Consider the following 144,179-nt stretch of genomic DNA (forward strand, 5'->3'; position numbering starts at 1 on the left):
AAATTAAAATAGAACAATATAAGAAAAATTATATTACCTATATGCTAGCAATTTTGTTCATTTACAGTTAGTCACAGAGTGTATATGAATAACATTTTACATCTAAACCTCATAATTTCATTACAAATTCCAATAGAATAAAGGCTCTTAAATAATAATTGAAATCTTATACATAATTGCAAATGAAAAGTATAGGGAATCATAATGGTAATAATTTAATATATTAATACCTGATATATTAGATACATTTTTTTGCAAGTATACATTTTCTTCAGGATCTTGACCTATTACAGTAAATTTGTAAGGTCAACAGCAAGCATTGCAAGAGCACTATATGAGTGATACTGGTGTGGCTAACCCTGTTAATTATAATATGAAGTAGACCTAATACAGGTGTTGCAGTGGGGTAAATTGGATAGGTGCCAAGTGTTCAACCACAGCTTCAACATTGAATGTTGAATTGACATTAAATTATGTACACCATCTACTGGACACCCACATGAACATATGATCAGGAACAGTCATATCAAGTAAATATTTCATGACCTTTTGTAACAGTTACAGTTTCATCAAGACAAATTGTGCATTGCAATGCTGTTTCTAACACATCAGTGTCTGTAAGACTAACTTATTTTTTCTGTCCTTAACTGACAAAACAAATAAGCAATCATCTCTAACAGAGTCATACTTTTTTTCCCTGGCTTTATTCAGACCCATGATGAGCATCTAGTTTCAGAGATGGGACCACAGTTTTCAAGATTCTAGTTTTACATTCTTATTCTGACTATGGAATTGAAGTTGAAATTTTGAACATCACTTTGGAAACCAAACTGACTACTTTCACTTGTGAATGGTTGTGAAGTGTTGTTAAAATATAAAAGGTGCTGAATAACATTTGCATGATTTGAATCTTACATACATTGCTTTATTTTTGTTCACTAGGAGTGACTTGATATTAATATGCAGCTTCAGAATCTGTTCGTACATCTTCATCTCCTTCAGCTTTCTTTCAAGAGCCACAGAATTATTAAATTCAGCTGCCTATTTGTGTACATCTCTGAGAAACATATCAATAAGTGTTTGATACATATTCTCAATGGTTTAAAATCTGTAGAATTTGTATTTATTGATTTTTTTTCTCCATGTTGAGCTTTTTCATACTTGATAGTAATTATTTTTAACCAAAAGGAAATATTCAGTGCACGTGCAGATGATCTGAAGCTCAATCTATTTAAACTGGAATTGTACCTTGTTCAGACCCCCAATGATTTTTTTTTTGTTTCACTATGTAGGCTTTTTATTTTTACTGGCTTTGAAATCCTTGCTGGATAGCCTTTGGAGTTTGTATACAACTGTGTTGTCATCAAATACAGGCAATCAGATCCCACCCTGATTTGAAATATAAATGTGAACAGGTGTGAAAGGTTTATCGGTCATTGCTGTCACTAACTAGAAGTTCCTCAGAGAAGAAATAGAACTGGCTATATTCTGCAGATTCTCCTTTAAAATTATTCCTGGATGGCTCTTAGCCCTCCTGAAGTCATCACCAAATGAGTGCGCACAGGCATACCGTAACAGATGATGCCAAAATTCCAATCATGACCATAAGAGGTATTTGTTCTGGAAAATATTTTTATCTGCAACTGCCAAAACAAGAGTCCATTATATTTCTCTACTGTAATAGGTGAAGTCAGAGGTAGCCTTGCTTCATATGGGACATTCAAAATCTTTAGAGTAGAACATTCAGACACTAATCACAGCAAGAAAGAAATTCACTACATAATCTCACTTTACAAATTTGTTTTTATTGTTTGGGGGTTTTTTGTTGGTTTTTTTGTTTGTTTGTTTTTGTTTTTGTTTTTGTTTTATTTTCCTTTATGTCTGGCATTGTCCTGCTGGCAATATCCATTGTCGCTGAGTCATTCTTCACTATATGGAATGTATTGGCCTTTCTGCCTACATCCAAATTCTGCACCATTTCATCCATAAACTGTGTGTTACCACAACCTTGCAGAACCATAAATGACACTGAACTTTAAGGCTAAGCTTATGCTACTATTTCATAGTTCCTCCGGTTAAGACACCAGCTTTCACTGATAACTACCACAACCCTGCATATAAGCTGGCACTCACTTCTATAAACAATTTCCCTATGCTGTGTAACTCTCCTGTTGATTGTACCGATCAAAATCTTGACCATAGCCATGAATGTTATCAAACATCTTGCAAGGCTTCCCTCATTCCAAACAATTTAATATGGAAACGTAACCTGGGTTCTGAAACTTCGAGCCTGGTATAATTTTTTAATGTACTTGAGCTCCACTACGTGTTCTTAGAATACTCATCTTTTACAGAAGAACTGGATAACAAACAGCACATAAGTTAATTCTAAATCTTTCTGAGTTTTCTCAATCTTATAAGATGGGGTTTATATGTTTATAATATTTTTTAATAACTATTAGTATTCAGTAAAATATCAATTTTTCTCATACTTTACTAAAGTGAGACAATGCCCAACATAGTAGGCATTGCAGTGAGAGACCTAGTATTAGAATATGTACCAGATTCCATATTTTTCAAAATTCAAGTGATTTTATCTCTTAGTTGTCATATGGTGAAGAAAGAATTTATGAAAGTAAGGTACTGAAGAACAAAAGCTTGTTCTCTGAGCTCAGAGGGATGTTATGTTAAGAAATGGTTGTATGAATCTGTTTATTGCAAGGACTGGATGAAATCTCCACTAAAAAAAAAAAAAAAGGAATATGCCACACATGCTACTATGCTGAAAGAAAACCTGGAATCACTTGGGTGGGAGAATTGGAAACAGACTGTCTACAGTTGACCCCCTGAGATTTGCACATTATTTCAAGCTTCCTGTGCTTATGTTTGAATGATTATGTGTTTTAGGCCCATGACTCTAACTATTCTTCTATATCTTCTTCTGCTAAGAAAAGTTTCTTGGTAACAGCAACTGATATGGAACAGTATGTTTACTTAATTAAATTCTCATCTGTGAGAAGTGATTTTTGCTTGCTAAGTGATATTTGAATTATATCTCTTTTTACCACTTAAGTCTATACCAACCAAACGATACAGGGTGATACAAAATACATTTCCATTCAGAGTTGTTATTTTATTAAAATTAAATGCATTTCAGCTCTATTATAAAAGTGGGATATAATACAAATAAAACAAATCTATTATTCTCTCACTCAGAGAAGAGGCAATGGCCAAATCATGATGGCCTATGCAATCTCCTTAAAAGGCTATCAAGCAATGATAGCTGTTATTGGTCTCATCTGTCTTATCTCTATGAATGCGTGGCAGTGGTTTTTAATTAAGTTTCAGTTTCAGTTTCTAGACTATGCAGCAATTAAAGAAATCAAGAAGTACAATACTGAGTTCAACCTTCTGATGTGATCAAGCCTAGTATGGTCATAGCTGCACTAAAGAGACTGTATCTTGCTTTTATTTTCACTCTGGCCAACACTGGTTTATGTGGATAAGGTTTTGAAATGGAAATTATTTAGATCTGGTTCCACTTTTATTCAAACCTCTAAAATTTGAGAATGCTGGAGAAAAAACAGGTTGGAATTTGTAACAAAAAAAATTTTATCAAAATACATCTATTAATCAAACCTGAAAGAGTTAGTGGGAACATATCAAATCTAAAGTTTGTTTTTTGTTGTTTTGGTATTTTTTTATTTAGAAAGAATTTTCTGGTCAAAACAAATGAGAATTATAGATAGAGCCTAAATTCTCAACTGTCTGATAGCTTCAGTTAAAGCAGCTAGAATAAGAGCTTGACTGTGCCTTTATTAATCTACATATCTTTACATGCATTTCTTTATGAAAAATTGAAAGATCTCAATTTTGTACGGTTACTGAGTAAATTGCAGACTTCAATAATTTTTCCATAACAGATTTTCATTTTCTGATCAGTCCTAATAAATACAAAAAAATTCATTTCTGATCCTCTTCTAATTAAGAAAGTTCTGGAATATTTCAAAACACAACAGGTAAATTTTGCTTGGGTATTTCTGTCATACTATACAGCTAATCTGTTCATATTGTTCTTGAAGTTCCTTTTAAAAGAGAAATATCCATAGATCATTTGACCCAAATACTGTTATATCTAAGACATTTTTAAAAAGGAAGAATGTATTTACTTTACGTTTCAACAAATTGACATAAAGGGGGAATGTTTTTCTTGATGTCTACCTAGATTTTTTTTAATATCTCCGTGGCTTGCGACTTGGAACTATTTTTTTTATACGATTACATTTTTCATTTGTTTGAAAGGACTAGAAATAGTAGTTTATCATGCAGTAGCATTTTCAGCTTAGACATGTGGATCCTTCAGATTAATTTATAGCTTTTGTGCAAAAATCCTGGTGCTATAAGCCTTTGTGCAGTGTGCAAGACTTGCACTCTAGCTCAGGTGTGAGTGGAGGCTACACTTGAGTCAGAGTAAAGCACTAAGCTTTATCCTTTGCACACAGCAGGAAGAATTCCAATGGTGTTTTTCTTGACACTGGCTTTATTCAGATATGTTAAGAATACAAAATCACCCTGACTCTGGGGAAAAGAAATAAAATTCTCCCTTCACCTTGCTGATCAGGCACCTCAACACGTACTTACTTTACTGACAGTAGTGAGTAGTAATGATGGCTTCTCAGTATCCTCCAGCATATCATAGCAGACTTCCCTGACCCAGACTCCATCTTCTGATTATACATCAAGCTGTGCCCCACTGAGTTAGGAAGGACCAGCTTAACAAGTAGGGCAGCGTGTCAGCACTCCTACAAGAAAAAAATAGTTATGCATTGTTTAGGGTGGAGCAGCCTGGTTTTAACACTTTTTTTGCCACAAAAAGAGGGATCATTTGAGACTTTAATTAACTTGGTTGGTTCTAGATTCTTTTTACAATTCTTCTATTTGAAGCTTAGACTTCTAGTGCATAAGCTTTTTTGTTGTTTTTGTTAATGTCTTTCTTCTAATGCAGTAGAGACCAATATTGCAATGAAACATACAGCTTTTTGAAAGCCTAAGCAAATTAGAGAAAAAGATCCATGAAGAAAAGTTCAAGGTAGCTATGACACTTCAGCAGAGCAACAAGGACACCCCCCATCCACCCAGACATTTAACTAGCAGGTTTAATTAGAAGAAGGTTCAAACCAGAATTCTTGATTGGATCAGTTCTTAGCACTGAGATTATTTGAACTGTAATCCTCAAGATATCCTCACCTCTGGTCAGCTTTAGAGACTTTCAGTAAAATTTGGTGGATGTACCAGAGTGCTACCCAGTTTTGAAAATCCTGCCCATCCCTTGCAGCTACTGTTATATACAGCTACTTGTATGCTCCTTTCTATTGCTTGTCACTTAATTCTACATGTATAATTTATTCTTGTCCATTCAATGCAATGTCAATGTGCTGCAAGTGCAAACACTTACAGAATATCGTACCTGTGAGTATCTTATTGGCCTAAATTAAGATTAGGATTTAAGAATGACTGTAATTCAGACATAAAGAAATGACAAGAGTATGGCAAGACAAACCTTTCTTAAAGGTACAGTTCAGTAGTTGTATCATTTCTTAAGATGCACACAACAATGTCTCCTCTGATTTTAATTTTTTTTTCTATGTTGACATTCCAAAAGAGTGAGTGAAGAAGGAAATTACTAAGAAGTAACTCATGGTATGATTTAGTACTTGGAAATTATAAGCATTCTGGGAACAGGAAAAAATATCTTCTATATTTCTGAGTAAAATACATGAATGACGTATTAAGGCTAATAGTCAGTTCAGAAGAGAAATGCTGTGTGCCATCTGAAATCAGCAGTTTGATGGTTATACTTTGAAATTAAATAGGAAGTCTCACATTTCCGTGAATTTGATTTGGATCAGGCAGCAGAAGGCAGATTCTTCAAGGCATTTGACATACACAAATATAAACAAAGTCCCATTGTATGGAACTAATTTGTTTAGATTATTGGACAATAGATGTCTCCACCTATGTCCTCAAGTAAGGGGGGGAGTATGTCACAGGCAGAGTACTTAGAAAAGCAGTCACTGCTATGGACTCACAATTGCTGTCTCCAGTTTCTGACTGAAAACATTCAGAATGGAGCCCGATTTACCTCACATAAGCCCTAAGCTCAAATGAGAAAGACAGGTACTTACCAAATAAAAGTCCTCTCACCCACAGCCATGTGTCTGAGAGGAGAAAAGAATTGCATTCAAACTTTCTTTGTTAATTTTTGAGAGCTTATCCAACTAAAGGAAGGAAGGAATCTATCATTAATTATGCGACATTGTGAGTTCAGCCTGCAATGAAAATTTTTCTATCGAAACAAATACATTTATGAATATAAAATAGCCTGAGTGGAAAAATTTCAGATCCCTACCTCAGAAAATTCCATAATCAAAATGTGCAATACAAAAAAATCTAAAATCTATTTTAAGTTGTATTTCAAACATTCCATAAACAGTATTACTGTTAAAGCATCAAAGTTAATACAGCTTTGAAATATTTTTACGAGCAAAATTATGATGTGAATCTTAGAAAAAATAAGTAAGTTGCCAAATGAGAATAAAACATTATCAGTATTGATAAATATCAGCAAAAGGGCAGGTCTGAAGCAGCATTTTTAAGATTCCAGCAAAACAAATCCGTAATACAAGAATAATATATTTGGTTTTAATCACTTGGTAAATAACTGGAAGATTTGTGTGAAACTTATAGCGCCACTTGAGTGTCACTTTTCCAAAACTGATGCATTGGACACCCAACTGGGACAATTTAGTGTAGAGATGGCACTTTGACAGTGTTGCTTTAGAAACTTTTTAAAAAATTATTTTGTTTAGAAGCAATTTTTTTCAAAAATTACTTCTATGCTTTAAGATATCCCTTACTGTTACTTTTTCTTTTTCTGGTCATAGCCTCATATGGCATGTTATTCTGGCACATGATGGCAAGAACTCAGTTTTCTTATGAATTACTGGGGTGGGGCGGGGGGGGGGGGGGTGGGAAGGGAAGGTGGACTGGGCACTGAGTACCAAATAGTATTTTGTCCACATTTTGCTTATCAAGCTTTTAACTTTGTGTTCAGCTCCAAATTGTTTCTAAGGATATAACTACAGAGATTTGCCAACATCCCTGCTTGTACATGAAGCTAGAATTTACAGAAGCAGAAGATGTGAGATTCTTGGTAGATGCAAGAATAAACAAGGTGATACATAAGCTGAAAGACTCTCTAAGGTGGTAACATACTTGGAGTTTGACTATGGGCTACCAGGCCCATACAAGGACAATACAACGCGAGCAGCTGGACAGGAACAAAACCAGTCAGGTTAGCTGATCACAGGCGAAGAAAATTTTTGGTGGGAAAGGAAATGTCTGCTTATTCCTATGCTTCAGCCTCTTCTTAAGAGAGGCTGTGCAGGCAAAGCTGTGAAAATATTGTCAAAAAGCTTCAGCAAATCATAGCAGTTTGGGGATTTTGTGGTTAGAGAGTCTGTTAAATAGCGTTATCTTTACTCTGTAAATGGGAGGCAGAGACACAGATCTACTCAATGTTATATAATGAATCTGTTATTGAATCAGGAAATGAATACTGGTCTCCTGAGGGCAAGTCCAGCACCTGACCTACAAGCCTTTTTTTTCAGAGAACATTTTCTTTCACTGCTTCTGCCTTGTTTAATGCCTTGTGACAAATTATTACACTTCCTATGTCAGGTCAGTGAGCAAATCTGGGAATCTGAATGTTGCTTTTGTAGATTTATTGTGGATTTTTGCACACATCTTTGTAATTCTTGTAAAACCAAGCTGAAGAAACAAAAAATTTCCAATATATGATACAAGTTGCAAGTCTTCAACTGGAAGAGAAAGACCTTCAGTTCCATCAGCTGTACCTCTTCTAGTGTGGGTGATGGAGTAAAGCAAATCCCTGTTTTGAGCTATTATATGGATGAAGAGAGAAGGTTTCAGTGACATGTCATGAAGGCCATGGATCTTTTTCTATTTTGCAAACTGAATTATAAGAACTAATTGCTCAGACTAACACCACTTCCCTTTATTTGTCTTTCCTCTATAATGGTTTATAAATGAAAATTATTGCACCCTTCATTATCCCTATGTACAGGTATTCTATAGGTATTTCCAACTGGCAGACAAATGGGGAAGAGGTATATGCTGCTAGTGGTGATAATTTTTTTCTGACATTTCTCCATGTGACCATTCTGCCCTTTTTTGTTTGGTTGTTTGGTTGTTTGGTTTTTGTGGGTGTTCATTTGTTTGGGGTTTTTTTCTATATTTTTCCTGTTCTAAAATGGGCTTCTGGTACCAGGAAAAATATTCATTGAAGAATCTCCCATCAGTTTTTTCTCCGTTCTTTATTCATATGCTTTTAAAATTTTCCTATCAGGTTCCGATCACCCTTTAAGGTTTTCTGTCTCCAGTAGATTCCTCTCTTGTTCTTTGTACTTAAGTTTATCACCTAATCTCATTTCTCTTTCTTTTCATCCCAGTTTTTTTATTCAGACAGTTCCAGTTCCAACTCACACTATTCCTTGTCACAGTGGTCCCTGGTCCCCTTCTTATGTCCTCCTTCACCACTGCTCCTTGCAGTCATTTTGCAAGGCTAGGCCCAGTCCTTTCCCAGCTCTTTCCTCAGGTCTATGATGCTTCCAAGCAAGCCTCCTAACTCTTCAGTCCCCCTCTTTAGTATCCGTTTCTCAAGACCTAGTAGCTTTGCTCAGCCAGACTCCCTTCCCTCACCTCTTGATAGTCTTGGGCTACATATTTTGTTCCTGGGCTACTCCCCTCTACGATCCTATGAGAATCACATCTCTCTCTGATTTGGGTGGCTCCCTCTTCAGTGCTATTTGTATGCAGCAGAGATACGTGTCACTGCAAACCCAGGAAACACAGTTTTTCTCATTTCAGTTTCAGGAAAGAGGTGGAACTCAGCTCAGACTAGACAGAAGGAGTATTAGAGGGAAAATGGTTTTCCCGTGACAACCCTAGTTGAACCAGGAGGAACTGAGATGTGGGGAAAGGCAAGAACAAAGATATTGCGATAGAAGATGAATATACTTTTTTTATGTAGTAGCATTATGAATAACCACTCTGGTCAACTTGAGGTGCTAGGAGAGCTTGGGCAAACTTAGTGAGGGTGTGTGAGAACTGCTAGCTTTTTCAAAGGTCAGATTGATTTAAGAAAAAATTTAATGAGGAGGGCAGATTCTTAACAAAAGTATCACATCTTGCGTAACTGAATGTGCTGCTACAGACTTTATAGACATAAGGATATTCAAAGGAAAACTTCACTAGCATGTATTTCAATCTGAAGAAAAAAGTCATCTCTGTCTCCTTCTTAGAAATGGCTAAGGTGTTGTGAAAGAAATTCAGACAGGGTGGATAACCTATTAAAAAGAAACAAAATTTGCTTGAATAAATTGCATAATAAATGGTGCTGATATTGTTCCTACAATAACTTCTTACAGAAAATATCAACGCCCATGAATATTGTCTCCATCACACTGGAAGCTGAAAAGGACTGGTTATCTACAAAATGGTACATAACACTGGCAACAACTGTATTAACTAATGGTCACTTTAGAATGAAATAATTTGTCACCCTCTCAGATATTAATTCTGTGGCTCACGACAAAACAAGTTGTTGGAATGAGACCTTTACTGATTCCATCCACATTTAATGTTAAGATTTTGAGCAAAGATGAAAGCTATTGTCTCAACAGGAACACTTGAGCCATCTGCTCCCTCAAATATTTTTTAAAAATTTACTTATTCTGTAGACTCCTGAATCTTAGGTTCAACAAGAATGTGTTCAGTTTCATTTTAAAATACATAAGAAAATATACCAGCATGGGTTTTTATGCATGCATGTTTAGTATTAAGAAAGAGTTTTCCAGCTAGTCATGCAAATTATCTTGGTGATTGTACAGACATAGGAGGAAGATAAGATCCAAATAAAAGTTTCAGATTATATTAAAATTAATTTACTTCAGGCTAGTTGTCAGTGTTTCTAGATTTATAATTCAGTAGGTAATATGTTCAAAAATGAAATTAAGAATTGTTGCTTGAGGACATCAGTACAACCCAGTAGGAAGTTAAAGATGCCTAGGACAACCACATCCATGTATTTGTGACTGCAGTTGCCTGAAGAACAAGGTATTTTCTGGATCACATTCAAAGAAATGTTTTGGTTTTTTTCCTTTCAAATATCAGCACTTGAGAAGCTCTGTGCAAACTGGCTTCAGTGACATAATAAGAGATGATTTTAACTCAGCTAGCTGTATAAAAACAACTTTAAATACTGGGCTTGTGCCATGTCATAATTTACGGTTTTCAAGAGAATGGGATACCTTTAAAGATCAGACTTTGTCTCCTGAAGCTCTAGGAATGGTTGACAGTATGTTCAACTACACAGGGAACTGTCAGTTCATGCTGAATGCACATTCTTGTATAAGCTGATTAGAGATATGCTAGAGCTCATACTAAAGGTCTAAACGCTTTTGCACAATTCAAGACATGTCTTCACACCTGGACTGTTGCTTTTTAATCTATGTCTCAATTCATCCTATTCTTTTGTCCGTATAAGTTTTATTCAAGACATTGTTACATGCGCTTCTTTGTGTACAACATTAGTGAAACAGAAAAAGAAAAATTCACCTCTTTTCCAGATGTCAGTAAGAAAAAAAATAAAATCAAGAACTTTTACATGTGATAGACCTGGGAGCTTATTATCTTCTCATTTAAGTTCCTGTTGGACTGGCCAATTAAATGGACAGCATTATGGATGCGGTTTCCATAGGTAGAGAGATTTTCAACTGGTGGTCAACGGGACTTCTTCTGTTCATGAAGAACAATCAGACTGCCCAATCTAAATGACCCAGAGATTACTCACTATCTAGCTGGTATCTCAGCCTTCTCACAGACCTTAGTCTTCCTGGTTCTGGGCACATGCTAGCAGGGACACAGCAAGAAGGAGGCTGTCCTGGCAGCCCTGGCATGCTGAAGAGATGGAAGAAACTGCTATTGTTTCCTGAACGTAGGGGAATTCAATTTAAGCCAAAAGCTTGGCCCATGATGCAAACCTCCTAGGACAGGTATAGATAGATTGATTTTCCTTTCCTGATCAGAAGATAACTTCACTGGGCAGTCTGTGAAGATCAAGTTACTCTTGCTGCGCTTTTGCTGACAGGGTGGAGAACCTGCATCTTCCAGAATGATCCCCTTAAAAAAGAAAAAGAAACATAATTGAAGTTCTTCCTGTAAGAAATGCCACTGGTTTTGGTTTACTATTAATCAGCATTGTAATTTCCTTGAATTGTAATATGAGCGCAATCTGTCTACCTTAATGAGCAGCTGACCCTAAGTATCACAGAATCACAGAATCATAGCATCACTAAGGTTGGAAAAGACCTGTAAGATTATCAAGTCCAACCATCAACCAACACCACCATGCCCATTAAACCATGTCCCACAATGCCACGTCCACATGTTCCTTGAACACCTCCAGTGATGGTGACTCCACCATCTCCCTGGGCAGCCTGTTCCAATGTTTCATCACGCTCTCCGTAAAGAAACTTTTCCTAATATCCAGCCTGAACCTCCCCTGGCACAACTTGAGGCCATTTCCTCTTGTCCTGTCGCTAGTCACTTGGGAGAAGAGACCAACACCCACCTCTCTGCAACACCCTTTCAGGTAATTGTAGAGAGCAATGAGGTCTCCCCTCAGCCTCCTCTTCTCCAGACTAAACAACCCCAGCTCCCTCAGCCGCTCCTCATAAGACTTGTGCTCCAGATCCCTCACCAGCTTCGTCACCCTTCTCTGAACACGCTCCAGCACCTCAATGTCCTTCTTGGAGTGAGGGGCCCAAAACTGAACACAGTATTCGAGGTGCAGCCTCACCAGTGCCGAGCAGTGCAGGGGGACAATCACCTCCCTACTCCTGCTGGCCACACTATTTCTGATACAAGCCAGGATGCCATTGGCCTTCTTGGCCACCTGGGCACACTGCTGGCTCATATTCAGCCGGCTGTCAATCAACACCCCCAGGTCCTTTTCTGCCGGGCAGCTTTCCAGCCACTCGTCCCCAAGCCTGTAGCATTGCATGGGGTTGTTGTGACCCAAGTGCAGGACCCGGCACTTGGCCTTGTTGAACTTCATACAATTGGTCTGGGCCCATCGATCCAGCCTGTCCAGATCCCTCTGCAGAGCCTTCCTACCCTCGAGCAGATCAACACTCCCTCCCAACATGGTGTCGTCTGCAAACTTGCTGAGGGAGCACTCAATCCCCTCATCCACATCATCGATAAAGATACTAAACAAGACCGGCTTTGTGATTGGTACCTAACCTTAGCCTTAGATGTTTTTTCCTGTTTCGTAATACTTACTGTGTTGTTTTAGAGCGTGCACAATATTGACCCACCTTATAATTTTGTAGTCAACATATCATCAAAATAACAGGCTTTAGGCCTGTAAAATATGTGATCAAAATATTGCAGTAGGACTAGATGATTGTTCTAGGTCCCTTCCAATAGAACTATTCTATTCTATTCTATTCTATTCTATTCTATTCTATTCTATTCTATTCTATTCTATTCTATTCTTTAAATGTATTCCATGGCTTAGACTTCTGACTGTGTGCCAGACTGAAATTCCTTTAGCCATACATTCACCACTCAGAACTGAGATAAGGCTTATATCAAAAAAAAAAAAGAAATCAGCCCATCCCATTCTTGGCCTTCTTAATGGAAAATAAACTGTTTCCACACTAGTGGATGGCTACATTGGCTATATCCGTACAGATGCTGTTAGTCTGGAGGGATCAAAAAAGAGACCTTTAGCATTAAAATTGTTACCTTTATCACCTGATGTGAATGAGTAATTGTTCTAGTGTGAGCTTCAAGTTATCATTACTAGGATCATCTCTTAGGTATAATCATATTCACAATGCCTGTATATTGCGTATATATTTCATACTCCAGCACCTTGGCAGTGTGTTTCTGTGAAATACCTAGGAACCAGGTAATTTATTACATTCACAGTGATTTTGCTGCTTTTTGTCAGTTAATAGTAGGATAAAGCATTTTTAGCTTTTTATAAATTCATTCTCCAGTAAAAATTTAACTCTGGCATGGCATCTTTGGAAAGTTGCATTCTTATATGTGTTTCTGCTCTTCAGGGAAAAACTGCTCTACCAGATTTCAGTAGCAGTATTTAAGGAGTTTTATGCAGTATTTCATAAAATAAGACTTTTATTAATTACTCCTTTTCAAAAATAGCATTCCTTACTTGGAAAGACTCTAGATATTTGCATGGGCTTCACTTTGCTTTAAATTGTTGTTAGTAGCATTTGAGCTGCAAAGTAAACTGAAACTTTTGTACTAAGCTTGGTTTTCAAAATGTCTTTATTTTTCAAGATTTCTTCAGTTTGGATGTTAGATTGCTGTTGTCTTCACAATCAAAGGACAGCAGCTGAATAGTCAGCACTGAAAGAAGCAGCTGTTTCTTCAACTACTCTTTTGTCTGCTGGGGAGAAGAGTCCTGAATTAGTCAGCATTATGAAATCATGTCTCTCCTTGACATTGCTGCTTGAGAGCCCTAGTAGTATCGTGTTGAATTCAGTGGAAACTGATATGGACAACATCCAGTAAAGTAAAATTCTATGGTTATAATATCTCAATTTTGATTTATAGAAGTTCCTTAGAATGGGCTGTCAATACTGTCAAACAACTATGTATTTTAGTGTAGACTAGAAGACTTGAAGTCTTAAAGAAGCCATAGAAGTTCAAAATAGGTTGCTGTATAAACAGCCAGGTGAAACTGAAACATTTCAAAGCATGACTTTTTAGTCTTAAAAGAAAAAACACATATTCTCAAAATACAGAAATATGTGGTATTCTCTAGAAATCAAAAAAAAAAACATTTGGAATATAAATTGTTCTTGTGTTCTGTTCCAAAGAAAGGCAAATTTGTTGCAAGCTGAATGAAAACCAGCTGAACTGAGAAGCAAACTATGACTTTACACATAGCAGTCTTACTTTCTGCTGCCCAAAGAAGTAATCTGTGCTACTTCTTTTCCTGGTGGCTACAGATTATTCTGTAGGTTTTTGGTGGGGTTTTTTTTGCCATTTTTGGTAAGGTGGTAACAAGTTCAGGGAAATAATTTATAGAATTCCATCTATTCCCTGTCTATTGCTGTACACCTTTATGGATGTACATCTCTAACTGTGCAGAAATGTGAGAGAACTGTGTGCATTCTCTTACTCCCCTGAGTGCTCAGACCAACAGACACACAATGCTGTTATGTGCAATTTGGGGCAAATTAACTAACTTGAGGACAGCAGTTAAATTAGACTGCTGGTATCTTGCAAATCTGCGAAATTTTGACCTGCTTTCTTACCTTCTTCAAAGCCATTTTTTTTCTTCTGTCAGAACTGGTGTGCTCTAAGAAAAGTTAGAGATCTCTCAGTCTAATCAGAGGACACTGCTAAATTATAAGTGATGTGAGGTCATAATTTCATTTGCTATCTCGTGTAACACAAGGCACAACATTTTCCTGAATTAATTCTTCTTTGAAATAATTTTTGGAAAATAATTTCATCTCAGTTAGAACTCTTTGTGGATAGGGAATCAACTATAAATCTCATAAATGCTGTTGAATTCAATAGGACCCATGAAGGAAAGTACATAGCAAGAGCAAAGTCTGTGGGAATAAAGTATCAGTGTTGACTCGTGGAAGTCAATCAGTAGGGGAAATGACTGCAGTCATACAGGCTCACAGCTAATGATTTAACTACACTTTGTGTTAGAATTAGTGTTTGATTTTTGGGGAAGAAAAAAAAAAGAAGCTTCACTCTCTAGTGAACGGATTCTGGTTATCACATTTTTCCACAGCCATATTTCTGTTCTGAATGTAAGTACAAACAGCTTATTGTCAAATGAATCCTTCACCTTCTTTTGTAATTCTTAAGCAAATTGAACTCCTTGGGGATAGTCACCAATTATGACTTCTTCCTACGGGCATTGTTGCTATTCTCTCTGTGCTAAAAGAGGTGAAAGAAACTGCTGCATCAGAAAATTTAAAGCAATACCTTAAGTTTATGTGTAAGATCTATTTTCTTATATTTTAATAATTTTGTAAAGTTTCTCTATACTTGCTTTTCAATATATCAGTGTCCTTCTTTAATTGAAGAGTACAGAGATAAACTTCATATTCCAAGAGAGAGAGTGTGAATGCTGCACAGGTTAGGATTACATTAGGCTTTTCCAGCTGTAGTACGTCACTGTTTGTCATCCCCAAGGTTTTAGAGTTTTAATCCTCAGGATAGAGCTCCCATTCCCTAAGTGTTCTTTACACTTTTATCCCTAGATACATCATTTTCTTTGTTCTTAATAAAATAAATTGTTGTATTCCTGATGTCTGGTGGATGCCAATTGCTTGTCAGCAACCTTTCCTTTTCTACATTTACCGCTCCTGCAGTTGCTATGTTATCCACAATTTTTTCAGTAATGCTGTATTTTACTAAGGCTGCAGATAAGACCAAAAATACTCCTTTTGGCATTGTGTTAGAAAAACACATGTTCATTGATGGTTCTTTAAATACAGCTGTATATTAAAACCTACATATTAGAACCTTTTATTCAGTTTAATACGCATAATGTTGGTGTTTGCAATTTCTTCTTTGTTAATCAGCATATTCAGTATGAAACTAAATGACCTATAGCATTAAAACAAGATCATCATCAGCATCATCTTTATCAGTCCAATGATAGCTTTTCCTGATCAGCTTATAAGCAAGTTCAAATGTATATCTTTCCTATAAGCCCATGCTGATTGCCATTAATTATATTATCTTCTTTTAATAGGTTGTTCATCAAATCCCATATCTCTTGTTCCATAATTTGTCTGGGATCAATGTCAGGATGACAGGCATATAATTAGATGTCCCATTTACACTTTTAAAATATTGGCATAGCATTAGCTTAATTCCAGCCCTTTGGAAATGCTCCAGTGCTCCAAGACTTATTGAAAATCATCACTGATGATCAAGAGATCTCCTCAGCTGACTCTTTACACTTGGAGGCAAAATTATCTGGACCTGCTGATTTAACAACATCTATCATATTGTTATTTAGCAACCTTGTTATTTCCCATTACAGTGGAAAGCCTTTTACAATTTAAATCTCATGCAACTACAATGTCTAGCTTTTTCACAAAACCATAGAGATATTCCCTCATTTCTAATGCTGGAATTCAAAACTACTTCTTCTCTATTTTCTAGAGTTTTTCCCTTCTATCATTTTCCTTCTACTTGTCTTTTTTTCTTCCTATTTCCAATTTCTGATTTATCTGAATTGCTATACTTTTCATTTTTCTTTCATATCATTTACACTCACAGAGACATGCTCACTTCATATACGTATATTAAATACAGTCTTTCTCTGTCTTTCTTAGGTGAACCATGACTAAATGCCTAATCTACTGTGTGTTTGAAAAGGCAGATTAACCCAGTACAAGGAATACACAGGATTCCTGAAATTTGGTTCTGTTTAATACCCCAAAACAAGAAAGTAAAATGGATCAGGTCCTGCTTTCTGCAAGGTACAATCCAGTATCTTTATTACCAGAGTTAGACACAAAATTCAAAAGACAATAATTTTTTGAAACATACAGACTCCATTTGAATGTAGAGACTCTGAACCCAAGATACTGAAAAAACCACAGTGTAATTGCAACTTCCTGCACTTGGTCTTTTTGACTCTTAACTGTTTCTGCAGTATCTCTGTTTTTGTTTTTTTGTTTCTTTGTTTTCTCGTTGGAGTTCTATTAAAGGAAATTGGAGATGATTGTTCTGTAAGAAGACATGTTAATGGATTTTTTTTTCTGTATTCACTAATCAAACTAAAACCCCCACCTGTTTTACATATTTTCAGAATCTTCTGAGACATCACTCAAGTAGCTGAAGGGTCTGTAGAAGAAAATACAAATTCATTACTAGTGAAATAAATGGATGACACAAACATTGGCTATCATACAGACAACTCTGTTCTACTCAGCAACAAAACTCACTTGCCCTTTAAGACAGTTAAATGTAAAACCAACTAACCAACCAACCAAAAATCATAGGAAAACACAAACAGTTTTGAAAAGTGAGTAATCAGAAACCACTTTGAACTTCCCATGGCAGGCAATAGCTTGAGACTATTGAGTCTCAATAAGCAAAAGACAATTGAGTAGAAAGAGGGAGATTATATTACCACAGTACATTACATTAGTGAAGTCATTACCCGAATAGTCACTGTGTGAAGCTCTTTAGAACAAAAATGACAGATTGGAATGGCTTCAGAAAAGAGGTATGAAAATATTCAAGGCTTGACAGTGTGCCTTACAGACATGCTTTTTGGTTTATACAAGAGAAGTTTAAGAGGTGACTTCATCATAAATGAAACTTATTGAAAATTGAAATGTAACTGTTTAGTGATTTAATGAGCCATTGGAACAACTTGTCAAAGGTCATGACAGGTTCTGCCTTATATGATGTCATTCATTCAAGAGAACAGGACTTTTGCAAAGAGGTGGTATAGTCAAAAGTATTGAATGCATGAGAAGAATGAGGTGAAATTATATTCTCTACACTATGCAGGATACTAGATTAGCTGATTATGCTGATCTCTTCATGCTTCAAAATCTGTGAGCTTAGTGAAGAAATAATACATGAAATATACTGCTTGAGAAGAGTATTCAACTCTTAACAGTTTAGAGCAGTGGCAATAAAAATTTTACTTAGCTAGAGATGAGCTTGATACTGGACCATTGCTGTCAATGAGAATATTACTGCTGAAATCAGTGAAGCAATATCAAGCCCTCTATGAAGCCACTCACTTGGGAAAAAAGATCACAAAAGCAGAAGCTAGAGTAATGATAAAATGAGGGATGCTGGATGGAACAAAACATAAACTGAGTCAGAGGTAAAATTAGAAGAGATTGGCAGATGGATGGTTTTCAGTTTATTAAAACTAGGTGCTGCACTTTGCCTGTCCTCTGACACTGCACATTTGTTTAAGTTTATGCTGTCCATAGCCTATGCAACTTAATGAGAAATATTGCCTAAGTTGGATATTGGATGTTCATGCTGACAAGATAAAGTCACAATCAATACCAAGGAGCTGGGCTTGAATGGTTCACCTCCAAAGAGCATGTTAACTTCTGGAACTTTTCCATATTTACAGTAAGCCAGTATCTTAAATTTCCACTGTGAGAGATTTAACTCTGTAAACATTCAGGCTGTTTTTTACAAAGAAGAGTGGAAATATCTTTTTCTTTAATGTTTTCCACTCACCTCTGGCAGAAAAAAAAAGCTGCTACTCATGTTCATGTACTGCAGAAGTTGGAAACAAATAGTTGTAACAGACAGTGGCAGCATTACTGTTTTACTAATAATTGTTTGAATTCCCATGTAATGTAAGCAGAAGTTTTCTGACTGGAAAATAAATTTAAATCCATGCATTTTCTGATACAAAAGGAAAATAAGTCTATAGCTCTGATTCAGTAAAGCTCTCAGTTACGTGATTAACTTTGAGCAATCTGCTCTTGCTTCCAGAAAACAGTCATATCAAAGGCAAACTGATGAATTGGTCTCAGAGTAGGAAGAATGTGGAAGTAATAATGTGTCCTAAGATTTTAGGACAGGAGGTGAAACAACTGAGAAATGCCAGCGTGTAAAGTTCAGAAAAGATCAGCCTTAATACTCACCCCACTTATGCACTTTGGAAATCTCTGTCAGAGGCTCTGGTTTGGCCAAGGTAACAAATATGTGGCTATTTTACGTCATGGTCCTCTACAGAACTGATAAAAGCTGACTTTCTTGTGTTCTTAACTGTCAGAAATGTGGTAAAGTTAAGTTGGTCGACAGAACTACTATTGCATTTTCTGAAGACATTAAGGGAAAGGTGAGTGGTGGGAATAGAGGCTTAATAATAACTGAAATTATTGTCTTTTATGTGGGTAAATCAAATGGAGCAGCTTGTTTTGAATTTTCCACTAGATGTCTTGTAGGGTAATATTCCAGTCTTATGGTATGTCCTTACATGAGTATGACCTAGCAGATGTTGTAGATTCTGAATCCACCTAGAATATGAACGTACACCTAGAATGTTTTCAAAATGAATGTTAAATATGAATGTTTTAAATATTTTTCTATGTGCAGGGTAGAAAAGACCTGTCTAAACCCCAATTAGTCATTCTTGATAAAGAGAAACCCAGGAGACACTGAGAACTCGATTGCTAGTGCCCCTTTTCCTTTGTGTCACATACAAGGAACTCTAGTTGGGCTATCTGGAAGGGGAGGGGGAGAGTTTAGATTGTATGGTGCTTACACTTGGTGACAACATGGTTGAGAGCCTCTGGGTAAGGATTAAAGGGAAAGCAAATAAAGCCGATGTTACTGTAGGAGTCCATTATTGACGACCCAGCCAGGACGAAAACACCGATGAATTATTCTACAAAAAATTAAGGGATATCTCTAGATCAACTGCCCTTGTCCTTATGGGTAATTTTAACTTCCCAGACATCAACTGGGAACATCATATAGTGGACACAAACAGGACACAAACAGGTCCAGGAAATTCCTGAAGCATGTTGAAGATAGAATCATAGAATCATAGAATAGTTTGGGTTGGAAGGGATCTTTGAAGGTCATCTAGTCCAACCCGCCTGCAATGAGCAGGGACATCAACGAGATCAGATTGGTCATAGCCCTGTCCAACCTGACCTTGAATGTTTCCAGGGATGGGGCATCTACCACTTCTCTGGGCAACCGGTTCCAGTGCCTCACCACCCTCATTGTAAAAAATTTCTTCCTTATATTTAGTCTAAATCTACCCTTTTTTAGTTTAAAACCATTACCCCTTGTCCTGTTACAACAGGCCCTGCTAAAAAGTTTGTCCCCATCTTTCTTATAAGGCCCCTTTAAGTACTGAAAGGCTGCAATAAGGTCTCCCCAGCCCCTTCTCTTCTCCAGGCTGAAAAACCCCAACTCCCTCAGCCTTTCTTCATAGGAGAGGTGGTCCAGCCCTCTGATCATCTTCATGGCCCTCCTCTGGACCCACTCCAACAGGTCCATGTCTTTCCTGTGCTGAGGGCTCCAGAGCTGAACACAGTACTCCTGGTGGGGTCTCACCAGAGCAGAGCAGAGGGACAGAATTACCTCCCTTGACCTGCTGGTCACGCTTCTTTTGATGCTGCCCAGGATACAGTTGGCCTTCTGGGCTGCAAGTGCACATTGCCAGCTCAAGTGGAGCTTCTCATCAACCAATACCCCCAAGTCCTTCTCCACAGGTCTGCTCTCATTTATTCTCTGCCCAGCCTGTATTTGTGCTTGGGATTGCCCAGTCCCAGGTGCAGGACCTTGCACTTGGCCTTGTTGAACTTTATGAGGTTCACATGGGCCCACTTCTCAAGTTTAAGATAACTTCTTTGTACAGGTACTAAGGGAGCCAACTAGGAAAGGTGCTCTCCTAGACTTGTTGTTTATAAACAGAGAGGGACTTGTGGGTGAAGTGGTGATTGGTGACTGTCTTGGTCACAGCGACCATGAAGTATTTGAGCTTCAAATCACTGATGAGAGGAGAAAAACTGCCAGCAAAACTTTGACCCTGGGTATGGGGAGAGCAGACTTTGGGCTGCTGAAGGAGCTGGCTAGTAAGGTCCCCTGGGAATCTGCCACTGAAGGTATTGAGGTCTATGAATTTTGGTCACTTTTTAAGAGCTATCTCTTAACAGCACAGGAGCAGGCAATTCCAGTGTCTGAAGTCAAGCAAGTGGGGCAGAAGGCTAGCTTCGTTAAGCAAGGATCTTCTTCTAGAACTTAGGCAGAAAAGGAAAGTGTATGGACATTGGAAGCAAGGACAGGCAAGGACAGAAGGACTACAGAGATGCTGTTTGCTACTGTAGGGAGAAAATTCATGTGGCCAAAGCTCGATTAGAGTTCAAGCTGTCCTGTGAAGGATAGAAAAAAGGGCTTTTTAAAATATGTTAATACCAAAAGGAGGATCAGAGATAACGTTGGTCCGTTACTTGATGAGGTCGGTCACCTCAGAAATAGGGATGTAGACAAAGCAGAGGTGTTTAATGCTTTCTTTGTCTCTATCTTCAACACTGATGATGGGCCCTGGGACACCCAGAGCCCTATGTTGGAAGACCATGACTGGGGGATGATAAACTCCCAGCCAACTCAACTTGTTCAAGACTTGCTGCTCTAGCTGGATGCACATAAATCTATGGGGCGTGATGGGATTCGCCCCAGCGTACTGAAAGAGCTGGCTGATGTCATCACAGGACTTTTCTCTATTATTTTTCAATGGTCTTTGGAGTCTGGAGATGTCCCAGTCAACTGGAAGCTGGTAAATGTCCCAATTTTCAAGAAGAGTAAGAAGGAAGGCCCTGGTAATTACAGGCCTGTTAGTCTCACTTCAGTGTCTGGTAAAATTATGGAGAAAGTTGTTCTGAGAGTTCTTGAAAAACACTTGGGAGACAATGTAGTCATTGGTTATAGCCAGCATGGGTTCATGAGGGGAAAGTCCTGCTTAACCAACTTAATTTCCTTTTATGACAAAGTCACTCATCTAATTGACCAGGGGAAGCAAGTAGATATGGTGGGTTTGGAGCTTTTGATACTGTCTCTCACAGTATCCTTCTAGATAACTGCCCAGTACACAGCTAGACGGGTGCATAATACATTGGGTGAACAATTGGCTGACAGATCGTGCTCAGAGGGTTATAGTAAATGGGGTTACATCAGGCTGGCGGCCAGTCACCAGTGGGGTTCCCCAGAGTTCAAGTTTAGGGCCAGTGTTCTTTAATGTTTTTATAAATTATCTGGATGCAGGAATCAAATGTACATTAGGTTTGCCAATGATACTAAAGTAGGAGGAGCTGTGGACTCCCTTCAGAGTAGAGAGGCCTTATAGAGACATCTGGATAGACTAGAGAGCTGGGCAATCACCAACCATATGAAATTTATCAAGAGTAAGTGCCGGATTCTCCATCTGGGAAAGGATAATCCTGGTTATATGTATAAATTGGGGGACAAGAGGCTGGAGAGCAGCCCTACGAAAACAGATCTGGGGGTTTGGGTTGATGGCAAGTTGACTATGAGTCAACAATGTGCCCTGGCAGCCAAGAGGGCCAACCGTGTCCTGGGGTGCCCCAAGCACAGCATAGCTAGCCAGTCAGGGGAGGTGATTGTCCCACTCTACACTGCACTGGTGTGGCCCCACCTTGAGTACTGTGTGCAGTTTTGGGTGCCTCAATATAAGGACACCAAACTATTAGAGTGTGTCCAGAGGAGGGTGACCAAGGTGGTAAAAGGTCTTGAGAGCCAGACTTATGAGGAGCAGCTGAGGTCATTTGGCATGTTCAGCTTGGAGAAGAGAATGCTGAGGGCTGACCTCATGGCAGTCTGCAACTTCCTCTACAGGGGCAGCAGAGGGGGAGGTGCTGATCTCCTCTCTCTGGTGACCAGTGATAGGACATGAAGAAATGGAATGAATCTGCATGAGGGGAAGTTCATATTGGATATTAGGAAAAGGTTCTTCACTGAGAGGGTGGTGAGTCACTGGAACAGGCTCCCCAGGGAAGTGGTCATGGCACCAAGCCTGTCAGAGTTCAAGGAGTGTCTGGATGATGCCCTTAGTCACATGGTTTACTTTTAGGTAGTCCTGAGAGGAGCAGGGAGTTGGACTTGATCCTTATGGGTCCCTTCCAACCTGAGGTATTCTATGATTCTATGCATCTCGATGATTGTCAGCATATCTGAGTGTGAGAGTATGAGTAAATGAATTCCATGAAAAAATCGTATCAGGTGACTAAAATGAGTTTTGTTTAAAATCAATATTTCTTACTTTCTTTTGGGCCCCTCACTACAAGAAGGACATTGAGGTGCTGGAGCGTGTCCAGAGAAGGGCGACAAAGCTGGTGAGGGGTCTGGAGCACAAGTCTTATGAGGAGCAGCTGAGGGAACTGGGGTTGTTTAGTCTGGAGAAGAGGAGGCTGAGGGGAGACCTCTACAACTACCTGAAAGGGGGTTGCAGAGAGGTGGGTGTTGGTCTCTTCTCCCAAGTGACTAGTGACAGGACAAGAGGAAATGGCCCCAAGTTGTGCCAGGGGAGGTTCAGGCTGGATATGAGGAAAAATTTCTTTACTGAGAGAGTGGTGAAACACTGGAACAGGCTGCCCAGGGAGATGGTGGAGACACCATCACTAGAGGTGTTAAAAAAAAAGTGTGGACTTGGCACTGTGGGACATAGTTTAGTGGGCATGGTGGTGTTGGTTGATGGTTGGACTTGATGATCTTACAGGTCTTTTCCAACCTTAATGATTCTGTGATTCTTTCCCTTCCTTACAGTCACTGCGTTTTACTACATTAATTTCCTACAGTATATAATGAACAGAATAAAGACTATAGCCTTAGAATCCCCAAACACTTAAAGCTGGATGTGCAAGTATTAGAAGATGAATGCAAGTATGATAACCCTATATGTACTCTGCTCTCTGTGTCTGCTCAGTAGGATCCTTGGGAAGTGTGCACCCACTTGACGGTCATTTTTTCAAACTTTTTCAACAGTTTCCCTGAAGAACCCAAAAGAGAAAATAATTTATAGAAAATGAAAATTATAATAAAAAAGGAAAGACTCTTCTTTATATTATCTAGAAGGATATGTGGAATGCAGACAAGAAAGCTCTATGTATGTCTCAATATAATTCATAGTTATGAAAGTTTATATAAATGTACATTTACACAAAATATACAGTTTCAAAAAATGAATGTCTTTATCCTGACCTATTTCTGAAAACATTTCCTGTGACTTTTTGTTTATTCACACATAATTCCAACAATGTCACTAGAAATAATTTCGTGAGTAACTTTGTGAGCTCTTAGGACTTTAATTTGGTCAGACAAAATATTGTGCAGTCATCAGAAAAGAAATGGGCTTAAATACCATCTGAATTAAAGCCCTTAGCAAACTTTGAGTGATTTAGAAGTAATAAGTACAATCAATTGCTCTGAACTGTGAATTAAAATGTATTTTCAGCAACTATAGATTTAAACAACTAATAGGTGATACATATTTTTTAATACTCTTTTCCTAGCTCTCTTTTACACAGACAAACACATAACCCTGCAGTCAACTGCAGCACAGGCACAATTCCTCAATAATGGCAGTGTAGAGGTTACTCATCTATGTAGTCCCAGATCTGAATTAAATTCATGATGTGGGGGACATTTCTACTGTATTTTATACAACTGCTCTCTTTAGTTAAGTTCATAATAAATAAATGTCAAATTTCTTTTAATTGATTTTCCAATAGATATTCTTTGACCTCCATTTAGTTCTCAATTTTGTAGTTAGGATTCAGGAAATTAATGTTACTTCTACTCCAAACACCTCAATTCATTGCCAGTGTGTGAAAATGTCTATTTTTAAAATACATTACATATGAAAGTAACAATCTAGTAACCAACTATGCTTCATTAATAAAATAAAAGCTTCTTAATGGGTGATATTTAGAAGTCACTATAGAACAGAACATGTTCCTCAGTTAAGGGGAATACTTGTTTAACTAGAATTTGAAAGCCAAGAATTTTTTCCTGTGCTGAACTAGTTCTATGATATTTTCTTTTCCTCTTTTTCATGCAAGTACAAAGAACACAGACAATCAGATTCTGTAACCCTGCTCCTGCTCACCTGAGTTCCTTATCCTATTTAATGCTTACGGAAAGCCAATGAGAACTCCTTGATTTCTTTGTGTCTGTAGTTCAGGCTGAGGTATTAACAAATCTGTGTTTCTCCAGTGGCCTTGCTTGGTTTGCAGCAAGGCAAGACTGAACCACACCGAGAGTGGCCTTGACCAACAGCATTAGTCTAAATGGGCTGTGTAACCAGGAGCACACATATGCACGCTGGACTGTAAAATGAAGAGACTGTAGCCCATTTAGCCATAAACTCTTATTTTTCTTCTACTCCCTAATGTATATATCAACACCGAAGAAGTCTGTAGATTTTTTTCTATGTATTGAGCTTGCTTGCTCCTGAGAACCTGTTCCCAAGCGCCTTGGTGTCTGCTCCTTTTCCTGTATAAAATCTGAGCCTAATGGTGGGGGAGAGCCACATGATCAGTGATCCCCAAAGCCTAGCAAACAAGGGAAAACCATCAGCAAAGGAAAAAAACATGAGCAGATAGCGGTTTGAAGGTGAAGTGCTGATTTTGGTGGAGTTTGGTTTGCTTTTCTATAAAGGAAGATGGAGAGGACAGCTATGGTACTACCACAGGCTAAGCGTAGAGTGTGATGCAGATATTGAAGTGAATTGTATGCAGAATCTGTGGATACACCAATCTAGATACTTCATCAGTAGAGAAAGTTATTTATAATTGAAGAATCTCCTGATACAATTCTACGAGGAAAAGATCCCAGAAACCTGAAATAAAAACAGTGATGGACTTCAGAAATGGCCTGTCCCCATCCTTACAGCCCTGCCTGGCCATCCCAGGGCTGTGTCTATCCCTGGGTATCCTCACCAAGCCAGATCCTGACCCGTGTTCCTGACTTGACCGCAGGTCCGCCTCATCACCACAAACTTGCCTGATGATGTGGTGTCTGGTCTTCCCCCTTCCCAGCCTGCCCTGCTCCTTTGCTCAGGGACAGTGGGCTGGCCCTGGGATTCCTGTAAACTCCCATCTCTCCAGCCCCCAGGGACAATATTTTGCCTATGTCTCCGAATCTAATCTATTACTTATGGTCTTCAATGGTCCAATTTTTCATTGGGCTGGTTGCCTACCTTTTATATTAAACTCCCGCATTTATTGCTACTAGAAGAGTCATGGGTTCCTGAGAAACTATTATAGCCACTCAGGGAGTGTGAAGGCAGTTTTGGGGCCTCCCTTAACTCAAAGTGATATTGAAAAATAGCTTTAACATCCTAACAGGGAACTGAAACCACAGTGCTATGGTGTATGCTGGGTAGAAATATTCTCCACTTCTGCTGTAGCTTGGCCATGTAAACCCTACTAGGCTGCAGCATGTAGAATGGGATGCTGGTCCCTGTTCCCAAAGCTCTTACTGTTTTTATTTATTGGTGATCTCATATAAAATATAGCTAGTCTTCATAGAGGAGAGTCCAACTTCAGAAAGAGAAACTGCACATATTTCTTTAAGTCAAGTCAAGATAAGGTGGATCTAGAATGTAGGGTTCCATTGCCAAGTGTGTTAACCATTGACTAGTGGAAGGAAACAAAATCCCAGTCAGGCCTTTTTAATTAGTAACATTTCATTAAAAAAAAGGTTAACTAATTCTGGTCCTAGGTGGGTGGAAATATCTAGTATTTCTTAGGTACTCCCTCCACAATTCATGCAAAGCAAGAAATTCAATGGCTCGATTTGCCTGTAGAAATGTTCAGAGATGCCTAGACACAGCCCATTGTGTCGCCTTGCTACACTGTGACACAACTCCCTGTTGCGCTAGTTTCCTTCTGTAGAAAGCAGCATCTTACCACAACATGATGTACACACTTGGTCAGGCAACAGGCAGATCTAGGAATCTAGATGCACTCTTGGACCCTTTCAGGAGCTGGGAGACTTAAGAGCTGTCTCTCAGAGGACTAGATGCCTCTGCCAAAGGCAGCAGTCAAAATAAAGATGTATTTGAGCTGGGCTTAAGGAGCTCAGCACAGTATTTAGAACAGTCATGCTAGATAAGCGCTAGTGCTTCACTCCAGGACATAGTTAATGAACCAAAGACAGTGATTGTATTTTAGATGTTTTAGTGATCAACAAGGATGATACAGGCAAGCTGATTATAAAAAGAAACAAATGAGAAACCTCCATGTGTTTGAGTTGCTTTGGTATTTTAGAAGGGTAAACTTTAAAAGTCAAAGGAAATTAGACTGACAAGACAAATGAGCTCAAGATGATCTCCAGATCTGAATCTAGGTAGAAATGCCATTTTTATAAGTCATGATGGAAGTATTCTTTGGAGGTGGCATCTAGAGCTCAATTAAAAAAATGACCGAGCAGTTCTATGGTTAGTCCCCACTAGTAAGCCTACTACAGAAAGGATAGCTCAAATTTCTTGGACAGGATATTAAAATATTAAACCCACAAGATATGTAAAAGATTTACTAAGAACTGTATCTTGAAAACTGAGAAAGCTCAGAAATCAAGTGAGAGTGGACAAAAATCACAGAATTGCAGAATCACAGAATGGTCGAGGTTGGAAGGGACCTCTGGAGGTCATCTGGTCTAACCCTCCTGCTCAAGCAGGGCCACCTAGACCCAGTTGCCAAGGACCATATCTAGATGGCTTTTGAATGTCTTCAAGGACGGAGACTCCACGACTTCTCTGAGAAATCTGTGCCAGTGCTTGGTCACCCTCAAATTGACAAAGTGCTTCCTGATGTTTAGAGGGAACCTCCTGTTGTTCACTTTGTGCCCATTGCCTCTGGTTCTGTCACTGGGCACCACTAACAAGAGCCTGCCTTCACCTTCTTTGCACTCTTCAGGTATTTATATACATTGGTAAGATCCCCCCCAGTCTTCTCGTCAGGCTGAACAGTCCCAATGCTCTGACTTACCTCACAGGAGAGATGCTCCCGTGCCTTAATAATTCTTGTGGCCCTTCTGTGGACTCTCTCCAGTATATCTATGTCTCTCTTGTATTGAGGAGCCCAGAACTGGACACAATACTCTAGGTGTGGCCTCACCATTGCTGAGTAGATGGGAAGGATCACCTCCCTTGACCTGCTGGCAACACTCGTCCTAATGCAGCCTAGGATACCATTACCATTAACCTTCTTTTCAACCAGGGCACATTGTTGGTTCATGTTCAACTTGGTGTTCACCAGGACCCCTAGGTCCTTTTCTGCCAAGCTGCTTTCCAGCTGGGAGCCCCCCAGCATATACTGGTGCATGGGTTGGTTTGTCCCCAGGTGCAGGACTTTGCACTTCCCCTTGTTGAGCTGCATGTGGTAAATCCAGTTGAGGTCCCTCTGGATGGCAGCACGACCCTCTGGTGTATCAGCCATTCCTCCCAGTTTTGTGTCATCAGCAAACTTGCTGAGGGAATACTCTGCCCCATCATCCAAACCATCAATGAAGATGTTAAACAAGACTGGACCCACCATTGGCCCAGTACGCGGTACGCCACTAGTTGCTTATTTCTATATAGCTAAGAGTAGCTAAGATTAAATATAGCTAAGACTAGGTAAGTCTGACACACACACCAGCCTCTCCTCCCCCCAGACAAAAAAACCCACAACAAAACAAAGCAAACAACAACAACAGCAAAAAACCACACACAAAAAAAAGCCAACCTAAAAACATTACAAAAAAGTTCTTAATCGACATGAAAAAGAAAACAAGAATGGAGAAATGGAGTCTTTACAAGCTGAATCTTAGCTGGTTAGATCTAGGTCAATGATTAATTTTTCTCCTTTTTTTTAATGAAGATAATGATGTTTCAGAGGACAGAACTGAGAACTAAGCATAGAGCAATGAGAGTCATAATATTCAGCATAGTCACAAAAATTCAATTGCTTATTATGAAATTAAAACCACTGATCAGATTTTACATGCGTAAGAAGGTATTTTTCTCTGGAACCCAGGTACTGAAGACTTCCAGTGGTTAGAGATCAGTATCTTCCCTCTAAATTATATATACATATTGGAAAAAAAGAAGAAAAAAATTATCCAGATGACCCAGGTAGCCAAAGGCTCATAATTAGATTCCAAATTAGTTTTAGACGGAAGTTAAAAGAAACTGCATTATAAAAGTAAAATTGGTTAAAAATATAACCTAACACTATGAAAAATATCTAGACTTATGCTGTGTTAATATCTTTCATTTTTTATGGGTCAATACATTCTTAATAAATGAAACTTTAGAATGGCATTTGCAACAAGGTCGTGGGGCAAATATCCTAAATTGTTTCAAGATTAATCCTGAGAAATGAAGGAATGAAGGAAGGCTCTGGGCCAACGATCTAGGATATTAGCCAAAGTACAGTTTTGTTCCCAGTGGTATAAAAATCTTCAACTGACTTTTTGTTTTATCTTGGTATACCTTGCTCACCTTCGTAGGTTTAAAACAGTTGTTAGATTTTGAATCAGAGCTCTGGTAAAGTGGGTTTTGTGCTGTTTTCAGGATTTTCTGCTTTTCTGTGCAGCAGAGGGCATGGTCCACTTGCTGGGGTTGGTAGCGAATTTTGTGTGTATTAGCAGAAGCCGTGGTGATATCCTTGAGCTTTCTCTGTGTGGTAAACTATGTGTATGCTTATGTCTCTTGGCCTTCTAGTACGGTGGGTCTTCTTTTTTAAGGTATGGGGATGTTGTGTCTCCTAATGTGTGTGTGAATACATGAAACATTTAAAATTAAAAGTGAAATGAAAATGAAAATTGAAACTATAAATGTGCACAAGGTTTCTTGCAGTTGTGAAAAACTAGACAATACAGCTATTGTCTCTAGTCCTGGACTAGCTGCCTATAAATAACTTTCTCAGGGCCAAAAAGAAAGTAAATCGTGCAGAGCAACTCCTGGGAAGTGTGCTAACCATAGGAGAAGTGTGACTGCCATTTATTTGAACTCAGTTAACTGTTTGAAAAACAAAATTTGTTACTAATATGATTTTCATTATAGCAAATTTTTTATGCCATCTTAAGATAATGGCACATCCAAATGAAAAAAATTCATACAGTTTATTCAAATTTGCTTTTCTTGAAAGGTAAAAACCGTATGTGTGCTGGTTTTGGCTGGGATAGAGTTAACTTTCTTCATAGTGGCTAGTATGGGGCTGTGTTTTGGATTTGTGCTGAAAATACTGTTGATACACAGGGATATTTTAGTTACTGCTGAGCAGTGCTTACTGAGTCAAGGCCTTTTCTGCTTCTCACACCGCCCCGCCAACAAGTAGGCAAGGGGTGCTGAAGAAGTTGGGAGGGGACACAGCCAGGACAGCTGACCCCAACTGACCAAAGGGATATTCCATACCATATGGTGTCATGCTCAGTATATAAACTAGGGGGAAAGCTGGCCGGGGGACCGCTGCTTGGGCTGGGCATTGGTCTGAGGGTGGTGAGCAATTGTTTTCATTTGCATCACTTGCCTTTCTTGTTTGTTGTTGTTGTTGTCATTTTCTTTTTCATTACAATTTTTATTATTATTATCATTATTATTATTTTATTTTATTTCATTTTACTTATTAAGCTGTTTTTATCTCAACCCACAAGCTTTCTCGCTTTTACTTTTCCTATTCTCTCTCCCATCCTGCTCGGGCAGGGGGGCAGTGAGCGAGCGGCTGTGTGGTGCTTAGTTGCTAGCTGGGCTTAAACCACAACAGTATGAGAGATGGTTCAGAGAAAAACTTCTGATTCCTCAGACCAATCTTTATTGTGTGGTAACTCTATAATAAAGCAGAAACATTTTGTTAGACATACAGACTGTTATTGGTTGGAAGTACCAGGAATACCTAGAAGAACAGTGACAGTTACGATTACTAAAATGTCAGAAGCAACATGGAAAGAAACATTTTTTTATTGAAAAGACATTTTTGGCTTTTGAGACTTTGTCTTCAATAATAGGAACAATTAGATTTTATTTAATTTGCATCGCTTGTAGTGAATCCAGTGAGAAAATGAAGACAGATCTTGCAATTTATTTTGTTTCAGTTACTAGACTTTTCATGTGCTAATATTTTTATTTTTTTTTTCCTTGGATTTCTTAGCCCTGTATGTCTCCCATGTATGCTACTATTGTAACTTAATTGAAAGGAATTTGCACAGAGAATGTCTTCCAGCCTAGTAAACACTTCTCTTAGGTAACTCAATCTCTGCTGAGTTTTGAATTTTTGCCCTGAGGAGCTTGGCTGCAGCTCCTGACATCCTGGAAGAGGCAAGGGGAGAATGATTTGCTGTCTCATATTTAAAAACGTGTTTGTTTGTGATACTTTTCTCAAAGGTACCCTATCATGTCTCATTTTGATGTTCTTGATATCATTTTTCCCCACGGTTTAATTGTATTACTAATCCTCTGGTTGATTTATTCACTGTATGAGTCAAGAACTAACATAATTCATCATTCAATGGCATAGGCATTGAAGTATGAAGTATATTCATCTGCTACCACATGCTTGCCAACTAAGAACATTTTAAGTTTGTTTACATATAAAAAGGTTTTGAGTTTGTTTGCATATAAAAAGGGAGGACAGTAAGTAAGAAAGACGGAGCTTAACTTTTCTGTTCTTTCAAGACCATTCAGTAATTTATTTATAACATTGTCCCTACAGAAGGAGTGGAAAGAAGGACGTTCCAAAGTCTCCTGAACTGTATTTTGTACAAAGGAACCTCATTATCTGAGTATCAAAAGTTTCTTTTAGAAGTTTTTATTGCAGCCTGCTAACCAGTGTTGAAGGTAAAATATGTAAGATAAATGAAGGTAGAATATATAAGATAAATGAAGCAATACTTCTTAATAGTATCAGTGAAAAAGAAAGAAATATGTTCACCTGCGCTCCATATTAATGTAATAAATCACTTAGCTTTCATAGTAGAATCTTCCACCATTTTGTACAGTAACATATAAGAATTATACCTTACACAGATTTAAAAGACAGGATTCTTTGAGTTGCTTGCTTTCATACTGCCTAGCTCCCTGAACTGAAGTTCCAACCATTGAAACAGATTCTGCTGTTAGGGAACAGCTGAGAAGGCTGAGTGAATACTACAGTCCTTTAAAATGTCTCCTCTAGAAACAAGACTTGACTTTGTTATGTATCACATGACCTTTTCCCAGACACTATTGGCCAAGGGAGTATATTACGTGTGCAGTTCATTGATAGAGGCATCACATTTATATTCATATCAAACACACAAACTTTCTCACCCCTCTGAAAACCAACAAGCATTAAAGTGTGTTGTGAGAAAGGTAGATATGCCCATTCATTGTTAATTTCATCAATGAAAATATTTTCAGGAAGGATTTTTTCTTCATTTTCTCCTTGATTTCTCTAATATCAGATTATATTTCTTTGAAATATTTTACTTTTATGAAGTATTTATAAAAAACCATTTCTCTTCTTTCAGATGAGGAGCAGGAGAAAGAATATAATACATGGCTGTAAGCAGCTAAATATTGTTTGGATCGCTCAATGCCCGTACAATCGCTAAAATGGAGAAAGAAATTAGTAAGTCAGGCTGAGAGGTTTTAAATGACACACTATATAACAGGGCAGATTCAAAGCTGGTGTAAGGTGTTGTTGATCTCCTGACCTTAATGAAAGTGGGACATACAACCAGCTGAATACTGATCTCAAACATCCAGAAGTGAAGGAAAAGAAATTAAGAAGTGCAAGAAATACAGTAGAAATATATTTTTTCTCTCTCCCTTTCTTATCCTTCCTCCCATTTTATCTCTTTGTCAAGGAAGAATTATAAAGAAGAAAGAGAAAAAAATGTAGTTGCAACTAGTGTAAACCAGTGAAACTTATGCCATAATTATCATCTCTTTGCTTCCATGTTGACATGGTTTAACCCAAGCAGGCAACTAAGCACCACACAGTCGCTTGCTCACTCCCCCCAGTGGGATGGGGGAGAGAATCAGAAGCGTAAAAGTGAGAAAACTCATGCGTTGATATAAGAACAGTTTAATAAATTAAATTAAGTAAAATAAAATAATGATAATGATCATAATAATAAAAATTGTAACAGAAAAGAAAATAACAGCAACAGCAACAACAAAAACAACAAGAAAGACAAGTGATGCAAATGAAAACAATTTCTCACCACCCTCCAATCAATGCCCAAGCAGCGGTCCCCCGGCCAGCTTTCCCCCTAGTTTATATGCTGAGCATGACACCATATGGTATGGAATATCCCTTTGGTCAGTTGGGGTCAGCTGTCCCGGCTGTGTCCCCTCCCAACTTCTTGTGCACCCCCAGCCTACTCGCTGGTGGGGTGGTGTGAGAAGCAGAAAAGGCCTTGACTCTGTGTAAGCACTGCTCAGCAGTAACTAAAATATCCCTGTGTATCAACAGTATTTTCAGCACAAATCCAAAACACAGCCCCATACTAGCCACTATGAAGAAAGTTAACTCTATCCCAGCCAAAACCAGCACACCAGTTTTTTGCTGGATGCAGCTATATGCAATAACTGCCACACAGACTTTTTGCTCTTTGTTGTGATTTTGTTTAGTTTGACAATGACAGCTTTGACAGTAACGTTTTTCTCTTGTCCTTTCAGTGTGATTCTCTACTCCATTTGATGCTTGCATGAGAAGGACAGTATTGGAGGCTGTTTGTGAAATTATCTCCTACCATCTGTTGAAGGCAGACACCTGGTTAATGAGATCTGCACAGGTAGAATCCAGGGAGGTTTCACTACGTTTACAAAAGTGGCCTTTTATCTGCATATCTCAGAAAATTATCTATAGGTATTGTTTCATACTGTCCAATGTTACCCAAATATTTGTTTAACAGCACTTCCAGATGCTCTACCCTGAATTTTTATTCTGCAAGAAAGAGAAGGCAGGTTTCTATGTCTGGTGTATTTTTTAGAGAGAAAATTGCAGATAATTTGTAAAATTTCAGAATACTGTCATTTTTGCAGCTAAAATTGCAGCATGGAAGTCACCCTTTATTCTCACTGACTCAAAAACAAACACAGAATTTGATGCTTTAGCAGGTAATGGCCTTTTTGCTCTCAAAGCACCTCAAAAACTGGTAGTTCCAGAGTAGATACATGTTTCTGATGGAAAATTTGTGTTCTTGCTTTTTCTTAATCTAAAGTAAATGACTGCTAATTTTTTTATTAAACTCATATGGCTGCTCTGGGTGACTGGAAAACTGAACGATAGCCTCTTTGCTGTGAATTCAATATGTCATTCTTCATACATAAGTTGTTTTACAACAATACAATCATAAGTCATATGAATAATTTTTTGTCATAAGGGATGGTGCATTTACATCTATATAGATTGTATTTCAATTACCTCAGGCAAGTTATAGTTTGCTAGGGGTGACATCAGAAGTGTGAATTACTGAAGGAAAGCAGAAGCATAAGCAACAGTTTTGAGTACTTCTTTAGTATTCAGATAAATATTGGTTGTGTATCTGTGCTCCTGTGAAATCTAATGAAACATCCTTCTGTTTTGCAACCTTTTATCTTTAAACAACTACTCCAAAGTGTTCTCAAAGATGCTGAACACTCTATTATTAAGAAAGAATGTATATTAAGTGGATGGTTCTTTTATATCCATTGTGTGGTTTGTAAGATAGGCTTTTGTTCTTTATTCGTAGCTCAGATATTTTTATTTACGGTTCTGGTTGTGGCTTTTTTTGACAATATGAGTTTTCCGTATTTTTTTTGTATTGCTGCAAGGGAAGTAAAAGCCTACAAGATGTGATGCATGCTCCTAGCTAATACAATAAAAGCAATTTACATCATTTTGTCATGTCCTGCTTTAATTTTTTCTTTCTTTCTAAGGAAAATAAATTAAGGAAATATTTTCAGAATAACAATTTTGATTTCACTAAGAGCATCTTAGACAATCTTCTCCAAATTGGCTGCTGCTGTTGCTACTGCTAGTTTTGCTGTTGCTTTACACCAAAGCTCTAAACCTGCAGTATGGAAAAGCTTGTAGAAGGTCACACAGGCTTCAGTCAAATGCCTCGTATTGTCTTTAACTGTTCAACTTATTTTATTGGGTTGGCATGGCAAGGTTTTGGTAGCAGGGTGTGCTGCAGGAGTGGTGTCTGTGAGAGGAGGCCAGGGGCTGCCCCATGCTGGACACAGCTGGTTCCAGCCAGCTCCAAAATGGACCCACAACTGGACATAGCTGAGCCCATCGGCCAAGCTATTGGCCCCTCTGTGATAACATATTTAAGAAAGGGTAAAAAATGCTGTGCAGCAGCTGCGAGAGAGAGGAGTGAGAAAAAAGTGAGAGAAACAGCCCTGCAGACACCAAGGTCGGTGAAGAAGGAGGGGAGGAGGTGCTTCAGTTGCCGGAGCAGAGATCTCTCCATGGAGAAGACCATAGTGAAGCATGTTGTCCCCTGCAGCCCATGGACGACCCCACAAAGGAGCAGGTTTTCTGGCAGGAGCTGTGGCCCCATGGGGGACCCACGCCGTTCCTGAAGAGCTGTACACCGTGGAACGAATGCCTGCTGGAGCAGTTCGTGAAGAACTGCAGGCCGTGGGAAGGATCCACATCGGAGAAGTTCATGATGGACTGTATCTCGTGGGTGGGGCTGGAGCCTCTCCATGCTGGAGCAGGGGAAGAGTGTGAGGAGGAAGGAGCGGCCGAGATGAAGGATTATGAACTGACTACAACCCCCATTCCCCACCCGCCTGCACTGCTTGGGGGGAGAAGGTAGAAGAGTTAGGAATGGAGTTGAGTTTAGGCAGAAGAGTGGGTCAGGAGTAGGTGTTTTTAAATTCGTCTTTGTTTCTCATTACCCTACTCTATTTTTAATTGACAATAAATTAAGTTTATTTCCCCAAGTCAAGTTTGTTGTGACTGTGACAGTAATTTGGGAATGATCTCAAATCCTTATCTCAACCCATGAGCTTTTTCACCTTTTTTTCTCCTCCTGTTCTGCTGAGGAGGGGGAGCGAGAGAATGGCTGGATGGGCACCTGACAGCCGGCCAAGGTTAACCCACCACACTCATTCATATTCCTTCTGAAGTTATGGAAGGCTGATTTTGATTAAAACAATTTTTTATAATTTTTGGGTAAGGCTGAAAGGGTGTCTGTTTATGATCTGTCTTGCTGTAATAAAGGCAGGCTCATGGGGAAAGTTAATGTATGTTAAAGATAAGTATGTGAAAATCATTTCTGTATGAGCATAGTCATATCTTCCCCTATACTGCTTATATGTCACAGAATATTTTTCTGTTGGAAAGACTGGCTGATGAAATGTCTATTGAATTAATATAAAAGCTTAAAATACTAAAGCTTATACTAAGCAGATTCAACATTTTCTTTTCACCTTGTGCTATTAAACTGTGAATTCCTGATAGAAACATTGATGTGTGGAAGAATTTGTTTCAACAGCCAATAACTTAGAAGATATTGAATGCAATTTCTCCCACTACCACACAAATTAACTGCCAAAACAAAAGGTTCCTATCCTCATACTAATTACAAAAGATCTGTTCCTTGTGGCAATGTTCCAAGGGATTACAAGTCTGCTTAGTTCTTTGTTTTCCACATAATTTTGTGCCTGCAGAGATTAGTTCTGCAAAATTTTAGCACAGATTTTGCAGTCAGACTTGACCAGCATTGGAAAAGAGCTGACAGCAATGTGAGGCAAAGTGCGCACCAATCACATATAGATCATATTCATTGTTCAGTAGACGTTGCCAACCTCCACAGGGCTTTGTCATCTTGCACAAGGTTAAATCTGGATACTAGTATTCAGTCTTCTATTCTAGCATTCAATATAAAACGTCCTATCATTCAATATAAAAAAACATGAAAATGAAATGAGTCAGAGATGCCTGAGGTTTGACAAGCATGACCAAATCATCTTAACAAATCTTTTTAAGATTCCCAATCCCTAACACTACCATCAATGTCATACTGCATACCCATGGATGTACCTTCTGTTAAGGTCAATGATGGGAATATAATACTGAATTCTATTTGACTGCAACATTTGGAGCCAGGTCATGTGCTATGAATTTCTCCATAATGCACATAGTTGTCATGGGTAGACAGGAATATTTCTGGTAGAGGAGAAGAGAAAAATTGTCTGTTCCTTCCTCTCTCTCTCTCCACAGTGAGTTTTTAGGTTCTGTAGCTTGTAAGAAATGATGCTGAGATACAGTTTGTGTATTCACATAGTTTGAAGCAGCACTCTAATAGTGGTTACATATATTGCAAAAAGCAACATACAGTTTTCAATCTCCCTCAGGTGTTCTTGACAAGTCAGAGCTTAACATCTATTTTGGACATATGTCATTGAGCTATACTATGAATACTGACAGATCAAAGGTTAAATAAAAAGCATGATCACTGTAATTTCATTTGTTGCTTATGAGTATTCCAAAAGATGGGCTATGCACAGACTATAGCACAGCTGTATTTTATTGCATTAAATTGGTTTAAATTCTAGCACTATTTTCAATTTAGTGAGGTTTATGTTATTCAGTGCTGTAGTGTGCTGCCTACTGTAGATCGCTGTCACTAGGGCCCATCCTGTCATGGGTAACGATTAATGCATATGTCAATAGTCTTGTAGCCTGCTACAAATGATTTGTGTGTTCAGCCCCTTTACATGTGCAAGGAAGCAGCGCTAATCACGGAACATTGAGCTCTGGAACCCTGAAGACTGAATGCACTAACTCATTAAGGGAAGTGAATTGCAGTGTCTGAAAGGATTCCCAAAACTAACCTTGTGTGGGTGCAGTTATTATCAGACCAATCCCCAAAGAAGGATCACATTATTTTTTACCTTGTATTTTCACCTGCTTTGCAAGAACAGCTTACTTTACTGTTCCTTCGTTATCAAAAATTTTAAAATAAAAATCACAATTAAAAAAAGATATTTACTCCTTGAGATTTTAGAGATTCAAAATAGATTTGTTAATTCATTGCATGCAACTTCAATGAGCTTTCAAATATTCAAGGAATTTAGAGAAGTTACATTAGGTGACAATATTTATGTAAATTGTGTTATAACTATCCAACCTGGTTACTGACCCATCAAGTGACCATATGAAATACACCTGTAGATGGTGACAGCACTCTGTGTAGGTTACTGGTAGTTTCAGGACATTTTATTCTTAATCTTCGAAGGTAATACATGGACATTACATGAGGAAGTGCAAGACAGTTTTGTATGTACAGAAACTTGGAAAATTGTTGCAGCCTGATGATGGAAAGGAAATAATTGACATTGACTAGATTTTTTCTCTCAGGCCCAGTGAATCCAATTGCATATGACTTTGCTAAGTGATATAAATGAGTGATATCAGGGTTTATTTAATGAAATATGACTAATTTTTCAGAAACCTTTTCCTTTAAAAGACAAATTAATTTGAAGTGCAACCAGATGTAAGAGAAAAAAAAAAATACCCTATTAGGTCTTTTAGTGGACATTTCAAGAAAATAAAATTTTTTGAAGAACAAAAAATGCCTAAAAAACTCCAGCTGCTATTAATATTTTTACTCTTCTTAACGCATTACTAAAACTTGTGACAGGTGAAACTATCAACCTTTCAGCTCCTAAGGGATCTAATCTAACATCCAGTAAAGTCAATGAAAAGTTTCAAGGCAATGGCTTCTGTTGCTCATGAACTTAACAAAATTAAGCCATTGGCTAATGCATTAGCTTGTGGCAGTGACAGATTTCAGGGCTAGGTGAATCTTTTGGAGGATTTTGCCCTAGTAGTTTCACCTCTTGTCAGTCGCAGTGGTTTCAAGTTAAGTGTCTCAGCTGGAGCAGTGGCACACAGGTAATTGCCATTCCCTGCAGTTGTAGCTAAACTAAGGTGTATTTGAAAAAGCTTTGGCTCCCCTTTGGGATCATGTTTTAATGGAGCAGAGTGCATGAGCAAGTGCAGATGATCTAAGAACACAGAACTGATATAAGCCTTCTGAAATTCTCCCGCTGCAACATGCAGTCTCGTCCTGACAGACAGCATCATTATATGCACAGCTATATTCCATGCAGTTGCGGAGTGCTTTGTGACGTTCCTGCTGTGTGGCTTTGTTTTGTGCTCTCTTTTACTAACCATCTCTCTCAGGTCTTATCCTGTCTCTGGAAAAATTATTGCAAGTGTTGATACAGTGTGCCTTTTAGAGTAAGTCATCCAGGTCCCTGATCCCTGATCCAGACAGGAAACCAATGCGTGTCACAAAAGGATCGAGCTATGCAACTCTATATGCTACAAACACCATTGCTTTAAAAATGGCGAGCTGGAGCTGCTGACAGGTTTGTGTCATTTACAAGCAGGGAGGGCTTAATTATCATCCAGCTAATCCCATAAGGAGACATAGTTTGATTTCATTAGTAGAATATAATTTTGTACACTTCACAGTAGCTGCACAGCTTGCCTTAGTTTCTCACTGGCTCTACAAAGTAGTCTGCACAAACCTATCCCCTTACAATAAAAAGCGATGCCAACAGAAAGAGAATGAAAAATGGGTTCAGGTGAAGAGGTCTGATCAGGAACATACTGTCAATTCCTTTTAGTTACGTTACTTCAAAGGAATTTAGGCATTTCAAGTTAACTCTTTCTCCAGTATTCATTGCCCTTTTCAGAGCATCTGGAAAAGTGAATTGACAGTTATGTCATGTTACATATTGTATATTTGGAGAACAATTTACAGAGGCTGTTATGAACTGCAAAGGAAAGAACATTGAGGGGTTGGAAGGTAAATACATACACAACACACATGCAATCCTACAAATGCACATTTGTGTATATACAGTTATGTGCCTGTGTGTATATGAGTTCTTTGTTATCTTTGATACTAATCAGTATAGCCGAGGAAATACATTTTGGCTAATATAAAAGTAGTTTAAATATGGATTTCTATATAGAGTAAAAAATGTCATGATTTTGGATTATTCTAATTAATACCTTTATATTGGGGAAAGATGAAGAAAAAATGTGTGTTTAGAAATGCTGTAACAGGTTTTTTTCAATGTGTTTTAAAACAACCCTTTTCTTTTTCTATTCTGAAATGGAATTAGAACAGAAAATTAAATAAAAGTATTAACATTTCTGAAAATGCAAACCAAAAAATAAATATTTTGCTTGAAAAAATGTGTGTACTTGCAGATTATTTTTGTTTGCTGAAAGAACTAAAAATTATATTTCATTTCAAACTTCAATGATTTATCTCTAGGTTTTTTGGTTTGTACCTCTCAGGGGAAATAATATTAACTTTAAGATGCATTAAGCTACTGAAAGCTAAGGCAACCGTAAGATTCAGCTAGCTGAAGTATTTAGTGTCAAGAGCCTTATAAAAATGAAAGTAGAGGCATTTAAATAACTTCTTAAAACTGTTTGAAATAGCATCTCCTTTTCCAATAATTCCCATTTTCTACTCCTCTGTTTGCCCTTGTTTCATTGTCTGCTGCTTGCTCTCTCAGTAAATTTGTGTGCTAGCCTAAGAAGACATTGAAGCTGATTGTGAAAGATGAAGAAAAGGGAATAGTTTAAAAGCAATAAAATGGTATGAGAGAAAAGAAATTGAAATGAAAAAAAATAAATGTTTTGCAATGTAGTGCTACTCAGGGAATAATTCCAACAGAATTAATCAGCCACAGTACAACAGGGGCTTGGTTTATTGCAGGCTTTAAAAGAGCCTTTAGGGTCTTGAGTATGCAGTAAATGGGGCCCATCTTTTTCTTAGGAAAATCAACAGGATTTTTGACATTGACATTATGGCGAATAGGACTGGACCAAAGACCACGTACAGGGGAAAGCTACACTATCCTTTTTAGCACTGGGTTTGAGTAAGTGAGCCTAATGAAAGTCACTACGCAGAAATTAAAGCATGCATGTAAATCATGGTGTTCCTGGATCCTTACCCTAAACATGGCAACTACAGAGAGCAAATGAATAAATAGAATTGATCACATTTGTCCTATCCAAATGAAAGCTAATCTCAGAAAACTTTATGTTATCTTACTGAGGCCAACCAGACAAAACAAGTAATTTCTCAATGGTAAAAAATATCCCTATAGCTCACATATATGGATTGATGTGTCACAGAGATTAGTTCTTCATATTTCTTTGTATCTTTATTTAAAAAAACCCCAAAACAAAATGAAGGCTACTTCTAAAAATGTCTTGAGTAATAGTCTAACAATGAAGCATGTGAGCAGCTCTCAAATTCCTGCTATTTGGACACTGTTGATTACAAGACATTTCTGTGTAGACACAAAGCTGTTTTTTAGCTGTATTACCATGATTTACCATGCTGTTGATTGAGGAGTTGAACTAAGACAGCAGACAACGAGCTGGGGGGGCCAAGATCGTGCAATACATTCCCTTCTGCTCACAGGACAGTATGGCATATCAGTAGCTGCAGGTGGTAATAACTTTAATTACCTTATCAAGATACTATATTGACATTTTCAGAGTGCCTTCCATCAGCTTTTTAAAGGTACATCACAGAACTTGCATCTGGAAGGACAGACACTTAAAACAGCCCTAGCCAATTGTATTCCATGACGATTTTTGGTTTCTTGGAGACTGGAGAGCTTTTGGAACAATTTAGGAAATCCTGAATAAATTCAGTTATGGCAACTTGCTGAGGCCAGCTCCAATATACACTCGCATTGTTTCCAGTCCTAGATGAGTTTGTGACACTGGAGTTGTGATAAGGCTTTTGAAGGGCAATGTCGTGGCTGTTTTTTTCCCCTAGCCTGAATGAGAAGGCTCCTTCCATCACTTTGGCCCTTAGCATTGTTTTTAACAGAATTGTTTTGCATATGATATGAATTGAATAAACTATGTCCACTGATTAATTTGTTGCTATTTTTTAGTAGAACAAATCTTTTTAAAATTCTTTTTCACATTGTAGGCATGGGGATAACCTCTTGAGGTGAGCAGTTACATCTCATTTTCATTTGTATCCCAGGGTCATTTGTCTTAATGAGAAACATATCAATGTCTCAGCTACACAGACCTAAAGGGTTATGTCTTTCTTTCCACAAGAGACCTGCAAAACTTTGAACTGCACAGCTACAGAAATTGAGATGATCTATAAAGTTCAATTCTAAAGCTATAAATCATGGTGACAGAGACGTCTGGTCAATAAGCTCATGTGAACTTGTTTCCATTTCTAACTTGCATGTACTTACATCATGTGTTCCACACAAGTTCTTCTTTGTTCTACTTCAGGGACTTCCAACATTAACCTGGCACAGACATAAGATTAAAAAATAAAAGGTCACATGCTGTAGAATTTGCATCACAGATGCTGAGCAAACGTCAAATAGCACTGTGGATCATTTCTAGTGGTATCAAGGAATGGGAAACATTAATGAGAAAAAAGATGTAGGACTGTAGTGGTGATATAATATAGGCATTGTGACTTCAGTAAGAGTTTTGAAATTTTGTAAACCCCAAATAAAGGTAAAGGATCCCAATTTAAGGAAGTCACATTTAAAAACCTTGACCTGTGAGTAATTACTTCACAGTAATACTGTAATTAACATTTACAAGTCTAGATTCTAATGACTGAGATCAATGATATAGCTCACAGAAAATAGAATAAAGCCACACTCAATAATTTGCCACTGTTGCTTAAAGAACAGGCTTCTTTTGTCTTTTTGTACATACTATTAAGGTTTACAAGGGGTGGAAGACTCATCATCTTTGTCCTTCTGACAGAGAAGGAATAGGCATCTTTCTTGAAGCTTTTTTCTTCCAAATGTTATTTATAATATTTGCAAATCATCAGAGTTTTCTAGAATTTATGAACATTTAAAATACATCTACTGTGACTTCTTCAGCAGTTGATAATGTCATTGAAGATAATGGCTCTCTGCATTAGAATGGTAAGGATTCCAATAGATGATTTTGATATTAAGTGCCAAAGGTGATGTTTTATGAATTGAACATGTTTAAAAACACTATGCTATTTTATTTGGGTTGGGATTATATTTTATGAAATACATGAACTTTCCATGATTCCCTCTCATTGTACATGACAGCATGTCTGACGTTGCATTCTGAACTCAGATAAAGAGGTATACATCTGCTTTGGCTATGACATAAAAATAACAGCAGCCTTTAAACGAAACTGAAAGGGGATGGCGAGGGGACCTTAAAATCCAAGAGGATTTCCCTCATTACAATTGCTCCTTGATTGCTTTCTGATAGAAGACTGCATATTAAATTGATGATATATCTAAGCTTTTGCTTGGTGCAATTCAAACAATAAATGGCATTTTAAAAAAGAGTTAGTCCTAAGGGTCACACATGAGTCTCCTTGAAATGCCCTCTACTTCATACTAAATACATCGAATTTCCTTCTGATTTATTATATTCATAGACCTATAGATGCACATTAGTTAGAACAATTTCTCATTCTTTTTTTTGTTTTTCAGTCTTCCCTGCCATGAAAGTCAGAAGGTTAAAATCCATCTTGCCTTTTCACCACTTCTGCCAGCTTTTACATGCCTAAAAAGTTGTGGTTGATGAGTGTTTTTTCTTCAGATTTAGATGCAGGCAGTCACACTGGCTCATGAATGAGCAGGTAACTCTGTAAATATGTATCTTCTCTCTCCATGATCTCACACACTGGGCACAACAGGGATTCTTGTTGCAAAACAGCAAGGACCAAATGGTGTTGAAAATGCTCTCATCTACTTTTACCACTTTCATTCACTTAGCAATGTAGTGCCAACACTTAGACTCAGCAGTTCAGCATCCTGCAGCCCCTCAGGGAAAAATTCTTATGAAGTTACCAGTGGCTGGCTGGTAAATTATTTGAAATCACCAGGGTCCTATTAATCTAAAATGGCTTCAAAAGAAGAATGATGGAGTTCTAGACCTTGGACTTTCTTTTTTTCCCCCATGGAGGCAGTCATCTAATAAAGGTAAATGATTCTTGTGTAATATTAAAAAAAAAGAAGTTGTCAAATACCCTAATAAAATTTTGTTTAGAAGACTGTTTTCAGATTTTGGTCATCATCCTGTTGCAAAAAGGCCTGCTGCGGCAATTATCATTTAAAGTATCTGAGGGGCTGCCTGTTGGTCTCCTCATGCCAGAAGTATTTTTCATTTATCAAGGACACACTGAGGGCTCAATTTACAAGGTGGAAAAAAAGCCATTTACAGAATAGTACATTCTTGCTGTTACTAAATAGCAGGCCCATTAATATCTCTTGCTGGTTTTCAGCTCTGAGATTGTTTGCCCCATGATGTATCACAACGTATCTTTAAACTGAAATTACCAACAGAAAACTGAAAGAGATGAAATGAGAAATGCAAAAAATTTTTTACACTATTTCCTTTTAATCTTGTCACTGTTGATGACTCAGGTCCCTAATGAGAAATTGTTTCCTCCGGTGGAAAAAAAAAAATCTGTTAAAGAGTAGATAAAAAGGATTAGTTTCATTAAATTATTTTGTATGAACCTCAAATAAAATTCTGAAATAATCTATTTAACAATGCCACTTGAATTGTGAAAAGTGAGAGAAGTACTGCTCTAATCTTTGTTTTGTGTCCTATACAACCATATGTATCTGTAATATTAAAGGAATATAATATCAACTCAGAAATTACCTCTACAATTTGGGTAGAATTTTAATACCCTTTGGAGAGTTATAAATGACTTTACGAAATGAAAACCATTTGGAATCTGACCCTAAGTTCTTAAGAAATATTCTTCTCCTTAGTATGTCCTCAATGGTGGCATTGAAAGCATTACAGGTAAAGTCAATGAAAACTATAGCTCATGGTACATTGGTCTCAAATTAATACATACAAAGCTTTTTCTTTTTCCTTTTTTCTTTTTTCCTTTTTCTTTTTTCTTCTTTCTTTTTTCTTTTCTCCTTTTTCTTTTTTCTTTTTTCCTTTCTCCTCCTTACAGTCTTTCTTTTTGTTGTTGTTTTTCTATCTTTAAGAGGTATTTTCACAATACTGCCTATTACTGCCAAACATAATATACAAAATATGAACTTCATTTCAGTGGTGCAGCTGTTTGGACATTTCATACAATATAGGCTGGATCGATGGGCTGAGGCCAATTGTATGACGTTCAACAAGGCCAAGTGCAGAGTCCTACACTTGGGTCACAACAACCCCAGGCAACGCTACAGGCTTGGGAAGAGTGGCTGGAAAGCTGCCCTGCAGAAAAGGACCTGGGGATGCTGTTTGACAGCCGGCTGAGTATGAGCCAGCAGTGTGCCCAGGTGGCCAAGAAGGCCAACGGCATCTTGGTCTGTATCAGAAATAGTGGGGCCAGCAGGAGTATGGAGGTGTTTGTGTCCCTGCACTGCTCGGCCCTGGTGAGGCCGCACCTCGAATACTGTGTTCAGTTTTGGGCCCCTCACTCCAAGAAGGACATTGAGGTGCTGGAGTGTGTCCAGAGAAGGGCAACGAAGCTGGTGGGGGGTCTGGAGCACAAGTCTTATGAGGAGCGGCTGAGGGAGCTGGGGTTGTTCAGTCTGGAGACGAGGAGGCTGAGGGGAGACCTTGTCGCTCTCTACAACTACCTGAAAGGAGGTTCCAGAGAGATGGGTGTTGGTCTCTTCTCCCAAGGGACAATTGAGAGGACAAGAGGAAATGGCCGCAAGTTGCTCCAGGGGAGGTTTAGGCTGGATATTAGGAAAAATCTCTTCATTGAAAGGGTTGTCAGACACTGGAACAGGCTGCCCAGGGAGGTGATTGAGTCACCATCACTGGAGGTTTTTAAAGGACTTGTGGATGAGGTGCTTAGGGACATGGTTTAGTGGTGGACTTAGCAGTGTTAGGTTTACGGTTGGACTTGATGGTCTTAAAGGTCTTTTCCAACCTAAATGATTCTATGGTTCTATGATTCTATACAAGTTTTCCACTTACGTGTTTCAGGACCTTGTTCAATGAAGGACTTATGCAGACTTGTACATCCCATTAAAGTCAAGCTCTAAATGGAATGAACCCAAATTGTTGAAACTGATGAAAAGTCTTCAAAAGGCCTATGACTTGGGTTATGAAACTCTTGCTTCTATTCCCATTGACATCAGCAGAGTAGAGAATTGGTGATTTCAGTCATAGGCTAGACAAGGACAGAGTTAGTTTAAAGAATTGTAGGCACATTGGAAACCAAAGATGAGTGTTAGATTCTTAGGATTCTTGTAGGGGGTGAATTAGGTGCCTCCCATTGGGTTTAAACCTCATCCTCTGTCCTGGGCTCGCTCACCTGTTGCATGGTGTAAAGCTGTGGTGGCAATCTGTGTAAGACCTCAATACCCAGAGACCTCTGCTGAGTGTAAATGCCAATGACTGTTCTAGCAAGGAGTTACCGATCTGCCTTTGACATGCAGCTGCAGGAGACACTTTTCTGTTTAGTCCAGTGGTTAGTAAATTCACACAGCCATGTCAAGGGATCTGATTTATATACCCTATATTCTGTGAAAGTTCCCTATTCATCAAACCAAAGCTTGTACATGCAGATCCTTTGCTCATCCCTTGACACAGGGCTTTACAGGCCCAGGGAATGATTAAAGAAGAAATACAGTCTTCTGATTTGATACCTTTGTGGTTAGGGCAGTCAGTAGCTGAGAAATAATCAAGGTTCTAGGCTTTACTGTCAATTTTCTTTAAAAACCAATTAGTGTTTAGTGTAAGACATAAATAGAATTAGAACTGAGATTTCCTTCATCTCCTTGCTGAACCCAGCATTGGGTTCAACCTTGCTTGACTCTTTTTGTTTTTTTGACTGCTCTGAAACTGTTCAGTTCCTTGAATTTCTCATGCTTTGTTCATTAATTTGTGGCTATGCATTCATATCAGTGCAACCTCTGGGGCTTCACACATGATACTGTTATTTGTATTTCCATAGACTGTGGGATTTGCATTGAGAATGAGGACCTGTTATGCAAGGCTCAATACAGGCACATGCTACAGTGTGTTATCCAGAGAAATTACAAAATGCATTTGTGTTATTTCTATTTGCTACTTCACAGCATATGCAACTATAATCAGGCTATTTGAAATACGTTAAGTGTTGGTGTGGATTGAATTCATTATTAGAAAGTAAGCATTGGCACTGGCAAAAAGCCAGATCAGAGAGTGATAACAGGGTTTGGCATATAGTACAGAGTAAAAATAATTTGCATGTCAGTAATTGGAAATATATACTCATGCATGCCATTTACTTTATCAAATATGTCATTGATGAATATTTAAAAGGAAGTGTTTAAAGATCTCTTCTCCGATTTTTTTACAGATAAAACATTTGTTTTATTGACTAAAACCCTGTATAATTTTCTGCATAGAAATAAAATTTCTTTTTTTCTTGGCTTTTAAAAAAAATTATTCTTCACAGTCCTTCCTAGCACTCCTCGTCTTTTTTTCCGAATTCATATTTCTGTCTAGTGGCTTCATTTGGTTTGATTTCCATTGGTTCAATGCTCTAGAACCAGGTAACCTGTAAAGCAAAACTTTATAAAGGCAAGTAATTTCTTTTCTATAACACATGCCTAGCTTGCATATAAATATGCAGTCACTAATTGTTATTATTTTAATAAAATTCAGTGTCTTTTTGCTGTTCTTTAAGGAATCAATATCTTGTTATTTAGAGGCTAAGAGTATAACATGGTCTATACATAGTCTGATGTAGGTATTGTAGACACTCCATGTTTTTTCATAATTTTGTCTGATAGTTAAATGGTTTTTATAAGGATAACTTTGAAATTTTGGCATTTTTAAAACTCAAGACTCAAAGTGAAATGACATTTAAAATTTACAAACCTTATGGGAGCTGAACCTAAACCCCAAAATATTACTTGAGCTGAATATTAATAATTGCTCTTTGGAGATATAATCAGCTGCAGAATATCAGTCAAATTGGGGATATCCTCCCTAGTCAGGTCACCATGAAAAAACTTGGACAGATGACAAAAAGCTAGAAGTACTGAGTCCTCGCAGCTGTAAAGAGAGCACTACTATATAATGAAAAAATCAGATCTTCTGTTTTTCAAGTAACGCATCGATGGTGATTGGATATGGCCAGCCTTATTCTCTGTGTATCTCCATTCTGCATTTGTAAAATAGTAATAATACCTGTTCATTTCACAAGACAGTAATGAATAAAGTCACTGAGAAACAAAGAGAAAAATCCATAGCAATGTTAAGAATTCTCTTTTCAAAGCAGGTTTTGAATATAGAGCTGTAAATTTAGTTGAGGTAGGGAGGGGCACTGAATAACATATAGATAACAAAATACTGCATACCCACTGATTTATTGAATATTATTCATTACACATACTGACTGCAGCATCAAATGCTATAGAAAGTAATACGTAATCTTTAATTTACAGGTTGTTCCATAATGCATAACACAATTGGGAAAATTATTTTCTCTATTTTATTTTTCTTCTAATGATCTTTTTTATGTAAAAAATGCTGGAAGGAACTCATGGAAGTAAGGAAGCAACAACAGGACAGGTAAATATTGCTCAAAACCTGTGAAATATTACCTTTAATTTTCTTTCCTACTATGATATATAAAAACAGAAGTCTAACTTCTGTCTGAGCATCACTCTAATAAACTGACTTGAATGTCCTTCTGCTGTTCCACCAAGTCTCCTTAAAAAGACAAGTATTTCATTATCATCCAGCTCAACTCCAATACATTAATATAACAGCTAAATAATAAATGGAATTAATCCAGTTAAATTAAAGCATATACAGCTGCTGCTGTGTCTGTTCTTCCACTCATGAGATTCCAATGGGAATAGTTCCTAAAAAGGGACTTTTGGGAGGATGCACCTACTCACAAAAATAAGGGGATAAGAAGTGGATTTTTGCAAGCAGTGGGAAGGTAAGAATAGGTAAATTAATTATGTCTATTCGTATCTCTTATTCACACATTCCATTTAAACCACATAGAAAAAAACAAACCACCCCACTCAAAACACAAGTTTCCAGGCTTTTTTCTGAATCAGAGGACTCCAGGTTAAAACTATTAGAATACTTATGCAAGCTTAGGATAAAAACTGTGGGATGAATTCATGCTAAAGCAGGCCTATGCAAGTTCCCTGTGATATGTTATTCTGGTTTTGGCTGGGATAGAGTTAATTTCCTTCGTAGTAGCTAGTATGGGGCTGTGTTTGGGATTTGTGCTGAAAATAGTGTTGATACACGGGGATCTTTTAGTTACTGCTGAGCAGTGCTTACACAGAGTCAAGGCCTTTTCTGCTCCTCACACCGCCCCACCAGTGAGTGGGCTGGGGGTGCACAAGAAGTTGGGAGGGGACACAGCTGGGACAGCTGACCCCAACTGACCAAAGGGATATTCCATACCATATGGTGTCATGCTCAGCATATAAAGCTGGGGGAAGAAGAAGGAAAGGGGGGATGTTCAGAGCGATGGCGTTTGTCTTCCCAAGTAACCGTTACACGTGATGGAGCCCTGCTTTCCTGGGGATGGCTGAACACCTGCCTGCCGATGGGAAATAGTGAATGAATTCCTTGTTTTGCTTTGCTTGTATGCATGTCTTTTGCTTTATCTATTAAACTGTCTTTATCTCAAACCACATGTTTTCTCACTTTTACCCTTGTGATTCTCTCCCCCATACCACTGGAGGGAGTGAGGAAGTGGCTGTGTGGTGCTTAGCTGCCTTCTGGGGTTAAACCACGACATATGTTAAGCTCAGTGTTGTATTAAGCTCCATAACTGAAGATCCTACAGTACATAGGAGTAACCTTCTGTGGCTTTGTGTCAGAGAAGTACATTTAAGCCTTGTTGTTATGATCACTATGTAATATTCACCAAGAGACCTTCGGCTTAGGAAAACTATTAATGGAGAAAGACTGCTCAGAACAACTGCTACAGGCTCACACTCCAAGTAGTCCTTTAGAGAATCCTCTTTTTCTCTATTGAATACAGAGGGAACCTAGGGACATGGGACTTTAAGGTAAAGTAATGATCAGTGAATATTACTTCATCTTTTGTTTTGCAACAGGGCATTGTGTTATTTGTTATCAAGCTGCAAGTAACCCCCTACATATAGCATACCAAAGGTGCTTGGTAGAAAAGGAAGTCCCAAACGGTAGACTTTGTTTCCTCTCAGTCCTCACTGCCCCCTTTCTCCATGTCCCATATCTGTTCCAGTTAACACATTCATTCTGCACTAAAGAAGATGGAAGGATAGGAGAAAATTAAGGTCAAAGGCTTGGTCTGGATCTCAGTTAACCTGTGGTGGGCACTGACTCCCTAGATATAACTGCTGCTTATCCTCAAAGGCGAGTCTATACCTTCTTCAAAAGCAACAAGTTTTGCCTAGTTAGCATAAGGCTGCTATGTTAACCTTGAGCCAGCTCCCCAGGGATTTCTACACAGAGGCTAAAAGTGGTGAACAGAAGACTTCTGTGGGTCCCTGAATGCAGGGGCTTCTGAGAGCCGTAGGAGGGTAAAGGCAAATGAAGAAAGCCATCCAAACTACTATAGAAAAACAAAGCAGAGCCTGGTCTGTAAGCTTGAGAACAGCTGTACCTAGGCTGTATAAAAATCATAAGAAATTAATAACTCCTGCCCAAAGAACACATATTGGATAAAGGGCAACACTGTAAACAGATGCAATAATCTGCTTCTAATTAGGTTCTTACACCAGCTGAGAATACACTGACCTAGGCTTGAAGAAAGATTTCTTTGCAAGGAGGGAAGGAACAAACAGCTTTGTTCAGAATATTCAATATTCCTTCCACATTTTGCATGTTTTCTTCCTTTGCTTATTTCCTCTATCCTGAATGAGAAAATGTGTTGAACAGCTGCCCACAATTCAGAGGTGGAAACATAAATAAAGGCATAGAACGGAAATGAACTAAACTCATGCCCTTCTCTGTTGTAGGATCAAAGGTCAATATTTCTGTTTTTCAGCACAGACTACTGTGTATATGGTTTATTTCTTAAGAAATAATTCAAAACAGCCTATGAACTTGGGGCTTGCTATGTAAATTATCAGACAATACCTGGCACTCTTCCCTTGTCTGTTTTGAAATTTGTATTCTGAGCAATATCCAGGAAATTGAAATCCCTTCGTATCAATATTATAACTATTTACAAGATTCCCTTAGCTGCCTCAACATTTTCTGATCTCTCTTATTCTACCCTAGAGCTCTATAATAAGCTGTCTGTGAATACTGCTTTCCAAATTTAACTTTCCCCACACTCCAAACTGCCATCAATGTAGTTATCAAACTACGTATCTGATATCATGTCTTCAGATACAATGTTCTCCATTGCTTGTGTTATTGTACTCACACTTACCATGTTAAGGTTCACCTTTCCATATATCAAGGACTGAGACAGTTCTGTCAGCTTCACAATTTACCTCAGAATAGATTGCAACGGTAGTTCACAAATCTCTTTGATTTCATATACTTTCAACTGAAGTATTTGTTTGTTTATTTGTTTGTTTATTTATAAAGATTAGATTATCTCCAAATACATTACTGTTTTCCTAGTCCATGGTATTTGCCAGAAGCATTCCACAGATTGCTTCCACAGTGATCTCCAAATTCTTTTTGTATTTCTACGAATTGGTGAAGTGTCTTTTCTCGTTTCTAACAATGTAGCTGGAATCACTTTCAGATAATATGGAACTTATGTTGATATAAATATGTTCATGTAGAAAGATTATGGTTATGTTTCCTGTCTTCATAAGACGAAAACAGCAAGATCTTCTCTATGGGTGGGAACTGTTTTAACTATTGAGACTGTTTTACCTAAAATGTAAAGCAATTTAGGTCTATTCAGGAATCGCTGCAGTTAACTTTGTGTGCTGGCTATTTCTTGACCTTCTGATCCACAATTCATTAAAATCTTTCGGTGCCGCAGGATATTGAGCTAAAAATTACTGCTAATATATCACACTATTATAAACAATGACTTTTAATGTTATTAAATTGAATTAGTTTCTCATTACCTAAACAGAAAGACATGGCCACACTGAAATTCACTATTTTTAATTCTGCACTGTCCACTGTTATGTCATCAGCAAACGTATGTGTTCAGAAACAAATTTCATACAGGTTAAATAAAAATACACAATGTCTTCTAATATCTCAGTGCATAATACAGGCAGATGTATAAATGTAGGACAACATCACTTGGGATTAAACTAACGATGTGAATTTGTTGCCAGATTTGGAATTTAGGGATCTTTTAATTCTGATTCAACTATATTGGTATATTTTTTAATTACTCTACTGATGCCTGTGTAATTATTGTTTTGTATACCAGGGAAACTGAGATATCAGCCTATCCCTTCATAAACAGAAGGTCTGTCTTTTGGCAGCTGATATAAAAAGGGTATCACCACAAGGGAAATGAGGAACATTCAGTTGAAGAAGAGTAGCAAAATGTGTTAATTATTTATCTTCCGTGTCTTTGTTTTGTTTGTTTGGCTTGTCCATAATGTAAATGAATGTATTTTGAATGTTTAAAAATATGATCATAATGTAGTTTTATGTTAAATTATTTTTTGCCTGTAAAGCTGACAGTAATTTGTAAACCAGCCTCAACACGAAAAACCTGTGGAAATTTTCAAAATGGCTTGTGCAGTATAAGGAGGGAGATCACTTCCCTCACCACTGGAATGCAGCTTACTTCCAAAGTGTTGATCTGTTTTCTGTGCACAGCAATCTTGTATAGTTCGGGAAATGAATCAGAGATAACACTACCCCCTTTTGAGTAATATTCATTAGTATCATTAGTTCACCTGCTATTTGTTTAGCTCACTCATCAACATTACACATAATTTTTAAGATAGAAAATTTCTTACAATATTTCTTCTGCTTCAGCTGAAAGCATATCACTGGAGCCTGGCTGTGCCATTTAGCATATTATTACAGAAGACCATCTACAGTCCCTGAACCTCTGGTTGCTCCTTAAAGTTTTTTCAACTAAACATTGATGCAGACAAACTCTTCTTAGTTTGTCATCTATGAAAGCACAACCCCAAATGCTATGGGTGCAAATCATAACACACTGAACAGAACTGTGTAAAACTCACTCTTTCACTCCATGTGAAAGAAATCCCTGCAAAGCTATTAAGGGAATTGATGGGGAGTTCCCTCTAGCCTGAACTAAAGTATAATCAAAGACAGCCAAGTTAGTTCATTCATAGGTATGTATTTTCTTTTGTGATGCCACATGTATATTCCATTGCCCTGCATGTCTAAAGCTACTCACCTTCTTAACCTTGCATTTCAGTGGTCAATGTGTGTTGGAAAGACAGCCCTTTTTGGCAAAAAAAAAAATTAATTTGCACTAAATCCTCAGGCAGAGAGAGTGTATAAGAGCAGAGTTGAGGAAAACAGAGACGCTATTATCTAACTACAACTTTAATTATTTTTTTCCTTCCAAGGTTTTCATTCTGATGGCTGCAGAATTTTTTTCATCAAACTGGGAAAAGAGAGAACCAAACAACTTTGTTCTTTATCAGTTTATTGCCTTGTTGCTATGTTCTGTTACACTCAAAATCTTGTTGTAAGCAAAAAGGAACAGAATATACATTCAGCTATGAATTTATTGTTAGTCCAATTAACTATTTAACAGTTCAATAGCCTAAATAAATAATTAAAAATGAGACATCTGTAATAATACTCTTAAAATCGTTGTATGTGAACTGGCTAGGATCTGTCCCTGTTACCTGATCTTATTCTCACCCTTCCAGTGTCCCTTTGGAATCTATTGTCAGCACCTCAGTATGCCTCATGAGCTGCAGGGTGGAAAGGTTTTAATGAGTTTGGAACATAACAAAGTCTTCACCAGGAGGAACAGGTTATTTATGAAGTGCATGGGAGATTTGTATGTGTAGTGGGGTGGGGTCTTCCTCCTCAGTTTGATACACTTGGATTTATTTTTAAATGTTTCCTTACCACAGACTGCTGCCTTCTGGCTGCTCCCAGATGAGGGATAAGCATGACCCGCACAGTTTCCCCATGCTCAGACATGGGGACCCCCTGGGTTTGCTGGACCCTTCCCACAGAGGCACTGGCAGAGCTCAAGTTCAGGCAGGGGAGGCAAAAGGCACTTGGCCCCAAGGCAGGAGCTGAAACCAGCTCAGCCCAGCTCTGGCACGGTGAGCCCAGCCCAGTCCTGAGACCTGTGCTCTCAGCTCAGGGCAGAACTGAACTTTTACTAGAAATGGCAAAAAATCATATTTAGTGGGTTACAGTTCTGACCACAGATAAAATAGTAATTTTTTTTTTACTTTTTTTTTTCTCATCTATCTATTGTTATAGCAAATATGTTCAAAGACACATCTTACACTTGTGCAAAAAGACCTATTATAAAAAAAACCTGCACTGACATGATAGTTTGTATCTAAATATATCTTAATGAAGAGTTTCCTGGAACAGATAAACACATGCTACTAAGCTGTTCTTCACATGGACTTTATGTAGTAAATTAACTCGTGGTCTGTCAGCCACCTTTCTCATTAGTGAAAGAACTACATTCCTTGAAACTAATTGCATCCAGGTTTGCTAAAGAGCATTGGAATCTTTTTTTTCTAAAAGTAATAAGTACATTGTGTACTCATACATATATATATGGTAAAAGCTTTTTTGTAACCATTTTCTTACACATTACTGAATAACATCAATCTAAAACTGTGATCTATTGCATAAACTTATCTCCGCTTTTATCTGAATGCATAGCATTTATTTTTAATGCTAATGCATCCTCTCTGGAAATATCACTCGTCTGTAATGACATCTTTCTTTTGGTTTAAAGATGAGCATGCTTGCATGAACTCAGAAGGAAAAGTTTCTATTTGTTTTCAGTATTGCCCTTGCGTATTAAAATGATGAAAGATGAAATGTACAAAATCCTTTATAAACTTTAACATGGTGCATGCATAAATTAAGCTGTAAAAAATGTAATTTGTCTCATTGAGACCAAAAGTATATCATTACAGGAAGGTGAGGTCCAACCGAAAGAATTCACATACAATGAGAAAAAAAGACAAGCTGTATGTTTTTTCTGTACTCTTCTTGCTCACTGATTTTTGCACAGATGAGGTTTGGTTTGGTTTGGTTTGGTTTGGTTTTTTTCCCTGTCAAAATTGCTGTAAACATAAGTGTTTGCATACAGTAAAGCAGTATGGAATTATGGAGAATTTTTTAATCACCAAGAACTGCTAAACTGAAATTTCACAAAGGCAGGAAATGATTGGTTGAAGTCAAAGGTGAAGGATACCCAAGTAATATGAAGAGATTCAAGGTGTCTTTTTTTTTTTTCCTGTTGTGATTTTTGACATGGTTCATGGCAGATTACATTGATTTGGAAGAGGAAGTATATTGAATGTAATGGCAACCTGTGATACTTCTGTAGACCATACAAAGACTGTTACAAGTTTTACAAATATTAATTAATTTTTATAATGTGGCATATTAGTATAACACAACTTAGTCTGGATGGTTGACGCATCTGAAATGGATTAGAGTTGATCTGGGTGGACATTATGCAAAATGAGCTGGTCACTTAGTTTGAATGTCTTTCTAGACTTGTAAACTTTGTGTAGGATTTTCAAAAGTGTTTATCATTGGCCAGGATTTCCATCATTGCAATCAACAAGACAGGACAGGGAGTAGAAGCAAGAGAAATGTACAAAGCTTTTCAGTTCTTTCCTTTGGCTTAAGATCCAGCTCAGCATAATTGACTTTCCTGGAGATCAGACATCTGCTCCAAGCTACTTACCTGATCATCTGGGGAGAGGAATCTGCATGAGGCCATTAATCCTAACGTGGCTTAGGTATATAAAATAGTTAAAATAATTATAGAGTAACTAATAATAAGGGGTTAAAATTAGGTGGGATGAGACTTTCTCCTAGGGAACACTTTTCTTCAAAGGTGGTTGATCTCACAAATTGATTCTAGTGTTCTAGTGTATACAAAGACAATTGGGTTTTTGCCTACAGCTCTACCACAAGATGAAATTGTTACCTTGGATTTAAATACAGCTTTCTTAAAAATTCACATATAAAAGACTGAGAATTTGGCCTTAGAGTTCCTAGACATATATTAATATGAGCTTGTTGTGAAAATTACTTGTCTCTTGTTTGAGTTATGTGTATTTATTCGGATGTTTTTGAAAAGCTAATTGTTTGAGGAAGAATGTGTAAGGAAAGAGACAAGCGTAGCTAAAGAAGGATAAATTTTTCTTCAGAATGTGTATGCTGAAAAACATCCAGATGCACTGTTAATGAAATTGTGAGACTTAGGATTTAGAAACCAAAGGATAAAGGAATATGCAGTGGGAAACATCATGTTATCCCTGGTTCCATTATTAAAAGCCATAATTTTAAGTCATGTATTTTACCAGTTACTGCTGTATATCCTTAACAAATACCTCCAGAAATGTACTGTCAAGAAATCCTAGCCCATACATAATAGACATAGTCTTTTTCTTGTAAGTATTCCAGACCGAAGAGGAAAGCAACTGTAGTCATTATAAATACTCTTGACTCATGGAAAACATAGTGTTTGAAATCTCCAGCATTGTTTACTTCTATTATTCTGTTGGAATACATAAAAAATAATTGTGTACCTTGCTGTCCATATCAGCCAAAATCAGCATAATGCAGTGACTCACTGCAATGCACTTCCTGCCTTACAAACTCAACGAAGTGATGGATAAATTTGCACATGATGAGTACTGGTCTTGAGAAGTATTCTAAAGAAGGATAATCCCAATTGTCAGGACAGTTATCACTTGGAACCAAAAAACCAAACCAACCCCAAAACCAAGCAAGCAAACAAAAAACCCTTAAAATCCTATGCCACTGATTTTTCTTTGTATCAAGCTACCCAAGTTAATAGGCTCATATATATATCAGCAAGAGCAGAGGCATGACATGGGGAAGGTGCTTTTGTCTTGTCTCTTTTAGAAACCAGAACTGAAAGCTTGCTTCTGTTCCTTGTTCAACAAAGCATTTAAGACTGTGTTTCAGTTTAGAGTTCTGTAGGGTTGCTGACTTCAAAGAAATGTATGTATAAGCTTCTAGTTAAGCATACGCTTAAATTCTTGTCTAGATTACAGCCAGAATTTTCAGCAATTTACTGGATTAAACCTTTGAAAAATGAGGTATTAACACATAGCATTTATGAGAAAAGGAAAAGGAAGCAGGAAATTCCTTTACATTTTTTGTGTGCTTTCTTTTTCAAACAATCTTTCCATCTGTTCTGTGTTAAATCTGTCTTATTCAGGTCTTAACACGTAGTGCAGGCTGACTATTATCTTCTGAAGATAAGCATTAAGAAGGAGAATTAGAGTAGGATGAATGGGTGATAAAATTTCTGTAGTGAAAGTGAATAAAGACAAACTATAGGCAATAGCAAAAGAACACTAATAACCAGCACTGGGAAACGAGGCATTCTATATTAATAAAGTCCTTTTCTTTTTACTTTGAAATACCATTTTCTCAGCATTAGTGACAATAATAATGGTTTTCTTCACTGCCTGAGAATGCACACAGAACTTTTGAAAGGATAATCACATGATTTTATGAAGATGCCCTGCTGCTCCATTGCTGCAGTATTAAACTCAGTGGACCTTTTTTTTAAAGATGCATAACCCTAGCAGATGGGACAGAGAGAGCTGATTAAAAAAATTGTAAAAGATATATGTTCAACTAGAGAAAATAAGTTGCCTGTGTTATTTACATATTTTTGTGCATTCAAAGCAAAATAAAAAGGGAAAAATACATTTAAACATATATTTCTTGGATTTTGGATATTTTCCTCTCTGCTTTTTAGTGAATGGACTGTGTTATTCACATTTTGATTCTGGAAGTGTTTGCTTTTAAACGAATCACAACAAAGAGAGTTTCAGAAGACTGCAGCTATGTCAGAATAAGTAGATGGTTTATCAGAGTTAGCATTTGCTTTGGGAAGAGTTGTGGATCACAACGGATGCTGCATTGTTCTCATAAATTTGGATTTCCTAAGTATCAGAGGGACTGGCTGTATGGACTTGCTGTGCAAAATCAGAATTATTGAGAGAAATTGTTTTAAATAGTCTGTATAGGTAGTTACCTGGCATCTTCCCAACCTGGTAGATGCTAGGAAAAATTTCACATACTGAGAAAAGTAACAAACAGTCAAGATAGCTGGAGAGTTTTAGTCCCATCAGCAAGGCTTCTCAGACTCCCTCTAAGATGTATAAACAACACAGAGAACTTTCTTTTTTCTCTCAGATTCTGTACCTGGTTATACTGCTTGGGTCCTACATAGTAGGCTGAACAGTTCTGAAGACTTCCAGCTAAGCCTTGAGATCTTAGTGTTCACAAGCCCAAGTGAAAGTGATCAAAGACCTCCAAATTTGGCCAGTGATGATGAAGTGATAATTAAGTGATTAATTATCAATGGAATGAACATTTTTATGTCACAGACTATATAGTCTTTCATTTGAGAATGTTTCTCTGGCTGTATACTTGGAAGTGGCATGACACACAACCTTCTCCCCTTCTTGACAGGATAGCCAGGTAACAGCTTTTGCAAGTGTCATGTTCAGAATGACAGGAAAAAATATTTTCTCCCCAGAGCTTCCATTTAATTTCTCATGTTATTGTCTATTTACTGTTTCATAAAATAAGTAGACCGCCAGCTTAAGATATTCATACAAATTCAGTATCAAACTAGATCAACACTAAACAAAACCAGATGCCATTGAGGTAGACCTTTTAACAGGGATTTCTTATAGCAGCAGTGTTTTGTCATTGCATTCCCATTCCTTCATTATGCTGAGATTAGTGAATTCGCAGCACTGTAGTACTTGGTAAAAGTAACAGCCTCCTACTATACAAATAATCAAGCACATCCCTGGCCTGCATTCCAGGTGCCTTTTTCATTATTAGGTAGCAGAATGTAAGCTATTCCTCAGAATCACGAGAGATGCTCAGTTCTAAGTAAAGTGACAATGCTAGAGAGCCTCAGAAAATGCTAATGCGTTTCAGAGACTATGCTTTCTGGCTATGGTCCCTGAACATGGTGACAGCTATTGTGCTGATGCTTCCCATTCTCAAAAGTCTGTCAAACCCAATTGAAAACTGCATTCTGGTAATCCCTGTCCTTCGCAGTAGCAGCTTGCTGTGGAGATATTTAGCTTACTTGCTACCTGCTACAAATAATCCTTCTGTGTTTATTTGTTGCTCCCCTCCTCACATGTAGACATGCGTGTACATACACAAATCTCCTAGAACAAAGAAGACTACCTGCTTACTCTGTCATCTATGTCAATATTTCATTATGCATCTTATTTTTTTAATGTAAAGTTGTTAGGTTGATCACATAAAACTGATGATCATGTATTTTCCCTTGCTGTCGTCCTTCCAGAGATTACCTGGTTTTAAAATGCATTCAGGCAACATGTCAGGTTGTATAGGCTACCTAAAACGAGACATCTAATTTAGGTGTCTGTGTTATGTTGTTCTTTTCCAAGTTTTCCAACATCCAGAAATTGGGTCCTCTGCAGGGTGATTTGAAACACCACAGATAAACTCCTGCTCTGTATTGCCTTCTGGAGGAGTCTGTCTCTCTTCATTGACTGCAGAAGGAGACTAGGAAAATTAATCAATCATACTGAACCTCAGATTAGTCACATTTTTCAATGTGATCACTGTCCTATTTTTTCTGAAATCAGTAGAATTTAGTAATTTCAGACTACAAGGAAGCATTAAGACCTTGTTAAGAAAATCTATTGCATTCTCTATACTCAGTGAAATCCAAATTCCTAGGTGAGAAACATAATTTTGTGTTTATTTTAATGAAATCTGTGAAATATAAGATCCTGAAGATCTTTTCTAAATGGGGACTTGCATACCTGCCAGATGAAATTTTTGATCTTCACCTGTCTCATTTGTTAATATATTTCCAGCTTGACTGTTTAAAGTCCCTTTATGCTGAAATTAGCCAAAAGAAAAGATTGTGCCACCAGTCTTTACAGTGACTACTAAGAATTTTTCTGACTTCTCTGGCTTCTGGTACAAGTCTAGTGTGTAGAAATACTTCTAAAATTAATAAATATTGTTATACACAGAGTAGCCAAAGGGAAAAATACCCAATTTTTCCAATTTTGCTTTATTATTACTGCATTTGAGAAAGTTCTTGGAAGGAAAATCCATTGAGAGGTACTAAATACAAAGACATTCCTTTTAAGTCAAGAGGTTTCTGTACCTTGAATAGTTGGAAACTGGGAAAACAGGTGGTGGAAATAAAATGTATGCATACACACATGAATTTTGTTCCCTGCTTGAAGTGTCTGCTTGCAGCATGAGGTGCTAGGAGATAGCTGAATGAGTATTTGAATGAGCAATGGCAGTTAGATGTGTCTGAATTCTGCTATGAATTTAACACTAATGTTTATGGTGTGAAATGTTTCTATAGACTCATTTGATAGATGTAGCTCCTTGCCTCGAAATTCAGCACTCCAATATAAAACTCTGGATATACCAAGTTATGGTATTGTACGATCATAGTTAAGATATCCAAGTTCTATTCCAGAAAGAGTGAGAATCCAGAGTGGAAATTATAGGTATGTGGAATTAGATTGAGTCTGTTAATGTGGCTTGCCTACAATTCTGCATGTTTTGTGGATAACACAGGGTGTGTTAACAGTGGTACCTCATAAATATGTGCATATTCCACACTTAGCTTATGCTTGGTATTAACTTACATTTTTTTAGGCACTCTGCAAGCATCTTTCTTAAAATGTTAGAAAATGCAATTGAAGTAGCTAATGACAAAGAGTTTGAATCTGGATTTGTTATAACTACTTTGTTTTCCATTTAGTAACTTGTGAAGTTGGCTTTTTCATTACTCTGCCATAGAAACTAAAGAGTAGAGCCAAGATCGTATCACGAAGGGAAAAGAATGAGTCATGATTCATCCAGCACAGCTTCTCTTTCCGTATCAATTTTGTTTGCGCATATAAAGCTGGCAGGTAAAATCTGAAGTTTTACTCCAAACAAACTTTGCGATAACATTTACTTGCTGTATTGGGTCTGGCTGAGATGGAGTTTATTTTTCCCATATCAGCCCTCACAGTGCTGTGCTTTGTATTGGTAGCTAGAAAGGTGTTGATAACACACCAATGTTTTGGCTACTGCTGAGCAGTGCTCACACAGCATCAAGGCTGTCTCTCCAACATTCCCCCCTCAGCAGTGGGCTGGGGGTGGGCAAGATCTTGGCAGGGGACATAGCCAGGACAGCCGACATAAACTGACCAAAGGGATATTCCATAACATATGATGTCTGCTCAGCAATAAAAACTAAGAGAAGAAGGAGGAAGGGAGACATTTGTTATTTACAACATTTTTCTTCCAGTGCGACCGCTAGGCGTATTGAAGCCCTGCTTTCTGGGAAGTGCCTGAACATCACCTGCTGATGGGAAGTAGAGAATAAATCTTTTGTTTTCCTTTGCTTTCACACGTGGCCTTTGCTTTTGCTGTATTAAACTGCCTTTATCTTGACCCACGAGTTTTTTTTCATCTTATTTTCTCCCCCCTGTGTCCTGCTGAGGAGAGGAGTGAGAGAACAGCTTGGTAGCACCTGGCGTCCAGCCAAGGTCAACCCACCACACTTGCTAATGATTACAGCTGAGATGGTAAAGAAATTATCTGGAAAATGTAAAAAGCCACTGGCAAACAATTTGTGTTAAAAAGGGATATTCTTCTGGGTGATGAGAGAAACAAAAAGAAGTGCCAACTGGCCAAGGAAAGTTTGCCCTGTATGACTAGGAAAAGTTTTAAATTTAAATGTATATTGACATTAAAATTAATTTGGTTTTAATTCTATGTGTACAATATTATTTCCTAGAGATACCGTTCTTTGAAATCAACTGATTCCATATTTCTGAGAAAAACTGGATTTAATACAGACTAAAAAAAAAACCTGAACCAATTCTGAGTCAGCTAAGTAAATGATTGTTGGGCCGCCTGGCTTAAAAGTAAAAGAAAAGAAAAAAACAAACCTGAAGTTCTTTTTATTGATATAATGTCTTCTTTTTTCCCCTCCTTTTGTGAATGGCTACTGATGGCTATATAAGGACAACTTGTTAAGCAGCAGAAACTCTTTATTTGTAGTCATCAGTAAACTTTGAACTACATCCAAGATTTATCTGCTAATGTTCTTGTGTTACAGCCAAAAAAACCCCACCAAATGAGTAGAAAGCTGGAGACATGAATTTCCATGTCTGTTGAGTTGCTGGGATAGATGGCTGTTAAAGCTAAATGATGATAAATTTATATATCTTTATTAGGGTATTGACATAAAAAAATTTACTAAGAAAGAAAATTGGATGCAAATTGCTAAGAGACTTTTTGGATTAAAGAGCTATCATATTCCCAGACGACTGGAGGCTTGACAACGTGATGGCCATCTACAGGAAGGGCCGGAAGGAGAAATGGTGTATCAGAAATAGTGTGTCCAGCAGGAGTAGGGAAGTGATCGTGCCTCTGTACTCGGCACTGGTGAGGCCGCACCTCGAATCCTGTGTTCAGTTTTGGGCCCCTCACTTCAAGAAGGACATTGAGCCTATTTCATATATAGATTTGATTACATGCCAAGATATCTCAAAGGATCACTTTCTGTGGGAGAAGGTAGGATTTCTTTTTAAGTTTATTGTTCAAAAATAGTACAAAGCTTTAAGGAATCTATTGTTTTCTATGCTGTCAAGAAGGTTATATTATTATAAATGCTGGTCAGAATATTGGTATCAGAGAAATTTGGTCATTAAAAATTGACACTACTAACCATTAGCTTTACTATGGAATTTTCAGTATTGTTCACTGTGCACAGATTAGGTATTGGTGGAAATATGAAAATATTCTGTTCGAATATCTAATTTGTAGGCAATACCTATTGCACTGTCACAGAAACATGTTGGCATATCATAAAATATGCAATTAGACAAGCTTCTTGACCTGAATATTTTATTTTATTTTTTTTACAAGGGCAAGCTCAGACAATGAGAACAAATATAAAAACATCACTGGTAAACAAGGTTTAACAAAGATTATGAGTAATGAGATTAAAGAAGAGGACAAAACACTTTAAAAACAATTTTTTTTGGTAAGGGATATTACAGTAAAGAGGGTATTTAGGTTAAGAAGTAAACAGCAATCTGAACACAGGAGGAAATGAAACCAGGTTGTTACCATTTGTTTATTTTCAGCAAAAAAGGTCAATATAGCTAGTACCCTCTTTACAAATAGCAAAACTGTTTTGAATTTCCATTGATAAAGTTGAAAATTTGAGTGTAAATTCGTTAGGTTTTTTAACAGGCATAACTTTCCCAGTCATAAAGTCCTCTAAGACTGAATATAAAGGAGGAAATTGATATGAAGGTGAGATAACACTGTGATAAACATGGGAGAAAGCAGTTACAGATTTCATGTCACATAACTAGACCTCACTCTCAGTTTGAGTCAAGCATTATCAAATCTTTTGTTGCAGGTCAGTACCTAGACCTCAGGAAATCACTTGCAAATGCCATTGAGAAAAGCTCTGTTCAATTATACTTACTGATCGGCTTTTAAAAAAGATCAGCATTAAAAAGGGGTCTCAAGGGAGTCCTCTAGCTCTGCTACTGTCCAGTGTGTTATTTCTCGCATGATCTTTATGATAGCTCTTACAGTAAATACCTCATACGAGAAACCTTTATGAAAGGTTCCGGCACTGAGTACCTTTGGAGACAAGACTGCTTAGGGCCTCTGAGAAAAATCTTACAGTTTAGAAATAAACCCTTTGGCACAAGAGCAGAGCTCTTTCCCAGGCTAACAGCACTCTGGCAGTCTTTTTCACCCCTTTACATTCCATAGTTAAAATCTCCCTGTAGAAATTATGGAAACTGAATTCTGTGGGGCAGTTGTTCTCGTTTTTCAAAAAGTAGTAATAAAAGCCTCTCTGGACCTTTTGGCTTTAGGACTAAAAATTTGAAGTAAGCTTTTTTACACAGTAAACTCAAGTAAGACTGGATATGTCTACTTCTAATTACAGGCCAGAATTAATTTCATGCTGATTTTGGCACTGCTGAATACGGTATCACACTACATTTTGAATTTGTCATTATTTTTCACGCAGAAAAAAATTAATTCAAAAGTTCGCAAATAAATAAAGACATGAAATTCAAACTGCTGATTTAGGAATGTAGATTGCTTTGTTTTCTTCATATGTTCTGATGATGATGCATAGATAAAATGTAAAATCCACACTACATTTTGTCAGCTCTTCTTTTGCTTTGAACCAAATTAGTAAGTGTTAGTTTCTCATAGCTCCGTGATTTTAGGAAGTATTTTTTGAGGCAGAGGTTTTGAAAGCATATTTAAAATTACCTTTCTCTAATGAGAATCACAATTTCTCAAAAACTGCAGATACTTTCAGAAACCTTCTTCAGGTTATTTTGGACAAACAGAGCATCACAGGTAGAATTCTGAGCTGCAGGATGTCACAGGAATAAAAGAAATACCTAAAAGACAAGGCCACTAATCTCTTTGTTCTTTCTGTTTGTTGCTTACTGTGCATTAGAGAGCCTTTGGCCCTTTGCATGTTGGGAGGATTCTTGGCACTGTAACTTTTTGTTCACATACTTTCAGCTAAATCTAAGCAACAAAACTTGCACCTAATTTAATTTAGCTGATTAAGGCAGCAACAGAGGATGGGAGTGTTCTCTGTAATAATGAAAATTTTAAAACAGTGTTAATTTTCAACTAGCTTTTTATTAATTCTCAGAATTATCTTATTTAGTAGAATTTTATCCTGCAAGAAAACCCAAATGACAAATTTGGAAAATGTAATGCTTCAATATTTCTTACATGTAATAATTCATTTAAACAAATTGAAAATTTTATTTTTTGCAGTTTCCAACTTCTTCCTTTTTTTTCTTTTCAACTAAACCTATTTGGCAAATTTGATCTAAAATGTACCCAAATTGTATTTTCAAAAACTTCTATATGTTTAAAGAATTCTATCCACTGGAATTTTTTGTTTGTTTTGGTCTTAATTCCTGTCATGTTTTCAGGCCCTAATTGTAATTGAGAAGAATCTTTATGGTGTCCTGAAATTTTTTAATCTTCTTCATTCACTGCTCAATCTATAATTCAGAGAGCAAGTTATGTATTTATTATAGCATAATGGAAGACAGAAGTAGAGTTGATCCAAATCCCCTTGTGTTGTTAGATGAATAAAACAGAGGATACACTCTTTAAATAGACCTAAGGAAAAGCACAGTCACTGCTAAAGCATGGTCCTGTCTTCCATGTTTTTCCAGGTCTCTTACTGCCTTCAGCGAAAGGTGGGGAATGAACACTAAGTCCAAACTGAGTTTCAATAGGAAAGCCATTATCTATCTATTTTAAAAAATGAACCAAGTTCAGCTATCCTACTAGCCTCATAATACTAATACTGATGTTTTATGAGGTGGAAAGTGATGCTGCTGTTGGCAAGATCTACCTAGAACTGAAATATTAGAATTACCAAAGAAATGATAGTTTTCTTTCTTTTTAAGATAATAGCTAAAGAAGAAAAACCGAATTTACTCCTTAGTCTGATTTCAGTGCAGGATCAGGCATATAATTTTACTTGATTTATTTCTTCTTTCACAGTCTGTGAAATGTACATGTGGATGCAATAGAGCCTAAACCTAAACTCTCTCTGAATATGAAATTTCCAGTGAAATCTGTGAAAATGTTATGCAAGGAAAGCTTTTTATATTACTTGAATATGCCTGATTCTGAAGACTATGCATCTTTTTTCTCTTTTACACTTGAATATTAAGATCTTAGTAACATGCACTAGAGATTTAGCCTTGCTAATCAATGGTTTTTTTATGTCCAGTAAATTTGGTATAATGACTATTCTAAAAACTTCATCCTTTCATCCTTTTATCCTGAAGCTGTAGCATGATCCTTTTTCAAAGCTAACAATGTTTTGTATGCCACTTTTCTCCTTTCTCTTTTTGACAAGGAAGCCCCTTCTATTGTCTTATTGCTCAGGTTTGTATCACATATCGTTATTATCATTACTATTAATAACTGCAGCCTCCTGACAGCAGGGGTTAAACGACTCTGCTGATAACTATGTCGAATACACAGTGAGGTTTAGAATTAACATTAGAAAGTTGTCATTCTGAAATGACACTAGTATATTCTCTTTTGAAATATTTTAACAGAAAATATTGAATCATTTCTTAAGGAAAGACAGCAACAGTATCTATGTATGCTGCAGTTGGTCTTACTATAGGTTTTGATTTTATTCATACAAGCATTGTCTTTTCAAAGGTGAAAGCATAAATAGCCTCTCATATTGTCTGTATAGTCCTGATTTAGTTTAAATGGTACTTCACTGATCTAACACAGAGAAAGTGAGTAGGAAAAAAATGTGCATTCTTATTCAAGGAAAGTAATGTCCAAATTTCTGTCAGGGTATTCATACATGTAATACTCATTATAACTTATACTATTGCTCCACTTTGTATGAGCCAATTAGCCAGTCTAAATAAAATCTGCTTTGCATTCATGTTCTACTGGCTTTATTTTACATTCATAACAAACAAATATGAATGAATCATTTAAATTCATGTCTAATCCATTCTTTAGATATGTTATGAAGTGTCTCATTTCCTTTTTTATTACCCTGAATTTTCATTTGATCTGGTTAAGCATTGTAAGATAAGTATCTATTTTAATAATCATAAAAATTACATTTCAACTTCATTTTATAGTATTCTGCTTGCTGCTTCGAGATAATTTCGTTAACATTAATGATATGGCTTTGTCCATGTATTATGATTCCCTTGTGTATTGTCTTGGGATAATCTTGTCTCCAGCTTACTGAAAAATGTGTTAGGGGACTTTGATGTAGTTTCATATAAATGACATACATAAAGCTTGCACAATTGGTGTCAGCTCAATTTCTTTATTTAGACTAAGGAAATAAGTAAACATACAAAGGGAAAATAGTTCAGTTTGTCCACACTGTGTTCCAATTTAATTAAGCTTCAACACCTGAAACAGAGTAGAATTCTGGGGAATATATTAACAATTGCACGTAGCAAAAAAACCCAGAAAATCTTGCCTGTAAAAACAGAGGATAATAATCAGGAAATTTTCTATGCCTCAGAAGTCTAGAGATACTTTTCCATCTACTGATTTTTAAACTGTCACAGGCTGGGAGTTTTCTAAATGATTTGTACAGGAATATACATGCAACTGAAGTTAAGTATCAGCTGAACTGGGATTGCACTGTATCACAATTTAAATTACTGCAAGTACATATCATTCAAATTTGCCATAGGAAACTGTTTCAGCTAATTAAAAGGAAAAGGAATCAAAGACTGAACAAAGTTGATCCTCAAATAAAACAATAAGTCAAAATTGAAGTATATATCATAAAAAAATCTGAAACATCTTACTCTGGGACAGAGAAAGCATTTTTAAAAATAATTTTAAAATATTGAATCTGAATTTCAAAGTAGGAGATTCCCAAATGCTACAAGACTGTATGTCTAATATTCTATCGAATGAAAATATGTTTTTTTGAAAAGTACTGCTAAGCTCCAAATATATAGATCTTCATCTAGTAGTGCCTAAAGTGTACTGGATTTTGTACAAAATCACCTTGAGTACTGTGTTCAGTTTTCCCCTTACTACAAGAAGGACATTGAGGTGCTGGAGCATCGTCCAGAGAAGGGCAACAAAACTGGTGAGGGGTCTGGAGCACAAGTCTTATGAGGAGCAGCTGAGGGAAATGGGGTTGTTCAGTCTGGAGAAGAGGAGGCTGAGGGGAGACCTCATCACTCTCTACAATTACCTGAAAGGGGGTTGCAGAGAGGTGGGTGCTGGTCTCTTCTCCCAAGTGACTAGCAACAGGACAAGACGAAATGGCCTCAAGTTGCACCAGGGGATGTTCAGGCTGGTTATTAGGAAAAATTTCTTTATGGAGAGAGTGGTGAAACACTGGAACAGGCTGCCCAGGGAGGTGGTGGAGTCACCCTCACTGGAGGTGTTCAAGGAACGTGTGGACGAGGCATTGTGGGACATGGTTTAATAGGCATGGTGGTGTTGGTTGATGGTTGGACTTGATGATCTTACAGGTCTTTTCCAACCTTAGTGATTCTGTGATTCTCTGATTCTGTGAAATACAATCTCTACTAGATGGGGTTTTTTGTTTGTAAAGAAACACTTTTCAACAGAAGTTCTAAAATTTTTTTTAGAGTATTTTTCTTCCTGTGCATCCCTGGATATTTTCTGCACTGCCTTGCCAATAGACAGTGGTCCTTCATGGAAAATCTTGCCTCAGTCAGGCATAGTGTGGGTGGATGAAGGGAGGTATTCAAGGAACTTTCTTGCCTCACACCCATTCCACTAAACTACCTGGCCTCAACGTACAGCCAGGCGCCCTGTAAATATACTTATTTCCTCCCAACCTAACCCTGCGGCTGCAGTCACTTCCTGCACATGTCTGGCCTCGGACACTCCTCTTCTGTAAAGGCTTCCTTCACCTTTTTCTGTCCTTCCAAAACTCCTTGGCATGCCTGTACCAGGGATGACAGAATGGAGACAGGAACATCCTGTGGTTGCATTATGCATGGACTTTGAAGGAGCTGGAAATCAGGACATAGGCTCTTAAAGGCACCTGTGCCATGTCTGGGAGGAGGAACAGTGACCACTTCTCATGAAAGCCAGTGCTAGATGTAGAACAAACACAGCACATGTGTGTTTTTGAACAGGTAATTCCTACCTATAATTGCCTAACTAGATGTAGAAACATATAGGTATATATGCATGTATACACATATTTAATACTCCATCTTTCTTGTTGGCTACTTTGGTTCACTCTGCCTTTTGCCTGACAATGTCTGTAGCACATTCTGCTTTCAGTCTCACTTGAACTACTTTTCATCTGCTGAGCACACTTTATCCTCCCTAAATCCTTTCTTCTTCAGGCTCCTCTCTTCAAACCATCCTTCCTGTTTTCAGATTTAAAGCCCGCATCAGCTTTCTCTTGAAATGTTGTGCTGATATTTGTCTCCTGTTAAGTTACACGTGAATTGATTTGTAGAGTTGCTGAGTTAATATATGCAAAGCACTTTTGTGTTCTGTTCAATCTGCTTGAATCCTAAAGGGATATGGCATGCCAATTTCCAAAGCTAGTGCACTTAGGAAACCTGATATTAACCTCCAACCACCTTGTATTCTACAACTTAAAAGACACAGAATATAAGTTTAAGGCACTGTGCATAATGAGTGTGAAGAACCAATCTACATGGCTGGTAGCTTTAAAGATGCTATAACTGAGTGTGATGTTGCTGGGATCACTGAAATATTACCAAGTTGCTCCCGATACACCTTTTAAAGGAAACAGACTTATTCCTTGTATAGTGATTCACTTTTTATACTTCTCTTGATATCTTCTTTTAAATACTTGTGTTTGTGCACTCTGTCAATGATTTTATGTTGTGCAAAGGGGAAGTACATGACCTATAAATAGCTTACACTACACTGAAACTGTTTTGGGATTTGAAGTGAGTTGTGAGACATGCATAGTCTTTCCTGTGCATTCCAATATTTGAAAAATTTGTAATGCTCATGCAAAATTTAAGTGAGGTAATTCGCTGCTTAGCTGAATCCTCAGGACAAAATTAAGTACCTAAGCTCACTATATTGTATATGAGGAAAGTAAGCACTTCAGAATGGGTTTCTCAGTGATCTGTTGAGTGGGAAGCTGATAAAGCTGAACTAAATGCAAGAAGAGTTAGGGTTCAGTTGCTTTCCTGGGTGCAGAATGCAAGAATTGAAGTAATCTCTCACTGTGGATGCTTTTCTCCACTCAGGATCCTGGGTTGTGAATGCTATCCTTGTGCATGGTATAAATACGAGGTTTTCCTGGGCTGCGTTTTTTTGACAGCATACAGGGGAAGAAGCCTGGTTTAGACAGAAAATACGGACTTCAGGCAAAAGTGTATAATCGGTCTATTGAGCTGGTGAAAATCTAAAATACTTATCATAGTCCAGCGGTCTGGCTAAGTACTAGTAAGAAAGGATCATTACGTGTTTCATTAGCGGAGCTGTTTTGCAAGAGGAATTAAGAAAGCCTCATATCAAAATACCTAATAATCCAGTGGTTCAAACACTTCAGGAGGCTGTCAGACACTCAACTCACATCCCTGCATCATGCTCATGACTTACTTCCCCCCCCATGACACACTTCCTCCTATATTCTCTTCTGCTCTACAACTACACTGTTTTACATCTGCTGTGAATACTTTAAAAGTACAGGTCTCTGTTGATCACTGCTCCTCCAGTTCCTTGGGAATCCAGAGACTGACTTCAGAGCTGTTAAGATTTCCTTAAGTTTAAGGTCACTGCTAGGTAGCTTTGGTCTTACAAAAGAATGTCACTGGCTAAGTAAAGGCACAGAATTAAGCAAAAAACATTTAGATGAAAAGGCAAAAATCAGACTAGGGACCGTAGCTCTGATAGCTAAAGTTTGTGTGATTCCTTTTGAAAATGTTTATAAGGACCTACCACTTCCCAGTCCAGGGAAGATAAGAGAAACATATTGTGTGTTTTCTTATGCATATTGTCTTTCCTTGACCTTGCTGACACTAATGGAAAGGGGCAAGCTGGTTTCCAAATTCATTATCTCCTTCATCTTTGGCCTACAGAGAAACCTCTCCAGTAAAGGAGCAACCCCTTGTGTTTGCAGATTTTGACATTTCTGTCATTCCTATTTGCAATTTGTTAAAACTCATCCAAATATACATTTTACATTATTGTAAATTTTTAACATGTGAAACAAAGCATTGGAGGGAAAAGTGTGCTTCATTATTAAATCCTCAAAGGCTTTCCAGTTGCTTTTTGTGTTTTCATAAGATAAAACTCTTCCTTTAAAAGTGCCAGGGAACTTAGGCATTTTAAACAAATGCATTTTAATCTGCATAGTGTGTGATTTCCCAGCAGTAGCTTCCCTTTGGAATGTTCATAGTTTTAATTTAATATTTGTGTCTGAACAGTAACAAGATCATTTCCCTTCTCCTCTCTTTGCCTTGCCTTGTCTCCTGTCATTTCTACTCTCATTGAGACTAACGACAAGTAGTTTTCTGTTTTCAGTGGGATCAGAACTTGTTTCCCATATTTAAATAGAACACAGAAATACACAAAGCATTTACAGTGCTGGAAGAAAATTGACTTGGTGCTCCAAATATCCTTGTTTTATATTTCCATGAATGATTGCTCTATCCGTTCCAGAAATAATACAGAATTATGTCAGTTCTGAAGAGGACGACAGATAAAAAGTCAGAGATGTCACGCCCGTTGAAAGGATGCCATGGAGGTCAACTTTGTCTGAGCTTTAATGGCAGGAAAAAGTTCATAAGATTACAGCATCCTTAGTCCCAACATCCAGAAACAAGACCCAGAAACACGACCATAGCAGATGTTTATATTCTGATCCCTGAGTTTTGTGCAAACCTCAGTGGTTTGCTTGCTGTTGGGATGGGGGGAAATTCCATTTTTTCTGAAGGAAAACTACATGTATTAAAAAGTATATTTATGAGAGTCAGTTTATAAAAATGTATCAACCCCCCCTTTTTTTAACTCCTGCCTGGTTCTTCCTTCTATTCCTCCTGCCAGCTTTCCAGTTAAATATGTATTTGAAGATAAAGAACTGTTTGGCCATGAGTGACACCATCTTTGGAATAAGTTGAATTAAAAGGTAGAATTTCAGAAAAGCTGTTATATGCAAAAGCTGTGTCAAGCCTGCAAGTTTCTTCCCTGGAATAGGATAAAAATTGGCAGCATTCATGTCACCCTGGAGAATGACGGTCTGGCAGAATATCACCCCAGCCCAAGGGTGTTGTATAACCCTCTTCAAAGATAACTTGTTTTTCCAAAACTGTTTGGCTGACTGGTTATGATTTCTATTCTAAAGATATTCAAGTCTTTTACATAGTCATGAAACAGGGGAAGGAGGCTTCCATCCATGTGATTTCAGAATGCAACTGTCGTCTGCTTCAGCTCCATCTTTATGCAAAGAAATTTTTCTCCTCTTGTTGATCCATGAAGTAAATTCTGCCTTTCAGAAAGGGAACAACACAAAGGCCACCCACAGGAAGGAAACATAACAAGTGCAGAAGTCAGGGATTATTTTCTTTTCTAACAGTTTTAAATCTGGATGATTTTTTATGAGAAACTGAGTAAATGTGTGGAGATTAGTGTAGTGAAAACAGAACCACTTTTAATATTGGAGGAAATGAATGAGGGAAAAGCTTGTTATCAGGCAAGGAACTTTTCACATGCTGAAGAATTAAAAACATGTTTTGTATCTTTAACAATAGCTCAAGCTTAGCTCAAGCTATTCTGTCAAGTTGCAAAAAGAATAAGATGACTCAGATAAAAATGAATTTTAAAGTGAGTCAGATGCCACAATATAGATGATTCAGAAAACAGTACTTCCTCAGACAAACCTTCCAGTAAGAAACATGGTATTAATTATTTTACTATACATGGCCAAGTGTATTAAGAGTGGCTTTCAGTCCTTGTCAGCTATGTGCCATGTTCTAGAAAAGAAATGCAAAGACTGTCAAAGTATATTTATATACACATAATAATAGACCTTTTGAATATAAATATTAATAAGATATAAGGACATACAATTAAATTTAATTTGGTACATTTTTATGTTAAAAAATGACCTTTTCATCAAATTTGGAAATAAGTTTGCAGAAAACAAAAAGTTCTTGGCATTAGTGCAACATGAATAGTATCCCTATTCAATTAAGTATTTTTCTAAAGAATTGTGTGCTTGTATACAATCCTGTTGCTCACACTTAAAAATACTTTTAAAATGCTTCAATATATGAAATTGATATACTCTATAAATTATTCTATGATTCCATCCTTAATGGATAGATGCTTCAACAGCATCTGTTTTACACATTTACCTGGCCACATGGTCTTTATTTATGCATCCTTGTGATAGCTATGGCTTGGAATAAGTAAAAGGGTCTTGCGGCCTGGACCGTAAAAGCAGCATGTTATTGTCTACATGCCTTTTGGACTAGATTCTTGAAAGATAATGCATTCTTTCTTCAATGCAATATGAACTTCCGTAAGGATTACCAAAACCTATGTAATTTGCATTATATTTCAAACATCCATTCTTTCTTGGAAGTCTTTGAAGGGAGAAAGTAGAAAATGAAATGGTAGTTTCTTTTACTTGTTGGTTAAGCAGAACACAAGTGCTCCAGTGTGAAAAGTTAAACTCATGTTGTCTTACGTATTTTTCTATTTTTCAGTTTACAGCCTTCTGTATTTTCTAAATATGTAGGATGTTTTGGTCCCTGTTCTGATATAAAATGTCTGGTTGAGGGAATATGTGAAGATACCTTATTATTTACACTCCATTATACAACAGCTTCAGTTTCAAGGGAACACTATGTTCTTCTGATAAGAATTTCTCAAACAACTCAGCATGTTTAAGATGTTTAAAGTTAAATTACTTAAATCTGTTTTGCTATCTTTGGAAACACTGCATTTTGTTACTGGAGGGCTGAAAAACTGAATTGTGACTCAATAAAATGAAAAACAATAAATGTAAGTAATATCACATACTGCAAATTTTAATCTGACAAATGTCAGCAAAGCCATTTTGATGATCATGTTTATTCGGAGAATGGAATGCTACTGCATATGGCCTCATTTTTCTAGAAAACTTACACATGTGCTTATCTGTAAGTCACCCCTCTGGGTTTATCAAATCCCATCTGTGTACACAGCAAACATTTATTCCGTTGAAAGGCAGGGTTCTGTTTCTATGCTGTTTCATTTTTTAAGGCATCAGGACTTGTAAGGAGGAAAACATAACTGGGATGAATGTTTCCACACCAAAGTTGTTCTGCATGGCTTCTGTTTCTCAACTTCTCTGAATTTACTTCAATTACAGTGCCCTTTGCATATGTGCATAAATATTTGTATTTTGGAAAACTGTCTATACAATGACAAGTGGAACAGTACCAGCAGGAGAGATCTGAGCTATGTATACATTAAGCAAATGATGTGGTTCAGTCGGAATGGATTTATACACTGCAATAGCTGTTGTTAAGACCCTGATGTCCACACTGTTATCATTTCTGAGAGTATACTTCAGGCTGGGTTTAGTGTGGTCTTACGGGCTGAAGGACTGATAACAGTCAGAGTGCATTAGGTATCCTGTATCACAATTTCCAATTTAATTTCATCTACAAGGAATCTAGCTGATGCACTCTGAGAATGCTGCACAATGTGAAATGAACAGCATTTAAGTGGATTCAACTTAAAGATTCACTCCAAAGTGCAAATCCGAAGTGCACTTCTGATTTGAACTAGGAAAAATTAATAATGTAGATGCAAAGACTCCTTATTTCAGAACATTATGACGTTCCTAAGGCATACGACACCAGTTTAAAATCACTGCCCTGAATCACACTATAAAAGATATTTAAATCCTGGTTGCCTACAACTTTTAGATGAACTATTGTTCATCTTGAGATAGGGCTGGCTGGGACATAGCTTGTCAAAAAGATAAATAACAAAACAGATATACTGCAAATAGCAATTTTATCATGCTTATTTCTGACTTGTATGGGGAAAGTTATCCATGCCTAAGAAAAATATGTTCCTAGGAAGCTCAGGTTTTTGGGTTTTTGGAGGTTTTTTTGGTTTTTTTTGTAAACAACTTTCTAAATACTACAGACACACTGAACTTTCAATTCTTAAATTTTAGACCCAATAAAGATAGAAAACCAGCAGCATTATTAGAATTCTTTTGTGGGCACCAACATGTTCTGTTCATCAATCTGCTATGCCCATTTTCTTAGCCCTCACTGGGAAATTAAATAATCCTGACTGACAACTGATGCATTAATTGCCTTTGAGGGAGCACACCTTTAAAAAGCAGTAATTTAAAGTCTTCTGCTTTGGTGGAAGAACCAATTTGCAGCATCATCAGTCAGGGTTTTGACATGTAACTTTGCACTTGCCATTTTGTTAATAAAGAATCACACTTGAATCCTGAGAGAGTGTTTCCCTAAAGAGAAACGTAGATGTCTTTGTGAAATTAAGATGACTTTGATAGGGACATGTAATGAATGTTTAAATGAGTTATTAACCTTTCATGACTTCAGTGAGTGTTACTGCAAGACAATTCATCATTATATTGTCATAAACCGCAAAAAGGTGAATATCAGAGTAAGATTCATTTCTTTAAAAGTTTATTTCTTGCTAGTTTCGTGCAGAACAAAATCAGACTCTTGTGATTCTAATGTCTAATAAGCTGCATGAAAAGAGAATAGATTGGTAATAACTTTGAATATGTATAAGTAAACAAATGGGAAATTAAAAAAATATTCCTCCAGAAATTAATATTTTCAAATATTTAATTCGGTTCAAATTTTCACATGCATGTTGTTTATTAAGTCAAGAATAGTTATATCATGTTCCTTTCCATCAAAGCTAGTCTATGTATGCATAGCAGTTTATCAGAAAACAACTTTCCTTTTTCCCACCCTATGCAAAATAACAATGAAATTGAAAACTTTAGAAATTCTAAAATTCAAAATGGTCATGTTCAAATACATGTTTATAGTCTGGGGGGGGGGGCACATTTTCAACACTTTAAGCTTCCGGGTTTTTTTTAGATGAGTTAGGTGCATGCAAAAGTCACTTTTCAGGATAAAAACTTGTTTTGTTTTGTTTTGGTTTTTAATTGATTTTTTGTTGGGTTTTTGTTTCTTTTCACAAGACTAGTTTCCCTCACAAAGTAGTTTTCATGCAGTTTCTTTTTACCTTCCTATTTAAAAAAAGGTTTGATTATCTTACGGCTTGGAAAATGGAGAAAACTATAATGCAAATTCTTTTCAGGAAGTATAGTGAAGAAAAAATCTACATTTAACAACAAACTTGTTTTCAGTGCAGCGTTTAAGTCTATTTAGAATAGGAGTTGATAGGAGACAAATGATTACTCTAATAGTTTGTAAAGCATTTCTTATCTTTAGATCCTCTGTTGACCTATCTGCAGTTCTATTAAATTAGATATGTACTTCTTTATAAAGGAACAATTATATCTCACAACAGTAAGAATGCCTGTTTCTGGGGCAAGCTATACACATCCTTTAATTCTCTTTACATAGGTGGAAAAGTGTGTTCTTGAGTCAATAGTTTCTTTTAATAACTAAAAAAGAATTACTCAATACTAAGAAATCTTTGTATTAAATTATAATAAATAATAAGATATTATAAAATTCCTTATTTCTTAATTTTCTAGAGAATATTTTAAAAGAAGGTGAGAAATTGCTAATACTTTGAGGTTACTAAAGCTGTTTTATTTAAAAATACCCTGTAAATATATAGGGAAACAAATAATGGAAAACATAACTTATGCAAAATAAAATGTTGGGAATGAAGACTTTAAGCAATAACATGAAGAACTATCTGGGACTGGAAATGCACTGTTTGGGGGAGGTGACACTTGTTTTCCAAGAGCTGTAAGTTATTATACACAGTATGAAACTGGAATCAAACAAAGGTATGAGATAATTATCCACAACAGGAGCTATATGTCCATTTGATACAATTCTGTGACAATTACAAAAGGAATGCTGCCCTTTCCTGTAATGTATTTGCTCTTGTTATTTGTCATTTTTGTCATCATGTCAGCAATTTCAATTTTGAAAGTTAAATCATGGCAAATTGTCACAATGATAGTTCATGCAGTGTTAAAACTACATTTATGTGATTGTTTTAGTAAATGGCTCATTGGAAAAATATTTTCTGCTCAGTTGAAAGTTTTGCTGCAGGGACTAAAGCATATGAATCTGAAATACAAATTCAAGTTATTCATGTGTAAAAATTGACCTTTCCCTGATATATTCTTAACAAAAATGTTCACTAAGTTGACTACGAACTAGAAGTTTGTGTGTGTTTCATTTTATTATTACCATTGACAATAAATACTATGCAACTTCGTTCCATTTATTTAAAATTCATTTTAATTTAACAAAACCATAAAATTCATATTAGTAAAAAAACCCCCACCTTCCATTTTATAGAAATTATTTGCTTAAAAAATGATCATATAAATTTATGATGTGCAATGATCTCATATTTGTTATGTCCTGTTTATTTTAAAGCAACACATAATAAGAAAAAGCAATATTTCTGCCTGACTTTTAATAGGTTTTTTTTTTTCAAAGTTGTTGTGAATACATACAAAAGCTACCCTAGAAATATTGAAGAAGTTTTAGTTCAGAATCTGTTATGTCTGGGATCATCAGCAGAGATATGAAAACTCCAGGGAATTGTGTCATCTCTACTGTTTGCACCTGTGGCACATAAAAAGTTTTGTCACGGATATGCACACTTGCATATTCAAGATATTTTTAATAGTACAGTCATCTGGCTCCACCCAGAACTCAAAGGCTATTGTTATATCACCATATGCAAAAAGCCTGTTACAATGTTGTCAAAAATAATCCAAGTTTTTGTTTCTCAGCTGTTTCAAACTGTAATTACTTTCATATGAAATGGAGATTCAGTCTTTTAAGAGATCTTCACACTTGATAATGTGCAAAAAGGTTAAGCCACTGCATTAGTACAGAAGAAACAAAAGGGTTAGAAAATGAACACTGAACCATTAAGCTTGTATGGCAATAGACGTAGAATCACTTCCTGCCCATGGCTGTAACCAACAAAAAGGCAACATTTTTTTTTCTGAAACCAGTATCTAGTTACCTTAACAATATTTCTGAAACTGGGAAGCATCTAACATCTCTAATGTAGAGATTCAGTGTAAGACTTTTAAAAAATCACAAAAATTATTTGTGATTTTTGCCTTGTTAATTGGCCAAGTCACTAGTAAACCAATGTTTTCTTACCCAGTCTACAAGAAGTTGTCAGAGCTAAGGCACACTGACTGCTGGCTCAACCTGAGTGTATTGGAAAACGGGTTTGTATGTGAGAATGCCTGCTGCATGCAAGAAGCCTGGGAAAGCAGGCTGTGAGTGTGTGTTTATGCGTGCACAAGAGTGGAAGTTCTGAAGCCATAACTTTCTTTCAAGCACTTTCGTAATTACACTGGAGGATACTACTTCCACAAAGGGTTTCTTTTTCTCCCTGTGTAGGGAGAACGTGCTAGAAGCATGAATTTAGCTTCTACAGAGAACAGGAATCTACTGGTTCTTAGCACTTGAACACTTGCTTTTTGCAGTTTAAATAATGTATTTTCAAGATAGCTGTTTTTGATGTACTCTCGAATAGATAAGTAATAACATTTTGGGGGCCCCAGCTCCACTTGTTGGTTGAAAATGACAACCTGCTTAGTTGTTCTTGGTGGAGGGAATAGGCAAACAGGAGATCCTAGCTTCTTTGCTTTCTTTGAGGCCTGGTTCACTAGACAGATGAGAGGAAATTCTCTTTATAGCTAGCTGCCGATTCTCCTCCTGCTGGAGGATGGAGGACTGATCATATTGCAGATGAAAGCACATGCTCTTGCACAGATGCATCAGACTCAGAATTTCTGTTTGTAGAGATGCTGTGAGTATTCACTCCATTGCTCAGAAGACTCAGACAAATGAAACGTAGTCAATCTTGCTAAAGGGAGAAAGCTGAAGCAGCCTTTGGGTGGTTTGATGGCATTGTGTTGGTGTAATTCGTGGGTTAAATACTTTTCTCACAATAATTTACTGCACAAGACAGTGGTTAAGCATTTGGAACACCCTATCTCTAGGACATCTCTAGGATATCTCTGCACAGAATGAGCTCTGCTCTCTTATGCTGAAGTAGATATGAAGAAAATGATAACGTAAATAAACTCAACAGATTTTGATTTGAGAATAAAGCTACACTAATTCTTTCCTGTCCTATGAGATATATTTTCATATGCTTTACTTCCTTCTCCCACACTCTCCATTTTCCTGTATTTAGTATTTTCATTTAAAATAAAACACAGAGCAGGAGGCAGAATCTTACTTCATTGGTATTGGTGCAACTTCAGCAAAATTGTACAGGAAAAATTTGGTCCAATGACTCTGAGAAACTTTCATTAAATGAGAGTTTGCCCTGTAGCACATTTACAAGCTGTTCCGATTTCTGCTAAGTTAAGTTAATCAATCTCCATAACAAGAACCTAGTTTTGTGGAATGCCTGAGGCCCTCTGATTCCCTATTGGTTTCTATAGGGCAGATCTCAGGTTTGGTCAGCTTTTTCAGAGGAAATATCTTGTTTGCTAAGAATGTATCCACAACAGCATATTCAGAAGTCCTGACATCTTTGTCTGTGCAAGGAAAAAAACGCTTCCGGTTGCTTGGAGTCATTTCAGTTATGCCCCTGTTCACCTAGAATTTTGCAACTGCCTCATTTTGTTGAAAGAATGATATTTCAAAGGAGATTTTGATAAAAATTGTTCAGAAGTTAAGTGGAATCTAGAAACTTATATATATAGGCTTGATTTCTGCACAGAAGAAATTTTGAGGACCACAGAAATATAGAACTAAAAACAAAAAGGGGAAAAAAAATCCTGAGCTGGCTTGTCCATGTTTAAGTGAAATGTATTTGTCACAGACCTTTGCCATTCTGTTTTGTGAGACTGAAGACAAAAATAAAAAAAGATTTTCATGAGGTCTTGATCAGTCCTTGATGTATGGGAAGCTTAATTTCTGGTCCGCAATTTAGTGACTTCAGAGTAACACTAGCCATACTGCTGAGCAAAATGGTAGTAATGTTTTATTAGGAATTGAGCTGTTCAGAATAAGGAAACTTCAGGTATAATGTGTTAACACTTATGTTTCCGAGTTAAAAGTACATAGTCTTAAAGGAGGGAAAAGTGGACTGTTGCAAAGTAATACATTCTATTGGATATGCTCTGGGAGTTTGGCAACAGAACTGAAATAATTCTTACAGCAGACATTACCCCTTGATTTTTCTAGTCACTGATGAGAATGTGTCACTTTTGAAGAATATGGAGGTATAATTAAGGTTATGTGACTCCCCTGGCATGGCTTTGTTGCTGCCTGTACTGAGACCTGCTCTCAGTTTAAGATAAACACTTTTATCTTCAGTATGAGGTCCCTGATATCCTGATTCTTTTCTCAAGTCCCTTCCAGTTCTATTAATGCAGAAATAATTCTTTTTTTTTTTTACTTTCTTCTTTCTTCCTTTTTTCTTTTCTCTTTTCTCTTTTTTCTTTTTCCATTTTTCCTTTTTCTTTCTTCCTTCTTCCTTCTTCTTTCTTTCACAGAATCACAAAATCAGTAAGGTTGGAAAAGACCTGTGAGATCATAAACTCCAACCATCAACTAACACCACCATGCCCATTAAACCATGTCCCACAATGCCTCGTCCACACGTTCCTTGAACACCTCCAGTGAGGGTGACTCCACCATGTCCCTGGGCAGCCTGTTCCACTGTTTCACTGCTCTCTCAGTAAAGACATTTTTCCTAATATCCAGCTGAAACCTCCCCTGGCGCAACTTGAGGCCATTTCCTCTAGTCCTGTCACTCGTCACTTGGGAGAAGAGGCCAACACCCACCTGTCTGCAACCCCCTTTCAGGTAATTGTAGAGAGCGATAAGGTCTCCCCTCAGCCTCCTCTTCTCCAGACTGAACAACCCCAGCTCCCTCAGCCGCTCCTCATAAGACTTGTGCTCCAGACCCCTCACCAGCTTCGTTGCCCTTCTTTGGACACACTCCAGCACCTCAATGTCCTTCTTGGAGTGAGGGGCCCAAAACGAAACACAGTATTCGAGGTGCGGCCTCACCAGCGCCAAGTGCAGGGGCACGATCACCTCCCTACTCCTGCTGGCAACACAATTTCTGATACAGGCCAGGATGCCGTTGGCCTTCTTGGCCACCTGGGCACACTGCTGGCTCATCCTCAGCTGGCTGTCAATCAACACCCCCAGGTCCTTTTCTGCAGGGCAGCTTTCCAGCCACTCATCCCCCAGCCTGTAGCATTGCATGGGGTTGTTGTGACCCAAGTGCAGGACCCGGCACTTGGCCTTGTTGAACCTCATACAATTGGCCTCGGCCCATCGATCCAGTCTGTCCAGATCCCTCTGCAGAGCCTTCCTACCCTCAAGCAGATCAACACTCCGACCCAACTTTGTGTCATATGCAATCTTTCTGAAGGAGCACTCAATCCCCAGATCATCCAGATAGTCGATAAATACATAGGTAAAGAAGACTGGTCCCAAAACTGAGCCCTGGAGGACTCCACTTGTGACCGGCTGCCAATTGGATTTAACTCCATTCACCACGACTGTCTGGGCTTGGCTGTCCAGCCAGTTTTTTACCCAGCGAAGAGTACACCTGTCTAAGCCACGAGCCGCCAGCTTCTCCAGGGGAATGCTGTGGGAGACATTGTCGAAGGCTTTACTAAAGTCCAGGTAGACAACATCCACAGCCCTTCCCTTATCCACTCGGTGGGTCACCTGGTCATAGAAGGAGATGAGGTTGTTCAAGCAGGACCTGCCTCTCATGAACCTGTGCTGGCTGGGCCTGATCCTTTGGTTGTCCTGCACGTGCCCTGTGAGCACCCTCAAGTTGAACCTCTCCATAATCTTCCCTGGCACCGAGGTCAGGCTGACAGGCCTGTAGTTCCCTGGATCCTCCTTCCGGCTCTTCTTGGAGATGGGCGTCACATTGGCAAGCCTCCAATCGCCTGGGACCTCCCCTGTTAACCAGGACTCTTGATAAATGATGGAGAGTGGCTTGGCAAGCTCCTCCACCAGCTCTCTCAGCACCCTTGGGTGGATGTCATCAGTCCACATAGACTTGTGAGTGTCCAGGTGGCATAGCAGGTCGTTAACTGCTTCCTCCTGGACCATGGGGAGTTTATTTTGCTCTCCATCCTTGTCTTCCAGCTCAGGGAGCTGAATACCCCGAGGATACCTGATCTGGCTATTAAATACTGAGGCAAAGAAGGCATTAAGTGTCTCAGCCTTTTCCTCATCCTTGGTGACAATGTTGCCTCCCGCATCCTATGAAGGATGAGGTTCTCCTTGGCTCGCTTTTTGTTGTTAATGTATTTATAGAAGTATTTTTTGTTATCCCTTACTACTGTGGCCAGATTGAGCTCTAGTTGGGCTTTTGCCTTTATCATTCCCTCTCTGCATGACCTAACAAGAACCTTGTATTCTTCTTCAGTTGCCTGCCCCTTCTTCCAAAGATGATGACAAACTCTCCTTTTTTTCCTGAGTCCCAGCGAAAGCTCCTTGTTCAGCCAGGCTGGTCATCTTCCCCGCCGGTTCTTCTTACGGCACATGGGGACTACCTGCTCCTGTGCCTTTAAGATTTCCTTCTTGAAGAAGGTCCAGCCTTCCTGGGCCCCTTTGCCCTTCAGGACCATCTCCCAAGGGACCCTCTCAACCAGTGTCCTTAACAGGTCAAAGTCTGCCCTCCGGAAGTTCATCGTAGTGGTTTTGCTGATCCCCCTCCTTACTTGGCCAAGAACTGAGAATTCTATCATTTCATGGTTGCTAAGCCCAAGATGGCCTCTGACCTTCACTTCTCCCACCAGACCCTCTCTGTTTGTAAACAGCAGGTCAAGCAGGGCACCTCCCCTGGTAGGCTCCCTTACCAGCTGTGTCAGGAAGTTATCTTCCACACACTCCAGGAACCTCTGGGACTGTTTCCTCTCTGCTGTGTTATATTTCCAGCAGACGCCCGGTAAGTTGAAGTCCCCCACAAGAACAAGGGCTTGTGATTGCAATACTTCTGACTTCCTTCTTTCTTCTTTCTTCTTTTAATTTTTCCCTATTCCTCTCCTCTCCTCTCCTCTCCTCTCCTCTCCTCTCCTCTCCTCTCCTCTCCTCTCCTCTCCTCTCCTCTCCTCTCCTCTCCTCTCCTCTCCCTCTCCCTCTCCCTCTCCCTCTCCCTTCCCCCGCCTTTTAAAATACCAAACAACCATCTATCTGGTGGCTTCCTTACTAATAGCTACTTAAATGTCCCTTTCTATTTTCCCTTTCTTTGTGTGAAAGCAGGATATGGGCTGGTTACTCTTCTTCAAAAGACCAAGGCAAGAGAGTAGTTTTTTTTTCCTACGTCCCCTTTTCCTTTCCACTATGTCTTTACACAAATTTAAAATATCTGCAGATCATGCCTAAAAACCTAGAAAGACCCAGAAAGGTAAATGGACATACTCACAACTTAAGACCATTCCATTTACTCTTTAAGATTTAATTATTTTTCACTTCTAATTAAAACAATTTTTAAGAAAAAAAGTACTGTTAATTTCAGGTTCTTACTTGTGCATGTACCTGGAAGTGGATGATTTTCTTTGTCTCAGCTTAATAAATATTGAATAAAAAGAGCTGATGATGTGACTAGCCCAGTTTCAATTCCCTTCTTGGGGAAGTCTGCATGTCCTGTAGTCATGTAGTTGGAATTTTTTTTGAACTTAATACTAGAATTTTGGCAATCCAAAGAGCAGAAAAGGCTTCTCTGTTTTTCAGGTCATTGAAGTGTAATGTTTGAAGAACACAAAGCATAGATAAGGTTATGTGAATTTCTGTGCTAGCAGTTTTGTAACTTGAAATGTTTCCCATTTTCTATGGTAGCAATCCTTTCAGTTATTTTGCAGGGATGATGTTTCAGTTGGACGTGTTCTTGACTATGTATATTTAGCATGCATTTTATTCTTAAGAGTAATTTTTAATTTATATTTGGGTTTTTTTGTCTGTGAGTTTAAGACCTCTTTAGGTTCAAATCTTACTATCAAGAGGAAAATTATTTTAGATTTCCTGTTTCATCCATTAAGGAAAAATGGAGTAGTAGTAACTTTTCCTTTCTCCTTTGTGAAAGTGGATGATGAATGCCTGACTTGTGAACCTGATGGAATGTTGCTGATAATTATATAGCCAGTCATTCCACAATGTCAGTATGCAGCAGATTATACCATGTCTATGAACACAAAGAGATGTAAGCTCTTATTGAAATACCTGACAAGGTATTGAAATACCAGATAGATACTTAGGTATTTTAGAAGGGGAGGACAGCTGCAAAAATGGCTTTTAGGGGATCTTTATTTTGGACTGAGGTCCCTGCAGGGGCAAGAGCTAAGTTATGTGATAAAAAGCTCCACTCTACATGCACAGAGGAACAGAGAGGAACAAGGGTGGGTGGAGGAACCCCAACAACCCAGTCAGAGAGCAAGTCCCTTCCTGGCTTCTCCAGGTCTGTCCCAGGAGAGCGTCAGCCCCACGGCCCAGGATACACCCATCACCATGAGACAGTAGGAGCTTCTCTCCAGGTTACCTTTCATACTGAGTGTGGTGACTGCCTAGGGGTATGGGACACACTATGGGATGCAGGGGAAGAATATTTTGGGATTGTACAAGACTTTTTATGGGATGTTAGGGGGAGTGTAGTGGATTGACCCTGGCGGGATGCCATGTGCCTACCAAAGCCGCTCTATCACTCCCCTCCTCAGCTGGACGGGGGAGAGTAAATATAACCAAAGGCTCATGGGTCAAAAGGACAGGGAGATCACCCACCGATTACCATCACGGGCAAAAGAGACCCTACTTGGGTAAAATTAATTTAATTTATTACCAATCAAATCAGAGTAGGTTAATAAGAAAATAAAAACTAAATCTTAAAACACCTTCCCCCTGCTCCTCCTTTCCTCCTGGGCTCAACTTAACTCCCAATTTTCTCTATGTCCTTCCCCTGAGCTGAGCAGGGGGACAGGGAATGGGGGTTGTGGTCAGTTCATCACATGCTGTCTCTGCCACTCCTTCCTCCTCAGGGGACGATTCCTCAGACTCTTCCCCTGTTCCAGCGTGGGGTCCCTCCCACGGGAGACAGTCCTCCATGAACTTCTCCAATGTGGGTCCTTCCCATGAGGTGCAGTCTTTCAGGAACAGACTGCTCCAGCATGGGTACCCCACGAGGTCACAAGTCCTGCCAGCAAACCTGCTCCAGCATGGACTCCTCTTTCCATGGTTTCACAGGTCCTGCCAGGAGTGTGCTCCAGCACAAGCTTTCTATGAGGTTGCAGCCTCCTTCGGGTGCATCCACCTGCTCAGGCATGGGATCCTCCACAGGCTGCAGGTGGATATCTGCTCCACTGTGGACCTCCATGGGCTGCAGGTGGATATCTGCTCCACCGTGGACCTCCATGGGCTGCAGGGGGACAGCCTGCCTTACCGTAGTCTTCACGATGGGCTGCAGGGGAATCTCTGCTCGGTGCCTGGAGCATTTTCTCCCCCTCCTTCTTCACTGACCTTGGTGTCTGCAGAGTTGTTTCTCTCACATATTCTCACTCCTCTCTTCTGACTGCTGCTGGTGTTGCACAGTTTTTTCTCCCCTTCGTAAACATGTTATCACAGAGCTTCTACCACCGTCGCTGATTGGCTCAGCCTTGGCCAGTGGCTCTATCAGACATAGGGGAAGCTTCTAGCAGCTTCTCGCAGAATCCACCCCTGTAGTCTCCCCACTACCAAAATCTTACCATGCAAACGCAATATAGGGAGGGACAAGAGGCAGAAAAGGGGAGGGATCAAGGTGGTGTGGTGAGGACTAAACAAGGATAAATAGAGGCATAAAGGATAAAAAGGGCTGGTTGCACATAAACCATGGCCAGCTGGAGAAACTTTGAGGTCTGGAGTTTGACTTATTTGCATGTGAACATGTTTCTATTCAGGAGGCAACTGGAGATGGGAGGATACAAAAGCCAGCTACTCAGTAGACTGGGTGACTAAGCACAGTAACAGGAGGGATCAGCTGCATGTGTGTGTGTGTGTGCATGTTAGTGTAAGGCAGGTCTGCACTAGCAGCTGGAGGTGGGGTTAGATGCCTTGGGGCTTTGAGTGCCTGGGTGCCAGCACCTGGGAGAATGAGGACATAGGGGTTAGTTAGTACATAGACTGAGTGTATAAGTCCAGCTCCTGCGGAAATCCATATTATACATATACAAACACAGATACAATATCCATATAGATGTATATAGATATATTTCTCACTAATGGATCTTAAGCCTGCTCAGCCAGTGAGGGAAGCAGAATAAGGCCATTGATGCTGTTTGTGCTTGCATGAATGCTGTGTTTTCTGTCTGTGCTGGTCTGTGTGGCTGGCCAGGTAGATACGTGTGTGTATTAAATACATGTATTTGTCTGTGTATATATTGAGAAAATGTGCCCGGCCTTGCTGCTGGTAGGACCTGGGCGTGGAGCTGAGTCAGTCTTGCCTCTGTTGGGCTATTTGGTTCAGCAATCCCTAACAGCAGTATGACTCTAGCCATAGGGCATCAAGACTATAAACACTTCCAGTGTGACCCTACACTAACACTGTAGATCAAGATCACCTGTAAGACTCAGCCTGACTCCATCCGAGTCTGAGGTTCTTCCTATGTAATGCAGTTTGCAGGACCCCAACCCTCCATTGTGTTTTTAGGCTCTTTCTCCTTTGATATCCACACCTTTAAAACTGGAAGTACAAAGCAAACAGGAGCATGGGTTTTTTTTCTTTTTAAACAACTTCTTGAATGCACTTTCAGCTGGATGGCTGTATTTAAAATCAGAAATTGTCAGTTTGTGTTAGCTGAAAGCATTTCTAGTGTAGACTATAAAGACTTCAAAGACAGGAGAATGTTACAGACTTTCTCTCATGATTCATTCTCAGCTGTCTGTGGGAACTTTGTTTAACTATCAGAGATTTCACAAAATAGTTGCTAAATGTACATGCAGCCAGGCTTCTATAAAAGATGTACTTTTCCTAAGATGAATATGGTTTAATATCCATTTCTCAGTACAAAACATACAGAGATCTGAGACAAGGGGTGAAACCTAAGGGGCTGTCTCATCCTACTGTGATATGTTTTACAAAATGTTGCAATATCTCATAAGTGTTTTTTTAAGTAAGTTTAAATTAGTTGTTTTAAACACTTCCCTTCCCTTCCCTTCCCTTCCCTTCCCTTCCCTTCCCTTCCCTTCCCTTCCCTTCCCTTCCCTTCCCTTCCCTTCCCTTCCCTTCCCTTCCCTTCCCTTCCCTTCCCTCACCAAAACAAAGAGCAGTAGAGCTATTAAAAAGAGCACTAGAAAATACTAATGGCCACAAAGTTGAGAAAAGATGAGATTATGATTCATTTATGGCTCACCTTAGTTGGAAGAGCATCATGCAAAACTTTACATAATTTACTTTATTTCTAATTAACTCAGAAATAGGGACAATTCACAAAATTGCAGCATGAAAAGTTCTGTGGCTGCTAATTCCCCTCTAGCCAATCACTCAATTTCTCTTATTTTGGTCAGAGTATCTCAACAAGTATGTTTATTTGTTTTCTCTCATTTCTAATTTTCTCATTACTCTATCTTTCATATTCTGTTAAAGACAGCTGTGGCATGTAAAATGGATGCCATAAAACACTACAATGGAAGAATTAAAGCTAGCAGTTTATTTATCAGTTTGACAGGATAAAATTTGACCTACTGCAACTAAACATTACAATGCTAACAAACTGCATTCAGCAGGTGTTGTGGATAGAGTGAGAGTGCACTTCACTCATAAGAGAGCAGCAATGATGTGTTTTATTGATATAAAATAGTGAGTTAAGAAAGTTTAATCATAAATGCGACAGTGGTTTAACAACATTCAATGGCAAGGTACACTTGATTATTTACTGCATAGAGGACAGGGTCAGACAAAACTGTCAGGCAGACCCTCCCATTGAGTCATGAGGTTCAGAAAGGACCCCTTGCATTCGAAACTCCTTCTCAGAGAGGAGTCTAGGTGCAGCTGTGCATTCCTCCCCCCCCCCCTTTTCCTGGGCCACTCTACAATGGCAGGAATTCCAGCTAGGCCTTTGTGCCACAAGAGTTGGGTGGTTAAGCATCCCTTGATCATACCAGGAATTTTGCATAGCTAAGGTGGGGAGCAGCACTGACTGTACCAAGCACTCCTGTTACTCAACTCGAGGTGGGTAACGAAAGCGTGAATAATCAGTCATCCCCTGACAGACTTGGAACATCCCTTACCTGGATCGTATCCCGAGGGTAACAGTACCAGTGGTACTGGGATTCCAGTAACTTTCCAGTAACTTTCTGATGCCTAAAGCCAATCATCTTACGAACTTATAAACAGCGGTCCCAAGTGAGACCCTTTGAGCTCTCCTGGACTGTAGTGGGCTGTGACCAGCATCTCCCTCTGAGTGGGACGCCTCTCAGAGTTTCACTAACTCTCCAGTTTGTGAATTTTGGAGGACTGCTGCCAAAAGCTGGCTATGGGACCTGGGCTAAAACCCTCTCCTCCTCGAGGTTCAACCCTCACCCGTTAAGAAATGCTGAAACATTTGAAGTGAGTATTTTCACAGAACTTGGGGGGAATTTTTAACAGATATACCTTTATATCTATCTACCTATCTATTTATCTATCTATCTACATTTGTGTCTCTGTGGGTGTGTGTGAATGAATTTGAGTACTCAATAGCAAGTATAGTACTATCATTTCAAATCTGTAATCAAGCCACTGTTGTGATTGTGGTAAATTCTGTTAACTCACTTTGTAAATCTTTAATCCATGATTAAGTGCTGCTAAAATTTTATGATTTACCTTAAACTGTGAATGAACCTTAGATTGCTGCTAAATACATAGAATCCTTTAGATATAAACCATTGTCCAAGTCGGAGACTAGGATTAGATCTTAGATCTAGCCGCACATAGACTCCTCTCTGAGGAGAAGTTTAGAAAGCAAGGGGGTCTATTCTGAACCTCGTGCCTCAACAGGAGGGTCTTCCCTAATCTTTCTATTTCTTCCACTAGACATAAAACATTGGCCAAATTTGGGACTAGGAGTGGACCCAGCAAGTCTTCTCTGAACCTTTTGACTCAATGGGAGGATTTATTTGTTCCTTGTACCCTTTGCTTTCCCTTATACATGAACCATTGACCAAGTCTGAGACTAAGTCTGGATTCAGCTGCACCTAACTCCTCTCTGAGAAGTTTAGAAAGCAAGGGGATCCATTCTGAACCTCGTGACTCAACAGGAGGGTCCTCTTTACCCTTTTGTTTCTCTGGTCTCTCTGTATAAATCATTCTGATCTGATTCTAATTTGATTTTCCTTTGTATGTTTTAGTAAGTAATAGAGTCAACCTTGCCATCGAATTCTGTTAAGTCACATTTTTATAAATTTCTATTAAAATTGCTTTTGCCAATATCCTTGACGGTGTTAAAGCAGCCTAAACCACACATTCATGACAGGCTGGATCCAGACTTAGTCCCAGACTTGGTCAACAATTTATGTCTAAAGGATTATATATGCGCAATCAATCCTTATACTTAGCTAAGGTTTCAAAGTTTCAGCATGCTATTAGTCACTTGCTGAGAATCTGATGTGGCAAGGAATCTCTCAACCTTGAGGAGTAACCTTGAGAGGTATCCCTACTCAAGGGGAGATCCTGGCATGCAGCCCACTGTCGTGCAGATCTCAAAGGGCTCTTGGGCTGCTCACTATTTATGGGGGTGAGATGATTGACTCATAGTCATATTTGCATACCAACTACAGATTTTTGTTTCTTCCAGGTTTGGCTTGAGTTGGACATTGACCAGTGCTGTGGTTAGGTGGATGCATTGCTATAAATTAGCACTTGGCTGTTGTGTTGTTATCCATCTCCCCCCAAATCCACTCTGAGCCTAATGCATTCATCACGACCAGATGCATCCATCATGATCGTCACTGGTGGTCATCGCTTGAGCAGGGTTATGGGAAAAGGTCAGGTTGGGGGAGGGGGGGGCACACCATCATAGCAGGAAACACGGAATTCATGCTCTTAATGCAAGGTGGTTTTTCCTTTTGTTATTTCTGCTACATGAGATCCCATCTTCTGAGCCATGTGATACACTTCCTTTTTAAGGACTGCCTGGGGTGCTGCTACATGTGATGAGGAAAGACTGAGGGCACTGGACTTGTTTGGCTGGAAAAGAGGCAGCTTTGGCAGAACTGAACAGCACTCTCCTAATACCAGGGAGAAAGTCATCAAGAAGACAGATCCAGGCTCCTCACAGCAGTGGAAGGCAGGAGGACGAGAGACAGTGGATATCCGTTGAAATGGGAATAGTTATAAACAGCAATAGGAGTGCCTACCCAACTGGATATAAGGACAAATGTTTTCACCATGGGGACCATCAAGCATTGGAGCAGGTTGTGCAAAGGTTTTTTTTCAAAGTGTCCATCCTTAGAGGTTTAGTCAACTGTATAAAGCTCTGAGTAATCTGGTTTGATCTCACAGCTTGCCCCTGCCTTGAGAATTTTTGACTAGAGACCTCCTAAGGTCCCCTCCAATCTGAGTTATCCTATCATTCTGTGATTTACACTGAATGTCTTCCCTGAATATCTGAAAATTATTTTTCTCTCTACAGAAGACTGGCTAAAGATGATTCAGGCTTTCATTAGAGAAGTATGGTAAATGCTAGGATTTGGGTTTCATTGTTGGGGGTTGTTTTTTGTTATTTGTTCAGTTTTTTTCATTTTTAATTACATTGTGAATGCTATGTTTTGTGAGATCATGTGTTACCAAGCTGGTGAATTTATGTGATACCTGGGATAAGTCAGTAACCCCACATACATGGACAAGCCTCAGAGCTGTAATTCCAAAATAGGCACAGCTGCCAACAGGCAGAGACAGCTTACATTATTTTGGAAATTCTAGCTTCCTTCTGGATAACAGCTTATGCAAGAGCTTTCAAGGTCATGGTCAAAAACCTCATACTAAAGGGTTTTCGGGCTCCATCTAAAACAGGACTTTCACAACCTGAAGCACAATTGGTAGGCTGGCAGGGAGGGAATTGTAGAAAGAGGAGACAAGAAAGTCTCTCTGTTTTTCTGCTCACAGCAGTACTAGCAGCAGAAATTGCTGGATTGAGGTCTGGCTAGAACAGCTGAGCAGTGTCCATCTCTTGTACTGTTTTTCCACCTTGACAATTTGGTGCCTGAATTGCTGCCAGAGGGAGTTTCTCAGCTGAGAGGGATGGAAGAGGCATTTGAGATCCTAATCCCTGACAGGTAAATACATTTTGCATTAGATATTAAAAAGCGGAAGCAGTCATAGAAACAAAGACCGCATTCCCAGGCGCATTCCCAAGTGCATTCCCTTCCATAAGACCATTGTCTTGCAGGTTGTGGCCCTTCTGCAGAATACTCTTGATTGCTCAATATTATAATTTTCATATTCCGTCACAAGACCTGTTTAGATGACTAGACTCAGAAGGAGGATAAGGAAATTAGATTCCAAGTGGAGTTAAAGATCTTGCATTTTCCTCTGGAACCCTCCTGGATCAATGGATAGAGGTGTGTATCCTAATTTAGGAGGACCAAGAAATTTCCCAAGATCTGTAGAGGTGACTTGCATGGCATTTATAGAGGAAGTATACACTTAAGTTGCAGAATATAAAACCAAACCCTCTACTATTCTAATCTCTACCAAATACGTATCTAATGGCACATTTGTCATATTAGGTGTGTGATTTAGGTACATTGACTCTTACATGGGTATTCCCAGTCCCATGATAATAAATGTCGAGAAGTGGTATGTAGACAGTTTAAAACTTTGCAGTCCATTAAGAAAGGGTTTGGAGTTTAAGAACTTCTGAGTTGCGCACGGGCTTTTTCATAATCTCAGTCTCACATTCACCTCCATAATTTTAAGTGCCTCTTTAGAAGTTTAAAATTTTTTTTGACCTAGGCTTCCCAATCTAATTCTTTTTTGGATAATCCACATGTCTCTCATTTACGTCCAGGGATGGTGAGTCAAACAGTTTCCTGGGCAGCCTGTTCCAATGTCTGACAACCCTTTCAGTGAAGAGATTTTTCCTAATATCCAATCTAAACCTCCTCTGGTGCAACTTGAGGCTGCTTCCTCTTGTCCTATCACTTGTCCCTTGGGAGAAGAGACCAGCACCCACCTCTCTACAACCTTCCTTTCAGATAATTGTAGAGAGCAGTAAGGTCTCCCCTCAGCCTCCTCTTCTCCAGACTGAACAACCCCAGCTCTCTCAACCACTCCTCTTAAGGCTTGCACTCCAGACCCCTCACCAGCTTCGTTGCCCTTCTCTGGACACGCTCCAGCACCTCAATGTCCTTCTTGGAGTGAGGGGCCCAAAACTGAACACAGTATTCGAGGTGCGGCCTCACCAGGGCCGAGCAGTGCAGGGACACAAACACCTCCCTACTCCTGCTGGCCCCACTGTTTCTGATACAGACCAAGATGCCGTTGGCCTTCTTGGCCACCTGGGCACACTGCTGGCTCATACTCAGCCGGCTGTCAAACAGCATCCCCAGGTCCTTTTCTGCCGGGCAGCTTTCCAGCCACTCTTCCCCAAGCCTGTAGCGTTGCATGGGCTTGTTGTGACCCAAGTGTAAAACTCGAGACTTGGCCTTGTTGAATGTCATACAACTGGCCTCAGCCCATCGATCCAGCCTGTCCAGATCCCTCTGCAGAGCCTTCCTACCCTCAAGCAGATCAACACTCCCACCCAACTTGGTGTCATCTGCAAGGTTACTGAGGATGATCTCCATCCCCTCATCCAGGTCGTTGATACAGATATTAAAAAAGAATTACCCCAGTACTGAGCCCTGAGGAACACCACTTGTGACTGGCCACCAACTGGATTTAACTCCATTCACCACAACCCTTTGGGCTTGGCCATCGAGCCAGTTTTTTACCCAGTGAAGAGTGTGCCCGTCCAAGCCATGAGCAGTCAGTTTCTCCAGGAGAATGCTGTGGGAAACGTTGTCAAAGGCTTTACTAATGTCTAGGTAGACTATATCCACAGCCTTTCCCTCATCCACTAAGCGGGTCACCTTGTCATAGAAGGACATCCGGTTAGTCAGGCAGGACCTGCTTTTCATAAACCTGTGCTGACTTGGCCTGATCACCTGTTTGTCCTGTACATGCTGCATGATGACACTCAAGATGATCATCTCCATAACCTTCCCTTGCACTGAGGTCAGACTGACAGGCCTGTAGTTCCCAGGATCCTCCTTCTGGCCCTTCTTGAAGATGGGCATCACATTTACTAACCTCCAGTTAACTGGGACCTTCCTGGATAGCCAGGACTGCTGGTAGATGATGGATTTTGGTAGGATAAACCTCCCAGACATACTAAAATCTCTGAACTGAACACTAATTTATGTTTCAGTTGAACCCCACACTACAAGAAAAACCATGAGGAAACAAGTGAAAACCAAGAGAAAAGAACAAGGTGAGTATGTTTTTAACTTAACCTTTCAAAATGTCGGGTGTATTGTTTACATTTTCTATTCCATTAATATTTGAGTTTCTGTATTTATCTTTCATAAATGTGTGTCAATTTCGACCATTAAGACTGCAGATCATTTTAAAGTTAGCGAATAAAGTTCCTTGTATAAAGATACCTGATTTTTTAGTCTATAAGGGTAAGAATATTTGAAACAATGTAAATGTTGACCCAATACAACATTCAGCAGGAAGCAGCCTTTATTTTTAAAAGTGGTATTTTTATTAAAATTGTGTAATTTATATTTAACTCCAGATATTTTTTTTGTCCCGCTTGTCCTTTTTTTTCCTTCTTTTTCTTTCAAATCCGAAATGTGGAGTTGGTTTCCTGCAGGAATTAATGAATTGTGAATTTTCTCCCTGTTTTTAATCTCAGTACTAAAATTAAATTGTGTGATTAGAATTGGCTTCCCATTGAGTTTTATTAGGATGCGTTCTGATTTTTGTGTGAAACCCTGATGTTCTCCCATGTTTCATTAACAGGATGTATATTTTGGTGGCATTTATTATCCCACAGACTTGTGTTAAACTAATTATAAAGACATGTAAGTTTAGATTTATTTTAAGTAAAGCCTTAATACTACATCAAGTGCCCTCTGAAAGTACACAAAATTGCAGTATATTGGCAGGGGTCCAGTGAGGGTATCAGATCTTCTCTGTGGTCCTTGCTCCAGGCTGCAGTTATTTCCATGCCTACTGAGCATGGATAGTGAAGTGGTGGATGAACATTCTATCAAAGCATCTACCAGTAGGTGATAAACTTCCTTCCCAGATTGCTACTGATTGTCCCTAGGTTGTCCCACTGCCTTGCCAAGTTCTCCTCCAGTACAAACTGTTGGCTGAAATCTTTCTGAGAGTCAATACACAGTAGCTCAGAAAATACTACATATAAATTGCAGTTTATCTGTGCTTTTCCTGATTGCTGATTCACTGGTAAAAAATTCTTGTTGCTCTTTCATGAGAAAGAAATGGTGCACCTTTCCCTCTCTTCTCTTTCCTTCTCTGCTTTTCCTGTCTCCTTACATTTTTTCTCATTTAAGTCAGCAACAGCAAGGATAAACCAAGACATGACTATGCACATTTATTTTCTTTGGCTATTTCTTAGTATTTCAAAAGAAAAGACTAAGGTCACCTTAATCTGGAGAACTGCATGACTAGTACTTGAGAAAGTACAGTGCTTAAACATATCTAAAATAAGGTTATCACCAAGGTAAACTGCAAGAAAATAAGGAGAGGCAGTAGTTTAATCTTACTTCCAGGATTTTTATATATATACGTGTATATATAAATATATTAGGTTTTCAATCTTTGCTAAGTTGTTTGCAACCCTAAAGGACCACAGATAATTCCCTCAAAGCAGCATGAGAAACAAGAACAGCCATTGTATATGGCTACTGAAAACTCTTATTTTAGTATGAAAGATTCAGTTTGAACATTTGTCTCCTGAGAGCCTTTCTAAGAATGGTGCAATTAAGTCACAAAAGAGAAGATTTCAGGAGGCATTGTCAACTTTACAGCAACCTGAACAGGAGACTTTTAGGTGCTTTCAGCAAATAGTAAAAGCAATCAAAGGGTGAAAGTTGTGACACCTGAGAATCCTTTCAGATATCAGTGCAAGGAATATGTTTTAGACCTCAGAATGCAAATATTGTTTCCAGGCATGCTCTGCAAGCAGCCATTAAGCAGGGAAGATGACCTGGCCAGTTCCAAAACTAAGAGTTATCCAGTGATAATGTTACTTTATCTATTTTGCACAAGTGCACCCTGAAATATATGTAGCCAGAAGTGTCACACACCTATTGAGAAACCGTATTTCAAACACACTTCCCAGACTTTAAAAATCATTGTGGGGACATTACAATGTCATAGATACTCACCAGCAAAAGTAAATCCATAACTTTCTGTTTCTGCAATTTGGGAACTTTAATACATAAACAAAAAAATAACCACACAGCATATATCAAGTGGCAAAATAGATATATTTACAGAGTTTGAGGTCTATTCTGTCTTTGCTGTGCTGAGTAACTTCTTTAAATACTAACCAAGGCCCCAAGAGATTCCTTACTCGATAATTCATAAAATATAGCTCTTCTGAGGAGCTACCAAAAGCAATATAAGATCATCATTTCAGCATACAAACACAACAAAAAAATAGAGAAAAAAGAAAACATTAGTTTGGCAAAGTTAAGTTTTTCAGTTAATATTTAGAGATACACTAGGGGAGTGAAGAACAAGTTTTGTCAGGAGTGGCTGAGGGAACTGGGGTTGTTCAGTCTGGAGAAGAGGAGGCTGAGGGGAGACCTTATCGCTCTCTACACCTACCTGAAAGAGGGTTGCAGAGACGTCGGTGTTGGTCTCTTCTCCCATGTAACTAGTGATAGAACAAGAAGAAATGGCCTCAAGTTGTGCCAGGGGAGGTTTAGGCTGGTTATTAGGAAAAATTTCTTTACTGAGAGAGTGGTGAAAGCACTGCAACAGGCTGCCCAGGGAGGTGGTGGAGTGACCATCCCTGGAGGTGTTCAAAAGACGTGTAGACGTGGCACTGTGGTTTAGTGGGCATGGTGGTGTTGAGTTGATGGTTGGACTTGATGATCTTACAGTCTTTTCCAACCTTAATGATTCTGTGATTCTGTGAACTTGGTAGATATATAGCTGTACATAAAATAACAAAATAGTATGGAGAACAAGTAATGTGAAGAAGCAAATAATTAATTGCTGGGAGAAGCAAATATTCTTATCTAATCTTATCTTTACATGAGATTGAAAGGCAATACTTTTCTACAGAGTTTAATACAGAATTTTTTCTGGAACATATCACATGATAGTTTTAAGTATTTTTGTCAGTAGTAAGAGCATCTACACAGAAATATCAGAACAAAAATAGCTTACTAACAAAATCTTTGAACATATGTTAAATTCATGTAAATTTTAAGCTTATATTTTGAAGGCTATCTACATTCAATAGCTTTAAAATCTGTACTATTTATTGAGGCGCTAACTAGAGACGATTTCACAGGGAAATTATGAAACTTAGTACTACTTAATTGTGCAGAAAGACTACTGAAGTAAATGTACAGTTGATATGATCTATAATAGTCAGTTGTTATAAGCATGGGTACCTTCCCAATGAATATCACCTAGTTCCGGAAAAAGCACCCTTTCCATTTATGAAGAATCAAAGAAGTGATCTATTTTTGTTGAGATTTTTTGTATATACAGATATTTAAAATATATAATTAAGAATGATAGAGGCCTTGAGACCTCCCATGTATTTAGGAAACCATACAACAAAATCTTGAAATTACATTTATGTTCAGTGTGATGGCTTGAGATTACTCACTTAATTATAATTCTTATCCTATTTGAATCATTTACAAATTGTCTGTTTAATCTTTATTATTGACACACTGAACTTGTTAAAAATCATAAAAGATGATTTTCCAGTGCCCCGGGCACAGTTCCTCTCTTTAACTACTCACGGTGCATTGCCTGTATCAATGCATTGATGGCACAAGGCAGAATTGTATTAATTTTACTGAGAGATCATACTGAGGAGAAGAAACATATTTGTGCACTTCATCCTGTTTTGAGCAATTTTTTCCTGTTCTTGAACTGAATAAGCATTTTTCTTGACTATGTCAGAACATTTTAAAATGGTTTCCTATGGATTATAGTGTATGTACATAATGTCCATGAATAAAATAAGGCTGAAAATTAGAAGAAAGTTTTTAACAAATGTGTTTATGAAGTTCTAGAATAATAATCCAGTAGGCAGACACTCAGATCACAATCCAGCTATTGTTAAGATGCTTCCATGTTAAGTTGCACACTATATTTTTCAGAGATGCTGAAATTAGTCTTATACAATTTTGATGCTCTTTAGCCAGTTTCCATATTTCTTCTTTCCAATAGAGTTTTGATATTGTACTGCAAAAGAATACAAAGTATTTTATTCTACATCTGCAATGATAGCATCAATTACATAAAAACGAAAGCTGATACTGAGTCATTAAGCTTTTTGTCTTAGGAGTAATTTCCTCATGGCTTCAAAGCCAATCACAATTGCTAATTTAGAACGGCTTGTTATATACATGATTCTTGTTGACTGCCTTGTCTTTCTCCATTAAAAAGCATGGACCTTCTAATTTTGAGGAACCTATTTTCTCATCATTTAGATTATGAGAAGGAAGTCATGAGTACATACTCCTGGCCTATAAACTGGAGATCTCAAGACATGATGTGTTCCTATTTCACATTGCTTTCCTTGTTTGAAGGGGGTTTTTCGTTTGTTTTTGGTTTTGATTTTGGTGTTGGGTTTTGGTTTGGTTTTGTGCTGGGTTTTTTTTCCTAGTATTATTATTTCTGTTTTCCCAAGGCTTATTTCAGAGTTTAGATTAATTATGCTCTCTCCAAGAGAAGATGTTAGCTTTCTGCCATTCTCAAAATCTGCACAACAAAGGACTGAATCTTATTTTAGCTCTCGTGCATTGAAATTTCTGTTTGATTAGCAGCAAAGTCTCTGCTGGCACAGCTCTCAGGGTCATTGGACAGGCTTCCAAGTACCTCCTATAAGTCTTGAAAGGATTCCAGCCATTCCAGTCTGCATAAATAGCTAGATATTCACTGGCTCAAGATCTTCCAGATAAGGCATTTCCTAATTGCAAGTCATCCTCTTTTTTTGAAGTGACTTCTTTCTCTTTTCATTTTTTTGATCAGGACTTGCATCCTAAGAATCTGTTATATGGATATGTATTTTCAGCTTCAAACTACTGATGTTTCTACTGGTTGTGAAGAGGTGCAGACTCAGCTGTAGGTCTGAATCATTTAGCAGGGCTTAGTGTGGGCCATACATCAGCAATGATGACAGGATCATGATTGCTGTTAGCCATAGTTTGTTTATTTCCTTACCTAAATTCAAGATTGTATTCGGTAATACATTTGTCAATGGGTTGAATAAAAGAAAACTGCAGCATTTTATATGCTTAGCTGTTTAGGTTGTTCTTTTAGGATAAGTCACAGAACTCTAAATATTTCACAATTCCTTAAAAAATAAAGCTATCTTTCTTTAGGGAAGTCAAATAGGCTGATAAAGAGAGAAACAAAACACCTTAAGATCCCCATCATTTTGGTCCTAAAGGGAAAGCTGAAAGAATTTGTGGAATCTGAAACTATCCTCCAGAGCCTCAGTTTTACATCAGAAAGTAGCATTTTTTTACTATTGCACTTAACATGTTTTCAAGTATACTCCTAGTATACGATTTAGCTATCTTGCTGAATGAAAAGGTTTTAGTGTCTATGTACCTTATGTTACATTATTTATTGCACTTGCAAAGCATTCTGTGATTTTCTCTACCTAAAAGGAAAAACTCCCTATTTCTTATGCTGTATCTCCTTCATTTCTATGCATACCCCATTTCCTCAGGAGCATTTGCTCCCCCTCTCCCCACTTCTCACCAACGCTGAATCAGAGATCAAGATCCTAGTTGCATTTTGTTGTCATATTGTTCAACTGATCAAACGTATGTAAGAAGCAAAGGAAGACCTCTCTCTTCTCATAAGTTGAATCACAGTGACATAATGTACCTTGTTTTTATTTAGCCTTTTCTCTTTCAATAGGAGTAAGACAGAAAGGGATCCCACAGTATTTCATTGTGAGTTTCAGAGGATTCAAACCTGTGAAATAAACCAGTGCATCAAATGTATTATAAAATATCCATTGCTTGTAATCTTAACACATAACCATGACTAAATAGGAACAACGCCACATGTGAGACAAGACGATGATGGAAGGGGCTTAAAATCATAGAATCATAGAATCGTTTATGTTGGAAAAGACCTGTAAGATCATTGAGTCCAACTGTTAACCTAACACCTGCAAGTCCGCCACTAAACCATATCCCTAACCGCCTCATCCACACATCTTTTAAATACCTCCAGGGATGGTGACTCAACCACTTGTCTGGGCAGCTGGTCCCAATGTCTGACAATCCTTTCAGTGAAGAAATTTTTCCTAATATCCAATCTAAAAATCCCCTGGTGCAACTTAAGGCCATTTCCTCTTTTCCTATCACTTGCTGCTTGGGAGAAGAGACCAACACCTACCTCACTACAGTCTTCCTTTCAAATAATTGTAGAGAGCAGTAAGGTCTCCCCTGAGCCTCCTCTTCTCCAAGCTAAACAACCCCAGCTCTCTCAACTGCTCCTCATAAGGCTTGCTGGCTCATATTCAGCTGACTGTCAGCCAACACCCCTAGGTCCTTTTCTGCCAGGCGTCTTTCCAGCCACACGTCCTCAAGCCTGTAGCTTGGGGCTTGTTGTGCCTCAAGTGCAGGACCTGGCACTTGGCCTTGTTGAACCTCAGACAGTTGGCCTCGGCCCATCGATCCAGCCTGTCTAGATCCCTCTGCAGAGCCTTCCGACCCTCAAGCAGATCAACACTCCCACCCAACTTGGTGTCATCTGCAAACTTGCTGTGGGTGCACTTGATCCCCTCATCCAGATCATCGATAAATATATTAAACAAGACCGGTCCCAAAACTGAGCCCTGGGGGACTCCGCTTGTGAACGGCCGCCAACTGGATTTGACTCCATTCACCACGAATCTCTGGGCTCGTCCATCCAGCCATTTTTTTACCCAGCGAAGAGTGCACCTGTCTAAGCCACGAGTCGCCAGTTTCTCCAGGAGAATACTATGGGAGACAGTGTCAAAGGCTTTGCTAAAGTCCAGGAAGACAACATCAACAGCCTTTCCCTCATCCACTAAGTGGGACACCTTGTCATAGAAGGAGATCAGGTTGGTCAAGCAGGACCTGCCTTTCATAATCCCGTGCTGACTGGGCCTTATTGCCTGTTTGTCCTGTACATGCTGCGTGATGGCACTCAAGATGATCTGCTCCATAACCTTCCATGGCACTGATGTCAGGCTGACAGGTCTGTAGCTCCCAGGATCCTTTTTCTGGCCCTTCTTGTAGATGGGCGTCACATTTGCTAACCACCTATCAACTGGGACCTCCCCGATTAGGGGATGACTGCTGATAAATGAATGAAAGTGGCTTTGTGAGCACTTCTGCCAGCTCCCTTAGTACCGTTGGGTGGATCCCATCTGGTCCCATGGACTTGTGTGTGTCTAAGTGGTGTAGCAGGTCACTAACCATTTCCCCTTGGATTATGGAGTCTTCATTGTGCTCCCCGTCCCTATCTTCCAGCTCAGCGGGCTGGGTACCCAAAGAACAACTGGTGTTACTATTAAAGACCGAGGAAAAGAAGACATTAAGTACCTCATCCTTTTCCTCATCCTTTGTCACTACGGTTTCCCCCGCATCCAATAAAGGATAGAGATTCTCCTTAGCTAAATGCTAACCAGGAAATGATAAACAGGGAGCTTTTATAATAGCAACGTGCAACTTCTATTGCAGGTTGGTAAGTGTCAGTGTGAGCCCACACTGAGCATAAATGTCATGTTTTGGTGGCAGGGGGCTGCAGGGTAACCTGTGTTGATGAAGGCCATGAGCTGATGGAGCAGACTGGTCATGAAGTAAAGGAAAGTCACCCAAAGATAAGATCACAGATAAAAACCTAAAGAAATTCATTGCATTACTTTTCCATAAAAATGAACTTAGAAACTTTACTTTACATGGTTTGTGTAGAGGAAGTATCTCAAACAAAACCGTATGTACAGGAAGTTAAAAAAAAAATCAATAAAATGTATATAAGAAATTGCAAGGCCCATATGAAACTCACTAAAGGTACTAAAGGATATCATACATGAATTAGCTGAAATGTTATCTATTATATGTATCCTGTGACTAACAAGTTCAATGAGATATGTGTAGAAGGGTAGCAAATGTGATGTTCCTTTTTCTAAAAGTGTCATGTAATATTAAAAGACCACAAATATCTTTAGCAGGCAAATTATTTGAAGCCATCGTAATGTAATGGTGTTACAAACTCTGTTGTTTCTTAGGAGCAATTCAAGTCTGTTTGAGTGCAGTGAGGGATCACGTAGACAGATGAGTGGACTATTACAAGGTATTTAGATTTCTAAAAAGCTTTTAAGGACATCTTCCACATAAATGTCTTTAAGAAACTGAGCTGTTATGCAGTAAAAGGGAACGTTTGATTCTGGCTAAATAAGTGATTAAAAGGCTATGAGTATTCAGCGTGGACAATGATTGTACATTGATTATACATATCTGTAACATCTTCACTGTTACAAAAAGCTTTGGTTGTCACTGAAATAATCAGACAGCAATTTAAAAATGAGCGATAGGTAAGTCTTTTTCTCCCAACATGTAATTCAACTGTAGGACTCTTGCTGAAGAAAATTGTGAAGCTGAACAGAGAACTGTAAAGCAGTAACAAACTCATGGAGGTTCACTCCAAAAGGGATAGTTAAGGATGTAGTCCAAATGCAACCTCCAGTGCAGAAGATCCCTAGGCCTCTGGCTGTTGGCAAGTAGGAGGGCATGCCACAAGGATTACATACTGTCTTGCATAATTCTTAGACCCTTTCCTTTGATGTCTGCCACTGGACATTTTTTCAGACAGAAGTATTGCTGGTCTGACTCACCATAGCAAATCCTAAGGGGTGATCACACATTCTGAATGCTATCTTGCTCATTCTGAAGTAAATTACAGATCTTTAATGGACCTCACTAGGACTATTAGAATATATTTATGTATTTACTTGAGATAAAAACCAAACTAATTTAAAATTTTCACGTATTGAGGGCAACTCTTTGTTCTATGGCCATGCTGAAAAAATATTTGGAGCATCTACAAACCTTGACTGAGAGGAAGTCCAAAGCCTGCTGTGAATGCTATTGCTATCAGAAACGTGGTAAGAATGTGTGTTACTAAAAGAAACTAATGTACTACTCCAAACAACGTTGGCTTAAAACAATTCATCAGGCTGAGTTATACATCAGGACTGTTAAATTCCCACTTTGGTGTTTTGTTTTGTTTGGGTTTTTTTTAAATAAAGAGTGTGACTCAGCTGTTTTTCTCTGGTGAAACACCAATTCGTTTTAGCTGTGACTTGATTCAGTAAGCCTAGCAATAATTGACCCCCAAATCAGGATTTTATGTCAAGGTCAGTTCTTTACAATATCTTTGTTAGTATTTGTTGTGACTTCACTTTATTTCAGGATGTGCTGTATGACCTTTCCAACTAGTTACGATGACATTTTTCAACTAATTTAGCACAAGTATTTTCATGTATTTTTAGAAAAAACTAATGAACACAGACACCTAGTTTTGTAAGGAAAACACAATGGAAGGAGTATTTATAGACAAAAGTAAAGCATTAAAAAAAAAAAAAAGGAAAATCTGTTATTTTTAGCTATTACTATCAGGAATTTCAGAACTATATTTTATCTTCTTACTGCCATTTCATATGTATTTTACCTTCAGTTCAAACTTAATATTCCAGTGTTGGACATCTTGTCTCAACAAAACTGCTTTCTTGTCTTTTTGATTATTGTCGCTATTGAAAAACTGCCTTTGGTTTTCCAGTCACACTGCCTTGATAAAATTCTGGCTGTAGAAACACGAGATGCATCTACGTCTACTGTTTCTACCTATTATCAGTAGTATCAGCCTTTTCTGATTACTTGAATGCTTTTCTCAACACATTACTTGAGCTACAGTTACTTTGTACCTGTCTGATCTAGGTAGTCCATGTTGTACTGGTAGCATATTGAAATGTCGCTGTATTCAGGCTGCTCATGTGTCAGGTGATCTGGCAGGATCTTTTGGGAAGAAACTCAAACCATTTTCTGTATCTAATATTTGATACCTAATATCCAAATTCAGAATGCTGTGTTTTATGATTAACCAACGTGTTCTTGATGGTTTTCTAGGTCTAGGTAACATCCATGGTTGCATTTTTCCCCAGGAAAAGTCTGGATTGCCCCAGAAATAGTTCCAGGGATGTTCCTATACCAAGCAAACTGCCTGGGCTGTAAATCTAACCTGTAGTCTGGTCTCAGAGAAGTTCCTGTGTATCCACTGAAACATGATCACATTTTTCTTATACATTGAATTTGCTAATGACCTGATCAAATGAGCCACTATATTACTACTTTTCAGACTGTTATATAAGACACATTACTGCTCTGGTGCTTGTAGGACACTTTTGGTGGACAATAAATGCGGAGTTGGGACTTTTGTTAATGCCATGGTTTTAAAAGTAACTCGGAGGGAATGTGGTTTTCATCCATCATCTTCTTGCACTGAGAGCACTGATGCAATGGCAGTTTCTTCATATCCTCTTCAGAATAAACTTAAAATTTGAGAATGTGTGTTGTTAAATATACAAGTATTACTAAAATTCTACTGTTGGAAGGTGTAGCTGGATAGATGAAAAAAGCTGTGCCATCCCTCAAATGTTATGAACAGAGAGTGAGGTAGTAATTGCTAGAGCAGGAGACTAGAGATCATTTTAAGTCCTTCTGTATCTCAGTCCTGATGTATATACAGTGCTTCTATCTAATATTGTTGGACAGCATTTTCATTTCTACCTTTCTTCCAGTAGAAGGGTAGAAATGAAACTTTGCTGAACATAAGAACTCAGAAAGAAGCCTAGTTACAATACAGATAACAGTAGGAGAGCAAGACTTATACAGTTGTATTATGGTTCCATAAAAGAAAATGTTGGTTTGTATACCATACTTTTAAAGCAGCTTAGAATGCTAGCAGGTGCTTTTTTTTAGACTGTACATGATTATCTAAGGAGATGGAAGGACTGAATGTCATGTAAAATATACGTTCCTCTGGGGAAGAGTTTAAAATTACAAACTGCAGTGCATTCCTGTAATGGTCAGTGGTCTTCTCTTTTAATCATTTAGTAACATCTACTCTTCCGAAACAGAAGTATGAAAATGGAAAATAGTTGTGAAGTATGGTCCAGAAGAGAAATATGACTGAGTAAATATCAGGTTAGTGAAAATATATTCTGGTTCTCTCATGACATTTGGATTCTATTTTAGTTTCAGTGTAGAGGTTTTTCTAGTCCTTAAAAGGATAAGAACAAAGTTGATGGTGTTCCATATTGCTGCAGTGTATGAGGAAAAACTTCAGTGACAAAAGCAGTACCAAAAAGAGCAGCATGTAGCAGAGTCTAATCCCCAGTTAGTATTATTGGAAAATGTCTATCTCTATCATATTTAGCTTTTTAATGTACCAAACGTAAATCATAAGCACAGTACTGCAAAATGCTAAACCTAGTTTAGCACGATACTAATTCTAAACATCAGTACCAATGAGGATCTGGGCAGAAGTGTAACTAACAAAATAGAAAATGGTCATTCAATTCCTATTTAGGCTGTATTTCCATTTAAGTTTCAAAAATCAGGTAATAGCCAGATGGTTGATTCATTATAGGAATCTGACTCATTACAGGAATCTGACCCCGTGCTCTGGAAATACTGTGAAAGCTTTCTTAGGTTCCAGGTGGTCTTGCATGAGGCCTAGCATGACCATTCTCTGTGCCCACTATCAGGTAAAAACACTCTTCAGTATCCACATACTCCAACATTTCATTAGTAGGAATCATAGAATCATAGAATGATTTTTAAAGATCATCTAGTTCCAACCCCCCAGCCATGGGCAGGGACACCTTCCACTAGACCAGGGTTGGGGCATCTCTGGGAAACCAGTTTCCAGTGCCTCACCACCCTCACAGTGAAGAATTGCTTCCTTCTATCTAATCTAAATCTACCCTCTTTCACTTTAAAGCCATTGCCCCTTGTCCTATCACCACCTGCCCTTGTAAAAAGTCCCTCTCCAGCTTTCTTGTAGGCCCCCTTCAGGTACTGGAAGGCTGCTCTAAGGTGTCCCCAGAGCCTTCTCTTCTCGAGGCTGAATAACACTAACTCTCTCAGCCTGTCCTCATAGGAGAGGTGTTCCAGCCCTCTGATCATCTTTGTGGCCCTCCTCTCCATGTCCTTCTTATGTTGGGGGCCCCAGAACTGAATGCAGTACTCCAGGTGGGGTCTCATGAGAGCGGAGTAAAGGGGCAGAATCACCTCCCTTGACCTGCTGGTCACACTTCTTTTGATGCAGCCGTAGATACGGTTGGCCTTCTGGGCTGCAAGCTCACATTGCTGGCTCTTGTTGAGCTTCTCATCAACCAATACCCCCAAGTCCTTCTCCTCAGGGCTGCTCTCAGTCTGTTCTCTGCGCAGCTTGTATTTGTGCTTTGGATTGCCCCAATCAACATGCAGGACCGTGCACTTGGCCTTGTTGAACTTCATAAGGTTCACACAGACCCACCTCTCAAGCCTGTCAAGGTCCTTCTGGATGGCATCCCTTCCCTCCAGCGTGTTGACTGCACCACACAGCTTGGTGTTGTTGGCAAACTTGCTGAGGGTGCACTGAATTGCATTGTCCATGTCGCCAACAAAGATGTTAAACAGTGCCGGTCCCAATACCGATCCCTGAGGAACACCACTCGTCACTGGTCTCTACTTGGACATCAAGCAGCTGACAACCACTCTTTGAGTGTAACCATCCAAATAATTCCTTATCCACTGAGTAGTCCATCCATCAAATCCATGTCACTCCGATTTAGAGAAAAGGATGTTGGGCGGCACCATGTCAAATGCTTTCCACAAGTCCAGGTAGATGATGTTGTTCTTCCCATATGCACCAACGCTGTAACCCTGTTGTAGAAGGCCACCAGATTTGTGAGACATGATTTGCCCCTAGTGAGGCCATGTTCGCTGTCACCAATCACCTCCTTGTTTTTCACGTGCCTTAGCATAGTTTCCAGGACGATCTGCTCCATGATCTTGCTGGGCACAGAGGTGACACTGACTGGCCTGTAGTTCCCCAGGTCTTCCTTTTCACCCTTTTTAAAAATGGGAGTTATGTTTTCCCTTTTCCAGTCAGTGGAAACTTCACCAGACTGCCACGACTTCTCAAATATGATGGATAGTGGCTTAGCAACTTTATCCGCCAGGTCCCTCAGGACCCTTGGATGCATCTCATCAGGTCCCATGGACTTGTACACCTTCAGCTGCAACATAGGAATTAATGTTCCCTGATGCTACTCAAAAATCATACATTTCAATGATATTTCTGATACAGGTGACTCCATTCCACCAACAGAAAATACAGAAGATTCCTACACTTAGATTATTTTCTCTCGCTTACCTCAAGACAAAGATGTCTTAACTCTAGTTTGATTTCTGGTAGAGCTGTGTCCATATCTTGCGAAGGGCTTGTGGATTAATTTTGAGACTGCTTAACTGTGGAATCATGTGATAATTGAAGTCAGATCGAATTTGGAAGAGATCTCTGGAGGACAGCTGGTAACAGCATTCTCCCCTCTGCCCTCCCCTTTAAAACAAAGGCTAATACCATTGCATTCAGACAGTTCACCAGGGGCTACGTTGCCTACTTCATACAGATAGTCTGCTTCTTAGATCACTCATTATTTATTTCCCTTTTCGAACTGGAGAGATATGAAATCAGATCTCCCACTTCCCCAAAGATATCAGATGTTAAGAAAATTGTAATATTCCCCCATATCTGAAGTTTTCTGAAGTTGAGCAACAATATAACAAAGTTTGGAAGATTCTTGAAGTTAAAGGAGGAGAAAACAAGGAGCCATGTGACCAAATCCAGTGGAGGAAGGTCTTGTGTTCCAGCTTCTCTTCTCAAAGCTCTTTATTCTAGGAGAATAAAATAATCAGAAACAATGGTGAAAACCCATCTGAAAGTCAATATTATGCATTTTCAGCTAAATGCCATATCAACTTGCTTTTTTGAGTTCTGCCACATACTGAATAAATGTCTTCAATGAAATGAATATAGTTTGAAATTTCTCCCCAATAATTTGTTGTATTGATTTATTTGTAAAATCCAACATGATAATGAATCATGATCATGCATTCTGCTTCATAAAAGACTAGTTACAAAAGCAAGAGGCAGAGAAAAATAAAAAAGAAAAACAATGCGGGCTTCTTTGAAGTGTTCTATGGCAGACCTTGTTTAGGGAAAGCTGTGTGTAAATCCCAGGCCTCCAATCATAACACAAGTGCCTTTCTGAAGTAACTGACATAGTAACAAGCTATGTGACTACTTCAGAAAATCACGATGACATTGCTATTCAGCATGCCCAAATGCTGTCAAACACACCAAATAAATAAATTCTTCTACAGCATAATCCCTAAGTGATAAAGATTTATTCATATTTTACATTCAGTGATTTTTAATTAGAACTATTTGTGTGTTAATGTTGCATAGTAGTAAAGCAAACAGAATGCTTAAACTGCTATGATAATCATGCATTACTCAAGCAACTAGATAATAAAAAGAACCCAAATCCCCAAAAAACCCAAACACTAAACCCACAAACAGAATAAAACTATCTCAAACCCCAAAAAACTATACAGACAGAAGAAGTGCTAGAAATGTTAGATGAAGTACTTCTAACATGAGAAGCACTTTAATATTCCACAGTCTGATTAGAACAAATAGGAATAGCTTTTAAGTGTGTAGAACATGAAACCATTTGATTTGGGTACTAGGTCATTCTTCCTAGTTGCATTCAGTGAGAAGACCCTGTCCTACAGAAGTCTACAGGAGACTGGAAATACTTTGAGGAAAAAAGAAAAGAAAACAATGAGAGAGAGAGAAAGAAGAAAAAAAACAGGTGTCTGAACTGAATCTTGAGTCAAATTTCCTAGATGTGTTCATACATAATTTTCCCCTCTGTTGGCATTGTTTGGTGGAGTGTTGGTCTGTTCTTCTACGGCAATTCTTACATTCTTATGTGGAGCACTGAAAGCAGTTTTATGAGTGACATCTAATGCAGGAAACTAAATTATATTCTATCCTTGCATTACAGTGTCATATGCTGAATTGCTACAGAATATTATTTACTCCAGTACTGCTCCTTCCTAAAAAATTTTGCACATGGTACACATTTTATAACAAATTTGCTTTTTGTCAGGGCAGGTTGTGAATAGCAAATTATCTTGCAGACAGCTATGTGTTTTCTTGCCAGTGTTGATTCAGGTGAATTCTGCACACTTCTGCATTTCAGGCCTGATTCTTTTCAGAGTGCTTTCATAATAATGAAAGTCTTTGGACTTTAATGAAATTCCATCTCAGCTCACGCTTTCTCACAGAGAAAAGAATTAAGTCCTTCTAACAGTTTCCTGGATACCATCTGCTCGTTAAGATGTGTGGCCCATTGATAAATGTTCTAGATGAGGACTGAGGGACCGTCAAGACTCTAAGGTCTTGAATGCAGAGTTTTTGAATGGGAGTGAATTCTGTAGTACTTCTACTGATTAATCGGAGGATGGATATTTTTACGTCGCTGCAATGCTTTTAAAGTAGTTTGTTTTTATAGCAGCAAACGAAAGTATAGTCATAATTGTAACTAATCAAATCAAATCAAGTACCTTAATTATTATTTTTATACACAGTATGGACAAGAATTAAAAAACCCCAAAGATATCCAAAGCAAAAAACAACAAAAAACTTCTGAAAACTTTATTCAAAGGTATTTCCTATTGTCATGACTGACTTTGGGGTTTTTTCTGTTAGAGACAGAATAAAGATCCAGCCTCTATTTATTATTTAATATGCTTGGAAAGAGATTCCAATTTCCTGAGATTGTATTTCTAAGTTGTGATAGGCATTAAATTATCAACTGAGTATTTCATATTGTGTGTTAGTACCAAAGCAAGCAGTTAGTGTTGGGAATTTGCTGGACTTTGTGCAGTTGATCCAATGCAGACATCCTGGTCTTGCTTTCAAAACAATCATGTGTCCCCCAGTTCTGTCAATGATCAGACAAGTTGCTGTCATGTTTGAATCTACTGTTGATGACACCAGCTTTGGGACCTTCTTCATGTTTTTCTCACTATCATACCTACGGTTCTTCCAGGTTGCCCATGTCTTGCCAAAAGCTACTTCTGAGTTACGTGTGTCTTCATGTGTTTCAGATCACTGTAGAGCAATCACACCTGTCATGCTGTCTGCCAGCAGGATGGTGCCTATACTGCTAGGCTAACATTGCATAGAATTGGTGAACCAGTGTGTGTCTAGATGCTGTGATTGTTTTTCCTTAGAGCAGGGTCCTTTTCTAGCTATTCCTTACATCACCTCTATTCTTTGTTTCCTACCTTATCAACAGTTTTGCAAGCTTTTTGAAACAAGGTCTTGTTGTTATGTATTGCTTACAAAGCACCTGACAGATCTTTAGATTTGGTAAAATAATTGATTTATTATTTCTCAGTGATAACAGTTTCTGCTAAACTGAAATTCAAGGGGATTGTAATTCCTGTTTAAGAAATCTTAGTAATGTTAAAAAGCAAGATATGTAACAACCATTGTCCACAGAAAATACATTCCTGGATATTTAGAAGAACCAGTAGCAAATGAAAATTTTTCTCTTTGGATATTTCAAAGGCTAAATCAAGATGGAAATACACATGGAGTAAAAGAAGACCAGTGAAACGATGCAGACACTGCTTCCCATTTCCGTTAATTAAAGACTAGCTGTTGAGTGGTTGGGTTGCATTTTGAACAAGATTTTTTCTTCCTTTGTACAATCTTTTATTAGCCTTGAAAATACATATGGAAGAAATAACTCAGCTTGATTTGATTTGCAGGGCCTAGATGAAGTCTGAAGCACTGTAGTTAATAAATAAATCAATATGTTATTCATAAACTAAGCTAACCTTGCAAATTTGTTATGGGATCAGTGAGACACAATAAACACAAAACCCCACAGAACCATTTTGTAGTCATTTCATTGTAAAACTACATTTTAATTTCTCATTCTGTCTGCTATTGCACCCCCGTAAAGGGCTTTGACATGTGGTTTGGATGAACAGTATTACAGAAAATTAAACTCTATTGTATTACAGCTGTAGGAGCTGCAGATGTGTATCTATGAAAGGGAAGCCTTTTGGAAGTAGTTTTCTAACAGATCCCATGCAATAAAGTGATGATCTTATAATATTTAATTATAGAAATGTTTGGTATGTTCTTTAAAATTCTTCCAGGTTGTCAGACCTCCCCAAATTTTTGACTTATCATCATTCCTTATCTAGCATTGGATGTATGTCTAAATATTAGATACTCAGGTACCCTGTGTTTCTTTAAAATTAAAAAGTGTTGAAAGGTAAATTAGGTAAATCAAAGCAGTGAATTATTACTGTAGCTATATATCTATATGTGAAATAGTGGCTATGGTATATGTGTGTGTGCATATATACAGATTTTAATTGTAAGAAAAAATTACTTTTGCTACTTCTCAGAGAATAAATGGGTCAGATTTCCAAACTGAGGGCTACTTTTCTCTTTCCCCTGTGAGGACAGAAAAGCTATTATTTAGAACTTCAGAAAGCTATCTATAGAGTCTGTGTTAAATTCTCCTTTCAATGGAAAGGTTACAGAGGTTGCAGGCCCTGTCTAGACAAGAAAATAAGTTGATCATTACAAGATAGCACATTGTAAAGGTGCTATAATCTGTGTACTTCCATTTTTGGATATGTTTACTAGTGAATCTCTTAGCTTGAGATATTTTAGTAGGTTACACAGGACTTCAGGAGGAGGACCAAGACAGAATCTATCTGTTATGTAGACATCAAGGACCTATGCTACAGCTCAGCCAGCTGTTCTCAGAGCTATTTACTGAAAAATGACGAGTGCTGACTCCTAGAGCCAATTTCTTCCTCTGTTACTCATATTCACTGATTCATCACCTCACCTAAGTGGTCAAATATTTATATATATATATTTTTATATATATATATATAAAGAAATAACATGCATGAATTAGTGTAATTTTTTCATCTACCTACTAAAAAGGTTGGTAAACCAGAACTATTTATTTGCAGGTGTATAGAAGATGCTTTGGTGAGAGGAATTTCTTGTCCCCGAGGAACCTCGACACAGAGAAGACCACTGCTGACAGGGACTTGACTGCACTCTTGAATGCACAAAGGCATTATTCTGATAATTCCAGACTAAAATATGCTAAAAAAAAGGTGGGAAAAATTGGGTAGATTAAGTGTGTACAGAATTCCACAGTTTGCAGAAAGGGAGTAAACTCCTCCCTATCTTCTACAACTGTGTATCAGTTTTGTTTATTACAAGGCCTTCAGTTTTCTAACTGTCTGCAGCATCCAAATGAGGACTCTTCAGAGCCTTTATATTCTTTGTGAAGACTTTAGTTGAGCTCAAGTCTAAATATAAAATGAATATGTTGTTTGCCACACATGCAAAACCATAGTATTACAGAAGATTGATGTTTGAAATTTCATCAGCACCTGAGAAATATCAAGGTTTAATTAACAAGTCATGCAATGGTGTATAGAGTCTTTGAATATTTATGATGACATTATAATTTTTGGAAGAGACCAAGACAAGCATGACATGAAACTGGGAAATGTTTCAAAATGTTTTCAACAGAAACAATTGCTAGTGAATGTAAAAAAAGGAAGTGAGGCACTGATTTTAAAATTTAGACAAATAGAATGACCAATGAACACTTGAAGTGATTGAAATTTGTTTCTCTGGTGAATCGGGGGGGGGGGGGATTTCTCTGTTTTTATGCTATCACATATATAGTGCATGCAAACCAGTGTTCCTAGGACTTAATTTGTGCAATTAAGTATGCAAAATGAGGAAACATACTCAGTAAGACTATAAATGTATCCTTAATTCCACTTCCAAGTCTATATTATGACAGGCTGGATAGTCCCAGCAGCTTGTGGCAATTTTTGTTCACCTACTAGAAAAACAAAACAAAACTGCCACTGCCAAGTCCTTTTTCTGCCATAGAAAAATTTCAGTCCTATCCAATCACAGCCCGTGTTTCACTATGAGTTGTGGTTTGTCTGCTGGCTTAAAGTTTTTTCTTGTCTCCTGTATGAAGCAGATAGAGCTGGTTGTCTGGCATACCCCAGTTCCTTTGATTTCAAAATTGTAACCCTTTTTAAAATAAGAAAAAAGAAAATACATCTGTGGGCACTACAGGAAGAACAGATTGCATAGGAAGTAAAACAGGGGTTTCCAAGCTTACTTAATTTTTCAGCCAAATCCTAATCTTCTTTGCCGCCTTCCAAGTATACTAGCTTCAGGGATAGACCTACTAAATGTTTGAATTAATTTCATCTTCAAATCTTTCTGAGTCAGAGAATAGGTAGAATTATATTTTGAACAGCAGAAATAGAATTTTTTCAGGTAGTCTATTTTTTTTCAATATTTTACTCAACCTGAAGTAGTGTTTAAGGGTTTCTAAACTGATCCTTACATTCATACCATTAAGAACCCTTGTGCCAGTCTGCACCAACAGTGCAGCCAATTTATTTTGCCTCTAACACACATCATTTACAGCTGATGCTGTGAAAGAAATATTCTAGTTGAAATTACCTGAAAGAAGATTTTATTCAGAGAGGAAGTTTCTGTACTTCAATTGAAAGAGTTGTTAGTAATTGGTTAAAACAAGAAGGAAATGGTGTTAATTAAAAAAAAAAAAGCCCCACTCATAATAATAATATTTTTTATTTTTGCTTTTCAGACCAAGCTATCCCTAGATTCCCTTCGTTGTATCAAACATCACTATTAACAAAAAATATTTTTAGCCATTGTGAAGACACAGAATTCAGACTAAAAACCTAGTTAATGCATTAAAAAATTAATTAGGGATTTCATGTGAGCAGTTCCTGTTTTCTCTTTCACTTTAGATGGCATTAACTATCTATCCTCAAGGGGGAAAAAAATTCTGAAGACTGATGCTACTTTCTCCAACAGAAAATATTGCTAAAACCACATGAAGTAAAAAGGGATTAGAAAAGATAGACCAGACAATTTTGGTCTGGAAATTTTCTCTCCCATATATCCTTGCTGGTGGAAAAAGACTGGCATATCACATAGTCTTATCTGCCACTCAAAGAATTGAATTTTCTGGCATGGAACTTTTGAAACCATTGATTTTATATTGTCTTCCTAGCCATAGATTAACAATAATGTTACAGAAGATGAACCCTCTTACTTTGGCTAAGTCAGATGTTTTATAGAGAGAAAGTAAAAAAAAAAAAAAGATAAACACTAGGATTAATGAAAAGATAATGAGGAAAGAAAATGTATTAAGAAAAGACTACTAGCAAGAGCTTTATGTCTACAGCCAAAGTGTTACTCAGTGCTCAGGTAATTGAAATGAACATAGTGATGCAATCCTGTCTCCTGTCAGACTGCTACTGTCTGTTAGGGCTTTTATTTTTTTTTTAAACAAACATTCTATACAGCAAAGTTAATTGCTCTTTTGCTTTTTCATTCACTTTGGACAACTTAGGATCCAGGACAACCTTGATAAAATTCCACAATTCCCATATTAATCATGGTAAGCTGACAGTACCATGCAATGTTCAAGGTTGATCAAATCCCTCAAAGGATTGAAACTGTAACTTCCAATATAAATTAAATAATATCTTAAGCTTTTGGGAGGTAATGACTGCCTTGAAAAATGGTCTATGAGTGAATTTTAGTAATGACAGTCTGCATGTTCTGAAATACAAGCATGTAATTTTATTTGCATAATATGCATTTTGAAGTAATAAATACTAAATTATTTAGATAAACCTTCTTAATGTTCAGAATCTAGTGGAAACCTGGTGTAGTGGAAAGTGTCCCTGCCCATGGCAGTGGGGTTGGAACTAGAAGATCTTTAAGGTTCCTTCCAACCCAAACCACTCTATGATATGATATAATTGTAAGAATTGTGAGTCAGAGAGACTGTACCTGAGGCTTCAGATACAGAAGAAAATATTTACCTTCAGTTTTGTGGTCTAGAGGAAAAGTTTCATTAAGTTAGGAGGACGCCACTAGCCATGATTGCTTAAATTTCAAACTTTATCATGATCTCACTGAACCTCACTGTCCACAGATTTTCCTTATTTTCTTGGTGCTGCTATGTTTTTTTTAATGCACTAGTTCAAATGAGACGTGGTTGTCCTGTAACAAGATAGGGTATCTTTGGAGACGGAAATGTTGTCCCTGTGGAGGATTGCAATAGGCTATTGAAAATGTTAAGGGATGTTATAGGTAGCAGACAACCCTTTACAGGATTCTCAGGTAGCATGAAATGCTGAATATTTATCATCAGACTTGATATATATTTTACAGATGTGTCCGAATGATTAGGTCATAGCTGTCTGTAATTAAGATTTCGTAAGAACATGCACATACAAAGAATGATGGACTGATACTTATTCTTTTGTACTCAGTAAGATAGTGTTAATTTCCCTTAATTAAATGCAAGTTCCTTCTTGAATTTAAATTAAATAGTGAGTTAGTGATTTATTGCTTTTTCTTCCATACAGGATTTTTCAGGGGTTCTTTTGGCCTATACGTAAAATTTGCTTCCAAAATTTGATATGAATATTTGGCTGTCTTTGAGAGGTGACAGGTGGAACACATTTGTTGTTCTCCAATACTACAACTAACAGGCAGTAGCATTGTTTCACTTTATTTGACCTTATATATTATTTTGATGACATTAGTATGAGCAAAATAATCCGATAATCAATATTACATGCTATTAGGGAAAACACATTTATTTGTGTTGATGTCTTTACTTGTACTTCATGTATGCTAGGAACTGAACACTCAATAAAATATTTATCAAATGTCTTACAAGCCATTGTTATGTAGCAAGTAGTTACAAAACAAAATCTCCTTCGGATAAAGCAGTTAGCTTTTTCCTTTAGTGTCTGAAATCATTATCCTGGTTCCAGAGTTTAGTAATGTTTTACAGAATCATTTTTAACAGCTAGTTGCTCCTTGTGCTTATACTTAAAAATGCACAGTAGGCTCATAAAAGGCAATTCTCCCAACTGTGGAGGTGTCTAATTTAATGAGAGATTTATCAGTTGAAGGGTTTCAAGCAGCAGTGTCAAGTGACCTCCCTCAGGAATGAAATTCTGACTTTTCCTTTAGCACATAAAGTTTAAGCTACAGACCATTTGCAGCACAAGGGCCTGTTTACTTTTTTAAATAGAAACCCTTCTTATTCACAAATAGTTCTGAAATGGAAGAGAAGGCAAACAACACTGAGTATAGAGAAGCTAGAAAAGTAGAAATGTGAGACTGAATCAGCAGAGACAGATTATGCCACTGGGGGTAAAAAAACCCCAGATAGCTGATTGAATAACAAATTATTAAGACATATTCTTACATAAAAGTGATTTTGGTCATTTCATTAATGATAAAAGCAAGGCTGGTGCTTCTGTTTTGTGTTTCCCTTCTTTTGATCCTTCTTTGTATTGTGCATGCAAGGGAACAGTGTGCTGCACCTGGACTGGGCTTAAGAGCTTTTCTTTCCAAATAATGCTGTAACTGAGCAATTAGGAAAGTCTGATGCCAGCTAATTAGCAGGTATGGGATCACAGAAGGGATGAAGAAATGAGATGAGGTATTTCTTCAGCTCAACGCTATTTCCTAGAATGAAATTATTTCCATCCGTCTCTCCTTTATTTAGCTATCAGATCTCTGGTGGTGTGTAGACGTGTCTGATCTCAGGTTTTGGAGCACAAAACACTAAATTTTGTAGTTTTATGTAGTTTATCATGCTTGGTAAAGTTTGTTATGGCCTTCATTTTAACTACAAAAATAGTGGCTACATGTCATTGCATCTTCACACACAAGCATCCGCACAATTACATGAACCATTTAAAGATCCTTGTCACCTTAGTATCTTAAGCAGGAAGAAATTCTGAGAAGACAGGCTGGTTAAAATTCCTACAAGTTTTCATATGAAAAATAAGAATTACATATATTTGCTTTATTAAGAGGATAAAAGACAATGAAGAATGCAGGTATGTTATATGAGTGGATTGGAATGTATTGAAAAGCTCATGAGGGTGTTTTAATTTTGCAAGATAAGGAAGTTTTAATAAGACATTTCTAAGATTGCTTTGTTTTAATCTGGAGGATTTTGATAGTATTTTGAGGAAGTTATTACAGCTCCAAAAGATTTTAGTAAACTTTGTAAATTGTGTGCCCATAATAAAATTACAGATATAGAGGATACAAATATAAATTAAAGTGCATCCATGAAGCACACCAAAGGTACTCTGTAATATGTTAGCATGTTAAAAAAAAAGTTTTTATCAATGAGTAAACATGTATAAAACCTTTTTTTGTTTTAAAAATACTTTTCTCAAGATATCTTCTACATTTGTCAGACATCTTGCTTTGGCATGTACATATGAAAGAGAAAATATCAATGTTTTGCTTTGTAAAAATGCTGTTTTAATTGTAAAATGAAAAAAAGAAAACCTAAGATTAATATTTTCTTTGTTTCTGCATGTCAACCTCTTATATCACTTTTTCATAAGGAACTCTAAGAAGTTCCTATACCTCTCATAGCTCAGAGATATCATCAAACCATTTCCTCGTATACTCTAGGAAAAAAATACACAATCTTACCTTCCACTTCCCTGTACAGCATTTGATCACATCTTCCTCACGAAGAAGTAAGCCTGCAGTGGCCAACTTTTATACCCTCCATGAAGAATTAGCAGGACTCACAAAACCATTATTAAACACTGCCATTGAAAGAGCACTAAAAAAAGTTTGTTGTAAACACATCAGACTTCCTCTGTAAACTACGCAACTAAATGCATCTTGCTCCCATTATCAGCATGGTCTAGAACAGTTTGTACATCAGATACTCAGGTTATGATGATGTCAATCACATCCTGTCTAGAGACTTTTACAACTCTCTAGTCTCATCCATTTCATCCTTACCCATGCCAAAGTTACTTTCCACAATAAACATAGTTTTTCAGATTATAACAGATAACTGATTGTCGTATCATATGCCAAACTTACAATAAGCCTCTTTGATTAAGATATTTTGGATAAATTCAAAAGACATTTGAATAAGTTACCATAAAGTCCATGATGCACCGCAGCTATGTAACACCCTCATCTTTTTATAAAATCATTTGGATTGGAAGCCTATTATTGCAGTCAAAAATTAACAACCATTATATCTCTATGGAAATTGAATATATATATTACAACATCATTTTCCTAGGAATGATGGGCAGCATACAAAAAATGATAGCCTATAAACTGTAGTATACTGATAAGCTTGCAGAACAACATCCGTACCTGTATAAAGCCAAGAGCCATATGAAACACACTGAAGTGTGCTCTATACATTTTATAACCTATATGGGAAGAACTTATCTTTAAAGAAAATTTCCCAGAATCATGCTTCCAACAGATCCCTCTTCATTTGCACACGAGAGACAAATTCCCTAAAAGAATATAGGGCCTCCAGCATTCCAGATGCCCTCCTGCTACCTATGGAAGTGAAACGAAGCAAATAATGTCCATGAACTGCTGACCACCTCTTCCTACTGTTTGTTTGAAACAAATGATGGAGTGGACTTGGTCCTAGAAATTATGCCTTTGTTGATCCTTTTGAATGAATTTTGTGACTTAAACTGAAGAGCACATATATAAGAATCGCATGCCCATGATATATTCCTTTATGTCTATTTAACTGTGGTTTCAACCACATATTAGTTTATACAGTTGGATAATTAGGTTGACATCAGACTGGTTATTCGAATTTCTTCATGTTTAAGATGCTCACAGTTACATTTGCACAAGTTATATCTGTAACTGTGCTGACACTATTTTGTGAGAGTCAGGGATTTAGAATATTTGAAAATCAGGCTTGATAGGTCTTTTCCATCTGTTCTTGTTTTAGATTTTATAGCAGTCAAGAGCTTTTTGTTCAGGACACCGTAAATTTCACTATGTCTCTCTCATTATAATATAACTAGAATGTATCTGACTGAATTACCCAACTAGATGCCTAATACATAGTCATTTGGTTTTTTGTGTGTAAACATACTATCCTAAATTATACACCAATAACTTCTTATTGATGTAAACTTTTTGCCTAGAAAATTTCAAGTGCCATCTTCCTACAATATGAATTTTGAAATAATTCACAGAATGAAATAAAACAGTCAGTCTTATCTCCTTGAGGTATAAAAACAGTGTAGTATACTGAGAAATGCCCTATTATTCAAAGATTTATACTGTGCTTTGTAAATTATCATTCAATGAAACTGAATTTATTCTTTATCAAGTATTCAACAGATGCTTCTAATACCCATCAAATTCACTGTGTTCAGACTCATATTATTTTAATGTAAAAACTTATAAAATATTTATAAGGAGATGGTGCAACAGTACTTTTAATTATGTTTATGTCTTTCTGCTCCATTTAAAATATTTATTGCACCATGAGGAAATATGTAAATTTGGAGAGACTGAGGAAGAAATAAAGGAACTTTGTACAGCTTATATAGATTATGCCAACATCAGTATCTTACATTATTTTATCTAATGAAAGCATATTGTGGAGAGTTAATTGGAAAAAATCTTGTGTTTTTATCTTATGGGTAGTAAATCCTTTACAAGAGTCAACAAAGAAAGGGATTTGACATTATTGGAGGAGGAATCAATTTTTTTTAAATTGTTTGTTTCTTGAAATGTTTGTCTTCTGTAAGCTTTTCATCAATGATTTTTCCTATCTGTTTCAAAAGTGTAAAGAAAATTGAAAATTACTTGAACTCTTATATACAGAACTGCCTTTAAATTCTCTCTCTCAATTCCAGCATCAGTTTGGATTCCAAAGTTTCCATATATCAATGCAAGGCAGCCAAAAGTAAGGCACATCTCAACACACCTAAGCTGCCAAATTAATTAAGGGTTTACATTTAGAAATTGAGCTCTTCTTTTTTTAAAAAATACTGTATCTATGTCCTATAACTGGGTGATTTAAAAATCCAAAGAACAGAAAGTGTACAAAAAAAAAGCTGGTCTGTTATGACTGATCCCCTGTTCTTCCAGCTGAACATAAGGGAGATTAAACATATCTGATGCGCTCCACTCTATGAAGTTTTGAGTAGTAAGGGAGTGTCACAGCCATGACCAGGGTTACAGGATATTGAAGTCATGCTTAGGAGAAGGCTGAGCTAAGAAAGCCAGTGTCAGGACAGAACATACTGAAGTTGGGAAGCAGAAATCCAGAAGTGACAGTCGAAAGAACCAGAATTACAGATAAATTGAAGTCAGGAGCTCAGCAGGAGGAATTGGAGTCAGAAGTGAAACCAAGAAACAGGGCAAAAATAAGAAATCTAACCCTGCCGTTAAGTTCTCAGGATACCTTTTTTTTCATAGATACTTACTTGGTATCAGCCTAATGATCAGAAGATTTTACTTGGTGCTACACCATTTTCGAATGAAGGTTCCATGACTGCTGGGCACTTTCCAGGACTGCAGGGCACTGTATTTTTTCCAGTGTAGAAAAGTAATTATTTTTTCCAGTGTAGAAAAGCCGGGGTGTGAGAACTTAAATACCCATACATCTTTCCCATCTTAGATGGGAAGATATAAATGATAGTCTTAAAAGAATCAATTGCATCTTACATTCAATAAATTGGCTCAAGCTTTTTTTGCTTTATATGGTTGCATATGACTAACATAAACATTTTGATAAAACACTGAGGCTTTTTCTTCTGAAACTTGTTTGCTTTTGAGATCAGCTGTCAAAATGGGAAAGGTATGCCAGCTGAAGTTTAAATTTTTCAATTTTTCCTACAGACCTGTCATTATCCTTGACTAGCTTCACTTACTTTTTTTTTTTTTTTTTTTTTTTGAGACTGAACAGGTTTTCAAGTAGAATTAATTGGAAATAGGAACATGCCTTCAAGAAAGTGATCTAGAAAATTCTCTCCCAGAATTCTTGGAACCTAGAATCACTTCAAAGCAAATAGATTCTCCTTAAAAATAACATCTTGAGTTATAGGTATTGTGAGCTTAATGGATGTTGATTGCAAAAAATAATTTTATTTTCAAATTAGAAAAATTATAGAGACAATGGGAAAATAAAGGAAAAAGGAACCAGTCTTTAAAAGTGAATTGTACAGTACGCCAGAAAGACTTGAAACTAGACAATAATAACATAAGCACAGGATATCTCAAGGAAGAATAATCCATATGAGGCATTAAGAAAGATAAAATACTAAATCCAACCTCATTTTCATTTGCATACTACAGGCATTTTTAATGATATAAGTGTATTCAGTCTATATGGACCAGACTGAGAGGCGACTCACAGTTTGTTTCTCTGAATTAAATTAAGTAATTCATCCAAATGCATCTGTCTATACTTAGCAATATGAGTAAATGTGCCTCTCCAAACCTGATGTTACCTTTACATTACATAGCAACCCCTTCAGATGAAGTAGTAGCTCTCACAGAATGCCACAGAATCACAGAATCATTAAGGTTGGAAAAGACCTTTAAGATCATCAGGTCCAACCATCAACCCAACACCACCATGCTCACTAAACCATGTCCCGCAATGCCTCGTCCACACGTGCCTTGAACACCTCCAGTGAGGGTGACTCCACCACCTCCCTGGGCAGCCTGTTCCAATGCTTCACCACTCTCTCCGTAAAGAAATTTTTCCTAATATCCAGCTGAAACCTCCCCTGGTGCAACTTGAGGCCATTTCCTCTAGTCCTGTCACTAGTCACTTGGGAGAAGAGACCAGCACCCACCTCTCTACAACCCCCTTTCAGGTAATTGTAGAGAGCGATAAGGTCTCCCCTCAGCCTCCTCTTCTCCAGACTGACCAACCCCCGTTCCCTCAGCTGCTCCTCATAAGACTTGTGCTCCAGACCCCTCACCAGCTTCGTTGCCCTTCTCTGGACATACTCCAGCACCTCAATGACCTTCTTGGAGTGAGGGGCCCAAAACTGAACACAGTATTCGAGGTGCGGCCTCACCAGTGCCAAGCAGTGCAGGGGGACAAACACTTCCCTACTCCTGCTGGCAACACAATTTCTGATACAGGCCAGGATGCCGTTGGGCTTCTTGGCCACCTGGGCACACTGCTGGCTCATATTCAGCCGACTGTCGAACAACACCCCCAGGTTCTTTTCTGCAGGGCAGCTTTCTAGACACTCTTCCTCAAGCCTGTAGCGTTGCGTGGAGTTGTTGTGACCAAAGTGTAGGACTTGGCACTTGGCTTTGTTGAACGTCATACAATTGGCCTCTGCCCATCGATCCAGCCTGTCCAGATCCCTCTGTAGAGCCTTCCTACCCTCAAGCAGATCAACACTCCCGCCTCCAGAGTTCACTGCCCTTCAGAAATGTTCCTTTAAATGAACTTGCTTGGAGAGAGAGATCATTGAGTAAAGAAGATCTTCAAGACTTCAGAAATTTTCAAGGAAAAATGAAAATAACTCTGCAGCACTGCTTGCTTTCACCTGCCTCCATGGCAGAACTCATTCTGCTGGCATTGGCCTTCACACAAGTGCCATTGTTTGGATTCTGCCACTGTCTTAGGAAGCTAAGAGCTCTGAGTGCTTATTAAATACTAGCAACCATTTTCTTGAATGGGTAGAAACTGGATATCCACCAGAGGCTCCACTTTGCCTTTTCACCCACATTGGTTCCCCTCCTTCCAGTCAGATAAAAGCCACCTCAGGATTAGGTAGTGTTTATATAGTAGCATATTTGGATGCATCAGAGCTCTGTCCCCCTCTCAAAAATTAAAAGTCTAAGATGTGCCTGTTCTTGCAGCTCTGACAGCTGATTTCAAAAGCAAACAGATTTTTAAAAAGAAAGGGAGGAAGTAGGGAAAGAAGCAGTGTTTAGAAAAATGTTTAAGTTAGTCATATGCTATTATCTCAAGCAGAATGATCTTGAGCCAATTTAATGAGGGCAAGTTACAATTGACTTTGGAAGGATTAATTTATGCTCTTGAGTCTCCTCAGATGTAGTACATGAGTTCTTACACATCTTTCAGCTCAACCAGAGATTCAAAAGCTAAATCAAGCACCCTGGGACATCCGGGAGGACTTGGAATGCATACAGCAATGACCTGATTGTCTGATCAAGAGGGTTTTATTTCCATTTATAACAATATTGATAATACTCCTCATGTAATCTCTGTTAATATTATTCTTCTAACAATTAGTCAAACAATGTGTAGAAGTTATTTATATTAGTTAAATGTTACTAATTTTATTCTTTCAGAAAGGAGCGGTATCGCAGGAAATGGAGGGTTATGCACAGTAGGAGGGTTATGCACAGTATTTATGGTGCCTTGTCACTGCAGTGTCAGAGCTCCTTACAGTTTTGAGAATATTAATCCTCACATCATGCCATTTGATGTGGAGTAGGAAAGTGTAATAGGTGAGGAGGGAAGATTAAATTTATCCAGTCTCTGCTCCGGGGTCTGCTTGTATATTACGTACTAACAAATTCTTGGATAAAAAGTGATTCAGTAAGAGGAACAAATACTAGGACTCAGGATTTCCTGGAGAGTGCTTTCAACCCTGGCTCAGGATGAAACTCAATTTTATTCACTCTCTCTCTGATCCTGTGCATTTACTTAAAGCTGCACTTAGAGTGTCAGGTGGAGCCCAGACTGTGGTTCAATACATCTGCTCTCCTGGGGAAAAAGTTACGCACTGCTGCAATATGGAGTGACTGTTGTTCCATCAGATGCAGTGCAATCACATGCCTCCAATCCTTGCACTGAGTTTCATGGTGGAAGTCAGGCAGCTCTACAAGACTTCAGCCAAGGTGGCAGACACACTGTTATGCAGTGCTGCAGACTCTCTCCATGCTCTTGCACCTGATCTGTGAGTTGAAATTTCAGGAATTTCTTGTCCTAGGAAATTCCTGTCCTAGGAAATTCCTGTTCTAGGAACATGTGAATTATTAGCACAGTAGTGAAGGGAACTAATGGTGATCACCAGTTATTTGGAGAAAAACGGCATGTAACTCTGCATATAAGGTGTCCATCATCTGCTCTCTGTGACTTTTAACAACTGAATCCCCAAACAATGTGTCCAGAATTTTTATTGGCAGAACCCGGAAAAAAGTCCAAGTCCAACGTATTCCCTGATGCTGCTCTCTATGACAGGATTTAGGATATTTGTAGCACGGCTACCTGCAGTTTCCATGTGCTTGAGTCCTCCAGTGTTGAGACCATTTTTGGTAGGACTTTTCTTCTCATTTTACTTTGTAATGCTGATGATGAGGCATTTCTGTAAGGCAGATAAGATACATGGCCCAGACTGTAGTTAGATGTGGAGGGATCTGAAATGCCTATCTTAATCATACCCTAATAGTAGAGTGATGACACATGACAAACATAATCTTAAAGTTGGTGTCTAGATTTGGTACCTAAGTACTTTGGTACCTAAGTAGCTCTCAAGACACCTAGATTCTGCCAAAATACCGTTAGCTGTATTGTATTCATTGTATTGTATTGATTCCATGGTTTGTTTTTGCAAAGAATTGAACTTAGCTGCTTAATGCCATCTGCAATCTCAAATAAAGCACTAAATATTAATTTAGAAGTGTTGTATGATTTGCCTCAATTGTGTAGTTCATTCTTTAAAGCATATTAACCCCAGCAGTTTAGGAACACAAAATGTCTAGAGCTTCACAGCCTCGGCACAACTATGACTGGAGGCAAAGATTGCTCAGAGCCTCTTTCCTTGATCCTGAGATTGTCAGCTTGGCAAAACTAACCTCCAGTATCAACTGTAGCCACTGCAAGGCTGTCCTAATTTACAGTGTGGCTGGTCCTCAAGCAAGTATGCAGCTAGCAGGGGATTTAACTGCATTTTAATTCTGGACTAAGTACACCTAAAGTTAGGAAAACAACTAGACAAAGAGGTTATTGAAATAAATCCCTTGTTGCCAAAAGTTAACTTTAAGATCAATTTACATTTCTCTGACAGTGCAATGTGGCTTTATTGGACCAGGAAGAGTAAGACATCAAATACAACTAAAAATTGCAAGACATAAATCTATATAGCAAGTGTGACTGAATTTTCTCTCTTAGTGTTGTAATTAGCTCAAGCTTGAAATTATAGGATGAAACACTCCTTGATATCAGTGAACTTTTCTGGAAGATCTGTTTTAGTGGTACACAAGTTACCAGGCTTTATACAGAAATATTGTGGTGAAATTTTACATTTTGGTTATATAGAGCTCCATATATTATTACCTATTAGTTCCTTCTGTCCTTCCAATCTGCAGAAGAATAGGGATTGCTCTCTCCTGGTGACCAGTTGATGGGTATTAAAAGCATTAGTTTCATTCTAATTCCCTGAGCTAGAGCTAGAAGAGCTAGACCTAAATTCAGGGCAGGAACACAGTTTGATATATCGTTTCTGATGTCTTTATGCCTTCGCACTCTTTTACGTAATGCTATTTATGCCTTCATCACTTGAGTCATCGATAACTATTACACTTTCTGAAAATCAACTTTCATGACTGAAATCACGGTAAAAAATACTTCTTGATTTTGATGCTTGCATAAGTAGCATTTGATGTTTCTAAGCCGTGTTAGTACCTGAACCTGCTGCATGCTCTTTGAATGAACATGAAGAGGAATGGAGAGTGTTGCAGAAGCACTGAAAGATCAGCTTTGTTAATGAGCAATGCCTCACTGACTCTGCCTTGATTAATGTCTGAGACTGCTGATCAAAACTCTCTCTCATGTTATCTTACTGACTGATTTCTAAGTATCAATTTAAAAAGTATTACAAGGAAGGCATTAATAAAGGGGTGAAATTCTGCCTGAGAGAGAGGGTCAATCACAGAGCCTCTGATTCACCTAAGTCTTCAAAATGGGTCTTGAGTGGGGATTAAACTGAGGAGATAACTCAGAAGAGCCCTCTGACCTAAAAGTTGCCATATCTATGTATTATATTTCTACTAATTTTATTTGCTCAATTATTCATGATTTTCCTTCACAATACATGACAGACAAGTCCTACAAAGCTAAGACGTTATTCCAAACTCAGCAGAATTAGTTCCAGGTTTTTGGATTCTTCCCATGGCATCTCCATTACTCTCTTTTCCTTTGCCAGCTAGAACAAACACTGGATAAAAAGGCCTTGGTGAAGATCCAATTAAATGTTGAGAATACACCAAAACAGAAAACTTTTTTTTCTCTGGATACATTGTTTTCTTCCAACCTTAAGTTCTTTTCAGGTTCTTTTCTCTGTGCATGCATGGCAGATACTTGAGAAACCTTGAGAAGGCTTATAGTAGTCCTATTTTCATTGAATCCCTGCATTTGTTTCAAAATACAGGTGTTATTGCTAAGGAGCAAGGAAAAGGATTTACCTTCTCTTTCACCACTAACTCTCCTGGTGAGAAGACAAATAGAAACAAATCATTCTTAGCTCACAAAATATATCTGTAAACAGCCGTTCAAATATGTTTCCTTTTTCCTGCGTATAGCTGATTGGCAGCTGATGGGCGGAATCATCAATTCATTTGAGCAACTGAAGAAGGAGAGGCGAAGTAACACCAACTGAGAGTCAGAGGACTGACTCTTGATGCCCTTCAGCTGTGCTGCTAAGGTGAGGAAGAAACATTTCCCAATGGCCTGAGACATTTGGGATGAATGAAAGCCACCCCTCCCTGTTTGTGACTGCTGCCTTCCTCCTGGAAAAAGAGGACATAAAAGGTGAGAAGATGTACAGTCCTCTGTAGAGGACAAACAAGGCAGAAAATACTGTGTAGAAAAAACAGATTCTTGGAAGTAATGACTCACAAAGCAGAAAGTGTGACTCAAAGTAGTGTCCCAGGCAAGAAATGCAGTGCTTTCTGCATATTTGTAAATAGAATCATAGAATCATTTAGGCTGGAAAAGACCTTTAAGATCATCAAGTCCAACTGTAAGCCTAACACTGCCAAGTCCACCACTAATCCATGTCCCTAAGCACCTCATCCACACATCTTTTAAATGCCTCCAGGGATGGTCATCAACCACCTCCCTGGGCAGCCTGTTCCAGTGTTTCACGACTCCCTCAGTAAAGAAATTTTTCCTAATATCCAGCCGAAACCTCCCCTGCCGCAACTTGAGGCCATTTTCCCTTGTCCTATCACTTGTCCCCTGGGAGAAGAGACCAGCACCCACCTCTCTACAACCTTCCTTTCAGATAATTGTAGAGAGCGATAAGGTCTCCCCTCAGCCTCCCCTTCTCCAGACTGATCAACCCCAGTTCCCTCAGCCACTCCTCAGAAGACTTGTGCTCCAGACCCCTCACCAGCTTCGTTGCCCTTCTCTGGACATGCTCCAGCACCTCAGTATCTTATAATGAGGGGCCCAAAACTGAACACAGTATTTGAGGTGCGGCCTCACCAGTGCCAAGCAGTGCAGGGGGACAAACACTTCCCTACTCCTGCTGGCAACACAATTTCTGATACAGGCCAGGATGCCATTGGCCTTCTTGGCCACCTGGGCACACTGCTGGCTCATATTCAGCTGGCTGTTGATCAACACCCCCAGGTCCTTTTCTGCAGGGCAGCTTTCCAGCCACTCTTCCCCAACCCTGTAGCGTTGCGTGGAGTTGTTGTGACCAAAGTGTAGGACTTGGCACTTGGCTTTGTTGAACGTTATACAATTGGCCTCTGCCCATCAATCCAGCCTGTCCAGATCCCTCTGCAGAGCCTTCCTACCCTCAAGCAGATCATCATTCCCACCCAACTTGGTGTCATCTGCAAACTTACTGAGGGGGCACTCAATCCCCTCATCCAGAGCATTGATAAAGATATTAAACAAGACTGACCCTAGTACTGAGCCCAGGGGAACACCACTTATGACCCACCGCCAACTGGGTTTGACTCCATTCACCACAGCCCTTTGGGCTTGGCCGTCCAGCCAGTTTTTTACCCAGTGAAGAGTGTGCCTGTCCAAGCCATGAGCAGTCAGTTTCTCCAGGAGAATGCTGTGGGAAACGTTGTCAAAGGCTTTACTAAAGTCTAGGTAGACTATATCCACAGCCTTTCCCTCATCCACTAAGCGGGTCACCTTGTCATAGAAGGAGATCAGCTTAGTCACATAGGACCTGCCTTTCATAAACCTGTGCTGACTGGGCCTGATCACCTGGTTATCCTGTACATGCCGTGTGATGGCACTCAAGATGATCTGCTCCATGATCTTCTCTGGCACCAAGGTCAGACTGACAGGCCTGTAGTTCCCCGGATCCTCCTTCTGGCCCTTCTTGAAGATGGGCATCACATTTACTAACCTCCAGTTAACTGGGACCTCCCCAGTTAGCCAGGATTGGTGGTGGATGATGGAAAGTGGCTTGGTGAGCTCCTCCGCCAGCTCCCTCAGTACCCTTGGGTGGATGCCATCAGGCCCCATAGACTTGTGAGTGTCCAATTGGTGTATCAGGTCGGTAACCATTTCCCCTTGGATTAAGGGGGCTTCATTCTGCTCCCCATCTCTGTCTTCCAGCTCAGGGGGCTGGATACCCAGGATAGTTAATGAGAAGAGGTTTTGGAAAGGGAATATCAAAGCATGTTTACAGAGCTTTGTCAAATTACTTCACCTATTGTTTGTTGCCTCTGATCTTTCTTGCTCATTTTCATGCATCTGCTGCGCTTTTATTTTTTCTTGCTGCCCAAAGCTTCAGTTTGATTGTTTCTATGTCTGCTGCACTCCCTTCAGATATTCTGGTCATTAATTCACTTTGGTTTTCTCCTAGCTAGCCTTTTGATTACTCACTTTGCAAACTCTGCCTTTACTATGTATCTAATGTAATTGTCATGACACCAAATAGACGTTGTAGAATGTCCTGGGAAAACTGATTTCAAAGAAGAGACAAAATAGGTGGGCAGCAGATGCAGGGTTAACACGTTCTATTTCAACCACTTCCATTTACCAGTATACAGTTTTTGCGGCTGAAGCACGAACACAAATTTGTTCAGCTAACGCAAAGTTGCTAAGAGCAAAAGCTTTTCTCACTAGTGTCTTCTGGGGCACCACTTCTTATTTCCTTTCCAAAACAACCAGATGCTTTTTATGCCCAGCTCTCCTAGTAGAAATTACTAACTCATAGTTCAAAAACTCTGAGCCAAATGTATCCCTGGTGTAACTCCATAGCCTTATATCTGGCCCTCTGTGCTTGAAACCATTTCATGACACATTCAGGCTCCACTTTCTTCTACACTAGCTGGCATTCTTCAGGAACTATGGCATACAGGGATATTCCTGCTAGCACGCTCATGCCAGCTTTCTGAAGTACTTGGCAGTAGCAGAGGATCATTTGTAAAATTAGTAGCCCACTTTTATCTGCTCTCTTACAGCATTATTTTGTTAAGTGGCCGAGAAAAAAATGAGAAAGTTTTGAGAAAACCGAGCAGAGCACAATTCTACTCTTTGTTACAACAATTGAGCAATTCTGAAGCTTTGCTACTGAGCATAAGTGCAATGCTTAGGAAATGTTAAGAACTGTAGCGTGGAAATTTTAAGACACTTTTTTTTTCTCCTCAGACATACTGTTCTCCTGTTCAATTTATCCATGCGGCACAACGGTGGCTGATTTCTTCCTCTAGGGAAATCTGCCTAATTCCATTTGTGTAGGAACATTCAGGAACAGAATTCAATCTTATATGCTTTAGAGATCTAACCTGCTTTCATTGTAGGAGCAATTGTGTACATATTGCGTAAAATAAGAGGAAACAAATTTTTCTCTTTTTAACGATTGTTTTCAGAATAATTTCTATCCAGGCACAAATTACCAAGTCTTAACAGAAAAATTTCAATTTCACTTAACATTTGAGCACTGCACTAATAATGAATAGTGTTATGCCTTTGCAATTGTTATATATAGAGGTATTTGTGCTAGAAGTACCATAAGAGAGTACTAGAATTAGTTTTATCATCCTGTTTGGGCAGGGTTGAAAATGCAGCTTCCATTTGTCTTCCTCAAGGTCTGCATTATTTGACTACATGAATATATGCAGAAAAAGGTAATAAAATACGTTAACATGACATTTAAAAAATACACATAATTTAATAAGGTTTGTCAGGATACTATGAAGCTGGATATGATCTAAAATACTCTTAGCAGTCCCAATGACAACACAGAGTTATTTTAATCCCTCAAACATGGTAATCTTAATGCTCAACCAAGACTCTTAGACCACATTCTGTTCTGAGAAAGGAGGAGGAAATGTGGCTAAGCTGGAGGCACCATGCCTGCTCCTGACATTTGTAGGCAGAATGCACACAAGGTTGTTGGCGAGATTGAATGTGCTTACTATTTACAATGCAATCTGTTTGCAGTATTTGCCTTCCATTCTAGCCTTGCAACCATTTGCTAAAACACAAGGGTAGAAGAAAAAGCAGTTGCAATAACATAGCTATTACTATACTTCACCTATACAATCTCCCTGGGCTGCTGAGTGCTGGTGGAACTATCCTCTGCATGTCCTCAGGAATTTCAATCAATTATTTCCTTTTTGACATGTAATGCAGCAGAAGAGAATTTTGTTCATGGATTTTCCTAGATTCTGTATTACTTTTGGAGGAAGTGAATGAAATATGAGAAAATTGTTAAATAGATAGCTAATATAGAGCCATCAAACAACCTTTAGACCCTGACAGAGTCAGTCCAAGACAAGAAAATTCCTCAAGGACTTGCTCAAGACTCCAAGATAACTTCCCAACACAAACAAGAAACAACAAAACTCATACAAATAGATGCTTTTAAATAGCTGGAATTAAATTATAGGACATTGTCCTTTCCATGCCCCTTTGGAAGATATTCAAGTATATTGATATATGTGATATAAGAACCTGATGAAATCTAAGTGCTGTATAGGCAAGTCCTGTGCTTTCCACTATTTCAGTTCTTTTAACAAAATCAGTGAGATTTCTGATGTAATCCAACTGAACAAAGACTCTGGAAATTGAGCCATAAGAAGCTTATGGTTGCTAACAGTTTTTTGCAGAGTGTGATGAATATAGACAGAAAGACAAAGAAAACTGGAATTCTGGAAAATTCTAAGTTTTTTTAAGGGTCCCATCCTACCATCCTCGTGCAGGAAAAATTATTGGCTGCAATGGAATGTTTCTATCATAAACATTGCAGAGCTGGGTCTTCAGCTAACTTGCTCACATCAGAGAAATTCAGTGCAATGCACATCAAATAACAATATTAAACGTCATGCTTGGTGTTTTCTGCAAATGTTCCCAATTTAGTCAAACAACTATAAAATGGTGTCTGCTTACATACATTTCCTACTGTGCAAATCTGTTCACCTCATGTTAATTTCCTTCTACTGTTAATGAGCAAAGGCAACCATTAACAGCATTATTATGGGAAGAGATTTTCATAAGCAACTAAGCTGACTTCAGTGGGAGTGCCCTTATTCAGTGTACACACAAAAAAATTCTGAAATATCTCATGAGTGTTAGAACTTATATTTTTTTTTTTTATAAAAGCAATTCACAAATATCATAACTGTGCATGTAGCTTATTCCATTACTTATTGGCAAGAAGTCCATTATTTCCCATTGCTTAGTAGAATTTAAGATCCATTTGTATGTAATTTTTAAAAAAAATGTATTAATCCTCATTTCTTGATTATTGGATCATGCCTGCTTTCTTATTTTTTATTTTTCACTGATGAAATAACTGGAAAGTTCCCAAATCTAGCTGCATGTGAAAAAGAAGAAAGCTGCAACTATTCAAGGATCTTCAATGTGACAAAGTATATCATAAAAAAAAAAAAAAAAAAATACAGTTCCTCTTCAAGATTATGACTGTTGCTTTCTTGCTATTGGTTGGCTTGTGGAGTGTTTTGTACAATGAATAACAATATTAGGCATTGTATGCAATTAGAGGAAATGCTCAATTCCTGATTAATTATGAATATTAACCTAAAAGAATATTTTAAAGTATTTCCATAATAATTTTATTTCTAAAATCACAAAGTCTTTCACATTTCACTCTACAGCCATATGGTAACATTGAATAACTACTTGTTTCCAGAACCAGGATGTGAGATATTCAGTTTGGCTTTGTAACGTTTGCATTTATTTATTTGACATTTCCTTCAGCCTCCACAGCATTTACAAAACCCTGGTCTCAAGCAGTAGAGCTCCAAAACAGGGAAACAAGATTATCATTAATAATTTCCTCCCCTGAAGAAGCTGCTTGGGACACAAACCCAATTAATTCCTACAATATTTCCCATGACAGATTTTACTTTTCAAACCAATCCCTTTCAGACCTTTTTCATCTATGCCTTTTATGACACTAAACTGTTCCATGGACCTATTCTGCCTTGGTCAATTATAGGAAAGTGGATATTTTTATTATCTCTACTTGCTACTATCTCTATCTCATTAGTGCTGCACCTCACTGAGGAAGTCTGAATGCAGATATGGGTGTGGCTTAGCTATAAAAATAAATAAATAAATAAATAAAATAATTCCCCATGATTTTCCTTCATTCTCTAAGTGACAAATGCTGAGAAATAACCACCCATGAATACAAGTGCAAAAGTGGCGGAGTGCAAAGTCAGGAAAGGCACTCTGCCCTGCAGCAGCTGAGGGGTTGTGAGGAGTATATGACCAATATGTTTGCTTATTTATATCAGTGGAACTTTGATAGGACATTGTTTCTCATCAAAAAAATTGATTTTTCACAGCAGTAGTGAATAGAATGTCATAATGCTAAGTTTCATAAAACGAATAAAGCACTGACACCAGCCATTTCATAAAATGCCTGACACTTTTACGCATTTCATATAATGAGTCAGTGGAACACTTAAAAAGGGTAATAGTATGCCTACAATTCCAGGAATGACTTTCAGTCGTATCTTGAAATGAATGATCTCACAAGATGACTGTAAGGTATTTATAAAATCTTCACTGTAAGCTACTAAACAGGTGCTGCAAGCTGGGACTTTGCCAGTCAGTGTTCCAGGCCAAAGACAAATTGTTTCTGTGAAGAGGTATCACAGATTTTATGAATGATCAGAATTAAAATGTCTCTTTCATCATTTAACCTGACGTACCTTTTGTAGATGAACAGATTTCAAATAATAATAATAATAACAACGACAACAAAAGAAAGTTCTTGCTCCCAATACTTTGTAAGAGAAAATAAACACCGTTTTACTGTCCAGGAAGCTCACTGAAATATTTCTGGGAAAATGCATTTTTGCTGAAATTTACTGTTTTAATAAAGTCAAAATTTTCATGAAGTTGTATAAATTTGAATTAAATTTTCGGCCAGAAGATTGCTGAGGTCCAAAGCTTCCTAGTCACTCCTAAAGTGTATGTGCATGTGTGTGATAGTAGAGAAAGCATAAGAACTGCAGGTCTCACATTTCTGAGCAAGAATTAATGGCATGAGACATACTCACTTTTGCTAAGCGTATTTGGCAAGTTCTGTCTTCATTCCAATGTGGAAAAGCAAGTATGTTTAACACCCTAAAGTTACCAGAGGACAGAATACATACCCTCCTGTACATTTACACCACTTACTCAAAAAAGCTAAAATCCTATCTCAGTGACATCACTGCAGTAAGACTGATAATAACATACCTGAGTGGAGATTGCTCTGGTTGGTGTGTTAGGAAGTGGTGCATTTTATGACACATTATTTTTTAGAGAAAATGTGATTTAGAACCTTTTCAATCACTTCATTAAGAATGTTCACACCTGTTACATACTGTTAATCTGCAAATGTCATACCATCAAATGTTTTAATCTGTTTCAATTGACATTCAAAAACCTCTAATCTGCACATATCAAAATAGACTAAACACCAAAAACTTGGTTCTGAATAACTACAACACTACTATTCTTTTACACTAGAGTAGTTGTATTGATTTAAATGGAATTACATCAGTGTAAAAGTGGAGTAACAGACTAGTAAGCATGGCCCCTTGTGTTTAATTATCTCTTAGAAAATCTCTTTTGGATCTTCCTTTTTAATAGGAGTTTCTATCACAACATAGAAAGGCAATGAACGGAAGAACCATACTCTGAATAAGGAGTTCTTTAATTAGCAGCAGGCATAGAAATAAGCTGATTTTTAAAAAGATGTATTGCTGGGTTACAATGTGGAAGGTGTTTTCCCAGTTCCATGGAAACAAGTCAGAAGCAAACCCACCAGCCTTTTCATGAAAGAAATTAACATTAATAAGGTGAAAAAGTATTAGGGATATGCAAGAATTGTAGGTGATACCTCTGATGGATAATATTTTAATTTGCCTCTGGGGAAATTTAATAGTACAGTTTTACTTTTAAACATTACTTACATGAGAAAAGGAAACTCTTCAGAACTTGAAAGATAATTTTGCCTAGGTAGACGTATATGATGTATTGGCTTTATAACCAATTGGAAGCAAGAGATATTTATTGAAAAGCTCTTATGATAGTAATTTACGTATCTGTATAGGAATAAAATGCCAGAAAGATTAGATCTGTAGATATAAAGACACAATGGTATCGGATCACATCCATATAACAGAGGAAGCTCAAGTTGTTTGTGATGTTGTCATAACCCAACAGCAATATAGTCTTATTAAAAGATTCCATGTTTTTTGTAAAGCTATTACCAAACAATGTTAATTTTATACAATATTATTTTCCTTCAAATGTAAAAGTTTATGAACTAAAATTGTTATTCCATATCTGCTTGTTCTCAATAAGTTCATTTTACAGGTTTGCTGATACTTTACTGTACCCACTTAGAGTTCTCAATAGAACTTTTTTGTTAGTGTGATAGAATTGTCACTAATGTCTTTATTCTTGGTAAGGTAAAATCAATAGGCACAGTACACATATACAGCCTTATTCACTTTTAAAAGCTCGTGTCTTCTGATCATAATGTTGCCGGCTCTCTCCACATCTTACTTGCATTGTATTAAGAACCATATTTAAGGTAATCTTACATATTTCTTAAAAACAAAAGGAAAAGAAAAATAATTAAACCAACGTACTTCAGAAATTAAAACATTAGTGAATTGCATGTTAAAACTGTAGGAAAATATTTCTGTACTTTTTTTCTTTATCTACAGGAGTTTTTACCAGGAAATTATTTACATCAGATTCTTTTACATATATTAAAGATGATAGCACCATCCTTTATGTGGGAAAATAGGTACTTAAGAAGATTTGCCCTTTGAATGGCCTATATCTTCTACCATCGGCTGATAGAGTTTTAGTTTAGAAGTTTAAACACTAAATTAGGGCCAATGAATCCAAACTTCAGATACCTAAATTCCATCATAGGCACCTAAATGCACTTCTAGATGAGGCTAGGTGCCTAACAAGTCATGCATATTAAATTTCTCTTGTAGACTGTTCTGCCTTTTCTTTTCTTGAAGCACATAAGCCAAACAACCCTTGTCATCAGACTTCCTATAAATCTTCAGAATTTTGGTGTGTTCCCTACTGCCTTCTACTTACCTGCCCTGATCATTGTTACTGCCTGAAAGACATCTCTTCCTCTCAGGGACACTGCAATAACAGCACTCAGATAGGTCTGGAACCTTACATTGACACATATTATTACTCTGATAATCTGGAGAATACACTTGGAACTAAACATGGTGTGCTGTTACCCATATCTAGAGATAAGCCAAAAATTTGTATAAGGTACCTCTTGTCATTATAATGCCAACATAGTAAACTTTTTACTACTAATTTAATTGGATGAGTGTCTTTTCAGTCTTCTAACTAAGCACTACCACAATTTTTGGTTAAGAAAGCATTACTTTTTTTTGAGGAGGTATCACATGTAGTGTTTGACATGTTAAGCGATTTCTTAAACTCCTCATTCTCTCATTTTTTTCTCAGTAAGAAATGTCTCTGTGGACTACACCTCTCATTTTCATCATTTTCATCATACTATATGTAAAGAAACATAACTAGTACAACACATGTTTAGGATAAATGTATGATTGAGACCAGCCATAACAGTAATTAACCATTTTGGTGTAACAACAGGTTTAAATTTATCTTTTAGGAAGACTAGAATCCCAAATATAGCTAGTGTTCTAAGACCATAATTATTTCCTATCTTTTCCTGTGCAAGCTTAGTTTCTTTCTCTGTCTTATCCTACATATCTTGTTCGTTGTGTTGCCTGGCTGCATAATAGTGCCTGCTTTTAACCTTACTCCTGTAGGATCTGAAAAATATTCTCTTTTTAGAACCTGGCACCACCTGTCACATAGTCTTTTCTGCTCAATAGTTTGGCTTCAGGGTCTCTAAGTTAACCTAGGGCTCAGAGTAACACCAATACTTAACCTGTTTTAAAGATCTCAACAGACAGCATTTTACAAGCCAAATGATATGGATGTTATGTTATCTGCCGTTTTTGAGATCTTCACAGAGGGACTTATGTCTTATCTGCCTGTTTACATTCTTAAAACCCTGCAAAATTCTGAGCCTTAGTACAGAGCTGCTCTGCTTAAGCACATTGTACCTGATGTACGTTTTTTTATACCTAGCCAGGTGGTAGATTGTCATCCTTCACTGTCATGGTTGGCATAAAGAAGTGGTATAGAGTTTTCAATCACAAACTGTGATATGGGCATTAGGACCCAATTTGTTATACTTGAGAGCCCTAAGTGCACTCTGCTATTTACTCAGCCTATAAATATGAAACTGCTGTCTTTCTTGACACAGCACAATAGCTGCTTTAGTTAACTTACAGTCTCCAGAAGACAAAGTGGTCTATATTTAGTTACATTACTTAACTTTCATAGAAAATTTTTCTTCATTTTCACTGACTCTGACACCACTGAGCAGCTAGACCCAATGATATAAACTATTTAGGCCTGAAAGATTTAATAGGCTACTGCTATTCCTACTACTTTGGTTCAAGGGAGGACTTTTATCATGGTAACTTCACTTTTCACCCCACAGGAAAATAAAAATGCAAAATGAAAAATATTTAGGTGTGATAATGGACAAGAAACAAACTACATGGAAGAAATCAGTGTTCTGAAGGTCTAAATTAAACTTTTTCAATTAATTTAGAAGACCAGACTTTGCTTATCTTCCATATTGACTAGGTGACATGATCTGAAATATTTTCTATCATCAGCAGACTCCAGCTTTTGAGATGATACAAGAAAAATTCAGAATCATTTTCCATAGCTTTCATCTTCTTCCAGAAGACCAGAATCTTTTCTGCCCCTTTAGTCTGAAATTTTCTGTTTAGGAGAGGAATATTTTTCCTTGCTTCTGTTCCCAGAGGAATAGTCAGGTCTGTAAAAGAAGTCCAATTTCCACTGCATTTTTGCTATCACGCTTTGGAAATATTTTCCACAGAGGACTGTGGCTGTGAATAGAGGAAGGGTAATACTTCTTTCAAAATGTGGTCTGATTGCTGATGAAGAGAGGAATTTTAATTTAGAAATGGGGTACCCAGTTGCTCTTTCAGCCTGTGCCATAAGTAGAAGACACACCTTTTACAGGATTGTTGCCTTGATATCCTTTTCTGAATAGGGTGTGATCAGTAGCTTGTTTTTCTGGTCTAGATATAATCAAATCCCTCAGTGACTTGAGGATGACCTGTCACTGCTCTGTACCTCAAACATCTTAAAATTAAAATTAAGGTTAATATAAACCCCACCTAATGAATTGCCTGCTCCAGGCCCTCTATAGACTTTTGTAGTATTCTGTCGTCTATAGCTTGAAAAAGTCTCACAGCACCTAAGAACAATAACCTGAATTTCTACACCAACATTTCATTTATTCTGAAGAAAGCAGTCAGTCTAGTACTGCAGAGCTTTTCCAAAATGTTGTTCTAATGTCTAGCCTAGTATTATGTAAAATCTGTTGTTCTGTAAGTATATACTGTAATGGCACAGAAGTTACTACTCCACAGGTAGGCAGTAATCTGTTCACTCTGAAATATTCTGTCCAGCAACGGTCACTTGTATGACAGATAATTTAAGGCTTAGGTGCACTACAACATTATCATTAATTATAAAACTGTTTCTGTCTGTATTGATCTCTTTTGGTTTAAGAGCCTAACTAAGATAGTAAAATTGGGGTGTACATATTTTCCTTATACAGTCTAGTGATACAGAAAGCTGTATCACTTGAGGGTAATTCACATTTCAGGTATGTTAAGTGGCTGCTGGAAGCATCTATTAATTCCTGTTGACCAGAGCTAAATTAGTCACTGGATTTGGAGTCTCAGTTAGGTGACATGAATTCAAGTCTGAATGCCCATAGGGTTCCCATTTGTTTACTATAATTTGCCTTTGACAGTTGCTAGCTTCTGATACTTCCAATTTTATTATACACCTAATAACAGAAGTTCTTCAGCTGATCTAGTGAGAAGCTATCATTCTGTCCCAGCTTTTTCTCCTTCTGTGTCTTCATGAAAGGTCATCCTAAAATGTTATGAATTATGCAAAGTGGGCAGAAGAGCCTATTTGAATACCACCTCCAATTTGCAAGCAAGAGAGATTATTGGGGATTACTTCCAAAAATCCGCCTCTGACTGTACCGATGGGAGAACAACAGGTCTCATTGTTCTGACACCCAGTCAAAACCCAGATCCACTTGTGTTACTGACAGTCCCAGGAAAGACTGGGTAATTTACTAATAATTTACTAATCAAAGTGACTTACTTAATGTCACTCACTAATCGCTATTTGCAATCCATTGACTATATGTTCATGAATATATTTTTCTAATGGTTTCTGGTTAGGAGCTTACATTTCTGAGAATCAAATATGTAGATATCTTATAATATTAATCACAGATTCTAGTATTGCTAACACTTCACTGAAAAAAATGGAAAATTCACAGACGTAATTTTTTATTTCTTTAAGTTGTGAAGTAATTACTCAGCAGAGAATGGCATTATCTGTTAACGCATTTTGTTTATTTAGACTCTACTTTACTTAAATGAGGAGGTCATGAGCTGTACCCTCTTTCTTTTTTATTTTTTAACCCTTATAACAATACAATGCAAATTTGATTACATCTTTGTTATAATGAGTGTGTTATACAGAAGGAGTTGATGTAAAATAATGTGAAACTAATAGAAGTGACACTGTGACACACATGAGATAAGACATCACACATGCAGAATCTCTCCAGATGGAAACAGAAGAAAGATAGGAAGGAGAGAATCTACTTTGGTTCCCTCTCAGGGAAAGAATGGAACATGAGTTCATCCCTTAATACCCCAACAATACCCCAAACCTCACAAAGGTGAGGATTACTAAAAGAACTCTGGAAATAAGCTTGAACAGGAGTTTGTGCTTATCAGACACCAGAAAATCTATTCCCCAGGCAAAGTTCTCTCTTTCACTCCTCCTCCTACCCTCCTGGAATCTCTGATGTCTGAGAGAGAGTAATTTATGATGCAGTCCTAACAATCAACAAGCACAAATTCATTGGAAAACTATCTTCATTATTTTTCTTCAGAAAATTTCTTGCTGTTCCTCTGGAAAGTTTTTATTTATATAACAAAATTTTTGTGTCTGTGGGCTTTAAAATTAAAATTGATACTAAAACTTCAGCTCATGTTATTGCGAAATTTAGTCAGAAGCAGAAGCATCTACAAACAAATCTATTAACCCTCCATGGAATGAGCAGTCATCTGATCAGTCCTGGTGTAACATGCTTGCTAGTTGAAATTTTGGCCAAATGGGGATTTTTCCCAAAAGTACTTTTCTCTCCCCCTTAAACCAAGTGCAAGCAGCTAGCCTCTGGTTTAGATTCACCAGCCCTACGACTCAAATATGAAAGCCAAATTTGCCGGTGCAACTACAAGTATAGTGATCGAGAAAGATGGAAATTCAAATTTGATAACAAGTTTCTTTTTCATGTAGGATATGAATATGTCAAGAAAAACTGTATTTATTACAGAAGTTCAGAGGAAAGGTATAAGGCTGTATGACTCTGTTCTTGATTTCTAAGCATTCAGCTGTTTAGCCTCATGTAAGCAGTCTGCTAATCATTAATTTATGATGAAATCCAAGAGAGAAGGTTTATTCCTGTGTTAAGATTTATTCCTTTTTCTGTTTTCTATTTCAGAGGATTTCAAAATAAATAGATGCTATTCAAAGACTGCAGCCAAGTAATTATTTCCTTTTAACAAGCTTATTAGTTTATTGACTTATGTTGAAGTGGGCTTCTCAATTATTATATTGCATTTGCAGAACAGTATTTTTTAAAGAATGATAGGATGACTAGTGTCATATTGAAGGGTCATCATTTGCAATGCTATAGTTCAGGGTTTGCCATAATTTACATTTCATATCCCTTTGGTTCAATGGCTTCTTATAACTTAGTTATTAAGAGAACTTTTCACTGCTGGCCCATGACTCTGTATTTCAACAATTTAATATAAAATTATTTCTCTAAGTTTCATTAAGGATAAAAGAATTTGTATAATTTTTTGCAAATTTTTGTATAACCAAATATCAGAGTTTTTATTAAAGCCACACTTCAAACAGCATTTTAAAGGAATAAACAGTATTTCAAAGGAAAATATCTAATATGCATGATAAGGATTTGGATACTTCAAGTACTAAGGGGTATAATTTGTCTTTTCCTTTGGATATATAATGGAAAACATGTAGCTTGAGTTAACTTAAAAACTGCCAACATCATTATGATAAAGACCAGTATACAATTAATGAGGCGTCAGACAAGTTGAAAGCCTTCAAAACATACATGAGAATAGGCTACCTTATCTTTAGTAGTGCATCTAATCTAAAATGATGAAGTCTTGGGTCCTGACTAACATATTTACAGTTTCTTGACTGTCTAGAGGCAAGAAGAAGAAAATTTTCTATATATTATAGCTGCCTCTCATTCTCATCAAAAGCAAAGGCACTGATTTTTCAATGCAACTATTCAGCATTTATATTCATACATATGTTCACTGGTATTCACATCAAAGGGATAAGGGCCCACTCTCCTGGATTGGCCTGCAATGCTGAAGCAGTAGTTCCCACGCAGCTGAGTCAACTATGACATTCATCACAACTGAGCAACCATCTGCCCGGATATAAAACAGTGTTTTTACTGTAGACTAAATGATATAAAGAAAATGGGCTAGTTCTCAAAACACTGTCTGAATGCATTTTACTTAGTCATATTTAATGTTGTTCTATGGAGTTGAACAACTATAGCCATACCCTACTACCTGTTGAGGTTGTGCTCCTGAGAAGTGGAGGCTAGAGTTTTGATAAATAGCAAAGCAGTTTTTTCTGGTAATTATTAATGTAATGAGGAGAATGCATCCAGAGACTTAAGAAATATGCATTATTTAAATGCACGGGTACTGGGTATATGGCATGGAGGGTAGAGAGGCAGAAACAGGACCATCAGGTTTGTTAGCTGTTTCTTCAGAGACTGTTACTTATATTTTTTTTTTTTTCAGAATGGATCACAGCTTCTTCATCTATGAGACTGACTATCTGTTATAAATCGTTCTGTGAGCATCCTTGTTGCCTCTTTGTGAGCAGTTATGTTTTCATCATGTCATCCTCTTAGATGAATCAAGGTCAATCAAGGGTAGAGGAGATATAAAAGAGGTATTGACAAGGGTTAGCAGAGCAGGGTATTAAACAAGACAGAGAATGATGAATAGAGTGAACAGTAAAAGCTAACAAAAGAGCATTGGAAGCATGGCTACTGCTATGCCCTTTAGACATAGAACTAAGGCCACTGTATTGAGGCCATCTCTACTCTCTGATGGTGAGCTTAAGGAAGACATGGAGCAATTATATACCCATTCTTGACTTTGGGGCTACTAATGATTTAAATGTAAGCAAAGATGGCTTCTTAGCAAAAGTTGATTTCTTTGTTTTTTTCTCCAAGGTGGCATGAGTCCTTCACTGGTGTCGAAACTACTCTTAAGGTCTGAATATTATGTTTCTCCATTTTGTTACTTTCAACAGTTCAGTAATTTAGTGACTTCAAACAGCAGTTTGGGAGATTATGACCAGAGAGGGTTTAATTCTGCTTTAGAGACAGATTTAATGAGTTTGCAACTTAACAGAGACCTTCTTATTATAGTTAATGCCTACAGATTTAATTGTTGAGCTCCAAGAAAACATAACACGGACAGCTTCCCAGAGTGTTGGTGGCCACAGTGAATAAATTCATTCAAGTCTCAGAGGTGACAAAGAGCTCCTAGTCCATGTTTTACACTCCAGCTGCAATACACTCACCACTTATTTTATTTTGGTAGTGTTATCTAACAGCCAACACCTTCTGAGCATTCACTAAATTAGTATTGCAAATAAATTCTACAGACGTCTCCAAAATGAAATTTGATTCTAGGCAGTGGAAAATTTGAGCAAAAGAAATTTAAATCTAGACCTGTACTACCTGAAGTTTTTCCTATGGTTGTTGTTGTTTGGTTTAAAGAGTTAGATGAATTTTCATGTAATTTTATGACACAGTACATTGTAATAATAATTCAAAATTCAAACACTTTCACATTTAATGACCCATTGAATATATGTAGCTGTTCATTTTCTAAGCAATAACCCTTTCCAGGATAGATGTGCATCAATTGTTCTGTGCCTGATCGGGAATCCAGTGATAGAAAGCATGGCCGAATAGTTGTGCCCCACAAAATTGTGCAAATTAACCTAATTTTTGCATCTATTTTTCAAGGAAGTATGATCCAAATGACAACAAAGTTGGTATATCTCCATTCTCTGCATGGGAAGGCTGTCAAGTCCTAATGAACAGGAGTTTGGAACTCCCTAATCTTTGCCATGTTTGTAATCATTCTTTTGCAGGACAGCATGATAAGCTGAGGTAGTTAAGGATAGCCGTGCCTCCAATATAGGAAATATCTGCTAAGAAAATGTCACTCTAACTGCTGAGCTATGGTTTACACTATAGATGTGCCTAGGAACAAGCTGTTCCTGAATATTTCTTCACTGTCCCCCCAGCCATTCTTTGTATGGGAGAAGCTTCTGTCACCTCTTGACTCTGCTCAGGCTGGGTCCCAGACTGTTTTATCCCCTATGCTGCAGCTTTGTCATATGTATAATGTCAGCAACAACACCCCCACAAACTGTTTCTGATGATAGAGTCATCTTCCCTACCTAAGGAAAAGGTATTAAAGTTTGGGCACCTTTTGGATTTTGTAATTTTTCCTTGCACATGGATGTAGTGTCTTTTTATCATGTCCAAACTTCACTCCCATTACCCAGTGATGAGTTTTCAAGGTGGAACTAATTTCAGGACCTTAAATTAGGCAGACAAGATCTTCTCTACTCCTTCAAAGGTATTTTCTTTTTTACCTTGCCCACAAGCAAGTATTTAGGAGGAATGTGCCCCTAGAACCTTAAAATTTTGGCCCAAGTTTGTTGCCTATGTTAGACAGATTTGAATCAATTCTTGCAATTCTTTTCACTTTCTTTTTGCTTTCTCTAACAACTGTCTCTATAGGCAGGCTTAACCAGCTGAAAAATGTAATAGAAGTATCTATGACATTGATAAGTATATAGAATATGATAACTCTCCCATTTTCCATGAAAGCCACCAATAGCTTTTGTTTTCTGGAGGACTGATATTTTCCATGCAGCCCGCTGATAATTAAATGAGTAAAAGATTTACTTTTAAAAGTAAAAAAACCCCAATGTATAAACACTGCAAAACATTCATCTGTTTAAAATGTGTGCTTTGACTACCCAGTGTAGGAAGTACCAAAGTGTAGGTGAAAAACATGTCTTTTGCCAAACAAATCCTGTGAAGCTACTTACCGCAAAGCTTGTGTTTGCCAGTGTTGTACACGCCAGTCAGGCTCACTCAGTCACTAGCCATAAAAGATTAATTAATATTTGCAGTCTTGGTCATGCTACAGGTATAAATCTGACATCTGCTTTCAGAAAGAGAAGAAACACAGGTGCAGCTGTAGATATTGTGCAGGCACTAGACAATACTATTATTTGGAGAGGAGCCATTCTTTGGAAATGGTTGTGACTGGTATACTATGGCACTAATTCAGTCTTTTAAGATCCTGTTTATATGCTATGCCTTAAGAATGAGAAGTAGTGACTCAGAGTTGTAAAATGTGTTTCATATTTGCATGCTGTTTGATTATATTGGTTCTGCATTTTAAGAAGATTAATCACCAAGAAATAGATCTTACCAGTAATTTTTTTCAGAAATGTTACAGTACAGTTGAAAACTAACTTCGAAATTTATTTATTAACATTCTCATTTCAAAAGGAAATAAATAAGAATGATCATTTCAACTGCTCATTTCCCAGGAGACTTTGGAAGCCAAACAATAACAGATTCATTTATTAATGTTATAATGCTCTTGGAACATAACACAACCCTACAGAATTTTAACTCTAAACTCCCTCATTTGCCCGGGTGTAGGGTTGGAAGAATAAAAAAAACCCTAGTAGGTAAGAAATTGATTTAGAATCAGGGATATCAAAGTTCAAGTCTCAGTTCCACTGACTACTTAGATATTTAAATTAAATGGAAAGAATCCAACAGAAAAGTCAGTATTGTTAACCTATTTTTTGCTGGGAGTGTTTGAATGCAAGTCTGCATGTCAAAGAAGTTCTCTAGCCTCTGGGACTATTTGAGGGAATAAGGGGCTCTCTGCTTTCTATTGAAAAAACTTTGGTTCATCATGAAGCTGGATGGGAAATCTTTCAGATTTCTCAAGAAGTTTCACTTCATTAAAAGTGGTTTCTTTCCCAGGTTTACATTGTAGTTCCACAATTAGTCCAATTAAGGATTTGGATTTTACATATCAATATTCTCCTGTCTCTCATGACAGAAAGCTCTACTCCAGGTGCTCTCAAATCATCATTTCTTTAAAGAAGAAATGACATTTCTCTATTTTGGTTGAAGAAAGGAAGAGTATGCAGAGGGATATGCTTGTTCTCATGAAAACTTCCACATCATCACAGCTAGGATGTTAAAGCTTTTTTTTTCCTCAGTTAAATCAATTATGCAGGTATAACAGTTCAAAAACCTTTAAAATTTCTGTTCTGACTTTCCACTGTTTTCTACCTAAACTTCCTCTGTTTGCATGTGATGACAAACCTGTTTCCTCCAATAAGAAATAATTACCTTTCCTCATAAGGAATGTTCTGCAATGTAAAGGTGCTGTTGCGTATGAACATAGATTTGGTTGGATGTAGTTGCAGCAATTACAAATCATCTCATATTCATGAAAGCAGTGTTCTGTCTTGTAAATTGCCATCAAAACTGGGATTTGATTGCTGTTGTGTTGGAGCTACTT

Source organism: Gavia stellata, chromosome 4 (genome assembly GCF_030936135.1).
Source record: "Gavia stellata isolate bGavSte3 chromosome 4, bGavSte3.hap2, whole genome shotgun sequence".
Lineage (NCBI taxonomy): Eukaryota > Metazoa > Chordata > Aves > Gaviiformes > Gaviidae > Gavia > Gavia stellata.